Source organism: Lissotriton vulgaris, chromosome 2_1, assembly GCF_964263255.1.
Source record: "Lissotriton vulgaris chromosome 2_1, aLisVul1.2, whole genome shotgun sequence".
NCBI lineage: Eukaryota > Metazoa > Chordata > Amphibia > Caudata > Salamandridae > Lissotriton > Lissotriton vulgaris.
This window is the reverse complement of record NC_141687.1, coordinates 469,460,478-469,604,656: the sequence shown is the minus strand read 5'-3', so window position 1 is coordinate 469,604,656 and position 144,179 is coordinate 469,460,478.

Here is a 144,179-nt window from a genome sequence, read left to right as displayed (position 1 = left end):
TGTAGCTGCACTCAAAATGGCCACCAGCCACATGGCATGTCCCTCCCCATGAACACCCCCAAAAATCGAAAAACACTGCAAAATCAGCACAATCCCATTCCATCCATGGCCTCCATGATGTTTAAATTCAAGACAGCCCACAGAAAGACTAAGCCCATGCTAGACTCAAATACCCCTGGTGAAAAGGCCACAAGTACAGGCCCAAAAAACGAAAATCACTGAAAAATCTGCACAATCCCATTCCATCCATGCCCTCCATGATGTTTAAATTCAAGACAGCCCACAGAAAGACTAGGCCCATGCACCACTCACTACCCCTGGTCAAGGCCCCAACAACAGGTCAAAAATCGAAAAACACAAAATTTTACAAAAAAAAAAAATCGAAAAACACAGAAAAATCAGCACAATCCCAATTCATCTATGGCCTCCATGATGTTTAAGTTCAAGACAACCCACAGAAAGAATCAGTCCACCCACCACTGAGTACCCCTGGGCAAAAGGCCCCAAAACAGCCCAAAAATCGAAAATCCCAAAATTTTAGTTGCAGCAACTGTAATGCCCCAAACAAACTTACTTGTAAAATTTCTAATCCAACAGTGATCCAAAGAAAGTCAAAAAGGCCTCAAATCCAAAGATCCAGCAGCATCCACAAAAAGTAATCCTTCCAGGTCCACATCCAAATGAAAAGTGACCAGGAGATGGACAAAGCACTGGGAGGAGCCTGCTGAACAGGAACAGGAAGTTGAAGACTATGGGGCACTTCCTTCCTCCCACCCCCCTGCCCCCCTCCCCAAAATGGACTCCTCGCTAAAAAAGTGCAGGCAAATGTCAAACTAAGGAGTTATTCACATAAAAATCATCATTTCTAGAAGGTTTATGCTGCTTGCTGGTGGATTTCTTGTGCAGAATTGCAAATTTATATTTTCGCTCGCCGCATCTCAAATCTCGCAATTGCGAAGTACCGCGAGACGTGATCTCGCCGTACTCGCGTTGACAAACTATCGCTGGCAAGCCGCGATGACGTAATCGCGCTCGCCAATTCCCGCGGGATCACACAGCAAGATCCAAAATGGCGCAGCACTCGCAAACTATCGAAAAAAACAACTCGGCAAACGATGATAAACGCCGCGCGCCGCAAAAATTGTATCACCAACGCCGCGCGCCGCCAAAAAAATCCGCTGCGTGCGAATTTGCGGATTTTGCGGGAAATCCGCAAATCTCGCGGATTGCGGATTTCCCGAAAATCCGCAAAATCCGCGAGCGTAACGGATTTTCCGCCCATGCTTAATTTGCACACCATTACGATGTAGAGAAAAAATCCTACAATGCAGCGTACGCGATTGTTAAAGGTCGCTGGCGCTCTGGTCAATTCAAACCAATGATTACCAAAACTGAATCACTCAGAAATTGTTCAGCTCAGCGAGCTGAAATAAGATCTTTAAAGATGGCGCTTGAAAATGCCAATCGCGAATTCCCCATACTAATAGTGTGCGATTCGCAGTACTGCGTCAAGTCATATAACAGTGACATGCAGACATGGAGCAAAAACGGTTGCAAAGATGACACAGGTGCCACAATAAAGCATAAAAAGCTTTGGGAACAAGTAGTTCTTTTACAGAAAGAACTACAAAAGACTCACGTGATACACGCACTGAGTCATCGACGTGATGGCGTTCACGTTGCAGGGAATTCATTGGCTAATAGAGCCACAGCAGCAGCGGTTCAACCAGCTTCTGTAGCCACAAAAAGCGTTCAGAAAAACACATAGATGGAGAAACCATGCTGGCGGTAAAAGCATCATTAAAAGGTGATTATGCAGCATTACCTCTCAACTATCCACTCAGTAATACATACATAATCAATGCAAACTCTGTTCCTTTTGCTCAAATCCCTGGAGTGGGGGATAGAGTAATTCCAAACACGAACCGGAGGGTTTTCTTGATTGAAGACGCACACATGGGACTGGGTCCGAGGCAGCAACAGATCTTGAAATCTCTAATAGAATTACAATCAGAATACTGGTGGCCCGGGATGTGCTTGCAATTTTACAAATTTGCAATGGATTGTCCTGACTGCAACAGAGATCGCAGTTGTGAACCGGACCAGACACCAGCCCAGAGACCGCTATTGGATAGCATCAGGCTATCTATGCGCAAAAGTCCCACCGGACAAATGCGGTCCCATAATTATTAAGCTTGATTCACTAAAAATGTAGACCCCAGCGCTCGGCTGATGCCAGAACTGTAATAAAAGATTTGCGAGTCTTTATCGGCACTTCCGCAATTGGCATGCTACATTCTGACCAGGGTCCTACGTTTAGTTCTCGAGCTTACAAAGAGGCCATGACCAGCATGGGCATTGTATTGCGGTACTCTTCTCCCTTCCATTCTGGGGCAAATGCGGTAGTGGAAAGAAAAAACCGTGACATAAAGCAATCTATAACAGCGAGGGTATTAGGTTCGGGTGATGGGTGGGTCAAACATCTAATAAGTGTCCAACGTAGTCTTAATAACATGCCAAGAAATTCTCTAGGAGGTATCAGTCCGTACGAACTTTTGTTTGGTACTAGAATGATTATCCAGGATCTACATCGTCAAACTTCAGTGGTAGAAGAAGAAACTTTTGATATCAAAGATCGTTTGGCTGTTTTACAGGACTTGAATGAAACAAGAAAGAGTCTAAGTAACATAAAGAGTAAGCCAACAACCACTGAAGAACCACCTGTCCCAGCAAGACCTGCCTGGATTTCAAAGATTGGGGATCTGGTCAGAGAAAAGATTGCGGAGAAGAAGGAATTTGGGCATTCTTACAGAAAAGATCAGTAGTACTACCGCCTCTTGCTGGTAAAAAGGAAAACAGAATTGTTTCCATCGATCTGGTAAAACCACAAACATGTGGCCGATAATAAATAGCAGGCCCAGTGGACTACCAAGAAATAGCAGAAGACCGAACTTTGCTACAATCCAAGAGGTTCAAACTGAAAGATTAATCACATTCGATAAACCTGCAGTAAATAAAAAGGGACTATGTAACAAAGCCATGGAACTTGTGCCTCTTGAAACCCAAATTGCAACAATGCGTGATGATACACCAATCTACAACGATGTAGCATCAGAATGTACAAATGTAACAAAAGAAAATGCAAAGATCAAATGAAATCCGGAAGCGATCCCACCAATTGACAGAACTGCATCTGGCTATTTTATCAACTTTGATGACTTTTCCGATGATCCAAGTGAACATGGAGACAAGCCAGCAACAAAAACTTTCAAAGAAAAAATGACCAAGCTGTTTCACCAACTAAAAGAGACATCTGATTTCACCGTGGATCGAATTTTGGATTGTGTTAGGTGTACTTTTCCTCCTGCTTTGGCTCATCATGGTTTTATGTTTGGGTACATTCATTGATGGAAAATATAGTACAATGGACACAGCAAGTCAGAACATCAACTTGGTCCTAAAGGCTCACAGATCCTCTCACATCGAGAAAAGAGAACTATCATCAGTAAACATCACAGCCAACCCAATACCTGGGGTATTGCATGGGACAGAACTGACTATGATATTAATGGCCCAATTGAGCTCTTGAAGTATCCACACCAGTTTAAGATTTCCTTAAGCGATTTTGTGAAACCAAGTTCTTTTTCTGATGATTGGGATTTTGAAAATATTAACACCTTGGGTGCTTTGACTTTTCCTCTCCTGTGCTAAGGGATCTGTAAATCCCATTGTTCATGACGAGCTCAACTCGTCATGAGCACACAAGCATTGTACTGCATGACGAGCTGAGCTCGTCATGAGCATGGAAGGAGTTAATAATATGATGGCAGATTTAGTAATGTCAGCCTCATTTATAGAACATGATTATTTATAGGGTTCATCAAATTATGATGAATGATACTGTTACAATCACTATGGTCATCCCTATTTGCATAAATCTACACAACCTAGAAATGTTTTTACTTATAATCAATGGGAACATTGTCCAACTCCACCAAAAGGAAGTTCGAAAACATTTTATGAGAAATTTCCATACTTCTCAGGGTTTAATACCAGTGATCCAGAAACGTTTTATTTTAAAATGTTAAATAAGACAGGAATGAAAGCAATGTTGACAAATACTAAATTGATTTATTCTGAAACATTTTATGACAAAATGTCTACATTTGGTTTTGAATTTTGGAAAAACAACATTGAAACAAAAACCATCTGGGGAACAAAAGACTGGCAGGTACAAGGTCTAGGATCATTATTTAGAGCCTGCATGATCCCAGAACAAATAATATTCCTGAATGATACCATTCAACAAACTACTTGTCTTGATTTAGCTAAGATAAAAGACTTAAATAAACTGTCTATTCCGAAGCCCATACCTGATGACAATAGTACTATGGATATGGAAATAGACGTATCCCATATTTTTCACCAAAACAGAACAAATCCTGATTGGGAAAAATGGTTGATCTGGACCACAGACATAAACAACTGTCAAGATAGATTCCTGAACAAAAGACAGGGGTTCAAAATGACCGGACCAGACCCAAGATATTCCCAGAGATAACATCCAGGGATAGTTACAACATACAGCGTAGGGAAATTATGCCTTGAGTGGCTACAGAAATCCACACTGGCTGAAATTAAGCAACACTTGACTTTACTTAAAGAAGGTGCTGACTTGCGAGATTTCATAATGGGACCTCGCAAACAGCGTCAAAAACTTTTCATAGCGGCCGGTATATAAGCTGCATACAACGAAGCTTGGAAAGTAATGCAAATTGAAACAGCAGAAAAAATACGAGAAATTGATCGTATAAATTTGGAAAAATCACTTTCTGTTGTGGACAATGGGTTAACGACTCTGTCTTCCAGAATGTATTCACTGGACAGTATTGTATCATCTGCCTTTGATATAATAGAGCAAGACTTGCTAATGTTACAACATGGTCAGTCACAACTGCGTTCTATTGTACAGCTTGGCTGGACGTTGCAAAACCTACGTTCGGGCTACGTGCCATGGCGTCTAATCAACATAACGTCATTATTTTCTATCTTTAACCTTACTGATACACAAATCAGTTTGGCACAAAAAGGAGTAGATTATACGATTCTGAGCATTGAAAAACTTGAAAGATTACCAATGACAATGTCAGAGAGACCTGTCATTGAGTGGATAATACACGGAACAATTACAATTCCAATAACAACTTTCCAGTTTAAATATTGCCAAGAATATATACCAGCAGGCCAGTATGAAAGGTTGGGTAAAGGTTACATCAAATCAACCTGGGATTTACCTTACACACACAAATGTTATAGTGAAAGGAAAAAGGAGGTATTCCTTAGTGGCAATAATTGTAAAAAATCACTAAGCGGTACACTTCTGTGTCAAGGTATTAACTTGCATGGAGCCTGCGAAGGGTCTTCAAATTACCTTTCATGTCACCTGCAAGGCACTCCTGCAACACAGATAGAACCATTCTTCAGACAACTCTCCAACGGTAGCTACGTTATAATAACTGACCACAGCTGTTGTGGAATGGTGCCAGGAGAATGCTATCTCGTAACTGTTACTTCCAGGGTCGTTTGCTGTATGCAAGTATTGTATCCAAACAGCAACCCAGACATGGAGGCGGCAATATGGCCTCATGTGAATATCTCTTCTATTCGAATTGATACTTTGAGCAGAATGAAGTCTATTCTTTTACAGACAACTGTGCCTTTGACCTCACCCAAAGAAATGTATGATCTGCAAGTTGCAAGGACAGCGGCTGAGATACATACCCTTTTATCGACAAATTGCCCTGTGCATTTCGCAGAAATGTTAAGCCAAATTTTAAACATGTCTGATACCAGTGGCATTGCACATGTATTTAAGACAATTTTTTCGGGACTGTTAACACCATTTGAAACAGTTCTGGGCATCTTCCCGAATTTTGTCCATTCTGTCTTTTGGGACTCGTATCAGGAATTTTATTTTTGTTCCTTTTGCTCCGATATGGCAAGCCAATCCACAGACAAGACTCCAGCAACGATGAAAGAAACGATCCTAGCAATACGATACCGAGACCGTATCACTAAGGTCCTCGGATTGGCCCGGCTAAGAGATCTGAGTACAACTTGGTTTCGTTCATTCAGACCAATCTGGCAGGATTGCATCTTACCTGTGCTTCAATGTCTGCTATGCGGAGAAGAATGCGTGTTGGACGTTTGTCTTACACTACCATCAGCAGTACCAATGGATATTGATACCTTGCTTTGTCCTGTAACGACTCATGCAACGTTTTGTCCCCAGCGGCTACCTATTCTGATGACGGCATTCATTGAGACTTCACTACTACGAGTAGGTGGCAGTGAAGTACGAGAGGGAAGCAGCACCAAACAGGTACAACCTTCTGTGAGCATTGCTGATCCAAACATCGATGATAGCAATCACGCACAGAACTGCACAGTTTCAGTATTTTTGAACTTGGTCGAACTTTCACCTGATGTTGTAGACCAATTTTTTGCAAGCCTATCTGATATGATGTTCTCGCCTGAACAACGAGAATAACTTTGTTAAAAAACAAGAAGCACACAGCGTTCCCTGAACTCTGAATTTGGCCTTCAGTTCTGTTAAACAAAGCAAACTGAAAACATTTGTGTGAGAAGTTGGCCTGATATATGATGTTTCCAATTCTGGAACCACCTTGTATCAGTCCAAACAACCCTTATGATGATCGGTTGTAAGTCAACCTTATAGACCAGTTATCCTAGTGGTAACGTGGACAAAGCAGTCTTAGGCTAAACTCTGAAAGGCATGTAAAGCCAGCTGTATTACCATACACAACCCCCTTGAATACCAGATGAAAGGACACCACACAGATATATATTGAAAATATATATATATATATTTATTAACTACAAATATCCCCTGAACTCTTTTTGAGCACAGAAGCACAAGCGTTAAACAAAACACAGTTTAAAATACACAAAAGTTGCACAATATGGATGAGCCCTAGGGGCCACCTAAACCATATACTAAGAAGGTGGTATAAGAGATACCAATCTAAAAGGAAACAGGCCTAGGGCCTTGGGAATTGCTGGAGCTGTTCGGGACTAGCAGTGACTAAGTCGGGAAAGGCCCGAGGGACTCGGGTGCAGTGTTTAAAGTGCACGCACTCACCAATACAAAGTCTATGGTGCGTAAAAGTTAGAAAGTTAGTTAGTTCGGAACCTTCCGAGTGACCTAGAAAGCTGAAACTTGAGACACAGGCCCTAGAGATGTGTACCAGTGTAGGAACACCAGCGTTGCTGATTTACCTCACCCACAGGAAGCGGGTGCACAGGGTCGAAGTAGTGTCGGGTTTCGTCACGCTGGTCGATGGTGCTTGGAGCTGAAGATGCTGCAGGCGGCTCGATGTGAAGAGTTCCGGTGGATCCAAGGGTGGATCTGATGATATGAAGATCTGAAAGCAGAGGGGGCAATGTTCAAAGTCACTAGCCAGTGACTACCGTGGAACCAGATTGAAACCAGGCGATGTCGGGTGCAAACAGGCGTTGAGGTGTAGCTTCTCTCTGCAGCCACGTGAACACCGGGGGTCGAGGACATCCAGGAGTTGGTCACGAGCTGTCCCACGTAGGCTTCTCGCTCCTGGCGGTGTCGACAACTTGATTGAAGCAAACAGGCCTTGGCTAATGCAAGCCATGCAGGAGTAAAAAAAAAGCTTGTTACTCGGACCAGCAAGGTCAGAGCTGGTGCTCCTTTTTAAAAGAGCTGGGGCAAATCTGGAGCAAAGAGACCCGCAGTGTAGTTCTTCGGTTTTGTCACCAAGATGGGCGCTGACCACGTCGCTAGTGGCCGGGATGGCGCGTCGAGTGGCACAATGCAAAAGGGCCCCACGCAGATCGTGGAGATGCTGGGGGGCTGATCTTCAGTGCAAGGGATGCTCGGTGATGGGGGTTCTCAGTCCCCAAAGCACAATGTCGAGGATGCCTCTGTTGCTGCGCAGTCAGCTCTTCGGGTGTCTTCCAAGATGTCTGGTCCCACGTCTCTCGGTGCCTCCACGGGTCCCCTCTTTGCAGGGACTGTGGATCGGGCTGTGAGAAGTCTGGAAGTCTGGGTCTTGTCAGGCTCTGGGCTCGGGCTTCGGCGGGAGGCGGCGGCAAAGCAGACGTTGATTCGCTGGTTGGTACCTGTGTTCACAGGGTGGCCACTCCTAGGCCACAAGGGAGATGCTCTTCAGTCTTCTGTGCAGCAGAATGTCGAAGTCCAGTCGTCTTCTTAGTTTCAAGTTGATTCAGGATGATCTGAGGTGCTCTGGCACTGCTCCCACTCTTATTCCCAATCTGAGGGGTGGATCACCTGCTAGGTCCCTCCTCTGGGTGGGACCAGGAATGGGGGCGGTTACACCCCCTTTCCTTTGTATAGCTCCTCGCCAGGCCTGGGTCTGGAAAGTCCCAGGACCGGTTTGGACTGGCTTATGCACGGGGACACCTTGTGTGCCCCGGGCATGTCTCAATCTATTCAGCCCTGTCCTACCCAATACACAAAATCCTGTCTGGGGTGGTGCTCGCACCTCCCAAGGCAGGAAACCCTTTGTCCAAGCCTCCCTCGCTGAAAGGACTCCCAGCAGCAGGAGGTCAGACTTGTGTCTGTGGTGGCAGCATCCATTTTGTGATGCTGAGGCTCATTAACTTTAACCGGGGTTAAGGCTACACACATGTCGTGTCCCTCTAGAAGGGTGGAATGCTATCCCCGTCGACAGAACTGTCGAGGGGATAGTATTCTAAATCGTATGACAACTTACTCGACATGTTTTGATAAAGCCAAACCAAAGTTAGCATATAACCGCGAGGATTATAATGCACTTAAGAGTATATGGTATGGCAATATCCCGGAACAGCTAAAGGAGTGGTTCCCGACAGCTGCAGGCAGGCTCAGCTCATGCTAGAGCACCATCTCACATATTTCCAAGCATTCTGCCTCCAGGATTAAAGAGGCCTTCCATAGGAGTGGCTGATAGGAACATATGTGTCCAGTTTAGGGTTAGATATAGGGATACTATACCTAAGTAAGAGGTGATTACACCAACTTACCCCAGCTGAGTGATCAGCCAGTTGTGTCAAATGTGGAGGCCAGGCCAGGGGTGGCACAAAACATTCTGCAGCCCCTGGTAGGCCTTGGAATCACCTATGCCCTGGGTACCTAGGGTACACTGTTACAGGGACCAATAAGGTGAACTAGTTCCAATTCGTAATGCACCTAGGGTGCATTGGCTGTAATTTAGAGGAGCAATCAGCCCGGAGCCCTGAATAGCAGGATCCCAGGCCAACTATGTCAAAAACCAGCTAAACACCAGGCAAAAAGTTTGGGGGTAACCATAGTCAGATATCCACCTTCCTACATAACCCCCCCCCCCCCCCAAACGAAAGGAGATAAGCCTATCCTTGACCAGGTAAGCCTATATTGCCTAAGTGGCCATATAAGGAAGTACCAACTCTGGCTTGGTAACCCCCTGTCTCATGGTCCACTAAGCAATCCCTCACCCTAAGGGTATCTGAGGGTCTCCACCATAGGGAATCTCTACCTGTGGTGTGTCTTTGCAAAGTCAAAGGCTGGTGTTGAGATGGAGTACTGAAATGAGATTCCTCTGTAGGACTCAGCTTTCTCCAATCACTCTCCACCATGTGTGCCTTTCTTTCTTTGACTGAGTTGCACTGTGATCTCAGGGTCAACCTCTGGCTACCTAAAGCTGGAGGCTGGGTCCCTCTGTTTGGCTTACTGGAGGGACAGTTCAGGTTTGGGCCCTTAGGGTCCCAGGTTTGGCTGTGCCCAACAGAATCCATCTGTGGGAGGTCCCTAACTACTTTTAAGGGGGCTCACTCAGGAGTTTTTAAAGTTTTCACCTCACTAGGGCTACTAGTTTTGGTGCCCCCAATCTGTTGATGGGGGTGCTTTATTTGACAGGGGACCCTTTGGGTCTCACTGTCCTTCTTGTCCTCTGCAGCCCTGGGCTGAGTAAGGCAAGGTAGAGAGGGGCAGGTTACCTGCTCCAGATTGGGTCTCACCTGAGAAGGGTCCACTGCCATCAGAGGCCCTGCCAGGCCAGGCCTAACAACCTCTGGGACAGTTCCTTCATCAGGGGTAAGATCAGTTCCCTGAGGAGGCTGATCCTTTCCTAAAGTCTGGTGGGAGGGAGATTTCTCTTCCTCCTCAATGCTCTCAGTTTGGGTGGAGTGATCCATCCTTTCAGGCTTCACTACCCATGTATCAGTTTGAGTTTGGGCTGTGGCCATCACAGCCCAACCAACCTTTTCAGGAGGAGACTCAGTTTGGGTATGAGCTGTTATCATAACAGCTCTGCTAATCTTTTCAGGAGGGAAGTTAGCTAAAGATGGGGCTGAGGTTTGCTCAGCCCTCCCAACCTTTTCAGGAAGGACATCTTGGACTGGGGCTGTAGCCATCACAGCCCCACTAACCTTTCCATGGAGATTTACCATTCTAGAATGGGTTTGCTGTTCAACCTCAGCCCAGGCTGAGATTTCCAAATGATTACCCAGTAGGCAATCTACAGGCAAGTTTGCTGACACGGCCACTCTCTTTGGACCAGTGACACCTCCCCAGCTAAGATTGACTACTGCCATGGGATGATTGGTTTCTATGCCATCAATGTTTGTTACCTGATATTTGGCATCAGGTAAAAGTTGCCTTGAGGGGACTAGACATTCAGCCACCATAGTAATGCTAGCTCCTGTGTCTCTGAAGGCCTCAACTTTCAAGCCATTGATGAGGGGCTCCTGTCTATACTTGCTCAAAGAGTTTGGGCAAGCAGTGAAATTGGAGAACCAGTCTCATAGACAAGAGTACCTGAGCTAGGGGACCTGGATAGGCCAGAGTCCACCTTTCCTCCAAAAGTAAATCCACCCAAATTCTTGGGGGTGCTCCCACCACCTGGGGGACCACTGCTAACAGTGACAGGAAGTGTTGGAGCCTTACCTGGAAGTATATTCTCCTTATTGCCATTCTTGGGACAACAGCTGTCTGTTTTGTAATGCCCAACCTGTTTACAGGCGTGACAATAAGGCTTTTTCTGGGTTGAAGGAGTGTCTTGGGACCCACCCCATTCTTGGAGTTTTGGGGCCCTGGGGAAGTCTTTTCCTTACTTCTATCCCACCCTTCTCTTGAGGCTTGGTAGTCTCTTTCTTTTGGTCACCACCCTGGTTCTTAGACCTGATCCTGGTTCTGACCCATTTGTCTGCCCTCCTTCCCAATTCTTGTGGGGAGGTCAGATCAGAGTCAACCAGGTGCTGATGTAGAAGCTGATTTTGACAATTACTTAAGATTTGCTCTCTCATAATTAAATTATACAATCCTGTATAGTCAGTAACCTTACTTCCCAGCACCCAGCCCTCCAGAGCCTTAGTGGCACATTCAACAAATTCAGACCAGTCCTGAGTCTGTGTCTTCTGGGTGTCTCTGAACATTAACCTGTACTGTTCAGTGGTTAAGCCTAACCCATCAATCAGAGCACTCTTCAGGACCAGGTAGTTTCTAGAATCCCCATCACTAACTGTGAGGAGTCTGTCTCTGCCTCTACCTTCAAAGGAGAGCCACAAGATTGCTGCCCACTGCTCCTGAGGGATCTGCTGTACCTTGCCGGCTCTCTCAAGTGCAGTCATCCATTTGTGGATATCATCCCCAGCTTTGTAGGGGGGCACAATCTTACTCAGGTTTCTTGTATCAAAAGACCTGTCTTTATCCTTATGGATAGTGCTGCCACCAGTGGATCCTAATCCACTCTCTCTAGGCTGTCTTGCTCTAGCAAGGTTCTCTTGGGCCAGGGCAACCTCTAATTCTTGTCTCTGGATCCTCAATTCAGCCTCTCTAATTTTGGCCTCATGTTCCCTTCTCTGAGGGCTAGTCATCTCCCTTCTGGAGTGACCATGAGAACCTCTAGAGGGCTGGGAGGTATTGGATTCACCTGAGTGATTCCTCCTCCTCCTATGCCCCTGGTTAAGTCCACTTGGGTGCCTGGGCAAGGTCATCCTTGCTTCAGTCCCAAATATACTTAAGTTAGCCTGGTTAAGCCTACTGACTAGCACCTGGCTATTTCTACCATCATCAGAATCACTGCTCCCCCCTTCTGTCTCTTCTTCCTCTTCCTCCTCTGGATCTACCTGAGGAGCTCCAGTGATGGGGACTTCCTCATCTACCAGGACTATAGGGACAGGGGCATCAGCATTGTCATCCTCAGAAGGAGAGCCTCCTTCAGCATTCCCTGTGGGGTCTGCTTTAGAGGTCTTTAGAGTCTCAGACTGATCCAAGATCTCTCTAGGGTGGTCTGTAGTAGGGGAAGGCCCTGTCTTCAGACCCCTTGGAGGGTCACTCTCAACAGGAGTAAGTCCATTGGACACCTCTGCTCCAGACATTGCTCTAGTGTGGTGGATGTGTTGCAATCTACCTACACTGGTGTTTACCTACTAAACCTATCTAATAGTTGTAGTCAGGGTGTGCTACTCCCTATCCTCTACAACAACTAAGTTCAGTAGAGCTTATGTATACTAGTCTTGTTTTATATGTACCTAACAGGTACCTGTATGATCTTTCAAATGATAATCTCAAAGATTGTAATGGTAAAACAACAGCAAGCTCAGATCCCAATCCGCTGCTCACCAATGTGAGAAGTTGGCCTGATATATGATGTTTCCAATTCTGGAACCACCTTGTATCAGTCCAAACAACCCTTATGATGATCGGTTGTAAGTCAACCTTATAGACCAGTTATCCTAGTGGTAACGTGGACAAAGCAGTCTTAGGCTAAACTCTGAAAGGCATGTGAAGCCAGCTGTATTACCATACACAACCCCCTTGAATACCAGATGAAAGGGCACCACACAGATATATATTGAAAATATATATATATATATATATATATATATATATATATATATATATATATATATATATATATATATATATATATTTATATTTATTAACTACAAATATCCCCTGAATTCTTTTTGAGCACAGAAGCACAAGCGTTAAACAAAACACAGTTTAAAATACACAAAAGTTGCACAATATGGATGAGCCCTAGGGGCCACCTAAACCATATACTAAGAAAGTGGTATAAGAGATACCAATCTAAAAGGAAACAGGCCTAGGGCCTTGGGAGTCGCTGGAGCTGTTCGGGACTAGCAGTGACTAAGTCGGGAAAGGCCCGCGGGACTCGGGTGCAGTGTTTAAAGTGCACAAACTCACCAATGCAAAGTCTATGGTGCGTAAAAGTTAGAAAGTTAGTTAGTTCGGCCTAGAAAGCTGAAACTTGAGACACAGGCCCTAGAGATGTGTACCAGTGTAGGAACACCAGCGTTGCTGATTTACCTCACCCACAGGAAGCGGGTGCACAGAGTCGAAGTAGTGTCGGGTTTCGTCACGCTGGGCGATGGTGCTTGGAGCTGAAGATGCTGCAGGCGGCTCGATGTGAAGAGTTCCGGTGGATCCAAGAGTGGATCTGAAGTAATGAAGACCTGAAAGCAGAGGGGACAATGTTCAAAGTCACTAGCCAGTGACTACCGTGGAACCAAATTGGAACCAGGCGATGTTGGGTGCAAACAGGCGTTGAGGTGTAGTTTCTCTCTGCAGCCACGTGGACACCGGGGGTCAAGGACGTCCAGGAGTCGGTCACAAGCTGTCCCACGTAGGCTTCTCGCTGTTGGCGGTGTTGGCAACTTGATTGAAGCAAACAGGCCTTGGCTAATGCAAGCCATGCAGGAGTCAAAAAAGGCTTGTTACTCGGACCGTGATTATAACAGGGGAAACCCAATAAACCCTTGTAGGCTTGGGCAACAATTGATTTAGGTCAAAGGGGTGCTACAAGGGATTTGTTTACTAAAGAAAATTACTCAGTTGGAAGTTGTATTGTAAATATCACACTTCAATGTACCAACAAGGTATCACAAATGACAAAAAAGTAGAATTCAATCATTGGAAGGAGAAGAAATACACGGAGAAAGTTAAAAGTATGTTATTCAAAAATTTTTATATGGTTTCAATCAAGTAAATTATAATTGAAAACATAGGGAGACAGAAATAAAAAGCAACAAAGTGGTGAACAGAGGTATATATAACTTCAACTCATCAGTTCACAACTTAACCATCAACTCCAATCAATTTAGAGCAATTTAGCTCTTTGTCTTTTTTCTCCAGCCAAACCATCAGTTTGTTGGCTTTATCTCCAACCTCATAAAGTTGTCTCTGAGTCGCCCTGGCCTGTGCCCTGGCTTTCTCCTCAGCTTTATTCCTCATTTCCTGTTGTTTGATCCGAATTTGATGCCTAACCTGTATGTCTGGCACCCCAAACTCCCTAACTGTGGTTTCTAGCCTAGTAATTTCCTTCTCAATAGATTTATTTTGGAGTCTCTGTTCCTTTTTCTGTCCCTCGGCGACAACACATATCCTGTGTCTACTGTGCCAAAGTTGTATTGGCAGTATTGCTCCGTTTGTTCCCTTAATTTATCTCAGACCTGTTTATCTTTAAAGAGCCATGGGCTCCTCTCAAGGCGGTAGTGTGCCCTCTCTAACGGGTACCTGCAATTGCACCTCCACAGGTGAGTGGTTGGATATACACCGTGCCCTATGGATCCCCTCTCAACATCAACGTGCATCTGTTGAATGTGTCAGTAGATAATCCAGCGGGGATTACCCCCCCAATGAGGCGCTGAGTAGAACGTGTACTATCTGGTCATAGGGTTATGCACACGCCAGAGATCCACCAATCCGAGGGACTCGGTAAATGGTTGCAGTGGTTCTGCCCTGTTCCCCTTTCTGAGTGGGATAGTCGGTCCCACTCTGGGTCCATTGTGATGTTCATGTCCCCTCCCAGCACCAGGAAACCCATTGGACGCTCAAGTAACACTAAGCACAGGCAGGGTGTCACATATCTGCCCATCCAATCATGCCAAACCTTGCCAGGCATAAAGGGAAGTGTTGTTTTAACTAGTATACCCACTCGTGAACCTGTCGTGAAGCCTGCATGTGCCAGGACATCCATATCTATCTAGAGCTTTACAATTGTTGCCCTTTAGGTTGGTCTCCAGTAGTAAGACTATATCTGGTGCACGTCTGCTGAGATATTGGAGTATCAGTGTACATTTTATTTTGTTACCAAGACCGGTTAAGTGCCAGGTCATGATTATAAGATATGCACATTTGTGTGTGTGAACAGGGCTTTTCCGCACAACCATGTATTTGCCACATGTGCCACATAATCCATTATCTACTGTATAATCTGCAGATTTTAAACCCCACAAATTTTTCTACATTGAATGGATCAAAAGGTACTAAAATTGTGCCTACCTTGATTGCTGCGGAGTGGAAGACCCTTCTCAAAGGTTAACTGGTCACCTTTCTGTTGTTAATTGTTGTATTTGGGTGTTAGATTGGCACTGATGAGGTGCAACATTTTCCCAGACAGTGTTAGCATGTGTGAAAATACCAAAATAATATAGTAATACGATCACAAAATGTGCCAAATTACTCCGCATAATTTGTATTATTTTGCTGCATAATTTAACCCTGACGCACAATTTGGTCCTCTCCTGCCACATATTTCCTGTGGCTCTGACTAAGGTGCAAGGTACAGATAGGCAAGACCCTATACAAATAGGAGTTGCAGGGGTAGAAAACAGGTCGCCCCCCACTCATCATCTCGTACACAGCAATGGACCTGTTCACAAGGTGAGTCTCCTCCTCAGACCCTCACCTAGATTCACTGACATCTAAAGGGACAGTGGTTAAGATTATACCTTCTGTATTTACCGGTTCTGGGTCACCACTTTGAAACAAAATCTATGATAAAAAATGTTGCGTTGCTTTCAACTAATGTGAACCCCACATCTCCTTCCCCTAGTGTGAGGGGAAAACTACTTCTAAGAAGTGAGAAAGAAGTACATAGAGAAGAATGTCTGAGAAGGTTGGTGGTGCCTTACGGAAGTAACACCTTGGGTGTAAGCCGACATGTTTCATTGCCCCAGGAAAACCCACAGCAATTTCATCAGGGCGTGGGTTCTGTCACTCCACCCTGCACCAATTAGCTTTTGTATTTAGTGTTCCGGGATGGAGCCCATTCAGGGCATACCTATACCCGTGTGTGAGTATGTGCTAAGTCACTATCTCACTGTTTCTCTTATAAACTGCCACCGTCAGTCCGTAAATCCGTGTTACAGTCGGTGTATCGCATGCAATCAGCACCCTTGAGTGAGGCAACAAATTAACAGGGACTGCTGAGCCAAGATCTAGCTCTTAAGAGCCCATGCAGAATCCAACCCTTGAAAATATGTGGCATGTCAATCATGCAGCACCGGTCATGTTCGAATATGGGTAAGGTGTTTACAAAATTGAAAAACTAAAATGTGGAATAGTTTCGCCTTATTCAGGACCACTAGAACTATTTGATTCTGCAGTGGCTTTTTTCTCATAATTATGGATTTTCTGTACTTGCCACATAATCCATCATCTGCTGCATATTCTGCAGATTTTGAAGAAAATTGTTTCTAGGTCAAACGGATTGCAGGTGTTTGCATGCAGTGCAAGTCCATAAGCAAATGTTAACTGCTCATCTTTCAGTTGATTATTTCTGCACTTGGTTGTTAAACTGGTAGTATTGCGGTGAAGTGCCAGGTCATGATTATAAGATATGCACATTTGTGTGTGTGAACAGGGCTTTTCCGCACAACCATGTATTTGCCACATGTGCCACATAATCCATCATCTACTGTATAATCTGCAGATTTTAAACCCCACAAATTGTTTCTACATTGAATGGATCAAAAGGTACTAAAATTGTGCCTACCTTGATTGCTGTGGAGTGGAAGACCCTTCTCAAAGGTTAACTGGTCACCTTTCTGTTGTTAATTGTTGTATTTGGGTGTTAGATTGGCACTGATGAGGTGCAACATTTTCCCAGACAGTGTTAGCATGTGTGAAAATACCAAAATAATATAGTAATACTATCACAAAATGTGCCAAATTACTCCGTATAATTTGTATTATTTTGCTGCATAATTCAACCCTGACGCACAATTTGGTCCTCTCCTGCCACATATTTCCTGTGGCTCTGACTAAGGTGCAAGGTACAGATGGGCAAGACCTTATACAAATAGGAGTTACAGGGGTAGAAAACAGGTCGCCTCCCACTCATCATCTCATACACAGCAATGGACCTGTTCACAAGGTGAGTCTCCTCCTCAGACCCTCACCTTGATTCACTGACATCTAAAGGGACAGTGGTTAAGATTATACCTTCTGTATTTACCGGTTCTGGGTCACCACTTTGAAACAAAATCTATGATAAAGAATGTTGCGTTGCTTTCAACTAATGTGAACTCGACATCTCCCTTCCCCTAGTGTGAGGGGAAAACTACTTCTAAGAAGTTAGAAAGAAGTACATAGAGAAGAATGTCTGAGAAGGTTGGCGGTGCCTCACGGAAGTAACACCTTGGGTGTAAGCCGACATGTTCCATTGCCCCAGGAAAACCAACAGCAATTTCATCAGGGCGTGGGTTCTGTCACTCCACCCTGCACCAATTAGCTTTTGTATTTAGTGTTCCGGGATGGAGTCCATTCAGGGCATACCTATACCCGTGTGTGAGTATGTGCTAAGTCACTATCTCACTGGTTCTCATGTAAACTGCCACCGTCAGTCCGTAAATCCGTGTTCCAGTCGGTGTATCGCATGCAATCAGCACCTTTGGGTGAGGCAACAAATTAACAGGGACTGCTGAGCCAAGCTCTAGCTCTTAAGAGCCCATGCACAATCCAACCCTTGAAAATATGTGGCATGTCAATCATGCAGCACCGGTCATGTTCGAATATGGGTAAGGTGTTTACAAAATTGAAAAACTAAAATGTGGAATAGTTTCGCCTTATTCAGGACCACTAGAACTATTTGATTCTGCAGTGGCTTTTTTCTCATAATTATGGATTTCCTGTACTTGCCAGATAATCCATCATCTGCTGCATATTCTGCAGATTTTGAAGAAAATTGTTTCTAGGTCAAACGGATTGCAGGTGTTTGCATGCAGTGGAAGTCCATAAGCAAATGTTAACTGCTCATCTTTCAGTTGATTATTTCTGCACTTGGTTGTTAAACTGGTAGTATTGAGGTGACATTTGGGAATAGACAGTTTTATTATGTGTAACAGTGACAAAACAATGAAGTAATGCAATAAAAAAATGTGCTGCTTAAGGGGTGTGGCTAGCAGCCGATGATGGCGGCAGCAAACTAGAGAGGCTCCCGGAGTAAGGCGGCCTTCTGCATCAATCCGCATGCCTATCCGCTCAAAAACGAACCCAGATGAGGTGCCTCGGGTCCGGTGACCGAACGGCACCTGGCAGAGAAGGTTTGGAGCAGCGGTGCCCCGGGAACTGGAGGAAAAGACGACCTACGTACGCGGCCTGGTGACACGAGCAGAGCAGCGGCGGCTGATTTGGAAGCTGCCCGGGCGGAAGGTGGGGCCTCGATGGTGCTGTCAACCGGAAGTGCCCGTAGTGAGTACGAACCAAGCGAAAACGGCGGTGAGAGTCCGAAGCCCCCGCAGATCATCCAAGGGCTAAACATATCGCTGCAACGATAAGACATTGCTGCGGGTAATGGCGACGCCAACGGCAACCGAAGCTGGCAAACAAGTGCGTAGACGCCGCCATTTTATATTACATCCGCCACTGTGGGCACAAACTTTCTCGACTGCCGGGCTGGGCGGCCTGTGCCGAGGTCTCCGCAAGCTCAACAACAGATTCTAAGTATACCAACGCAATTAAAGAAGGGGTGCAAACCCGACTGTGAGCATCCGGCCCGGAAAAGCCCAGCTACTGTGTGGACGAGGCGCTGCTGAAACTCGGGCGGCCCCGTCGACCACTCGCCGTGAACAATCCCTTAGTAGAACATCACCACAGGCTGCGTGCACCAGTGCTTGAACTCTTGGTGTGTGAACATGGCGGGCAGAGGGTCCAGAAATAGTTCCATCCAAGCTAAGCTAGATAAATATGCCTATGAGAAACAGTCTCTCCCCCAGACGGAACAACGCAAGTCTCTGGGAAAAGGCACGGAAGGAGATGGTACGAAGAAAGCCACGCTGGAGGATGTACTGAACGCCTTGGCCCAGGTGAATGAATGAATGATTTGGCTTTTATAAAGTGCGACTTACACTCCATGGAGCATCTTGGCGCTAGTCATAACGTGTCACAGAGGAGAAAAATTGGGAAACTACGTAAAAACCAGAAGAGGGGGAAATTAGGTGGATCTGAAAAGTGTTTGGAAAGTGAGAAGGTTAAATTAGCGCTAGACAGAAGGTGTCAGAGGCATTAAAAATCCAGGTTTTAAGGGCCTTTCGAAACAGGTTCTCTGAGGGGATCAGACGCATCTGGGGTGGGAGCTTGTTCCAGGCTCTGGCTCCCAACACTCCAAGGGATTTTCCTTCTTTTGTAGTGAGTCTGAATTTGGGGACCACCAATAGGTTTAGGTTGGAAGATCTGAGTGAGGTACAGGCGACGGTGGCGGCGACTGCAACGGAAGTAACCCTTATCCTGGCTGACCTCCAGAAAATGAGCAAAAGGATGAAGCAAGTGGAGGTGGTAGCTAAATCCTTGGTGGAGGATGTCTCAGATCTACAGGTGGAAATGGAGAAACTGCAAGCCGATAAAAAATTGCTCAAGGAAAAGCTGGACGATCATGAAGGACGCTCCCGGCGGAACAACGTCCGTATTTTGGGGGTCCCGGAATCTGAAACCACGGGTGCTATGGGTCTATACGTGGAAGACCTGATCAAGAACCAGCTAGCCCCCAAGGGTCTCTCAAACTTCTTCACTGTGGAACGGGCCCACAGAGTACCAGGAGGAAAACCGAAACCAGGGGCCTCACCGCGTTCGATACTGGCGAAACTTTTTAACTTTCGAGATCGAGACACCATCCTTGAGGTGGCCAGAGTGGCGCCAGCCATTCAAATTAAAAATTCAAAGAATATCCTTTTTTCCCGATTACACGGCGGAGGTAACACGACGGAGAAGGACATTCTTAGAAGTAAAAAAGACGTTGCGTGAGCAAGAATTACCCTACCCTTTTCAACTACCAGAGGTCCTGTGGGGAGAGTGCTTGCCGAGGATCGCTACAGAAGAACAATGGCAAGTAGATATGTTGATTCTTTACAAAGTGGTAAAACCTGCAAATTTAAGGAGGAATCACTTGTTCACTCTCCACAGGGCATATTGGACCCCAAAGAGGCTCGCTAAATTTAAGGATGGGGGCATGGTGTTATGCCCTAAGCGCAAAAGCCCAAATGAAGATGACATTCATATGTTTGTGACATGCCCAGAGATTCAAGATTTTTGGGCAGCTGTAAGTACAACGCTATCAAAAATGATGGAGCTAAATATTACGGTAAGCCCTGAACAGATCATCTCGGGCAGATTGGACACACAAGGTAAGGGCCTTGATGATAACTCTAAGTTGTTTTTCTATGCCATTTTGATTGCTCGAAGAGAAATATGTAAATTATGGGTATCGCCAGAGCCTCCGACAGACTTAATGTGGATTAGAGCTATGAGAGGCATAGCTAAGTTGGACATGGCCGGTCAAAATAATAGGAAGCACCAGTTTTGGAATTTATTTTTAAATCACTATGGGTGAGGGGAACGGGAGTTCAAAATCCTGTGACTTTAACGATGTGAGAAGAAAAACGGTCCGATGATTAAGTCACTTTTGATGCTCTTGGAGGTCAATGTAGTCTATATGCTTTGCTGCACCAGGCATGGCTGTGATACTTCCCATCTCCCTTAAGCCTATAAGCATGCAGTATAAGCAGTAGGAAACAACCTCTCATAGTTGAGTTGAAAACCACCTAAGGGCGCTCCAAGATAAGAAGGGGTGGGAAGTGGCGTATGAGGCCAAAAAGAAAAAAAAAAAAAAAGAATTACTCTACTCCATGTTATTCCCGGCTCGGCTACGGATGGTTGCCGATAAGAAGGTCTGGTTTTTTGACTCTCCCGAGGCGGCAAGAGACTGGCTTGATGGCTGGCGCAATGTGGATCCCCCGCGTAGGTCCGGCAGAACGAACCACGGACATCGAGACAACAGCCGGACTGGCTCACAAACGTCAGACAGAAGAGGCGCGAGCAAATCGCCGACACAAGAACTATCTGAGGCTGCCAGGGGGAAATAATGTGAACAACCCGTGTACAAATTGGACGCTGACTCCTTGATTGGCTAACTTTGCACAAGGGTCGTGGATGGACGCTGTCCTGGGTACCCTGAAGGGAGCAGGGAGGCCGCCTGCTCGGGGAGACACTCTCCCCCAAAGTACTCTGTTTTTGGGTTGGGTTAAGTGCTCTGCTCAGTTGGGGAGGCGGGCAGTTGAAGGTCTGTTAAGCAGGGAGGCAGGGAGGGGGTCGGTGAGGGGGGTTGTTGGTTGGAAATTCACTATGTCGGTCAGAAACAGGTGCTTTTTGTTTACATAACATAGCTGGAAGGGTAAACCTAAAGGTCCGGATACTCCTCCTAAATTCATTCGTGTGTGTCTGCATGACTGGAAATGGCGGATGGTCTGCTACGTAATGCGGGGAATGCTGAGTCACGGTCACGTGGCTCCCCCCTTCGAATACTGTCGTGGAATGTAAGGGGACTTGGAGACAAGGTGAAACGTGGCCTGGTATTGAACGCGCTGAAGAGACAAAAACCCCACCTAGCGCTATTACAGGAAACACACTTGACGGAGGGTGCTTCTAAGGCCTTAGACAGGAGGGGGTACAAGATGGTGGCCCACTCGGAATTCACTTCGGGCTCCCGGGGCACTGGCATCTTGATTAAAAAATCCTTACAGTTTATCCCACTGAGCACGAAAACTGATGGGCAGGGTTGCTTCGCAGCTCTGCAGGGTCAATGGGAAGGCCGCCCCATAACTGTGGTATCGGTATATGTCCCGCCATCCCTTCACTCAATAATGCTTCCGGCACTCAGTGACTTTTTGTTGTCTCTCCCCGAAGGCGATGTAATCTGGGAGGGGATTTTAATGCTACAACAGACACACAACTTGACAAATTCCCAGCGACGGGCCCGACCGGGGGACCCTCCCGGTTTCAACGTTTCCTAACAGCAATGGGTCTAGTAGACATCTGGCGGCACGTCCACCCCCAAGATAGGCAATATACATTTCATTCCACGGTCCACAACAGCCTTTCACGAATTGATTACTTTCTAGCTCTGGTTGACGGCTTACAACACGTCGATACCGCAGACATTCATCCTAGAGGCATATCGGATCCCTCCCCGATCACCCTAACAGTTTCCACCCAAGAAAAGTCTTGCAACCGTACATATCCCATTCAGGCATCATACCTCAAAATCCCGAAAATTAGGAAAACCCTCCAGAAGGCTACAACACAATATTTCGAAGAAAACGTGGCCACCGTGACCTCTTCAGAGGTGCTATGGGAGGCCTACAAAACGGTGTTGAGGGGGCAGGCAATAAGCTCCATCATGGCCCACAAAAAGGAGCAAGCAGCCGAACAGTCTAAGCTTGAATCGACACTGCGCGATTTGACAACTTTACACGAAGCAAACCCCACAACAGACACGGCGCATACATTCACACTCCACCAACAACTATACACGGAGCATGTTCGGCAGATGGTGAAGGGGCACATAACTGATACACAGAACAGGATATACGATGTAGGAGATAAGACAGGAAAGATGCTGGCCTGGCTCGATAAGAGGGGGGTAGTTCCAGAGGGATCCAAAAAGTGAGAGATAGCAACGGCGAAATTCAGACAAGCCCTGAACGGATAGTGGAAGCATTGGCGGCACATTTTGAGGAAGTTTATACCCCAGAACGGGTAGTGTCTACTGACATGGCACGGGAGGCACTAGGTAGGATAGAAACCCCAGTATTACAGCCGGCAGCAGCAGCCATAACTAGAGATGAAATACAGTTGGCTATACGAGCACTCAAACCTGGCAAAGCTTTCGGACCAAATGGCATTCCAGTAGAGTGGTATCAGTCTCAGTCAGAGGAGCTCAGTGCATATTTACTCGACATGTATGAGGAATGCCTGGAGAGGGGTGAACTTCCGCTCGATCAGAGGATGGCCACTATAGTAGCGACTCCCAAACCCGGGAAACCGCAAGAGGATTGCTCCTCGTACCGCCCTATCTCTCTGCTGAACGCGGATGGTAAAATTTTGGCCAAGCTCCTAGCCAACCGGTTGATGACACATTTATCTGATCTTATACATCCAGATCAATCTGGGTTTATGCCCCATAGGAAAACGGCACTGAACCTTCGCAGGGTTCATGGGGTACTGTCGTGAGCGGACTTGATCCACGGTCAAGCAGTAATACTGGCCCTAGATGGGAAAATGGCATTTGATCTAGTGGAATGGAGCTACCTGTTCAAGGTCCTGGTCCGTCTGGGCTTCGGCTCGAAATTTATATCATGGATCAGACTGCTGTACATAAAACCAATGGCACATGTGGTAGCAAATGGCCACATTTCCCGAACATTCCCATTGGGGAGAGGCACCCGCCAGGGCTGCCCCCTCTCAACTTTGCTTTTTGCACTCTCCCTGGAGCCACTACCTAATTTGATAAGGCAAACGCCCTTACTTAAAGGGATACAACGGAAGGAAGGCTGGGAAGACCGGCTGTCCCTTTACGCGGACGACATGCTGGTGTACTTAACAGACCCCGAGTGTGGTGTACCGGTGCTCTTGAACCTGTGTGATGATCATGGTAAAATTTCAGGTTACACAATCAACTGGAACAAATCAGAAATGTATGTTCTGAAAGGCCCGGTCCCGGTGCTGGGCCCTGACTGCCCCTTAAGGCTAGCTGGCTCCTCTTTTAAATATTTGGGGATCCATGTTACAATGGACCCAACGGAATTCACACAACTGAATCTGGCACCACCCTTGGAACGGCTTAAACAAGACGTCAAGTTCTGGGCCGGGTTGCCCTTGACAATGCTGGGAAAAGCAGCGCTATATAAAATGATGTCCTTACCCCGCTTCCTATACATACTTGAAAACACGCCATTTCCAGTGGCACTGGGGTACTTCAAAAAGGTGGCAGCAGTAGTTTCTGGTCTGCTGTGGGGCAATCGCCCGACGCGTATTGCGCAAGTCAAATTACACAGGGGCTGGTATGATGGTGGAATCGCATTGCCGAATCTTAACCTGTATTACTGGGCGGCTCACCTTAAGCCCATTAACCAGTGGATACATGCTCCACAGACTGACCCAGCTTTCCAAGCAGATAGGGCACAACTGGATACCAACACTGTGCTGGCCCCACTCTACGACCAGCGTCGAGTGCGAAAATTAACGGGACCTACTAGACTTACCGCAGCGCTGTGGCATACGGCACTAGCGGCGCTGGGCTGGAAGGGGAAAAATACCAAACTCACCCCGCTCTGGGATACGCGTGCCTTGGGAAACATCAGATACAGCAAGGGCTTCTCTCACTGGGACACCATTGGGATATCCACGGTAGGTGACATGTGGGAAAGGGGAGAGGTTATTACATTTGACCGCCTGAGGGAATTGTACGAATTGGGGCCACAAGAATCATACCGCTATGTCCAGATACGCCATGCTTTACTCACGGATATACCAGAATCATCCCCGCTGGAGGATCGTCTCCTAACTGACTTCATGATTGAACGAGCGACATCATTGACATACCGCAAGCTCCTCAATAATTTACCTGACCCGCTGACCTCATTGAAAGAAAGATGGGAAGGGGAAGTGGACGCCCTGGACGAATACGAATGGAATGAGGCACTGGCGTCCCCAAAAGAGGTAGGCATCTCAGCCAGGCTGAGACTCGTACAGCTTAAGGTGCTACACAGAGTATATTACACAAGGCACTATTACATCGAATCCACAGAATACAACATCCTTACTGTCTCCGTGGCTGTGGGGAGGAGGGGTCCTTCTTCCATACAATCTGGGACTGCCCACGTATCCAAGACTATTGGAGACAAATAATGCGCACTGTGTCACAGACTCTGGAGACCTCTCTACTTCCAGAACCGCGGCAATGTCTCTTAAATGTGTGGGGACCGAATGACCTGTCCAGATGTGGCCAACTTTGGGTTACGTTAGGCATGATAGTGGCCAAGAGAGATATCGCTCAGCGCTGGGGGGCGGCAGAACTACCGACGAAGTCGCAGTGGTGCATGAATATGGATAAGATAATGGTGACGGAGAGGGTGGTATACTTGAGTCGTGCATGCCCGGGGAAGTGGAACAAGATATGGACCCCATGGAATGTGTACCGAGGTGAAATTTGTGATCCTCTGCCAGAGGATGACCCGTTGGAGTCAGATGAAGAGGGGGAGGTAGGCTGAGGGGTCAAGAGAGGGTTGCAGAGGGGAGAGGATATTGTGAGTGGGAGGGGGCCCGGGTCCCAAGGAGTTGGCAGTAGGGACAGACAGAGTTGGGACTGCTATACAGTAACACAAAGGTACATGGGCGTTACTGCCCGTCACCTTGGGTTTGAATCCGTGAACATAAATAGTAATGCATACTGTCGGTTGGACTTTCAATACAGCTATACAGCACTAATTACTTATGGATGACCGCAATGTGATTTCCTTATTGTTGTTTTTTGTTATTTTCATAAAAAACAGAAAACCAAAACCATTACTGATTAGCTACATAACGTCAGTTTTGTACCTTTTACTTTGCCGTGTGATGAACCTTTTACTTTTCAGCAACGTGATCAAAGTATGCACTTATCCTGATGCACGACATCCAATGCTCAATTATTAGCGGCCGGCCCTTCGGGTTGTAGGCGAATGGCTGTGTAATTATGTGAAGGTACAATAAAGGTTTAAAAAAAAATAATTGCTGCTTGTGCCTTGTGATTTACCTTTTCTTGCTTCATAACATAGTCAATACTGCCTCATAATTTGGTGCTACCTTGCAGCATAATTCTACAGGCCTTGACCTTAGTACATCAGATTGTGTGCTGAAGGATTTATTAAAAGTGAGTTTCTAAACTGAACTAAGAAACACCCTGTACGTTTTTTGGTGTTGTTGCATTTTTGGAGTTTTATGTAGCAAATACGACCAGAAAGTATTGGAGCGTTTTACCTGAGCATCAGACTGGAACAAATTTTACTAGTTCCAAAGCAGTCAGCAGGGCTGGCAATAATTCTACGTACTCACCCTCTCTTTGGTATTTTATAAAACTGTTCGAACTTCAATGAAAGAAACTGCCCCTTTTGTCATTGATGCTTTTGCTGGACCTCTTGGTGCGCCTGCTACAAAAAAAGGGTAGTTTTCACACCTCCCTTTATTCTCTATTAAGTCTGAAAATGAAGTGCTTGCCCCCTGAGAAAGTCTGAGGCTCAATAGTAGAAAGGCTCCCAGCGAAGCCTACCGGGAACTCAGCCCGGGCCTGTAAATCAAATGCTGCTAGTGGGCTTGCCACTGCAGTGTCTGGGTTTGCAGTTTTAAACTGCCATTTCGACCTGGCAAGTGCACCCACGCGCAGCCCCAAACCTCCCCATTTACTACATGTACGTCACCCCTATCGTAGGCTCAAGACAGCTCCATGGGCAGGGTGCAGTGTATTTAAATGGTAGGACATGTGCTGTTGCGTTTTATATATCCTAATAGTGAAAAACTGCAAAAAATTGTTTTTCACTATTGCAAGGACTATCTCGCCCATAGAGTAACATTGGGGTTGACTCGAAATACCTTTTAAGTGTAATTTCCTATTGGGAACAAATAAACCTGGCAAAGCTCTCGGACCAAATGGCATTCCAGTAGAGTGGTATCAGTCTCAGTCAGAGGAGCTCAGTGCATATTTACTCGACATGTATGAGGAATGCCTGGAGAGGGGTGAACTTCCGCTCGATCAGAGGATGGCCACTATAGTAGCGACTCCCAAACCCGGGAAACCGCAAGAGGATTGCTCCTCGTGCCGCCCTATCTCTCTGCTGAACGCGGATGATAAAATTTTGGCCAAGCTCCTAGCCAACCGGTTGATGACACATTTATCTGATCTTATACATCCAGATCAATCTGGGTTTATGCCCCATAGGAACACGGCACTGAACCTTCGCAGGGTTCATGGGGTACTGGCGAGAGCGGACTTGATCCACGGTCAAGCAGTAATACTGGCCCTAGATGGGAAAATGGCATTTGATCTAGTGGAATGGAGCTACCTGTTCAAGGTCCTGGTCCGTCTGGGCTTCGGCTCGAAATTTATATCATGGATCAGACTGCTGTACATAAAACCAATGGCACATGTGGTAGCAAATGGCCACATTTCCCAAACATTCCCATTGGGGAGAGGCACCCGCCAGGGCTGCCCCCTCTCACCTTTGCTTTTTGCGCTCTCCCTGGAGCCACTACCTAATTTGATAAGGCAAACGCCCTTACTTAAAGGGATACAACGGAAGGAAGGCTGGGAAGACCGGCTGTCCCTTTACGCGGACGACATGCTGGTGTACTTAACAGACCCCGAGTGTGGTGTACCGGTGCTCTTGAACCTGTGTGATGATCATGGTAAAATTTCAGGTTACACAATCAACTGGAACAAATCAGAAATGTATGTTCTGAAAGGCCCGGTCCCGGTGCTGGGCCCCGACTGCCCCTTAAGGCTAGCTGGCTCCTCTTTTAAATATTTGGGGATCCATGTTACAATGGACCCAACGGAATTCACACAACTGAATCTGGCACCACCCTTGGAACGGCTTAAACAAGACGTCAAGTTCTGGGCCGGGTTGCCCTTGACAATGCTGGGAAAAGCAGCGCTATATAAAATGATGTCCTTACCCCGCTTCCTATACATACTTGAAAACACGCCATTTCCAGTGGCACTGGGGTACTTCAAAAAGGTGGCAGCAGTAGTTTCTGGTCTGCTGTGGGGCAATCGCCCGACGCGTATTGCGCAAGTCAAATTACACAGGGGCTGGTATGATGGTGGAATCGCGTTGCCGAATATTAACCTGTATTACTGGGCGGCTCACCTTAAGCCCATTAACCAGTGGATACATACTCCACAGACTGACCCAGCTTTCCAAGCAGATAGGGCACAACTGGATACCAACACTGTGCTGGCCCCACTCTACGACCAGCGTCGAGTGCGAAAATTAACGGGACCTACTAGACTTACCGCAGCGCTGTGGCATACGGCACTAGCGGCGCTGGGCTGGAAGGGGAAAATTACCAAACTCACCCCGCTCTGGGATACCCGTGCCTTGGGAAACTTCAGATACAGCAAGGGCTTCTCTCACTGGGACACCATTGGGATATCCACGGTAGGTGACATGTGGGAAAGGGGAGAGGTTATCACATTTGACCGCCTGAGGGAATTGTACGAATTGGGGCCACAAGAATCATACCGCTATGTCCAGATACGCCATGCTTTACTCACGGATATACCAGGATCATCCCCGCTGGAGGATCGTCTCCTAACTGACTTCATGATTGAACGAGCGACATCATTGACATACCGTAAGCTCCTCAATAATTTACCTGACCCGCTGACCTCATTGAAAGAAAGATGGGAAGGGGAAGTGGACGCCCTGGACGAATACGAATGGAATGAGGCACTGGCGTCCCCAAAAGAGGTAGGCATCTCAGCCAGGCTGAGACTCGTACAGCTTAAGGTGCTACACAGAGTATATTACACAAGGCACTATTACATCGCATCCACAGAATACAACATCCTTACTGTCTCCGTGGCTGTGGGGAGGAGGGGTCCTTCTTCCATACAATCTGGGACTGCCCACGTATCCAAGACTATTGGAGACAAATAATGCGCACTGTGTCACAGACTCTGGAGGCCTCTCTACTTCCAGAACCGCGGCAATGTCTCTTAAATGTGTGGGGACCGAATGACCTGTCCAGATGTGGCCAACTTTGGGTTACGTTAGGCATGATAGTGGCCAAGAGAGATATCGCTCAGCGCTGGGGGGCGGCAGAACTACCGACGAAGTCGCAGTGGTGCATGAATATGGATAAGATAATGGTGACGGAGAGGGTGGTATACTTGAGTCGTGCATGCCCGGGGAAGTGGAACAAGATATGGACCCCATGGAATGTGTACCGAGGTGAAATTTGTGATCCTCTGCCAGAGGACGACCCGTTGGAGTCAGATGAAGAGGGGGAGGTAGGCTGAGGGGTCAAGAGAGGGTTGCAGAGGGGAGAGGATATTGTGAGTGGGAGGGGGCCCGGGTCCCAAGGAGTTGGCAGTAGGGACAGACAGAGTTGGGACTGCTATACAGTAACACAAAGGTACATGGGCGTTACTGCGCGTCACCTTGGGTTTGAATCCGTGAACATAAATAGTAATGCATACTGTCGGGTGGACTTTCAATACAGCTATACAGCACTAATTACTTATGGATGACCGCAATGTGATTTCCTTATTGTTGTTTTTTGTTATTTTCATAAAAAACAGAAAACCAAAACCATTACTGATTAGCAACATAACGTCAGTTTTGTACCTTTTACTTTGCCGTGTGATGAACTTTTTACTTTTCAGCAACGTGATCAAAGTATGGACTTATCCTGATGCACGACATCCAATGCTCAATTATTAGCGGCCGGCCCTTCGGGTTGTAGGCGAATGGCTGTGTAATTATGTGAAGGTACAATAAAGGTTTAAAAAAAAAAAATTGCTGCTTGTGCCTTGTGATTTACCTTTTCTTGCTTCATAACATAGTCAACACTGCCTCATAATTTGGTGCTACCTTGCAGCATAATTCTACAGGCCCTGACCTTAGTACATCAGATTGTGTGCTGAAGGATTTATTAAAAGTGAGTTTCTAAACTGAACTAAGAAACACCCTGTACGTTTTTTGGTGTTGTTGCATTTTTGGAGTTTTATGTAGCAAATACGACCAGAAAGTATTGGAGCGCTTTACCTGAGCATCAGACTGGAACAAATTTTACTAGTTCCAAAGCAGTCAGCAGGGCTGGCAATAATTCTACGTACTCACCCTCTCTTTGGTATTTTATAAAACTGTTCGAACTTCAATGAAAGAAACTGCCCCTTTTGTCATTGATGCTTTTGCTGGACCTCTTGGTGCGCCTGCTACAAAAAAAGGGTAGTTTTCACACCTCCCTTTATTCTCTATTAAGTCTGAAAATGAAGTGCTTGCCCCCTGAGAAAGTCTGAGGCTCAATAGTAGAAAGGCTCCCAGCAAAGCCTACCGGGAACTCAGCCCGGGCCTGTAAATCAAATGCTGCTAGTGGGCTTGCCACTGCAGTGTCTGGGTTTGCAGTTTTAAACTGCCATTTCGACCTGGCAAGTGCACCCACGCGCAGCCCCAAACCTCCCCATTTACTACATGTACGTCACCCCTATCGTAGGCTCAAGACAGCTCCATGGGCAGGGTGCAGTGTATTTAAATGGTAGGACATGTGCTGTTGCGTTTTATATATCCTAATAGTGAAAAACTGCAAAAAATTGTTTTTCACTATTGCAAGGACTATCTCGCCCATAGAGTAACATTGGGGTTGACTCGAAATACCTTTTAAGTGTAATTTCCTATTTCCTATTGGGAACAAATAGAGTTTTGGGGTTTGGGGTCTCTTAACTTCAAAAATACATCACTTGGTAAAACTGCTTTTTATATTGCCTGTTTGAAAATGCCACTTTTATAAAGTGGGCATTTTCTTGCTAAACCATTCTGTGCCTCTGCCTGTCTGTAGAATCCACGTCTTTTTTTGAGGGTGACAGTTGGGCTCCTGTGTATTCGCTCTAGACATTCACACAAAGGGTGCTGAAATGTGCCTTGCATATCCTGATGGGCCATCACCAGGCTGATGGGCCTTCTTGAGTTAGAGTGGTGGGAGCAGCTCTTAATTTGTATGACTTTATTTTCCCCTGAACTTAATAAAATAAAAATCTAAAATAAAATAAGGTGCTCTGTAGAACATTATTCATAAAAACACTACGATGAGGTGATCCAATTTTCAAGAAAGTGATGATGACATAGGAAAATGACGATAATTTGGTCACCGATGCTAAAGAATAACACACATTGTCCGCTACGACTTGTTATTCTCCAGTGCAAAGACTGTTGGACGTGTACTATAAAATACTTTAGCTGTCTTTTGGACCCTATAAGGGCAGCTGGTTTCCCACCAGGTCATTTGTGCTGAACACCATAGTTGAGGCGGCGGGTGGTGGTTCTGAAAGTTGGGCAGAAGTCATTGAGGCTTTGAAGTCACACACGCTGGGGATTGAACTCTGTGATGCCAAGGTCAGGAGCCCTGGCGTCAGCTGGGCCGGGGGTGCAATGTCATTGCAGTCGATGCATCGTGCTCTTCACGAGTGGTGACCAGAGCTTCGGTGCAAGCAGCAGCGTGGCATTGGTGCTGAGTGCTGTCGTCGGCAGACCCAGGGCTGCGATGGGAGACTGGGTGAAGCATCATGCTCTTCACAAGAGGTGCACTCAGCCACAGTGCAGGATGCGGCGTCAGAGACAAGATCGGAGTCAATGACGATGTTGTTGGTACACCAGGGTCTGCGATGTCGTTGAGGCGATGCACCGCTCTCTTCACAAGCGGTGCTCTCGGGTTCGGTGCAGGCAGTGGCTTTGGGGACGGAATCATTTTGCCTCTCTGGTGGTTACTGCACAACCACACAGTTCCAAGTGCCCAGGACTGGTTTTGGCACCACTTGGCAACGTAGGATTCAGAGCAGAAGATCCCAGTGCTGGTAACAAGATGTGGATTAAGTCTTTGATATCCCTGAGACTTCCAACAGGAGGCAAGCTTAAATGAAGCCCCTGGAGAAACTTGGAAAGCAGGATGTAGAAAGCAAACTCCAGTCCTCTCACTGCCCAAGACAGAAGTGGCAAGTAGCAAGCAGCAGGCCAACACATCAAAGCAAACAGCAAAGTGGAAGTCCTTTCTGACAGCAACACAGCTCTTCTTCCTGGGAGAATGTCCTCAGTCCAGAAGTGTTCTGAAGTTATGGTGTCACAGCTGCAGTATTTATACCAGTTTCTGCCTTTGAAGTAGGCAAACTTCAAACAAAAGTCTTTGTAGTGCACAAGACCCTGCCTTTCCCTGCTTTGTGAGGACAGGCACCGCCCTATTAAGGTGTCAGTGACAACTCCTCCCACCAGTGCTTATTTTTTATTAAAAAAGACAAGAATAAGAGTTGGGGCCCACGTCAGGGTGCCACTGCCCTTTGGTCCACCTATTCATTGTGCCTGCCAGCACTGCCAATAACAGTACCAACACAACTACTAACCATCCCTACAAGTGTGACAATTCAGACTATTCCCAGCCCGCTAAGCTATACATATGACTTGTGTAGCACGTTTTAGCCATTCTAATGTACACTGAATTTTTTTTTTTTTTTGGAATGTATTTATTTGCATTTTCTTAAGTACATTACAAAGCCACATCAGATATTCAAAACATCTCATTCCCGTTTTCAGTACAAGCATAGCACAGTCCGGCACTAGTAGCACATAAAGTATCATTAACATCAAGTAGTTACTGTCAACAAGGTCGTCCCTCCCTACCCCCGTCCCCCCTATGTCGTCCCCCCCCCCCAACCTACTGCGAGTCTCTGAGTGAAAGGCCATAGTAATTTAGCCATGGTTTCCATATTTTCCAGAATTTTTTGGGAAATCCCCTTGCTTTATAAGTTATTTTCTCCCTCATCAAGTACATATCCATATCCATACCTTTACACCATTCTTCTATCGTTGGGTTAGTCGTGGCACCCCATGCCCTTGCCAAGTCTCTTTTAGCTACTTCCAAACCCAGCTGGGGCAACAGCAGCTTCACTTTGGGGATATCTACCTCTGTAGGTATACCCAGCAAGATAAACTTAGGATCTGGGGATATGGAGTCTTGCAATATAAGTTCCAGCTCCTTCAACAGCGCTTCCCAATACAACTGTACCTGTGTGCAACCCCAGACAGTGTGAAAGAAAGTTCCTTCTGTGGTCTTACACTTCAGACAGGTGGGTGACTCTGATCTGCCTATCTTATGTAATCGAGCTCTGTCATAATACATCCTGTATAAATACTTGAGTTGAATCAGTTGCAGTCTAGATCTAATAGCTACTTCCCTAGGATGCATCAAAGCCATTTCCCAATCCAGGTTGTCTATGTCCCCCAGGTCCACCTCCCATTGCGATCTCAATACGTTGTGCCCGCCGAGCATGCCTCAATTGCAGATATTTGAAATATTGGTCTCATTCAATTCGTACTCACTCTGGAAGCGCGTAAACGTCACTAGCTCTTTACGATATATTATGTCTTTAAGCAGAGATATGCCAAGCAGCTCCCACTTCTGAAAGCCTTTCAGTTTGGCAAATTCCTTGAGTCGTGTTCCCACCCAGAGCGGGGTTTCCTTGGACACCCTGCCATCCCATTTCATTCGCCTCTCTGCCTTCTTCCACGCCTGTATCACAGTTTGAGTGGCTGGCAGCAGTTTTGCCGTTCCAGAGCCTCCTTAGACATAATGGGAATATGTCCAATTGAGGAACTGCGTATGTTCGAGCATGTATGCGGGGTGGTCCCGATCCCTGAATGTCCATTTGTTGACCACTATTAAATGGGATGCCCAGTAGTGTGCCCGGAGGTCCGGCAGGGAAATGCCGCCACCGTATTGGTTGCATTTTAGCTTCCCCAGGGCCACCTTAGGGGGTTTCCCTCCCCAGAGAAACTCTCCCAGGATGTCATCAATTTTAGTGAACACCTCTTCTGGAATGGAATGATAAGCATTTTGTAGGTCATATAAAAATGTTGGTAAGATTATCATTTTGAAGAGTACGGCTCTTCCAAGCAGCGTCAAAGGTAGTGAAGCCCATCGATCCACGTCTACATGGAATTCCCCTAGCAGGTTATAGAGGTTCCTCTCCAATGCCAGCTGCTTATCCAGCGTCAAATAAATACCTAGGTATTTGATCCCATTGGGTGCGACTTGTAGGCGACTGGGATAAATAGTATTTCCAATACCCTGCCCTGCCGGGTAAACACACGATTTTTCCCAATTAATTCTATACCCCGCATACTGGCCATAATCCTCACAGCTCAACATAATATTGGGGAGCGTCATTTCTCGGTGTGTGACATACAGCAGTATGTCATGAGCATACAGAGAAATGCATTCATCACGGTAATCATTATTGTTCACTCGAAAGCCGGATATGTGTGGATGTGCTCGAATAACACATACCAGGGGCTCTAGAACCATTGCGAAAAGCAGTGGAGAAAGGGGGCAACCCTGTCTGGTGCCCCCTCCTATTGGGAATTTCGTAGATGTGGCCCTGTTGACTCTGACCCTCGCTAATGATCCTTCATAAAAAAGTGTTATCCACCTCCGAAATTCTGGGCCAAACCCAGCCTATCCAAACGGCCATAAGGAAGGGCCAGTGGACCATATCAAACACCTTCTCACCATCAAGGGACATTACTAGATGTGGGTCAGTTCTGTATTGCACCATCTCCAACCAATTAGAGACTCGTCTAAGATTCAGTCTCGTTGATCTCCTAGGCATAAAGCCTAACTGGCCCCCATGAACAAGTCCAGTGATGACCCTAGTTAGTCTATTGGCCAAAATTTTAGTCTCCATATTTATGAGAGAGATGGGACGATACGAACCACAGCTCTGTGGCAGCCGCCCTCCCTTGGGTATCACCACAATAGTGGCCGTCTGCATGTCCTCGGGGAGTGCACCCACTTCCCACATCTCCAGGTACATCTGCAATAGATGGATGCTAAAAAATGCCCCATGTTGCTTGCAAAATTCCGGTGGGAGCCCATTAGGACCCGGGGTCTTCCCTGTTTTCATCTGACCTATAGCTTCTACAATTTCTTCCTTGGACAGTTTTGCCTCCAGCGTTTGTGACTCCTTAGACCAGTGTTCTTCAAACTGTGGGGCGCGCCTCCTGGGGGGGCGCAATGCCATCTTAGGGGGGGCACGCACTCCATCCTAAACTCTTACTATCATTTCCCACATCACAAGTCCGTCGGGGGGACATAGAGGGGGTTCAGCTGTCACGGAGGGTTGGAAGGGAAATGGATGGGGCACGTCGACGTGCCCATGCTTTTTTTTTTATTTCAAGGGAAAGTTTGGCTCCCTTCTGGAAAGAACTAACCCTCCCGGGAATGGGTTAATTGTGAGAGCTGAAACGGTTCAGATGCAGTGGGAGGCAGGGAGTCTCCTCTGCTATGAAACCGAAAGCAAACACACAGACAGTCTACAGAGGACTGTCAGTTACTTTGTTTTCCGTTTCATGGCAGAAGAGACTCCCTGATTCCCACTGCAGCTGAAATGACGGTCCCCGTTTGTGGAGAGGCCCCAGAGTTTCACATATGCTTATTGGTCCTGGGTCCTGCTGAATGGGGCGCCACCTGAAAGGATAAGGGGGCCGTGGCAAGTATCCTGCAGGTTTGAAAAACACCCAAACGATTTTTGTCCCAGAAAAACTTAGCCCTCAGACCAGCAGACTAAAGCTCAGAACATAATTAATGTGAAATGGTGACTGCGTGAGTAAGTGAAGGGACGGGTGGATGGTGGAGTGGATTAGTGAAAGGGTAAATGAAAGGGTGAATGGATGGATAATGAGAGAAAAGATGGATGGGTGAGTGGGAGGATGGATAAGAGAAAAGGTAAATAGATACATGTATGGGTGGAATGGTGGATGATGTGCGAGTGAATGGGTGGATGGATGAGTGAAATGATGGATGGACTGATAATTGAAAGGGTGGATGGACAGATAAATAAAAGGGTGGATGTAAGGATTGATGGATGAGTGAGTGAAAGGGAGGGTAGATGGACAAAAGGATGGGTCGATGAGTGAAGGAGTGAAAGGGTGAATGGATGAGAGGAAGGATGGATGAGAGAGGATGGATGAGTGATAGGGTCAATAGATGGATTCATGAGTGGATAAGTGGATGGGTGGCTGTATGGAAGGCTTGATGGGTGGCTAAGAGAAAGGGGGATGGAGAGAGAAAGGGAGAATGGATGGATGACTAAAACGGTGAATGGATGGACGAGTGTACGGATGGATAGGGTCAAAGGGTGGATGTAGGGATGATGAGTGAAATGATGGATTGAAGGATATATGATGGATAGGTTTTCAAATGGCTGAATATGTGTGGCCATGGATGGGCACACAGGTAGAAGGACATGGTGAAATGAATGAATGGTGAAAGACTGAATGATGGATGAAAGAATGATTAAACCTTGTAGCCCCATTATCTTCGGAACATTGACTTTCACATTTATATAAGTCATTGTCTTTATATAATGTGTGTGATTTAAAGCACTTCGACACCCTGACGTACATACTTGGGATGAGTAGCACTATAAAAGAAACCAAATACACATGAGGGACGGTCTATGCGAAGATGAGGGGCACCATTGGAGGGTGGTAGCAAGGCTGACTGGCCGCACCGGGTATCAGACGTTTCCCAGGGAGGCTGGAAAGGTGGGGGCGGGTTTGTTACTGGGGGCTGACACTGCAAAGTTCCTTGTATATCCAGCAGTTTTTAGGCAACAATAAAAGTGGCATCATTTATATTCAGGTGTAGTTCACCAGGGTCAGGTGACTAATGTACCTGCTGGAAGATTGAGTTTTGAGCCGTGTAATAAGCCTTTGTCATTTAACCACACCCACTCACAAACCTGCAGTTAACTAAACACACTTATTGTGTTGGACATTATTTGCCGGATATGGCCCAGGATATAAGGGTGGCGGTCTATTATGTGGTGTATGAGATTCCAGAAATTTGTCAGGTGGTGGGGAGGCCCGACATGTAAAAAATATCAGTTGGGGGGCTCAACCTACAAAAGTTTGAAGGCCCCTGCCTTAGACTCTAGTCGAGGGAGCTGTATAGATTGTAGGTATGTGTGAATCTGTTCAGCGACCGCAAGGGGGCGTTTTGCATAAAAGGCTTCATAGTATCCCGCAAAGGCGTGCGCTATTGCGTCTGAGGTTACAAGGACCGTACCATCCTCCATCTGTACTCAGGCTACCCGTCTGCTTTCGAGCTCTTTCTTTCTGAGCCACGAGAGCAGTCTACCCATTGTATCACTTGCATCATACAGTCTTCTATGCATAGCTTGTATTGCTTGTTATGCATTTTGCTTGGCTAATGCCAGGTATTCCAGCCGCAGGAGCTTTTGCCCTCTCAGCTGGTCAGGATTATTGGTGGTATTGACTCACGATTCAGCCTGCAGGAGCTGGGCTTCAATTCTCGTTTCCTCCTCATTTTCCCTGCATTTCTTGTGTGCAATAATATTCTGAGCCCTGTCCCGGAGGACAGTTTTATATGCCTCCCACAAAACAATAGCGGAATCCAAGACCCAAAATTCTCCCTGAAATATAGCTCCGTGCCCACCTTAATCTAGCGGGCCACCCGTGGGTCTTGTAGCTTCCAAGAATTCAATTTTCAGTCCCTAGTTTGGTGTTGTGTCCGAGCCCCCACTGTCAGCCATAACGGTGAGTGGTCTGAGAGACCCCTTGCAAGGTATTTCCCCTACTTCCCCTGCCAGTGTGAATATGTAGTCTAATCTGGAGCAGACCTTGCGGGCCCCTCAATAAAAGGAATATGTTTTGGTCTGGGGGTGGTGTCTCCGCCACAGGTCAGTAAGTGTCAATGTATCTGCGAACCTTTTGAGAGGGGTTTCCCTGGGCCCCCCCTGTTGGGCTGTCATGCGATCTCATGTGGGATCCATCACATCATTAAAATCCCTTCCTATAATGTGGGTGTGGGAACCAGCCTCAAGGAGAATGGCCACCAGTTTGTCCATCGTTTGCTTCTGTAACGAGACGGTGCATAGACACTAATAAGTGGGATCTCTCGCCTGTCCCAAAGTCCCTTTACTGCCACATATGTTCCATTAGGGTCACTCCAAGTGCGCTCTATCCTAAACGGCGGATTCTTCGTATTTATATGGCAACCCCCCTTGCCCCCGTGGAGAACCACGCATGTGCCAGTGTGGTGTACGGTCTATGTCCCAGAAAGTTACATCTCGTGCCCCTCAGGTGCGTTTCTTGTAGGAGAATCACAACCGGCTTTAGCCTTTTACAGAACAACGTTACCAATCCACGTTTGACCTTACTCCCCATCCTGTTGACATTCCATTATAAAACAGAGGACGCGGTCTGATTAGCTATCATCTTTGCTAATTCTCATTGTGCCGTGGTCATCCCTCTGCCCCGTGTCGCTCTCCCCTCCCCCATCTGAGTAGCCGCAACCAATACATTCCTGCTTTTTCAAAACGTACTATAGTAACCCCACCCCACCCCCCACTCACCCAAGTGACTCTTCCTCGGGTCAACAAGACCAACTTTGTCATCTGGATCAGGAGAGGTCTTTCGCCCACCCCTCAAACTTTAGGCCCGCAAACTCCCCCCTCCCCCCCTATGAGTCAACCGCCCACCCCATCTCCCCCTCAAACAACCAAAATCTCGGTTACTGCAATAAGAACAAAATCCCCCATCTAACCAAGCTCAAAACAATAAAGTAAACCCAAAAGGAAAATTACCAATCAACCAAAAATCCTAGGGAAGGGAGGGGCAGGCAGGAACCACACGGGGGAGGGGGGGCGAAGGATGAAGGACAGAGGGAAACACACAGGGGAATAAAGTGAACGGAGCTCAAATACACCAAAAGAAATACTGTACCCAAACGAGGAGGCGTGGGTGCCCTTCTGTCTGCTTACAGCCAATCCAGTTCTCTGCGCCCAGCACTGCTCAATATTCTGCTACATCATCAGGTCCCATTTGCGTATCTGCGCCGGTTGTCAAGTCTGTCTCTCCTGGATTTTCCAGAAGAGTAATGTTCCGCATCAGGGGATGTTCACCCTCCGAGTCTGTGGTAATATCTTGATCCGTACCATCCAACGACTTCCGACGAGCTGCCCCCACATCCATCCTTTGCTCCCATGGCAAGTCTCTTTGTGAGGTATTTTCCGAGTCCGAGGCTCTCTGCTTCCGGCCCGGAGCTCCTCCTGTGTCATACGGTGTTGTCCTGTTGTGGCCCCTTGTATCGTATCTCTTTCTCTCCATTCCACCCTCTGTGCCCGGGGTCTATTACTGCCTCGGATCAGGACCTCTCCACTGGGCAGGCGCTGAGTCCCAGGGGGTCCAAGCACAGGGCGTTCCTCTATCCAGTGCCAGGCCTCTTCGGGTGTAGTAAAGAACATTGTGTTGGCCTTATATATCACCTTAAGCTTGGCCGGAAAGAGGAGCATGTAGGTGATCTGCATCTGCCTCAGCGTATCTTTGACCTAGTCAAACTGTTGGCGTTGTTTCTGGACCTCATGCGAGTAGTCTGGGAATACCATGACTCTGGTGTTGTTCAGTCGGATTTATACTTTCTTTCGGATCCTCTGAAGGACGAGTTCTCGGTCCTGGTAGTTGAGAAATTTCGCTATCAACGGCCTTGGCGCTGTCCCCACCGGCGGTCGAGCCCCTGGAATGTGTGCGCCCTTTCAATGACCAAGCAGGACGAAAAGTGTATCTCCAGGAGAGAGTCCAGTATCCACTGCTTCAGAAAGGCACTGGCATCTGTCCCTTCAATGTTTTCCGGAAAGCCAATAAAGCATAGGTTGTACCTCCTCGCCCTGTTTTCAGCATCATTCACCCTCCATAGCACGTCTTTCATAGCCGTCGTCAAGTCTGTGACCTCCTTCCGAAGTGTGTGCATGGTATCTTCCAATTCCGATATTCTTTATTCTGCTTGCGTAACTTTTTCAGACACATTCCGCAGATCCTGACGAAGCAAGTTGACATCTATCTTAATGCCATCAATTTTGCCTTCTAGCGCCTCTCTAGAGGAACGGATCGCCTGGAGAAGAACATTATTGTCCGGCGCTTCCATGGCAGCTGTACATTAATTATTAAACAACTGTTGTGCTCACATCGAAATTAGACAAACAGTCCCACCATGTGGCAGACTGTCATAAGTGCCAGTGCTGACAATTAAGTTCAAGTGCGGAGCAGCAGAAACCACCGGCTCAAATTAAGCACTGGGAAGCCCTCCGGAAAAGGCAACCAAATGTTCATTTTTCTTAACAAAATGCTTATTAGTGGATTGCATGTATCTAAAACATCAGAATACATTTGTACACAACACCATGGAACCTTCTGGGTGTTTCTCTTCAGTCTGTGTCCCAAGGGGCAATAGCTGAGCCTCAGTTTAACGCAGCCGATGATGCAGAATGAGTGGGCTTTTCAGGACAGATGCCACATGTGTGAGGGAAGAAGGCACCACGCAGCACTGCCACTCTACTGTAATAATATTTCGAGATTCTGGGAACTAGGCCAGGCTGGAATTGGCAGAAATAGGACAGAGCGGATTAGCGGATCACCAGCGCTGATTGATTTCAGAGGATGTTTCATTTATTTAAGGGGCTTAACACAAGAACGAGGAATAGTCACATATCATTTGGGTCACAGTGAGAAAAACCTTTCACAGGAAATTGATTTTTCCTGCGGTTGTGCTAATTAGGAAGTGTTGATATATCTCATGGATGAGAGCACCCTGTAAAGGACGCGTTCTGCAATATGTGATGCTGGAAAAACTGCTAATGGGGATAATGCATTTGAAATGACAGAATGATCTAAAATGGAGAGCGAATTCAGACAAGGGAGGGGAGTTAAGCCGGAGAGATCCCGAGTGATATGCTAACAGGAAAGAGAAAAGAGCGAGCAGGATGATGTGTTCAAAGGAAGAGGCTAGTCTCTTTAAGAAAAGATCATGTTGGCCCCAGGGTGGAGGCTTGGAGCAGCCTGGCCTCATAATATTAAGGGTCCTACGTCCTATTCCCGATGGCAAACTAGGGACGTGCAATATGCACATTGGCTGGTTTGTGAACGGGTGTGCAATTTGCAAAGTGACTTCCAAAGTGACCTGTGCCCTAATAAATGACACTGCACATTGGCCATTTGCAGGGGTCGTAAAACTACTTTCCTAAGGACTATAAACTATGCAGGCGGCAAGTTGCGACCCCCTGTGATTGGATGCCAATGCAGGGAGGAAGGCATGTAAGGGACAACAGATCTCTGTCCATACGTTTCCATTCCAAGAGGGAAAATCATTTTTGAAGCAGCCGTTAAAGGTCCGGTAAAGAAACAAGTGGTGCTTTAAAAAAAAGGTTCAAAGTTGGGAGCGCATCTGGGGGAGCAGTCAATGGTCTTCAGGACCACTTCCCACAATTCCCAATTGGAAGACGGTCCCTTGGTAACAGCTTCCCCCGTGCAAATCAGTTACAGTCCCAACTCGAGTGAAGTATCTGATGAACGGTTCGCCACTGCAGTTGGAGTCATAAACCATTGATATACATTCCTTTTCCGAACTACGAATAAGTGAGGGATGCCCCCTGTATGCCTCCTCCTATGTGAGATTCCAAAAGTGTTCTAAAGGCCCTTTTAAGAGTTGGGAACACTTTTCCAGCTCGTAAAAGGTCTTTTGTAAATTATAAAAAATCTTTTTTTGTGATTGCAAACCCAGTGATTTTGTGAAGTGCAAGCTTTGTAACTGCAGAACAACTTTGCACATCTGGCCAGTAATGCTGTGTGTTTTTGTGTATTCTGTAAACACTGGGTATCAAAACACTTAGGTGCACAGCATGTCTTTAAATATGACCTCAGTGAATAGCTTCCTTTACGTAACAACCTACCTAGGCCAGGAAGGATTTACATGTGCATCTTTTCCCTTATGTTACCATTTTAACAATTTGCATCTTATTAGCTGCCGTTGTTTCCGAGGAGGAGACATCGAGGTTTAATTGTAAAAGGGGAAAAAGAGGAATGAATGTGGCCACAATTCCTATGTAGGACTGACTGGAATTTTGGATGGTTTGAATAGTGTGTTCTTTTCGAATCTATTAGAGAATAAAAGAAATGGCAAACACCTAAAATTGTCAACTTGTGCTTAAGCAGAGCAGTGAACATTTGCAGACCATGTTCAGGTTGTGTTTTTCAAAAGCAGTAATTCCGGAGGCCATGTTCTTGCTGGACTCTCCTCAGTCTTACTCTAAGAGGTCTGCTGAAGTGCCTATACTGGTAAGGTCCAGCTAATGCATCCCTCTGCTTGTAACTGTATAAGGGACGTGTGGAGCTGTGAAACACTTCCTTAAACAAATTGTTGATTTAACCAAAATAGTGCTTTGGAGAGGCTTACACTAGTGGACTGAGGAATCGCCCAAAGCAAGCATGCCCACTAGATTCAGTATCACACTGATCTCGTTTTTCCCACGGCGGTGCAAGTCCAAGCCCTTCAAGCCTCAGGGCTCAGCCACAAAGTTTTGAATCCACTTGAACTTTCCCTGGCTCTCTGTACCATGCCTATCACGCGGGCTGTCACTGCCTTTGTTGCTGTGAAAATAAGGGATTATGATCACGGTACGAAAGAATTTGCTGACAGACTGTCTTTACAGGAAGCTCGCACGACTATTTCCGTACATGATTATACTTTTATTACTCCCTATTTATGGCTAAGGACAGGTAGTTCAGACAATACCTTGAACTGTTCCACCCGTTCCGACGTCCTGAAAGAATCCAGATCAACTCACAAAACATTTTTGACTGGAGTTATTTCATGTCCTTCGGGGCGAGTTAAGGTACAGCATGTTCCAGTTACCTTTTACTGCTGTATTATGAAAACAGGATTCTGGAGGAGTTAAAGTGCGATTAGAAAGTTTGTGCATATTTGTTATGTGACAATTTATTGTGGTGGTGATGTGTTCTGTTGTTGGTTGTGCTGTTGGGTATTTGTGGTGCATCATTGCTGAGTGATGTTGTGTGGTACTATCATTGCTATGCGGCTGTATGTTCATAACGTGACCCGTTATGTTTTAATTGTGTTGTTATTTTGCTATGTGTATGCTACCATATTATGTTCTGCTGTTTATTTTAGATATGTCAAATTCATGCTACTACATTTCCCGCCAGAGCAGCACTGACTTTCAATGTTCCTGTGTCGAGCAACCATTTACCAATGTCTATGGTGGTAAAATAGCTCTGCTCCCGCTCTTCAACCACTGGAGACACCACTCCCCCCAAACTACGGCAAAGACTGTGCTTTCACTAAGCACTTTCGGTGCTCACTTCACGTGGGACGCTGTAAGGCCCCCGTCTCCTTCAGTTCTTGGCTGACTGATTTCTTAAATATTCTTGGCTGACTGATTTCTTAAATATTCTTGGCTGACTGATTTCTTAAATACTCGAGAAGATGGAGCGACCTTATTTTTCTACCTTAGAAAGTGGTGCATGGCTCCTTGTCCTAGGACCTGAAAGGCATGTGGTGCGTTTGGCTGGATTAGTAGCAGTATGTGTTGAGCCTTCTAAAGTGAACAACAGAACACTAGCTCCTCAGCTCCTCGTACGTCCCCCTCATTCTTAATGAGGCTGCTGCACCTCATTAAGTAATTTAGTATGGGGAATACCTACTCGGAATAATGCAAGTAAATACTTGAAGCATTGTACAATAACATGTTCAAAGCAATTTAAAACAATCGAAAACTAAAAGGGCACAGTACAACTAAAAAGTCAAAACACAATGCAACATAACAACTATGATATAACACAACAACAATACATTGCAATAATGAAATACCAAAACAAGAACCACACAAAACAACAGAACACACCACAGCTACAACAAAATACCATCCAAGAGATATAAAAAAATATTCTTGTCACACATTACCACCTTCATGGACCTATTTTCATAATACTGGATTAAAATAGATTTCACAAAATAAGGCCTTTTTATTTAGCTCAAGGACATAACATGTTTATTGATCCTGCCCTTCATCTTCACACACTAGCATGCCTCAGGCTGTGCTATTTCAAGCTGGTGTACACAGAGGCCCGACTCAAGGATTGTTGATCTTGGAGGGCCATAAAGATGAAAGGGGAGTGGCCAAGAGAAACTACAAAAGATATTAGGAATTCTGATATGTAAGATGCTAACCGCAGCTACAGACTTCTCTTTCGTTGCTGCCAGAAGTCCTGTCCCTGAACTTCAGGCATGGGGGAAGGGGAGCCATTCTGCTTGTCAAAAGGGTCAGGATGATGTGAGAGCCATGTGCATCAACGGCGAAGTAACCATTGCCATACATTTACACTTTCTTGCTGCTACTAATTAAATAAAATTGCAGAAGTTGCGTAATACAAAGCTGTGTAATATAAAAATGTGAAGCACTGAGCTATGCAACTGCTTCACACTGCCCTAAATAAAGTCATAATGTACTATACACTCTTTTTTATATATATATATATATGTATGTGTGTATGAATATATGTATTTATGTGTGTGTGTGTGTGTATATATATATATATAAATATATATATATACATATAAATAGATTTATATATACATATATATATATATACATACACACATTACCTACTTGCGGTCGCCAGTAGGTAGTTATAGTTAGGACCTAGTTTCCATAGGAAATCCGCAACATTCTATTTGAAATACCTTTAGCGCCGGTTGACAAATCTTCGCGAAATTCTCCATGAAGATGGAGCGCTCCACTCCGCTCCAATCCTGAAAGTTTCCAGGTGATTCGTCAAGCGGGGGGCGAGAAAAAAGGGAAATCCCATGCAATTTTTCATAGGGACATTTACCCGCAGCTACAGCCCGACCTGCTGAATGGAATTACACCAAATTTGGCAAAAAGGTAGAGTTTGGTTCACAGATCACGCTTTTTGTTAAATGGTGTAAATCCGTGCAGTAGTTCCTGGGAAAATCAAAAGTAAAATCATAGATATATCTATGGACGAAGTAGGGTATGCGTATCCTCTGAGGATCATGTGCTTAGCTTTACGAGCTTTACGAGCACGAGCTGCATGCTAATTGGCTGTCAACTCTCTGTCAACACTCCAAACCAGGAAGGGTTGGCAGTCATCTTGTGTTTCGGTAGAACCGAGGCACAAGAAAAAAAAAGAAAGGCGCAAAACGCAAAATTTGGATATGCGTACCCAGCGCGTTGGGTACGCGTATCCTACCACATATGCTGCGCGTATCCAAGCCAGAAAAAGAAAAATAGTTTTCAGATATCTATCAAGCTTATGTGTTTAGATGTTGGGTTGCTCTAAAAAGAGCCTTTGTGTTTATTGGTACCTACAAGTAAGTACCTATGCAGAGTCTAAAGTTGTTGAGCAGAACTCTGTTACCCTCAACTGCAAAATGTACACCATCTCTTCTATAGATACCGTCCATATCAGAACGCAGGTTGTTGGGGAAAATGGACCCCATTCTATAATCTCTGAGATATGCAGAAACAGCTTTATTGACATGTTTCCTAGCTCTCTCAATATGTGGACAATATTGGTTGGACCAGTTCCATTTCTGCCTTTGGCATATGTTAGAATAGACAAAGGCAGTTTGAGGAAAAAGTGGCATAAATTCTGCAAAGGTGTCCTTCATAAGCATTTCAAGCCCTACTCCAGTCAAAGTGCCTAGGTCGTTGCCACCACAGTGCACTATGATGAGGTCAGGGTGTTGGAGATGCAAAAATGATTTCACCAATGGCATCAATTGGTGGCACTTTAATCATCTCTGGCCAATCCATTTAATGTCTACATTTGGCAAAGCTAGGTCTTTTTCAATACCTCTGCTTTCAGTATACCTTTTGCACCTGAAAATATAGCTGTGTCCCACAATCCACGCTCTAAGCATCTTGAAGGAAGGTCTGGATGTACTCAGAAGGTGTCTGTATACTAAATGGCAGTTTGAGAAGTAAGGTTTTTCTAAGATGGTGGGTGAGATGCAGTTTTGAAAAAAAGGTGAGAAATTATTGGTTGTTTGAGAACATTATCGACTAAAAAGTAGGTTGCATGTTTCTATTTTTTTGAAAGTATGTTTCTTATTGGTTAAGAAGAACTGTTTGAAAGGAACATTACATAGAATAAGGTGGCATTTTGAAAGCACAAGCACACTTGATGTTTGGTTTAGTAACATTCTGTGGTGAACTTTTGACCTGTGTTTCAGTTGACTGTTGCATGGCCTGTTACTATGGTAACAGCAGAACGCAAATTGGGGGTAGGGTTCAAAGTTATGTCAGTTGGAAAGGGTTCAAAGGTTCTAGCAATAGAAAAGTGTGTTTGCTTTTGAATTAATGTGGGAAGAAATTTGATTTGTTATTTGCATGTATATATGTGTAGATTGAGAGGGAAAGTTTGCCATTTTTTGGTTTGATAAGAACAGTGAAGTACAGAGATTCAGTATAAGAAAATCTGGTGTGTGACTGACATTCTTCTTAATCTACAAATCATTTTGAAAGGTGAGTTGCTAACTTGTAATGGGATGTATGTGGCGCATTTTGTTTTTAATATGAGTAATGTGTTTATCCTGCTAAAGTGCAAGGAGTAGTTTAGTTGTGTAGAATCACATTCTGAGTTTCTCTGCATTTGGATAACCATTGTGATAAAAGCATTTGGTAAGTTAATGTGTTCGGTGAGTCAGCTTTGTACAGTAAAATGCAGTACTAAAAAATGTAGAATGCGTGCAGTCACATTTCCAGTTCTAGAGTAGTTAATACTGTTGCTTGTTTAGAATTAGACTTGTGTTTCAAATCTACAATTTTCCAGTCAGTATACATACACTACTGCAAACTCTCTAGGGCAGATTTACAGGCCCCTTGCGCCTCTTTGTGCTGCCATTGCGTCCCTTTTTTGACGCAATGTTGGCGCAAATAAAGCAGCAAATAGCTTATGTATTTGCAAAATGAGTCAGGGTTGTGCACTGAAATGTAGTAGTTATATACATGAAATGTGTGCAGTTACTTTACCATTTCTAGACTAGTAAATGTGTTTTGGTAAAATGCAAGGTATAATATTTTTTGTCTAGAATCACACCGTGAGTCTGTGTGCATTTAGGAATCATTCTGAGAGAAGCATTTTTGTACGTTTTGTGTTTGCAGACACATAACTGCTTAAAAACCTATCCTTTTGCAAGTTTTGATAGCATTAGAAACCCATTATTGATTTTGTATTTGCAAAATGACTCATGGTTGTACACTAAAATGCAGTATTTATATTTCTGGAATGTGTGCAGTCATATTAGCCCTTCAAGAGTAATTAACAGTGTTGCTTGTCTAGAATCAGACTTGTGTTTCAAATCTACAATTTCCCAGTCAGTATACATACACTGCTGCAAACACTCTAGGGCAGATTTACTATCCCTTGCGCCTCTTTGTTGTTCTTTTGCGTCACTTTTGCACTGTTGTAGTGACCCATTCAGCAGTATGTACTAATCCATTCACTGTGCTAAAACTGAAGCACTTATAAATTCAGTCAGGACTCTCCTTGCAGAACTGTAATCATTCAGTCAGTACCCAAGTACTCATGCAGCGAAGTAGGCCTTATGGCATGGACTGCTTCAAACCCCTATGCAGTATGCATGCAGTCTTGTATCCACCAGCACACTTGTCTTTCACACCTTCAATTCCCCAGTCTGTATCCTTACACTTTCACCAAGCACTCTGTCACTGCTGCTGCACTGTTGTAGTGACCAATTCATCAGTATGTAGTAATCCATTCACAGTGTTAAAACTCAAACACTTATAAATTCAATCAGGCACTCTCCTCGCAGAATTGTAATCATTCAGCAGTATGTACTAATTCATTTACTGCGCTAAAACTCAAGCACTTATATATTCACTTAGACACTCTCCTTACAGTACTCTAATCATTCAGTCAGTACTCAAGTACTCATGCAGCAAAGTAGGCCTTAGCACATGGACTGCTTCAAACACGTATGCACTATGCATGCAGTCTACTATCCATCTGCACACTTATTTATTATTTATTTATTTATGAAACTTGTAGAGCGCACGGCTACCCCCAAAGGGGGTGTCCCGGCGCTGAGACAGTGAGCTAGTAAGGGGAAATCCTATAACAGTGAAAATAGCCAGGTTTTTAGCCGGCCACGAAAAAGAGTTTCAGAAGAAGCAAATCTAAGATCTAATGGGAGGCTATTCCATAGTTTAGCCGTCATAACTGCAAAGGCTCTGCCTCCCATTCTGGAGCGACGGAACCGAGGGACCACAATGAGGCGCAAGTAGTTTGACCGCAAAGATCGGGCAGAGTGGGATAGTACTAATCTTTTGCGTAGGTAATCTGGTCCTGTCCCGTTAAGGGCCCGAAAAGCAAGAGTTAACATCTTGAACTTGATGCGATTGGCGATCGGAAGCCAGTGAAGTTCTTTGCGGTAGGCTGCAACCGAATGGCGAGCAGGGATATTGCCAATCATCCTCGCCGCCGCGTTCTGAACGATCTGTAAGCGTTCAATTTGGTATTGGGGGGCCCCTGCATAGAGGCTGTTGGCATAGTCCAAATGTGATGTGATTAAGGCCTGCGTGACCGTTCGGCGAGCATCTAACGGCAGAAAAGGGAAGATCTTTCGCATCATCCGTAATTTCGCGAAACAGGCAGCAGTAACCTTATTAATTTGGGGACTAACTGACAGGGCATCGTCAAACTGAAAACCAAGGTTGCGAGCCGTGTGAACAGGTATAGGCGGAGGATTCAGAACAGTCGGCCACCACAAGGTGGAAGGAATTGTGATTCTTTGGTTAAAAAACAAAACCTCCGTCTTGTCAGTATTGAGTCGGAGGTGGTTAGACGCCATCCAGGAACATACTTCTCCCAGGCAGTGGCGAAAACTGGCGAGGCTGGAGTCAGAGTGATCTCTAAAAGAAAACATAAGCTGTGTATCATCAGCATAGGAGATCACTCTGACCCCACAAGACTCAACCACCTTAGCTAAAGGGGCCAGGTATACATTAAAAAACAATGGGCTCGAGAGGAGCCAAGATGGCGGCGGAGACGGACGTGTAGTCGCCCGGCTCCCCAAGCCTGAGATTCCTGCGCCACAATCCTGACCTTAATCCTGCCACGGAGCGGACGCAGGAGGACGAGAGAAACGCGCTGATCTCGGGGGTGTTACCCCGGTGTTCCTACCTGCCCGCTAGCCGATGAAATCGCGGTGCTGCTGCGATCGCCATTACCGAGCCCTGAGACCGGACCCAGTGTTGCTTTGTTCTGCCGTGGACGGTGGACCCCCTGGGATCGACGGTGGAGCAGCTTCGACATCCCTCTCCCGCCGGCCCGGCGGTTGTGCTGGCGTCTGCTTTGACCCCCCCTCTACTGACCGGTGAGCCTCGACCGATTGTGGGTCTGCATTGACGTCCCTCCTCGGAGCGGCGCCGGGGTGAGTCGCGCTTCTCCTTTCCTGTCCGGACGGACCTGGCCGACTTGGATTGCCCTGCGCTTCTCCCTCTTGGAGCCCGCACGGGGGGGGCCCTGTGTGTCGTTACCTGCCGGTGGCTGGCCCACGTTCCGCTGGGACCGCACTTGCGTTGTCCGTGTGTGCTGGCCGGGGGGACCGGTGAACTCCTCGGGAAGCCTAGCATGGCGGCTGCTCCCCCTACGGAGCTGGCGGACGACATCTTGACTCCTGACTGGGCTGCTCCACACAGTCTCCAGGGAAAAGTGGATTGTCTTGATGATTCCAGGACTGTGGAGACGGTAGAACGCCAGCCTGTTTTCACCACTGCCTCTGTTTTTGCAGCGATCTCCGACTTGAGGGCGGACTGGCGCATATGTTCCCAAGCGCTTGGGGCAAAATTGGATGGAGTCGCTACTGGATTGGGGAGTGTTCTGACTGCCGGCTCTTCTTGCTGCACTGAGTGCCCCTGCATGGACGACGCTACATTGATTCCGCTGAATCGTACGATGGAGCAGCTTCCACATTGCGCTTACTCCAGCGGACCGTCGTTAGCTTCGCCTGTGGAGGATACATTGTTTCCCATCCTGATACTGTCCCCGCACTCGGATACTGTGTTGCTGTGTGCGTACAAGGCTCGGCTGGCACGGCAACTGTCTACGTTGATTGCAATTGACACGCACGGTGCACCCTCACTGAGCTCTTTATTGCTACTACAAGCTGACATTGGGACGGTTTGTTTCTGGTATGCCATCGATGTGTGGGATGGGCGAGGTCCATTTTGTGCTTTGGGAACATTGTTTTCTCGTTGGCGGCCATCTTACCCCTTTGTCCATGCGGGGGCGGGACTACCTCCGATGCCATGCTCAGGGAGACGATTGAGATCCGGCCAGGGTTAGGGAGGTCCTCTTTGGTGTATTGTGACTGAGGGCGGAGTGGGGACCCGGGTTGGGGCGCCTCCTCGGCGCATGCCATTGCGCTGTGTGATTTACTCTCCTTATTTTTGTGATCTATGACGATCCTGTTTTCTTAGTTCTGTGAAGGGTGGGGGGTATTTAATGGAACGGGGTCACGGGATTCTCTGTGCTTGGCCCTCACCGGATATTTTGTTGTTGACTGTGGCGAATCCTAACGTATGGTGGGGGCGGGCACGATCTGTCGTATGTTTCACCTAAGGGGTGGTCGCTCCTGTGATGCCCGGTAACTTGGCCGTGAATACTCCTGTTTCCCCCCCCCCCTTTTTTTTTTTTTTTTTTTTTTACTGACTGTATATTTACTGCTTGGATTGTTTCACACGGCGTAGGGATACGTGGACTGGGGGGCCCGGGTGACTCGATCTTGGGTGGGCTCCTCCCCGCCTTCCTTTCTTTTAGGGAGTGGTGGAAGGGTTCATTCTTTCTTCCTCCCTATATCTCAAATGTGAACTTCCTTTTTCTTTTTCTTTTCACCTTCTTTCTCTTCCTTCCTTTCTTGATCTATATTTCGGGTTCTTTAATGGGCGACAGACACATTGTCGGGGGGGGGGGGGGGGGGTAGGCCGTAGCCTCCGCATTGATGTAGGGTGGGGGGGTATTTTTAGGTTTTCTCTTTTCGTTTCTATGGGCCTTATTTTTTCTAATTTTCTGCGCTTTTCTTACCTTGTTTCTGTTTTGGGTCCGCGATAGGGGTTAGCAGGGAATGGGTGGCGCTGTGGGTGGGGCGATAGTACTGATTGCATTGCTTGTTGATCCTTTACGCCACCACATTGCTCGAGGGATTGAATTTCATTGGTGTCCATTTGCTGATGCTGCCTACTCATGTTGTGCGATTAATGTACGGACTCAAATCTCCTGCGTTCCTACTCTTCACTGACTATACTTTGACTACAAAACTTTATAAAATTAACCTTCACTGCTCCTTTTCCTCGGTGACATACTTTCATTCTGTGTCATGTTCATTGATGGTAGCTGACTCACCTGATGACGCTGGGGAACAAAACTGCTTGCACTTGTGCTTCAAATGTATCGTGGCCGGCCTGACGGTTGTGGGCCCGTATTTGTATTGCTTATGCACAATAAAGGTTTACAAAAATTTAAAAAAAAAAAAAAAAAAAAACAATGGGCTCAAGGCAGAGCCCTGAGGTACTCCACAGACAAGGGGTTTACATTCAGATTGGAAAGGTCTGAGGAGGACCCTCTGCGAGCGGCCCTGAAGAAAGGAGCTAATCCACGACAGAGCAGAACCGCCCAGTCCGATCTGCTCTAATCGATTTAAAAGTATTTTGTGGGAAACCGTATCGAAAGCGGCGGATAGGTCGAGGAGAACACCCTGTCACTGCCCTTGCACTGTTGTAGTGACCCATTCACTTGTCTTTCACATTTTCAATTCCCCAGTCTGTATCTTTACACTTCCACCAAACACCAGTGACCCATTCAGCAGTATGTACTAATCCATTCACTGCGTTAAAACTCAAGCACTTATAAATTCAGTCAGGTACTTTCCTTACAGAACTAATCATTCAGTCAGTACCCAAGTACTCATGCAGTGAGCCAGGCCTTAGCAGATGGACTGCTTTAAACTCCTATGCACTATGCATGCAGTCTTCTATTCACCTGCATATTTGTCTTTCACATCTTCAATTCCCCAGTCTGTATCCTTTCACTTCCACTAAATACTCTGTCACTGCTGTTGCACTGTTGTAGTGACCCATTCAGCTGAATATGTACTAATCCATTCACTGCGTTAAAACTCAAGCACTTATAAATTCAGTCAGGCAATCTCCTTGCAGAACTGTAATCATTTAGTCAGTACCCAAGTACTCATGTAGCAAAGTAGGCCTTAGGACATGGACTGCTTCACACTCCCATGCATTATGCATGCAGTCTTCTATCCACCTGCACATCTGTCTTTCACATCTTCAATTCCCCAGTCTGTATCCTTAAACTTCCACTAAATACTCTGTCACTGCTGTTGCACTGTTGTAGTGACCCATTCAGCAGTATGTACTAATCCATTCACTGTGTTAAAACTCAAGCACTTATAGATTCACTCAGACACTCTCATTGCAGAACTTTAATCATTCAGTCAGTACCCAAGTACTGATGCAGCGAAGTAGGCCTTAGGACATGGACTGCTGCAAACCTCTATGTATTATGCATACAGTCTTATATCCACCTGCGCACTTGTGTTTCACATCTTTATTCCCCAGTCTGTATCCTTACAATTCTACCAAACACTCGGTCACTGCTGTTGCACTGTTGTAGTGACCCATTAGTATGTACTAATCAATTCACTGTGCTAAAACTCAAGCACTCATAAATTCAGTCAGGCACTCTCCTTAAAGAACTGTAATCATTCAGTCAGTACCCAAGTACTCATACAGTGATCCAGGCCTTAGCAGATGGGGTGCTTCAAACTCCTACGCACTATGCATGCAGTCTTCTATTTGTCTGCACATTTGTCTTTCACATCTTCAATTCCCCAGTCTGTATCCTTCCACTTCCACTAAATACTCTGTCACTGCTGTTGCACTGTTGTAGTGACCCATTCAGCTGAATATGTACTAATCCATTCATTGTGCTAAAACTCAAGCACTTATAGATTCACTCAGACACTCTCCTTACAGTACTCTAATAATTTTTTTTTTTTAGTTTCGTCCTCAGCGCTGCCTGCGTTAAATTCGTAGAGTGTTCCCCGCATTCCCTCTCCAGCCCAGCAATTTCCCCCTCAAGTCTTACCAGTGTATCTCTTATAGACTTAAACACCTCCCACAATGTGCCCGGTGACTCTACAGAACCCTCATTTAACTAAAAGTAATCATTCACTTTCTCTCTAAGTTCCTCGGCCGCACATACTGCGGTGGAATCGATAGTTGTATTCGCACAGGCGCATGATCTGAAAATGTCCTCGGTAAGTGAGCAGCTGTGACCACCCGGGAACGTAAGTCTCCTGTTAATAGCCAATAATCAATCCTCAACCATGCGTTTCTATGTGTCGTTGAGCATGTGCCCTCTCTATCATCTGGAGGTAACACCCTCCATGTGTCTACCAAGTAGTCGTCCGCCATTATCTCTTTTAATATCGCTGCTGCTCTAGGGTGGTGTTCTCGAGTCACGCCTTGTCTATCAGCGAAGGAAGATAGTGCCACATTAAAGTCTCCACCCCATAATATCGCCACCTGCCCAAACGCCTGGAGCTGCTGCCATATCTGTTGGAAAAATGCAGGACTGTCCACATTCGGTCCATATATATTCACCATCAACAACGGTTCCTACACAACTGTCCCATCAGTATTATGTATCTACCCTCCACATCAATGTATGATTCAGTTGTCGTCCACTGCAATCCCATCCGGAGCGATATGGCTACCCCTCTAGCATAATTGGAGTATTGGGCTTCCACTATCACTCCCCATCTATAGTGTTTGAGCATGTTTGTGTGAGCAGTCGCTAAGTGTGTTTCCTGCAATAGGCAAATATCTACTTCATGTCTCATTAAATAAAAGTGAATCGGCCAAGCCTTTCTACGGTCATTCAGACCCCGCACATTCCAAGAAAGACAATTAATGGCCTTTACAGTCATCCAGCTCAATCATAAATATGTCCACCAGCCGTTCTTCACCCCAGGACAACGATCCCCTGGGACACGTTGGTTCAAGAGCTAAATCCAAAATATTGAACTCTTTCTTCCATGTTAAAAACCTAGGTAGTACTAACCCAATTAAACAAACAAAACACTTCATTACAGTCTGAAGGCACAGCAGGCAGGCAAACAACACCAACATCCCCTCTCACCCCCTCCCACCCCAACCCCCTAATCGGGTTGTGTAGTACCCACCCAGAACCCTTTACCTCTCCAACGTCTCACTCCCTCCCCAAACCCCCCTCCATCCGCCTCAACCCCCCCAATTAGGTTGTGGTATCCATCCCCCCACTATTCCAAACAACACAACCAACCAGAACAAAGTCCAGTTTGTGGGATTCATCCCTTGGGGAGTGCAGGGTGACCTCCATCCTCCCCTGTACTTTTGACAGGGTGGCCGAGCTGCTTATTGAATGCATACAGACCCAGGGCCCCACAGTATATAGAATTGTTCAAGTAGGCACAGTGTACCCCTCGAGACCCCAGTCAGTTCAGGCGCTCCAATAGGTTATCGATCAAATCGTCTTACCATCTGTGTTCGTCCGACAACCGCAGGAGGGGTTGTGTAGCTCGTTCATATATTAACTAGGCGATACCTGCCATCAGTTCATTCAATGTCGCTCAGTCTCTCCTCCGTGTGGCCATCTCTGACGTTTTCTGCTGCCTCTGGTCCTTCACCAATTGTTTAGCATAAGTGAGCGCCGCTTTTGCATCAACAAAGAAGGTGGGTCTACCCGGGCCCTGGACCCTCAGCTTCGCTGGATAGATAAGGGCATTTTTCGTACCCGTCTGTTGGAAAATCTTCTTCGCGGGTATGAATTCCCTGCGAGCAGCCTGCACTTGTAAAGTGAAGTTCGGGTATAATGAGATATTATTGCCTTGGTATTGTATCGCTCCCATCTCTCTGGCGAGGCGAAGTATTGTGTCTCTGTCCCTGTAGTTGAGAACTCGGGCCAGGATAGGACGAGCCGGTGCTCCAGGTTTGGGCCGGGGACCCAGTGACCTGTGAGCTCTTTCTATGAGGAACATGGAAGAAAGAGCAGCGCCAAACAATTCAGTCAACATAGCTTCAATGTACTTTTCCATATTTTGAATGTCCGTCATTTCCACAATACCCGTAATGCATATGTTGTTGCGCCTCGACCTCGCCTCCAAATCCTCATTTTTTTGCTGAATCAATGCTAGCACCTTGTCCATACCTTTGAGTGTCTTCTCCACGTCGGTTTGGCTCTCCTCTGTTTCAGTCACTCTTGTCTCCAGCACACTGACCTGACCTTCCTGCTTGTCCAGCCTTTGTGTGATACGGTCCATGCAATCCGCCAGTGAGTCCATCTTGGTGTCAATCACTTGCAGGCTCGTTTTCAATTCCTGAAACATGGGTCTTATGTTCTCCGCCGGAGGTAGTCCCTGGGCTCCGTCAGCGGACCCATCCTGTTCTGCATTTTCAGAGTCCGGTACTTTGCTTGTCTTCTTATCAAAAGTTATTTTGTGCTGTCGTGTTTCCGGCTTACCCATCTCGGCAGTGTTTGTTTATCCCTCACCCGCCAAGATCCTACGCGTAGCACCACGGGTCTGCCCGCTGTTATACACAATGCTCCAGCGCTGTCTTCTTCAATGACACCCAGTACCGCTCTCAGGAGTCGGGGCGTCTCATGATGCACCTTACATAGAACAGGGACAGCAGTGCTCCATCTCTAGTACACTTCTTACGCCGTCACATCTGTCGAAGCACCAATGAACGGTATATGGACTAGGTTTCCAATTGTCGTTGCGGGTAATAGCGCCTTGAAGCCGCCTTGCAGCGACCGTTCCGTATACTCTCTCAGCTGGCTTCCCCGAGTCTCCTCATGCAGCAAAAATCCACCATCTCCAGTGCAAGGTCGCTCCGCGCCTATTAGGCCAGAGAAGCACACCTTCCACCAGCCCAAAGGTGTATCTATTTCATCGCCAAGGAGGAGCCAGGTAGTTAAGCACCTCGTGGTCTCTGTGAGGGCGCCCACTGAACGCCAGTTCGCACTAGCGTGTGTTATGTCCCAGCCAGTCCGGTCGTGGGGCCGAGGCCTTCCGCTGTATGGCAATCCCTTATATGCGTAATCACTACAGCAGGCAACAGTTAATCCGTTTATCAGCGCAAGCGTTATCCACATACACTCCGACTTTGTATCTCCATCTGCAAAGCGGTCGCCATCAGTACTATCCACGCCCTCCAGGCATGCCGCCGACCATACGCTGCCGCAGGAGAAGGCTGTCCGCCTCGCCAGCAGCACCTCCAGCCAGCCTTTCCCTACCAGCAGCTACCTCCCAACCACCATGAATGTCCAATGTATGCTCTCCTACGTCCCTCATAATGGCGGCCACTAATCCTCGCTGCGGTTTTCTGAGTGAACTTTATGCCATTTGGCTGAAGCTGCACATTCTCTCCTGTGTGCTGGAAACCCCCTGGCGTCTCAGTTCTCCCTCATAATTGCCGCCGTTCCTCTCCCATGTATCAGACAGTTATTTCAGAGCCACCACTGCCCATGCGATACTCTCTCGCACCACACAGTCGGCTCCTCACCGTATTGCCAGTGGGGGTAACAGCTACGGCTCAGTCCTCCCCATCTTCTCGTCAGGGTCTGCACAGTTGGAGTTCGAGCCGCCCAACAGGACTCACACAACCAATGTCCTCCACCGCGGGCGCTTCAGCATTCCTGACCGGGCCCTTTCCTCTCCGATCATCAGCAGTCCGTCACGCAAAGCCCCGGCGGCAGCCAAAGCCGTAGGCCGCACCGAAGGCACCCAGGCAGCCGTAGTCACTGCATTCGCGGGTGATGTTCCCAAGTGCCAAACATCCCGCCAAATGGAACCAGAGTGCCCCCGCACCTCGTTTCGCTAGAAGGGCCCGGTCAACAGCACCTTCTTGTCGGATTTATGCCGGATTTCAGTGACCTGCCGGGCATGTAATGTAATTAAAAAAAAAAATAGCTAAAAATTATTATTATAAAAATGTAGTAAATCAGTATCAAAAAAATAAATATAACAATTAATACATTTAAAAATTGGCATTTACAAAACCTATGAAATTCACTAAAAAAACCATAGGTTTTAGGCACGTTATAGTTAGGAATTAGCATTTAAAAAACCTTGCAAATTCACTGAAAAAACCATAGGTTTCAGCCACGTTATAGTTAGGAATTAGCATTTAAAAAACCTTAGAAATTGACTGAAAAAAACATAGGTTTCACACATGTTATAGTTAGCTGGACATTTCACTCATACAAAACCATTTAAAATTCCCCCATTATAGTTAGTTCAGCTAACTATAACTCGCGCACCCGCAATTCACTGCTGATGACGTCACATATTACATCACTCATGACATGGTCAGTGACATCACTCATGACATCACTGATGACATCTCAAATGACACCACTCATGACATCACTGATGACATCATCCTTGTGAAAGAGTGGCAGACCTCCTCTCACCCTAATATAACCTTTGATACACACATTGAAAAATAGAAACTAAAATTTTCAAAACAATGGAGATACCAGTACCAGTTAGAACAAACTATTCAGTAATTCCAAAATCTACATACACATCCACTCATTCATCAACAGTTCTTTATAATCATTCATGCATGTGCTCACTCATCATATGTACTCATATATCCTGTTACACACCTACACTCATACATAAAGTTACTCACACACATACTCACACATGCAAATAAACTATCAAACATCCATTTACTTGCATATACAGCTACACTTACTTCTACAGAAACTTCTCTTAAACAATCACTTATAGAAACACATACTTATTTATACAGGAACTCTTACAATCTCTCACTCTCATATGTACTCACTTATATACATCAATACTCACATATACTAGTTTAAAACATGTGTACTTACTCATAAAGACACTATTGGGACAGTCATTTACTCACTAACACACCCAAACACACACTCATCCACCCATACAGTCCTGCACACATGCTGTCTTCAAAACACAAACAGTGAGTCACTCATTCATGCATCTATGCGCTAAGTAATATCCCCCACCGAACCAGACACTCATACTGATACTCCCCAAAACACCTAATAACCTATATACACACTCATGTAGCTACTCACCAACCCATGCAGCCACTTATACACAAAGTGAGACACTGATACAGATATTTAAATATTTAAACATTACTCGCTAATACATGTATTCACTAAGATACACTTAATAAGTCAGTTATACAATCAATTTTACAAAAAAACATCCATTTAGACACTTATTTACCCATTTATTCTTCCATTGACCTTTAGATATACATATATAAAAATATTTATTTTCAGAAAGACACAAATTCACTGGATGATGTCATCAGTAATGTCATGTGAGATGTCATCAGTGATGTCATGAGTGATGTCTCTGACCATGTCATGAGTGATGTAATATGTGACGTCATCAGCAGTGGGTTGCGGGCGCGCGAGTTATAGTTAGCTAAACTAACTATAACGGGGAATTTCAATGGTTTTGTATGAGTGAAATGTCCAGCTAACTATAAAATGTGTGAAACCTATCAGAGTTGGTGGCGTGTAGAATCAAGGAACACACAAAACAAGACTGATTAGAAATCTGCGTACCTATAACCCTTATATGTTGGTACCACATATTATCTAATAAGCCAGCATGAAAAATATGGGATATATTTCTGTGCTCGGGTACTGCTCTCTGCAAGCATGTGATATTGTGACATAATGCCAAAGATGAGGTAAAATATTATTGCAACTTCTTGTCGCCCCAGATGTAGACTTGTTGGCCATAAGGTATCAAACTGGTCTGCTGGGCTGTGGTGGTTTGCTCCTTTCTTCAATACCTGGTTACAGAAGAACTTGGTAGATGTTATTATTACTAAGTCATTTTTTTCCTGATTTAGGCACAACACTGTTATATCCACAGGAACTGCATCATGAAAAGGAGCAACGAGGCACTTTAATTTGTTGACTTTTCCATCATTAATAGTTAACGTTAAAAATGAGAGGAGACCTGGCAGACGGCGAGGCTCTGCACTTTAACCGTGTTCTTTTTACCAACAGATACACAACCGAATTTCTGAAGAGTCGTAGGTATACGTTCAATCACGTTCAAATGCTCATTGTTAGGCATAACATTCCTTTTTTGGAGGGGAACTCACAAGGCTGGACCCTGTGACGTCCTGAAGAAGAGCGGAGGGGTACAGCTCAAAACTAGTTGGCTATCTACTAGGGCTCCGGTCTCATTATACAACCGGTTTCACCTAGAGACCCACCCCACTTTTAATATGTCTACTAGGAGCACGAATAAAAGTCTTTTCCGCCCACTAGTAATATATTTTTAATCCACACCACTCCACTCATCTTTTCACACTGCACCACACATAGTCCTCACTTACAGTGCTCCTACGTAGTTCGCAAGTCGCAGCACGCCTCAACCCGCAGCGGGTTGGGATGGCCCCAATGATGAAGCATGTCACCGTGAGGAAACTCCGGTGAGTGAGGGGACTCAAGAAAAAGGGTATCCTCCCCCTTTTCTTTATCTTTAAGGTCACATCCATCTATGATAGTAAACTACCACCACAGCTAGGTTCCCTATCCGACATCTCGGATTTTGTTGACACATACATTGGCTTAGGAGGGCGAACCTAGCTACCATCCCTCTACCTCCCCCCTTATTTTTGATTTTTATATTCAGCGTACTCATTAGGCCTCTTCTGTGAAGGCTGACCAGTGCCTCTGAAGAATATAACACTGGTCCTTCAATTTGCGTGTCTCCTAAAATCATGCTCACTTATTCAGTAAAAGGAAGCCTCCTGACAGTCCCAGAAAACCCTTGTGTGTCCATTGACTTGTTAGAAAATGGTAGTGCTCCTTCCCTTATACATAATTTTGGTGGCCCCAGTGTCAATTAGAAAACGATATGGGCAACCTTCTATGGCTACCATCCCAGTGGGTTCCTCATCTGACCTGTGGGTTACGAATAGTATTGGACACATAATGGTTGTCTGTGGGCTCTTTCATTGAGTATAACTGTGGGTCAGAGTCTCTCTACATATTTAGGGCTATGCATGAAAGAGAGTGTCTCCTTGTACTATTACTCCTCCCATCTTGACCTGTGTTGGTCCCCATGTAGTATTTCTAACAACCTGGGGTATATACTGTGATATTTGCCCCTGTTGTGCGGTCCATTGAACCTGTGGAACCTGCACGGGTCCCTGTGCTACTTGATGTTGGGGAGCCCATTGTAACTGGTGAGTCCTCATCTGCCTCTGTGGGGCGATCCATTTCTGCGCTTGCTCTTCGTTCTTTATTGTTCTACATTACCTTGCAAAATAACCATTTTGCCACAATAATACAATTTTGTCCTACCCTTTAACCTCCTTTTCTTCTTCCCTGTGCTGGCCCTTGGCCTTCTGAAAAACCTCCTTGTCCCTTTCCCATGTTACTTAATGGCTGCTTGTGGGGCTGCCATAAGTACTTCTTCTGTACTTGGTTATTTACTTTTCTGTTGCACTAACTAAGCTGTGGCTCCTCTCCTTATTCGTCTCTTGTTTTCTCTTGAAATAGTGTATTATATGGGCTTGTATCTCATGCTATGGTTTAGCCTCTATTCCAACTACTCCTACTGGGCATGCCTGTATATCTGTCGGCAGGCCCCATTTCAATACAGAATAAAATATCATTACATTTTCTCCCTTGTTTTCCCAGTTACATCCTACTTCATGAACCCACTGTTCTTTCATTCTGGTGATGAATTCTGCAATGTCTTCAGTCAGTTGTATTCTCTTTGACATAAGGGCTCCAATGTCTGGTCTGTCTGGGTGTGTCTGCCGAAGCGCATTCTAGACATATTGACAGATATTGCTGAAGGGTGACTTGTTAAACTATGTATTTATCAATGTTATTTGGGGGAACCCTTCTCTGGTAAAATTGGTATTTACTTTGTCTCCCACCAGAGAACTTAACAAGCTTTTAATATCGCCCAAGACAAGGTTGCCTCCAGCAGTGTGTATCTCAAAGCATCCCATCCATTTCCAGTTCCCTCAGACAGTGGAGGTAGTGCCCTCTTTAAATTCTCAATTTACCGATCTGGGACCTGACCTCGGATCTGGTCTAGTACTTCATATCACTTCAGTTTGTTTGTCTATGGCATACACCTCACAGACTGCAAGGCACTCTTTCATATAGGGTTAGTTCCAGTCTGGGTTGCCCTGTCCCTGCTGTATATAATCTTTAGCAGTTGCTAAGTTGACTGGTTGAAAAGACACTTGTCCGGCCATACTTCCTCCCCTACTTTTTTGCCCAACTTGCCAATTCATCCGAGAAGTGTTGGCCAAAGTAACCACCTAGCTTTTGTTCTATTATCTCTATGTGTGTTAGATCAGACCTACTTGTTTTTAGGCTTAACTTCTCCTTCACCTCTGAGGTGCCCCTCACTGCCATTACTAATCTGCGTATGACGTGGGCAGAAATTATTTGGTCTCCGGTTAGTGTCCTGTTCCTCTGCACCCCTGTTACGCCGTTCTCCCCATATCGTTTCCTGTGCCCCATCTTGTAACTCATCTGGGGGTTCTTCTTCTGTTATCCATTCCTCAGCTGCCTCTCTCAGAGTCTCTGCAGAAGTATCTCCCAGCCTAAGAACAATATGACTGGTAGTCCATTGTCCTCAAAGGGGTGCAGGGCTTCTAGAGTGTTCTGCCTGTCTCATGGTGTGCTACAATTAATGTATTCTTCGGTCTGGTTCTGGACCAGCCGAAAGAGTTGTAGTGGTAGGGGTCCGAAGTTGCCTCATTTCACCATGATTTTTGTCTCTCCTCTTTAGGTGCTACTCTAACAGGATCATTATAGCCTACAGTTGGCAAAATGGGGTAAAGACCATATGGCGGCGGCTTCTCTGGGGACTGTGTTGTTGCCTTTTTGGGTGCTGTTCATTAAAGGTTTGTTTTTTAATCACAGAATATCTGCCACAATGACAAGGATGTCTTTTCTTTCTTTTATACTTAGATGAAATATAAGTCAATATATGTTCCATTATGTCTCAGTCGAATGTCCCTTCCTTTGGCCATGGCTGAACATGGCCCTTGGTACCTTTATACCATTGTTTACAGTACTTTTAAATCCTCTTCTTGTCTGAAGGTAAAGCTTTTATCATGTGTTCCAGGGGGGTCTCCATGGTCCCCTGAGAATGCGTTTGTTTCTTATGTGTAATGGAAATGTCACTATTAGTCCCTTGTTTGTTTGTCCACTGTCTTATGCCCCCTTTTAGACTTGTCTCCTTTACTCATATATTTGCCTTTTATGAATATCACTAACCTATGAATGTGGTAAATATGTGTTGCTCTCATGCAGTGTTACCTGACTACCCATATATTTCCGTGAGACCAAATCGGTAAACATCAGTCATACTTATGGCTAGTCTGTGTAACACTTTTGCCATAGTTATATCGGGATCAGGTGCATTTGTGGGGGGTCTAAACGGATTTGTGCCTGACATAATACATGTTACAACATTATTGTGTATATAAATGACTATTGGCGGTGCTCTAGAATGTGGTCTACCATTCATGTTTTAAACTCCTAAATTGTAAATGTCTGTGAGAAATGTCTGTTAAAAGTGTCTGGTATTATATGAAACCCTGGGGTATTACATGGACATAGGAGTTCTCCATGGGCCCACATAAATATTAATTTTATTTCAATATCATCTGTTACCTGATGAAGTGAATCCTCAGTCCCACTAATAGAGAATTAATATTAATCTTTAGACTTGTATTGGAATGTTTTATTTTGGTTCTCTGTGTTTTTATCTGATATAATGTTTCCCCACTTCCAGGACACTTTAGAGGTTTGTATTGAAATATAAAAAAATATTGCAAAGATGTTTCTGCCTTCCTTCCTCACTTATTTCAGACTGCGGGGAATCCAGTGAATTCTGCGTACTTAGGCACACATGATTATGAAATACTGTACTCTTTATGTCATCCTCCTCATTCATGGAGGGATATTTACTTGCCACTGATGCACTTTTTTGGTTCACCACCAAGGGTCTGGCTGTGCTCAGGACAAAGTCAATTGACACCATCTATCGGCTGTCTGGTTACCTAACCGTCAGACTCTTCAACTGATGCATCAGCCTCGGTCGCTCTTCCTTAAAGACACCTTCTAGATATCTTAAAACAGGGAATCTGGGATCAAATGACAGTCTCTTTATCATGTCAGACTTCACACACTTGTTACCTAGTCTAGTCTCACTCTTCTACACTAGGCTTCTAACCAGGATATCTGTGGTTACTCCCTAAAGGAATGTCTCTTCCAGGAGCTTTCTTCTAGGTAATGCAGTACTACTTGTTATTCCTCCCTTTTATTTCATAGGGTAATCCACACAAGCTAGTCTTCTGATGTATACCCGGAGTCACCACATTTCATTTCTCTAAACATATTACATCCTGAAAAAAGGACAAAGAAAATCCCCATACATCGCATGCATGCCCTCATCCCTCCATACAATGACTGACAAAGAATCATGCAATTAAAAATGTAATGAACAAAGTCTGACCTCTTCTCCCCCTATTTTGACAGCAGCCTGGGAACCTTACCCGCCCTTTTTGAATAGGCAGACTTTGGTATTATTAATAACACTCAGTGACTACTTATCTGAAGTATCTGCAAATCTATTTAATTCAGTACAGGCAGCATCTCCCTTGAGGGCAATCTGGGAAAGTCGCGATGGACTCCTGGCTGGCGCCGCCAAATGTTGCGGGAGAAAGAAAGAGACGATACAACTTGTTTTGGCAATATAGTATAGAGTTTATCAAGCACACGCGGGAGGTTAGTCAGCTCTGTGGAAATGGAAACTGAACTCAAATTTACAATGTAACAGATAGTTTCTTATATACTGTCAAAAGCCACAATATGTCATACATTAAATAGCATATCAAATCAAGCGATTGCCTAGGCACATTGTTATCCCTTATTGTTTCAGCGAGAAGCAATATTTTCAACAAAAACATCCAACCACACATTGCAGAATTGTGACTCAATTGGAAAGTTAATGATATATTGTTCATGCACCCTGCACTACCTGTGTCCTTGACTGTCTCGGGCTTTGAAGCCTAGCAATGCTTTTCCTCCCTACACGTCTACTGTTCTGCAATACTTACCCACCTGCTTATCTTACTCATTTGTGTCTACTTTATCTACATATTTTTTCAGAGATGTGTCCTTGCACTGTGTGCCTGTGACTTTCCATTTGTTCTTTGTTTACTATTTGTATTTATCTAGTATACTAAAACGCATGTCTGCTTCCCTCCAGGCCCCCACTCCTTTCTTGCTCTCTATTCTTTTTTATTGTAAATAGCTTGGACCTGTATTCTTCCTTTACAATGTACATTTCTACACGCCTTTCTGCTGGTGCTTGCATTACTATAGGTAGGTGTTCTCTCTTGTCTACATTCACTATAACAAGAGCAAAAGGAACTGCAGATGCTTGAATCTCCTGCAATGAATCCATCTCTTTCTCTTCTCGTCCTATTACCCTTTCCACTTTGCGGCTGAGATCGCCTTCAACTCACCTTTTGCTTTTATGGGGTAGTGACAACTGGGCAGTAAATTGTGACAGGCAGTAATGCAAACCCAGGAATAAACTAGGACCTTAACACGAAGATAGGATGATATGCAACCCCACACCAGAACCTTCTCTAAAGGATGGGTATTATCAGCCTGAGGGGAACCAAGAGCCCGACCAATCCTAAAACCTGCTTTTTTTTTCAATGCAGACGCAGCAGTTTCAGAAGTCAGGTTGAAAGTGGGGCTGGGCCAGGAGTACTAATAAATGTTACTCATCCAGTGGCCCTGCTTTCCCCACCAGTGCCATGTTATGGTGAACCAAAGACATTAGCTGCATTCCTCAATCAATGAGGAGAGAAGTTGGCCTAACGGCTAGGGCGGTCATCCTCGAATCTGGGGAACTGGGTTTGAGACTGAGCAACGATGCTGAACATCCTGTGATTTGGGGAAATCACTTCATCTCCCCGTGCCTAACAAAAACATCAATGTGTCCTCATGTAACGCAACTGGTGCTATGTAAAGCTCTCTGATACCTGATTCGGGTAAAGTTCAGGCTATATACAACTTAGTAAAAAAAAATTAAAAATGTGCCAATTGCATTTTATGTGCAGACCAGGGTACTTTCTCAATGATTTGTCACTGATTGCCTTTGTCTTCTCATGTTTGGGGGCCATGCAGCTTTAGGGTCAATTCCCATAGCTGAATTTAAAACCCTATCCTTTATGCCTGCACAGATTTGAAAATAAAAATGAGAAAATGTTTTGATAAGCATACCCTCATGCGATTGGTTGATAACGAATTATTGAACCTGAAGCAAGGAAACAAAGACATTGTGACCTATTTGACTTCCTTAAACCACCTAGTAGTGGAATCTGATAAAAGACGGAGATCACTCTTCTACTGAACATTAAAAGAAGAACTAAAGCATTTGATGGTCCATGTGGTCACCCCACCCGAATCATATGAAGAACTCAATGATTTGGTGATCAAGTTGGACCATCGAATGAGAGAATGATGAAATGATCGGGGTAAAATGGATTCTTGACTGGTCATTGTCAGCGAAAAGAAGACAGAGAGTGAACCATTTGAGGAAAGTGAGCCTATATAGATAGGGGGCATTCGAGGCCCATTAACCGAGGAAGAAAGACAACACAGATAAGACGAAAAGTTATAACTGTACTGTAAAAAAGATGGGTATTTCTTGAAGACTGCCTGAATGAACCAAAGAGTACATTTTAGACAATGCCAGCAGTATAAGAGAAAGAGGGAAATGAGAGAACCCAGCCGTTTTGGAGTCCAACCTCCCAGGCGCCATAATGTTGAAGCCAACTCAGAGGTGCTAGCTAATACTTGCCAAGAGAACTCCTATTGACATTTCATTTATCTACAGATATTAAATGGTCGTTAGATCTAGACATCCCGGTAGAAATGCTGCTCAACTCTGGGGCTACAGGGAATTTCATTGACATTTCCTTCGTTAAGCCCTGGGGATTCCAATAATCAAGAAAACCAAGACCGAAGTAATTCGTGCCATAAATGGTAGAGAATTATCAGCTGGGCCTATTTGCACTCTGTCAATTTTTGTTGCCTAGAGTGTTTTTGAAAACCATGCATACAATACATTGGATTTGACTTCATCTGTGCCCCACAGTTTAAGGCAATACTGGAAATACTCTGGTTAGTAAAAAAAACTGAGATACACTGGGTCATGAGAGTGGCAGCTCTACAATCATCATTTTTTAAGGAAAACAATTTAAATTATACCTACTCTAAACAGATCATAAGTCAAGGTCCAATTGGCAATTTTGACCTTCTCATACCAGAAATCTACAGGGATTTTACTAATATCTTTGATAAGGGGAAAGGGGAAAGCTAGCGTGTTAGTACCCTAAGAGGGTTACCCTCTGCAAAAAGGTTGCTTTGATTTTGCCACAAGCAGTGCTACATTTTCACGGTGTTTCATCAGATTTAATCTCTGATTGTGGTTTCCGAATTCAACCAACCAGAAAGGGATAGAAGTACACCTATTCTTCAGTCATCATCCACAAATTGATGGTCAAGCCAAAAGGGTCAATCAGTGACTGGAACAGTATCTATGTTGCCAAAGCTTGCAAGAAGGTATTGATGGGGTAGAACAATTATAGACTGCTGAGTTTGCCTACAATAACTATAACAATGAATCCGCATAGTATTCCATATTCTACTGTGCAAATGGTGTTCATCTATGATTGGTACAGACATTGAACCTCCTGTGTCAATGCCAGCTGTACAAATTCCATGAGCATCTTTTACAAATCCAGAAATCTGACCCGAGCCAAACATATTTACAACACTTATGCTGATAAGTTTAATCAAAGAGGGGCCGTTTACAATCCTGGAGCTCAAGATTGTCTTTCTATGAAACATTTATGCTTGGAAAGGGTGTAGTAAGTGTCACTCAAAGTAAATGGGACCTTTGAAAGTCTTGAAGAATATAATTTCTGTAGTGGTTAAATTAGAATAGCCATCTGCCTTGATGGTCCACCACATCTTTCATGTCTCCCTGATTAAGCCTGTCAAACCTGGCACTAGTTTAACCCCACTCTGCTCCTCTTCTAGTAGAGGACCAGTCAGAGTATGAGGTAAAGGCTATCCTAGTATTCAAAATACACCTGTATTCAAAATACCCCTTTATTACGTCATTGAATGGAATATGTTGCAAAGATGAAAAAACATCTTGGAAACCAGAAGGTCACGTTCATGCCTCACATGTTATGCAAATTCCATGCCTGATACCAACTAAACCAAAACGTGTGGGGGAACCTGGCAGTGCCCAGGAATAGGGGACATGCAGGTTACCAACAAAACTAGGTAAAGAGATTTTGCCCGCTCCAAGATGCACAATACTAGGTTCACACAGTCACCACAACATTAACATTAGGGCCTATGCATCAAGGCATATAACATAGGGGCATGAGGGCTGTGCAGTCACCACAACATTAGCTTTAGGGCATACATTTATAAAAAGCATTTGCAATTCAATAGGTCTCGCATTACTGAAAGTTTGAGCTATTAGTATAGCATTATTATTTGCAATGTTAATAGCTGAAACTTTCAGTAATGCAAGACCTATTCCAAATCAAATGCTTGTTTTTTTGTGTGCTACACAAAAAAAGCATCTTACATTGTCTCCTCTTACATGGGTACTCAGCAGGATTGTCACATACATTATTTCACTTTGAAATCAGTGAAATAAAAGTAAACACCAAGCTCCCTTCGAAGAGAGAGCTTGACTTTGACCTTTGTCTTTGAATGCACAGGAAATCTAAAAAGATAAGAACAAGAATTAAATGGCTGTTTACAGAAAGAGGGTTTGTGGAAGAATACAGTACACAAGGCTTGGGCAATGGGAGGGACGAAGTAAAAATCGACAGTCTAAAGCAAATAAAGCTAGCAAACAGAAAGGCAGAAAATGTGAGTTAAAAACCACAAAGCCAGTGGTAAACAACAGTTGGAATGCTTTCCTATGTCAGTTTTCTGAATGTCACCAAGATGTATTTTACAAACCAGGCAGCTGTGCTGTCTGGTAGGCTTCGACCTAAAAAAAGGCAACACGATTTACAAGTTGCCCACCTAGCCAACATTTTGTTTATTCTGACCAATTGCCCTCCTGGTTCTACCATAGAGCATCAAGTCTTCCTGTGAGTAATTTGTATATGTCGTAAAAAGGTTTCAAATTAGCCCAGCAAAATTAAAAGCTTTAGACCAGGATTCTGAACATATTTATTTTTGTTTAGCCTCAATTCTTTTTCTGTCACACAATTGTGAAATAATGCAACTACAACTGTGGGTCATTTTATGTAACAGCGAGAGTGGCCTCATGTTATGTGGGCCTATTCAGCCAAGCACTTTGTATTCTAGATCACTAATGTATGAAGCAAAGCATGGAAAATTATGTGGAACAGGGAAGTAAATCATACAACAAGATATGAGCAATAGACAATTGTATGACAAGGTCTGTGGCTTTAATACCATATTCATCATAAAATTGGGATCTATTGGTATAAAAATGCATAGACTTAAGAAACAATGCTCTGCCTATTCTGCGAGTATCCATCAATATGTTACTCACCATTAACTTAATATACGATCTTTTGTGAAAACACAAGAGGAGCCTCCTTCAATGAGAACAATCCTAACAGACCTTTATGGTACATCTCGAAATACCTTCTGCTTTGAAAATAATGGCTGCCCTTTATATGTAAATTTGCGTGAATATTGAAACATGATGTTTTCAAAGAAAAACAAGCAGTCTTTCCGCTATGTTAGGACCGTTTGTTTCTTGCTGTAGAGTAAGTACATTCCCTTCTTCCATCCAGTGGGAATGATCACTCTGTCTGGGTGCGAGTTTGATGACAGCAATCAACAGCTGAATAGCAAACTGTCACTGCGCCATGTGTTCAACATTGCTAAAGGGTTTTGAATCGGGAGCTTAAATAAAAAAAATTTGTGTGAAAATGTCCAATTTATGCAGCACATGGGGAGTAGATGGGAAACAGAAGTAAATGAATATTTACATGCAAAAGGCCAGAGCTCTGGAATCACAATTTCCCCCCTACACAGTGGGTTCAACAACCAAAGATGTGTGTTGTTTCCCACTATCACTAGGGGAGAGCTTACCCTAATATGTCTCCTTTTTGGTGGGCAACTGACAATAGGTGCCATTATTTAGTACTTTATTCAATAAGGAAAATTTGCTCCTTAAAAATTACCATGTGTGATGTTGATAGGAGAACAGAAGAAAAAGGGTTACAGTTTATTATAGTGTTAAGGTTGAGTCTCCTTTGATCCCAACGGCATGATGGTGTCTGGACTGGTAGTTTTACCGTTTTAAATATGCGCGTGGAAGTGCCAGCATCCAGGGCCCCTGTTAACTGCAGTCTCATCAGGTATTTCTAGGCCACTCAGCATGCCAAGAGATGAATCACAGAGAACAAATATGTAAACGCGAAAGGGGGGGCCCTCTATATGGCATACTTTGACCTGTCAGCAGCATTTGACTGCGTCAACCATAACAAGCTGTGGACCATCTTAGCTGATATAGGAATAGAGACACCCCTCTTCATATTTCTGCGCGAATTATACTCTGGCGCCACAGCTAGAGTTAGATACGGCGTGGGAGGCGAGCTAACAAAGTCTTTCAGAGTAGAGCGCGGGGTAAGGCAGGGCTGCGTCCTGGCCCTGTTTTTATTTAATCTCTATACCAACGGCCTGGAAAAAGCTATGGTCACGGGGAGCCAGGACCTTCCCACTATAAACAAGCGCCCAATACCAATCCTGCTCTAGGCGGACAACGCTGTAATCTTAGCCCATGGAGTTACAGCGTGCCCTCGCAAAATACCACACTTTCATGGCTAACCTTGACCTTCATGTTAATATTAAAAAGACGTTTTGTCACGTCTGCAAGGTCGAGGATTAAGAATACTAAGTCCATGTATATTGATAACCAAAAATTAGAGAGCACTATCACGTATCCTTACTTGGGCATCGTATTCGACCATACATGCTCCTGGAAGTTTGCCATCGAGTCCAGGAAACTCACTTTTAAGAGGACAACAGCTACCCTGGTTAATTTCGCAAATAAATTAGGCAGGCGACCAACGCTTGAACTTCTAGAAATCTATAGGGCAAAATGCATTTCAAGTGCAATATACGGGGCGGGAGTGTGGGGATTCGCCAAGGTCGAGGAGGTGCAAACGGTAGAGAGCGGTTTCCTAAGATTTCTTCTGGTTCTCCCGCAGAGTACGTCGACCTATGCATGTCACTTGGAATTGGGTCTGTCCTACATATCAGACCTGATAAGGATTGAACCCCTACTTTTGTGGCATCGCAAATGGTCGTCTGGTGAAACCACTCTCTGCCGGGGATTCATAGAAGACTTTATCTCTCTTGATAAGGCACATAAGATCTCCTGGATTGCCTATATCAGGAAATTCCTTAGCGACCTGGGAATGCTTCAGTATTACTCTTCCCCTATTTTAATTGCTGCTATCCCAAGGATGCAATTTAAAAAGGTTTGCTTGACTAACCTAGAATCACTACGACTGTCTAGTAAGGTCTCTAAAGTCACTGTGCAACACTCACTACAAATTCAAATATCAATGACGGTCCAGCCCTATTTAACTTTTAATCTTTCGGGTTACAAAAGATTATTGTTAACTAGGCTCAGACTAAACATTTTTCACCATCTGGTCACTTTTCCCAAAACGAACACCTGGGAAAAATCTCCTCAACCTTGCCTTTGCGATGACATTTCTCCCCAAACAACGAACCATACAATAATGTTTTGTAAATTCTATCAGGATCCGAGGAAGCAGTGGCTTATTCCCATTTTAAAAGTCATGGGCCTAGGTAGGTGTCGCCCAGCATTTCTCGCCCTTCAATTTCTAGATACTGAACCTTTTGCCAAATCCATAGCAAATTTTTTGAAACTGGTGATTAAGCACAGGCAGAACTCCCAGTTTAATGTGCCTAATTTGCTGCGTTTTTGCACAAATGTTGGTCGATTGAATTCTTATATTCTCTGTTTTAATTTGTCAGTAGTTTAAGTTTATTGTATTGATTATCTGTGTAGGTATACCGCATTTTTTACTCCATTTGTCGTAGCTTTCATGTTAGGAGTTAAAACTGATTTTTTTATTGGAGGAACGGAATATTGAGAAAACCCAATGCTGCTAATTAAATTCTGTCATTATTATGATATTTTATGACTTTTTTTACATCTCTTTTAATTGTAATTCATTTTATTTATATGTAAATATACTGTGCTTTTATGGATGTTTTTCTCTACAACTGAATAAAGCTCGATTTGATTTGATTTGATTTGAATCACAAAGTCCCTCCCTTATCAGAGAGATGTACTAGCACATTTCTTTCTCAAGTCTACAGCCAGGGCCTTCTCTTTTTAGTCCTGTTTTTCTGTGTAAAATGTCACGAAAATCTTTGCATGTAATAGATGCTTTCTTTGTTAAAAACACAAAAGGGTAAGACAATTACATTTTTCTTAAGAGCCTGCTGTGACATTGCAGTAAAGGATTATTGTGCTTTTGGGGAGGAGACACAAGATATAGTGCTGCAAGGGCTTGGCTTGGAGCAGGATGAAGGTGCTATACTAGTCAGACAAAGTAAAGGTGGGAAAAGACAGATCAGGTGAAGGAGTGGGTGTTTCGACAGCAACAAGAGGAGGGTGAAGGATGAACCAATGTGAGAGAAATCAGAGGGGCTATGCTTAGGTTTACCATGGTGAAGTCTGAGTTATTGTAGCTGGGTCAGTTGAGACAATTGACCCAACAGCATGTAACTTTCTCACATCATTATCTGTGCATAAATCACAGTGCATGAGTTCGCTATTTTGGATATTTGGTTCTGACAAAGGAAAGATTTAAACATTGTGCCTCGCCTCTACTTGTCTCAATGTATATTCTGCGTTTAAATGGAGTGTGTGTGATTATATAAAGAAAACTGCTAATCACGTCTCTGACCGGATAAACACAAAGAAACTGCATAGATGTCAGTACATTTTCAAAAAGTATGTTTTGTTTAGTGCCTCGGTTTCATTATTGCTTATATCTGAATTAAACTCAACATAGTGACGTCGCTGAGAACTGGCGTGCTCACTTCAGCTGGCCCTGGAAGATATCGCCTGGTTCAATATATAGCGCAAAGACGCTAGACTTTTTCCGTACCCTGGAACACGAGGCTGTCCACGAGAGTCACGGGGTGTCAGCAGTGCCTGCCGTACTCTGGGCGAGTATGTGAGGATACAGGTCTCTGTAGTGTCCTGCGGGACACGTTCTAGTCTTTCTATAAGTGTAACCCACACTGCACACCCACCCACCACCAGCGTCACGAGTCAGGTGACCCGGTCAATAAAGGGGCCCGGGTGCATGTGCTCGTGGCCAGTTATTGCACTATCCTGCCAAGTGTCTGTGTCTTTGTATTATGCCATGTGGGCCCTAGGCCCAACACTACACTGGCGACGAGGCAGGTGACTGACCACGCAAGCCTGCTGCTCTATCCCTCATTGTTTTGTGAGGAGGAAGAGTGAAGCCCAGCAGGCGACACCCCGGCGCGCTCTTTCACTCCACCAGAGACAGAAGTGAAAGTGGCGCCTCTCCTGCCACCCATGCACACCTCCTCGCTCCAAGGGGATCAGTGCTGCCTGCACAGGGGTTTGCCCGTAGCCCCACCGTCAACACAACAGCCGCTGCTGGGGACGGAAAGCATTGGGTACCAGAACCGGCATCACAGGGAAGACTTCAGGAGGCACCCGCAGTCACCCACACGCGGCCACTGACAACCCCAATGCCGACCAGCCCGACAGCGAGAGGTTAGTGACCATCCCTGCAAGCCCTGAAGCATCCACAGGCAGTCCTACACTCCATGCCTGCGCTGTAAGCAAAGGGAGAAGGCGATACTCCCGCCATCTGCCCAGGCTGCTGGGGAGTGCAACAAAACCCCTCCTACAATGCCTGAACTGTGAAAGCAGCTACACCTGGAGAGGCGCCCCCACAGGAGCGCAATCCTCTGACCCCACAGGCAACAAGAGAAAGGCACGTGAGGCCCTGTCCTGCTCGAGGCGCGTCACATGACCTGCTTGTCGGGGCTGCCCTGAATGAGGACACCGCAGGGAAGCGAGGCGCCACAGAGGGGGGGGGGCCTGCACCCTCTGATCACAGTGCGTCTCTCTGCCCGTGAAGAAAGGGCAAGCTGCCTCCTTTTGAAGCTCCGGGCAGTCCCTGCTTGTCGACTGCCGCCCGAAGAGAAGGCACCAAAGGGAGGCAGGCGTCAAGGTCAGGGAAGGCCTGCACAGTTTGCTCGCGGTGCATTTCTGCCCAGGGAAAAGTCACCCCAGCCTGCAACGTGGTAGCTCTGCATGCGGCGCCACCTACCGGATGATTGCCAGAGCAGCACCATGTGCCTCCCTCAGTCGTGAAGGCACATGCCTCAACAAACTGCCCCGCCGACCGGCATAAGCTCCAAAGCCACACTGCTCCACGTTTGCAGTATTACAAAGGGCCCCAACAGACTGCCCTCTCAACCGGCATGAACGCCAAAGCCACACGGCTGTTGCACTTTCTCCGCTTCACCAAAGGTCCCAACCTCTGCACAAGGAAGCAAGCAAGTCCACCCGCCAAGCAGTGCCTGGGCTGACGCACCCCATAAAGGGCAAGAAGGTGCTAAGCCCAGCAAGAGACAACCAGGACACGCTATAAAAGGAGTTCCGGGCGAGCTCTCTCCCCACACCATTACTCGCTGGTTGCCCACTGCCAGTGTTCCCCCACATGTGCGCACGTCTCAGGATGCCTGCGGCAAGGAGGTAAAGCTGCTGCTACCACCACCATCGATGTCAGCATCACCTGGTAGCCATCACAGCACAATACACCCACATCTGCCTACAGAAGCGGTGCCACGTGGAGGTTCTACAGAGCGCCCTGCACCGGATCCTCCAGCACCCTAGACCTGTAGCCACGAGGGTAAACCACCAGACGTACCACCCGGCTAGGTCAAACAACCTGCCATGCTCCCATGACCAGCCACCATGCCGCAACACAGCCAGGACGGAGGCCCCAATGCCTCACAGCCCCTGCTGGAAGAGCACGATCAGCAAGGAGATAGTGCCACGTGATCCTAGCGGGAGGATTATCACTGGCACATGCAAGGGAGGTCTAACACATTGACTGCCCACCGCACTGACGTCAGCAGGCCAGTGGCAAAGGTAGCTATACCCACCAAGGACCGGCGAGTATCCTGCACAACCAAAGGAGCCACAACGACACAGGAGAGGCAGCCAGCGGTGGGGCTCATGCTCCCGAACACACACGGAGACCTTAAGAAATCCAAGACGCCCCAGGACACAGACTAGCCATCCGAACCAGGCGGCAACACGCACCGCTGTAGCAGCCCTGCTATGGACCCAACGTTGCTGCAACACAGTCTAATACCAAAATTGACACAGCCCAGACAGGTGACGAATGCACTCCATGCCCCGGATGGCTGCCTGAACTGCCGGAAGAGAAGGACACGGGCGCGTAGCCAAGTGTCTCAAAGAGCCGAAACCTTCTCCAACCCAACGCAAACTCTGACTGAACACAAGCAGCCACATCAAAGACAACCCCCACTAGCAAGAGTGGAAGACCTGCCATACAATAATGTCTCAAGGTACCCCACGACAAGCACAAGAAAAGCAGGTGCAGAGCACGCACCACACATGGCTGCCCAACGCCACCGCCAGTGAAGAGGTCGCATCACCCACCCCCACGTCTCCACCGCCCCAGCGAAGTCCTGCTGTAGGCCAAAATCCACCCACGGTGTCATCCGTCACACTGCCTCAAGACGGAGTCGGCCCGACCCAAGATTGGCAAGAGCGGACCCCCACACCCCACATGGCAGCCCACCACAGCACCATGCGCTCCAGCAAACAGCGACACAAGACCGGACGTCACATCGCCCAGCAAGCAAGGAGCACCTCCCCAAGTGACTAGTCCAGACAAGCATGCCAGAGCAAAGGCAGAAGCCGGCGCCATGACAGCGCCACCTTGAGGTCCAAACGCAACGCCCTTGAAGAAAAGAAGAAGAGTGACAGCCCTGTCACCCCAAAGAACGGATGAGCACAGATGGGCTGAACAAGCCAACAAAGGTAGAAGACCGAGGCTCACAGCCAGCCAAGAAGCACACCCTGACACAGCAGATAGCTACCAAGGCGGACCGACGTCCCTGGATACAGCCTCATGGATGAACCGAACGTAAGCCCCAGCAAGCGCCAACCGCGTCTCATCCTAACGCTTCCCCAGGCGACCACCTGTCCCTGAGCGTCGGCAGTCTAAGTCAAGCACATCCCTGCTCTTGTCCGCAGATGCCACAGGTGAAGTTTAGCACTGAGTGGCCACCCTCACACCGCCTCAAGATGGAGGCGGCAGTGGCCCCACAACAGGCAAGAGAGGATCCCCACACTTTACGTGTCAAGCCGCCACAGACACTCCACCTCAGCAAGGCGGAGGCACATGGCTGCCAAGTCTCTCCGGACATCCAACACTCCCAGTAAGTCACCAACACCTGTCATCCTGAGTCACTACATGGCTGGCAACCACCATCACCCCAGCCATCAGCACCTGCGCCAAACACCACCACTGCCAGAGATCGGCAGAGTGGACTGGCAAGAGGTCCAAGAAGTTCGAATAAGACGTGGTCCGCGAACATGGACCAACGAACTTCGACATCATCAAGAACCAGAAGTAAAATTGTCAACAGAAGAAGGTCGCGGCGACCGGTCCAGTCACAGAGTGAAAAGAAGACAGTGCCCTAGAGCCAGGACAAGACCAGAGGGAAAAGGGTGGAGTGCACGCTGCTCGGAGAAGCCTGGTCAGGAGGACAAGAGCAGCAAGATGACCGGGCCGCGTCGCGAGGAAGAAAGGAAGAAAGGAATCGAAGGGCATGGTGCCACCAGAAACAACAACGTCCAGGAAGATGTGAAGAGGTGTGGCAAGCCAACAAGCACCAGAAGAGAAGGTGACACACGCCACAACATCGAAAACAAGGACTTACATGTGCAGGGGAACATCGGTAGCACTAAAAGAAGAAAAGGCATCTACTTACAAGTCCTCTGACAACCTGTCGGCTGCAGGAATAAACAGGCTGGACCATTAGTAACACTCACCTTTGGGATTGAGCGGAAGTCTGGATGGGGAGAGCGCTCAGACGTCCGGCAGAAGGAGAACTGACCACTCCACACCAGCCCGTGGATATCCAAGGGGCAAAGGCCTCAGGGACACCGGTGGCAGAGGGTCCCGACAAGAGAGATGGATCCACCGCCGTCTATCCTGCACGTCCGAGGAAGAAGAGAAATTTGTGCACAAAGGCAGGAGTCAACAACCACCTTTCCAGGTGGAGCAATGGACTTTGAGGTAGTACTCGTATCATCTCCTCCATTCACACGCAGATGCAGGGGAACACCCGCGAGAGGGGCGTCCTAGTGAGAAGGATGTCCATCAACTACTCCCTCCTCTGCAAAGAGGAGCCACGCTGCCTACAGTAAAGAAACCAGTACTGAGTGGTAGAAAACAACATCCATCAAATCTACCATTGTGTCATCTGTTTGTTGAGTACATCTACGGAGCACCAGGACGTCAAGCCCATGTGAACTAGTAGTTCCAACGGCAAGCTTCCACCATCATCATCCATCAAGCAGCTGAAGAGACTTTTGTAAAATTGTGATAATAGTATATTGTGTATTTACTTCCTCCCGCAGGTTTGGACTTTGGTTCTGTAGTGTAGTTCCTATATTCCCAATAGGCTCTGCGCATTGGAATAACATAAACGATAGTTTAGACGTAGGACGTAAGTCGACTAGGTCTCTATTGAATATGTTAGACTTAATTTGTGAATGCCAGCTAGCTCAGAGGTCACTAGAAACTTTCTCGAATACACAAGAAGGGATTAGTTTTTGACAACCATATAACATGACAGCTTTGTTCCCCAAGAAAAAGGAATGTATCTCCAGAGTCACGGAAACAATAGATGGCTATTTCCCTCAGTCAATCGTGCATGCTTAGTTTCACCAGAAGTGCAGAGAAATAGAGAACAGGCGTTTTCAATAAAAAGGTTATTTATTGAGCAGTCTTTTTTCTCATGCAAGAGAAGTGAATTGCTACAATCGCAATACTTATCATAAAGTAAAGTGCGTACAGTAAAAAGAGTACTATGAAATAATACTGTAAAAGCATTTATATGGTTTTTAAGCCATAAGATACTTAAAATGAATAAAATACATACAATGATAAAAGATAAACGTACTCAACTGGTGCTTCTAAAATACGCCTAACCTGGTGTACCTAACCTAAATGTAAATGTAAATGTAGGATACTTGTAAAGCGCACAGCTGCCCATCACCGGGGTGTCCTGGCGCTGTATAACGCTGTGGAACCCTTCCTGGCTCTCCCTGTGAGATGCCCCTCCTGGGCACCCCCAAGGTGAAGCCAGGAATACCAGTGTTGTAGGGGCCGTTGTGGAGATTAAGCAAGCTATTGCCCAGAGTTGCAGCGTTGGACCCCATGATTAGAGTAGGCTCTGAGGTGAGAATTATCGAGTCCGTAGACAATGAGCCCAAGACCCTGCCGCGTCGAGAATTGAACCCTGGTCCCGGGCCAGACCGCTGCATCAGGGTCTGTCGCTCTAACCATTGAGCCTCACTTCTCCACTAAGCCTAGTACATGGGCAGGAGTAAGATTTAGTTTGAGTTAAATAGTTTCTGCCAAGAATCTATCCAAGAATTCTCTAAGGGTCTAATCAGCTCTGTACCTTGTTTATAGAATGTAGGAGGTCTTGTATCTCTTTCAGGACTCGATCTCCCAGTAACCCGCAAGGGTAGCCGGAAAACACCGGAGCTGGATTTCTCAGCAAGAGAAAAGACAGCGTCTCTCTCAGTGCGTCAACTGGAGGGTCGGCTTCCTTCGGCATTTGCTACAGCAGGGCGTCGGGCAAGTAGTCAGTCGATCTGCTGCAAACCACTGTGTGTTTTGCTAGGACAGATGATGGTATATTTATACCTGGAAGGTGCCGAGTTTGACGTAAGGTTGGACATAATACGTCACTAAGAACTCGCAGTTCTTTTAGGACTCCGGGAGTTCTAGGACAAATCAATACAGAAGCAGGGGAAAGTCCCGGACTGCTGGAGGTTTGGTCTCTCCAAGAACTCGTTGTGATTTCTAGGAATCTGTGGAAGTAGCTAAGCCGTATTTGGACTACATTGGCTGTGTCTAAATATGGTTATGATTCTGATGCCTATATAAGGATATGATAAGATATACCTATATAAGGGCATGAATCAGGAAAATTACACTAGAGCCCTAGATTCGTCTACAACACCCACTCCATGTAGATTGTCCATCTTTACTAAGTACTAAAGCAAGTATAACATATCTAAGCATGTGTTTACAATCCCACCCAAAAATACATAAAATGCATTTGAAATGGTTTGTACGCAGAAAATGAGTATTGTACTGTAAGTTTTCTAAGCAGTGGTATCATTCAAACAATGCATATAGTTTACGTTTGAAATGCTGACTGAATGAATCACGAAAAGTTACATTCATGAAATGGCTCTTAATACAGAAGAGAAGGTTGAGATAATTTCATCACATATTTATACAAGACTTTACATGTGCTAGAGGCTGAGTTCAAATATTGTCTCTAGATTTTTTTTCTTGAAAATAGAAATCTTGTTCTCTAAGAATAGTTCTACTTTAAGCAGATTACTCTGTGCCCCAAAAAAGTAAATATTTTGGCAATGAGAAAAAATAATTTCGTTTGAGGAAAAAATAGTTCCAAAGTTTTAGAAGTTCTGTTTATCAAAACTGAAGGCCAAATTGAAAGTTCAGGAAAAAGCTGTGTGCTCGTGTTTTCAAAGGTTATTCTCGTTGTTAGGAGAGAACATTAACTCAGATAGGCTGGCAAATAATTTGTCTACAACAGTAGGTGAAAGTTGGATCATGTCCGAAAAAGTAGAAATAGTGCATATGTGAGAAGCATTGCCGTCATCGTTGTCTAGATCAGCAATGGTCACGGAATGTTGTACTTGTGTGCTGCTTTCATCTCGTACCTCACTGCCAGCATGTTGCTGTGAGGTCTCAACGAATGCCGTCATCAGAATTGGTAGCCGCTGGCGACAACACGTTGCATGAGCCGTTACCGAACCAAGCAAAGTATCGACATCCATAGGTATTGCTGATGGGAGTGTGAGACAGATGTCTAACACGCATTCTTCTCCGCAGAGCAGGCATCGTAGAACAGGTAGGAAGCAATCTTGCCAGATTGGTCTGAATGAAAGAAACCATGTGGTATTCAGATCTCTTAGCCGAGCCAAGCCGAGGACTTTGGTAATCCTATCTCTGTATCGCATTGCCAGGATCGTTTGTTCCATGGTAAACAGGGTATTGCTTGTGACTGGCCTTGCCATATCGGAGCAGAAGGAACAAAAATAAAATTCCTGCTACAAGTCCCAAGATGAGAGGTAGGCCGCCGAACACAGAGTGCACTAAATTCGGGAAGATGCTCACGACTGCTTCAAAGGGTGATAATAGTCCTGAAAAAAATTGTCTTAAATACATGTGCGATGCCGCTGGTATCAGACATGTTTTAAGATTTGACTTAACATTTCTGCGAAATGCACGGGGCAATTTGTTGATAATAATACATGTATCTCTGCTGACGTCCTTGCGACTTGCAGATCATACGTCTCTCTGGACGAGGTCAAAGGCACAATTTTTTGTAAAAGAATGGCTTTCATTCTGCTTAAAGTATCAATTCGAATAGAAGAGATATTCAATGAAGGCAATATTGTTGCCTCCTTGTCTGGTTTGCTGTTTGGATACAATACTTGCATAAAGCAAGTGACCCTGGATGTAACACTAATGAGATAGGCATCATGCCACAACAGCTGTGGTCACTTAACATAACGTAACTGCTGTTGGAAAGTTGTCTGAAAAAAGGCTCTATTTGTGTGGCTGGGGTGCCGTGCAGGTGGCAAGAAAGATCATTTGATAAACCCTCGCAGGCTCCATGCAAGTTAATTCTTTGACACAGAAGTGTACCACTTAGTGAGTTTTTACAATTGGTACCACTAAGAAATACCTCTTTTTTCCCCCCACTCCAACATCTATGTGTGTAAGGTAAATTCCAGGTTGACTTGATGTACCCTTTACCCAACTTTTCATGCAGGCCCGCTGGTATGTGCTTTAGGCAATATTGAAACTGAAATGTCGTTATTGGTATTGTAATGGTGCCATGTATTATCCATTCAATTACAGGCTTTTCGGAAACTGTCAATGGTAATCTTTCGAGTTTTTCAATGCTCAGCACTGTATAGTATGTTCCTCTTTGTGCCAAAGAGATGTGTTTATCTGTAAGTTTAAAGATAGAAAATAACGACGTTGTGTTGATTAGACGCCAGGGCACGTAGCCTGAACGGAGATTTTGTAACGTCCAGCCTAACTGTACAATAGAACATAATTGGGACTGCTCTATTGTATAAATAGCAGATGATACAATGCTGTCCAAAGAATAAATTCTGGAGGACAGAGTCGTTAACCCATTGTCCACTACAGACAGTGTTTTTTCCAAATTAATACGATCAATTTCTCGTATTTTTTTCAGCAGTTTCAATTTGCGTTATTTTCCAAGCTTCGTTGTAAGCAGCTAATATACCGGCATATATGAAACATTTTTGACGCTGTTTGCGAGGTCCCAATAAGAAATCTCGCAAGTCAAGGCCTTCTTTGAGTAAGGTCAAGTGTTGCTTAATTTCAGGTAGTGTGGATTTCTGTAGCCATTCAAGGCATAGTTTCCCTACACTGTATGTTGTTATTATCCCTGGATGTTGTCTCTGGGAATATCTTGGGTCTGGCCTGTTCTGTGTGAACCCATGTGTTTTGTTCAGGAATCTATCATGACAGTTATTAGTGTCTGTGGGCCAGATCAACCATTTTCTCCAATCAGGATTAGTTCTGTTTTGGTGTAAAATATGGGATATGTCTATCTCCTCATCTGTAGTGCTATTAGTATCAGGTATGGGCTTTGGTATAGACGGCTTGTTTAAATCCTTTATCTTGGCTAGGCCAAGACAGGTTGTTTGTTGAATGGTGTCATTCAGGAACATAATTTTTTCTGGGATCATGCAGGCTATGAATAATGATTCTAAACCTTGTACCTGCCAGTCTTTTGTACCCCAGACCGTTTTTGTCTCAATGTTGTCTTTCCAAAATTCAAAACCAAATGTAGACAATTGTGCATAATATTTTGCAGAATAAATTAGTTTAGTATTTGTCAACATGTTTTTCATACCTGTCTTATTCATAATTTTGAAATAAAACGTTTCTGGATCTGTGTTATTAAACCCTAAGAAGTATGGGAATTTCTCATAAAATGTCTTTGAGTTGCCTTTTGGCGGTGTTGGACAATGTTCCCATTGATTATAAGTAAAAACATTTCTGGGATTCACAGATTTATGCAAATAGTGGTGCCCATAATGATTAAAGCAATACATTTCTTCATAATCTGATGAACCTTCTAAATAATGATGTTCTGTAAATTTTGCTGATATTTCTAAATCTGACATCATGTTATTAATAGTTTCAAAGTCCCAATCATCAGAGAAAGTGCTCGGTGAGACAAAGTCACTTAAAGAAACCTTGAACTGGTGTGGATACTTCAAGAGTTCAACCGGGCCATAGATGTCGTAATCAGTATCGTCCCATGATACACCACCAGGTATAGGAATGGCTGTGATGTTTACTGATGATAGTTCTCTTTTTTCAATGTGAGAAGATTTGTGAGGCTTTAGAACCAAGTTGATTTTCTGACTTGCTGTGTCCATTGTACTGTATTTTCCATCAATCATTCTTCCCAAGCTTAAAACTAAAATGAGCCAGAGCAGGAGGAAAAGCACACCTAACATAATCCACAATCCAATCCATGGTGAAATCAGATATGTTTCTCCAAGTTGATGAAAGAGTTCTGTTATTTTTTATTTTAAAGTTTTGTTTGCTGGCTTTTCTTCATGTTCACTAGGATCTTCAGAAAAGTCAACAAAATTGATAAAATAGCCTGAGGCAGTTCTGTCAATTGTTGGAATTGCATCATGATTGTTATTAATCTTTGTAGTTGCTTCTTCCTTTGTCATATTAGTATAGTCAGAGGCTACATCATTGTAGACAGGTGTTACTTGACAAACTGTTGCAATCTGGGTTTCAAGAGGCACTAGTTCCATGGCTTTGTTGCATAGTCCTTCTTTATTCACTTCAGGTTTATCAAATGTGATTAGTCTCTCAGTTTGAACCTCTTGCATTGTAGCAAGGTTTGGTCTTCTCTACATCTTGGGAGTCCACTGGGCCTACTACTCATTATTTTCCACAGTTGTGGTTTTACCAGGTCGATTGATACAACTCTGTTCTCCTTTTTTCCAGCAAGGGGCGGTGGTACTACTGATCTTGTTCCGTGGATTGCTAAGACAGGTACTGTTTTTCTGTAAGAAGGCCCAAATTCCTTCTTCACCGCGATTTTTTCTCTAACCAGATCCCCAATCTTTGGAATCCAGACAGGTCTTGCTGGGACAGGTGGTTTTTCTTCAGTGGCCATTGGCTTTTGCTTTGTGTTACTTAGACTTCTTCTTGTTTCATTTAAGTCCTGTAAAACAGCCGAACGAACTTTGATCGCGGACGCGGCGACTGAGGCTGCGGATGTATGCTGGTCTTGCTAACCATTTTAATAGCTGATTTTAAAAGCTTCTTGTAAACTGAGTGTGTGATGAATTATTTGCTCTGATAAAATTGTACATATCCTTAGAGCTTCTTACCTGCTTTACATCGCTCCTGGCCCCTTTCCGCCCCGGCATAGTGCCGTTTGTGCGGAGGACCGTCCTCTCGAGCGCCATTTCTGGCTCCTAGCACCACTTCCGCCCTGCACCTCCACATCGCAGGTTAGCGGTCTAGTGGCTGCTGATCTGGTCTCCTATTTTAGGCGCGAATTCACCACTATTCGCTTGACAGACACGGCGACTGAGGCTGCGGATGTATGCTGGTCTTGCTAACCGTTTTAATAGCTGCTTTTAAAAGCTTCTTGTAAACTGAGTGTGTGATGAATTATTTGCTCTGATAAAATTGTACATATCCTTAGAGCTTCTTACCTGCTTTACATCGCTCCTGGTCCCGTTCCGCCCCGGCATAGTGCCGTTTGTGCGGAGGGCCATCCTCTCGAGCGCCATTTCCTGCTCCTAGCACCACTTCCGCCCTGCACCTCCACATCGCAGGTTAGCGGTCTAGTGGCTGCTGATCTGGTCTTCTATTTTAGGCGCAAATTCACCACCATTCGCTTGACAGACGCGGCGACTGAGGCTGCGGATGTATGCTGGTCTTGCTAACCATTTTAATAGCTAATTTTAAAAGCTTCTTGTAAACTGAGTGTGTGATGAATTATTTGCTCTGATAAAATTGTACATATCCTTAGAGCTTCTTACCTGCTTTACATCGATCCTGGCCCCGTTCCGCCCCGGCATAGTGCCGTTTGTGCGGAGGGCCGTCCTCTCGAGCGCCATTTCCGGCTCCTAGCACCACTTCCGCCCTGCACCTCCACATCGCAGGTTAGCGGTCTAGTGGCTCACCTCTGATTAACATATTATGGTGACCTGGCGGAAGCGCAGCGGACGAGCGCAGTGGGAGCGCCGACTTCGCGCCTAAGTCAAGCCCGTCTGCGCCCGTCCGCGGCCGGTCGCATCCAGCGGCCACTCACTCTGCCCAATTCATCTCATATTCTTCCGCCGACCTTCTAACATTCTGACATGTTGTGCCCCTACCGCCTCGTGCTGCCAGGGCTGCCCAGGATTGTGGTATTCTGGTCTCCCCTGACTCATCGGTTCTTGCGACTCTCCCTTTATGCCCCAAGCCTGTTTCTTCGTTTCAATCTACACAATCGCTAGGGACTCTTCCCCTGACCGTGTTGTATCTTAACACCCGGTCCATGGTGAAACTTCAGCTTGAAATCTTTCAGCTACTAAATGACAATGCCGTGGATATTCTACTCCTATCCGAAACCTGGCTGACCGATGATTCAGTCCCTGATATTCTTGCCGCTATTCCTACTGGTTATTATATTTTGCAATCTAACCGCCCAGCTGGACAAGCCGGAGGGGGGGTTGCAGCTATCATCGTACACAGTACACCTTTACCACCTTGGTTTGTACTGCGATCCCCAAAACAGAAAGCCTTGTTATCAAATTCACCTCCATTAGGTCTTCTTTCATCTGTGTCCTTGTGTATAGACCCCCTGACTACATGCCCTCCTTTCCACAACAGGTGGGTGTCCTCATTTCTCAACTAATCATCAATGACGCCAAAGTTATTATCATTGGTGATTTTAATTATTGGCCCTCTGACCCTCAGGAGAATCGCTTATCGGAGGAATTCTCGGACCTCCTTTTAAGCATGAACTGCCGTCAATTTATCAAGACACCCACTCACTGCAAGGGTCACATTCTGGACCAGGTCTGGACGGCAAACCTTGAAATCTCGCCCCCCTTAGTGACTCCTTGCTCCTGGTCTGACCATTATTTCATTTCTTTCTCTTTTGACTTATCTACCCCCTGTCGCCCCACCCATCGACCAATGTTCTAGCCCGTAACTGGAAGAAAGCTGACTTGACAGAACTTCACTCCATATTGGCATCCACAGCTCCTCTGCCCTCTGGCTCAGTAACTCATCAGGCCTCCATCAGGCCTCCGCCCTTGAACAATGGCTGTTGTCCGCATGTAACTCTGTGGCCCCTCTGAAAACTATAAAATCCATGCGCCCTCATGACGCCCAGCGGTGGTTCACCGATCAACTAAAACTAGATAAACTTGCTCTTTGCCAGGCCGAGCGCCGTTGGCGACGCAACTATGACCCTCAACTCAAACTTGAATTTGTGAACAGCTTAAAAGCCTACAAATCTTCCATCCTCTCGGCCAAGACAACCTACTTCTCCCATAAAATAATGGAGTCTGCCTCTAAGGCAAAAGACATATTCTCCATAGTGAACGAGCTCTCCCTTCCAGACCGGGTCACTCCTCCACCCCTACCCACTCAGGCTCTGTGTGATTCATTAAATACTTACTTTTTGGATAAAATTATCACTATTAAAAACAATATCCCCCTGCCCCCATCCTCTTCTCCTCATCCCTTACCACCCAATAATTCACATCAACTAGACGCCTTCCCCCCTATCTCTATCACTGAGTTTCATAGGTTACTGCACAAAGTTAGTTCCGGTTCCCCCAATGACTGCTGCCCTCCCCAGATTCTTAAAGAAATCTTCCTGGCCTGCCCTGACCCTGCCTTGGCACTACTCAATAACTCGCTGTCTACTGGAGTAGTTCCGGACTCCTTTAAACAGGCAGTCGTGATACCAATTTTAAAGAAATCTAATGCTGACCCTACGGTCCTAAGTAATTACAAGCCCATTTCCCTTCTCCCCTACCTAGGAAAGATCTTGGAGACTTACGTTACGCACTGCCTAAGCGCCTTCATCGAGAGCTCGTCCTTTTTAGATCCCCAACAGGCCGGTTTCTGCCCTCTTCATTCTACTGAGGCGGTCATCGTGGCAGTTATGGACACTTTAAGAACAGGTGCTGATAATAACATCTCTCAAGCCCTCGTCCTGTTGGATTTGTCGGCGGCTTTTGACACGGTTGATCACACTATATTGATCAACCGTGTCAACAATGCCGGCATCCAGGGCATAGCCCTCGATTGGGTCAGATCTTTCTTGGACAAGCGTTCCCAAGCTGTACATCTCTCCACTTTTTCTGCTCCTTATTCTTCTCTTTCCTGCGGAGTCCCTCACGGCTCCGCTCTATCCCCTTTGCTTTTCAACCTGTATAGGCAGCCCCTTATAGTTTCTCTTCGCAAATCCTCCGCAACAATTTTCAACTATGCGGATGATTTGCAGTTGATCTTTCCTATAGACACCTCTCTTTCCTCCCGTATCAGTTTTCAAACCACCATGTTAGACATTTCAGACTGAATGTCTCACAGCCAGCTCAAACTAAACCCCACAAAGACTGAGCTGGTGCTGGTGGGTGGATCCGCCAACCCATGGAATGACAGCTTCTGGCCCCACTCACTTGGGATCCCCCCCCGTCCTGTCAATTCCGTGAAAAGCCTTGGTGTAGTGATCTCTGGTGACCTTTCTATGAAGCCTCAGATCAGTGCTGTAACATCATCCTGCTTCTTCCACCTGCGTAGGATACGCAAAATCTGTAGATTTCTCACCAGGGATGCACTCATCCTCGTCATCTTGGCTCTTGTAATGTCTAGAATTGACTTTGCTAATACCCTATACGCAGGGATCCCCGCTTACCAGCTCCATAGGTTGCAGCTGATACAAAACCAGGCTGCTCGCTTAGTTTACCATCAGCCTAAGCATCAGCATGTCTCGCCGCTATTACGGAGCCTGCACTGGCTCCCGGTAGCCAAACGCTACATGTTCAAGCTTGGCTGTACAATATTCAAAGCCCTTTCTAATCTTGCGCCTGCCTTCATTTCTTCCAGCCTGAAGCGGTATACACCCACGAGAAACCTTCGTTCTTCCGCCGATAACCTTCTGCTTATCCCTCAAATTCGTCGCAAAAAACATGGCAGCCTCCGCTTCTCTTTTTTAGCCCCCAAATTTTGGAACTCCCTTCCGCCCTCTTTTCGACTCTGCCCTACCTATGAGTGATTTCGTAGATCACTGAAGACGTTTCTCTATCAGTTAGCATTTGAGTAAACCTCTGCCCTTGCCCTCCGCACTTGTTATGAGCGCCAAGAAACCGTTTCGGTGAATGTGCGCGGTATAAAATATTTTAACATAACAGAACATAACATCAAAGGTTTTTTGTTCCACCACTGAAGTCTGACGATCAAGGTCTTCGATCAACATTCTAGTACCAAACAAAAGTTCATACGGCGTGATTCCACCCAGAGAATGTCTTGGCAGAATATTAAGACTACTTTGGACACTTATTAGATGTTTGACCCACCCATCACCCGAACCTAATACCCTCGCTGTTATAGATTGCTTTATGTCACAGTTTTTTCTCTCTACTACCGCATTACCCTCAGGATAGAAGGGACTAGAATACCCCAATGCAACGCCCAAGCTGGCCATGGCCTCTTTGTAAGCTAGAGAGCTAAACGCAGGACCCTGGTCAGAATGTAGCGGGCCAATTGCGTATGTGCCGATAAAGACTCGCAGATCTTTAATAACAGTTTTGGCGCCAGCCGAGCGCTGGGGCCACATCCAAATGAATCTCGTCCTGGTAGTTGTGGGACGGCATTTGTCTGTAGGGACGCCTGCGGGTAGATAGCCTAATGCTGTCTAATAGAGGTATCTGTATCTGGGTGGCTACTCTGTAGTTAGGTGTCTAGGGCGGGTGAATTACTGCGATCTCTATTGCAGTCTGGGCAGTTACTTGCAAATTCGTAGCTGTCCAAGCTCATTCCTGGCCACCAGTACACTTTATCTAATTCCTGTATGGAATCTATGATCTTTTGATGTCTTAGACCCTCTCCCATGGGTGCTTCTTGAATCAAGAAAACTCTCTGCTTCCTGTTTGGAATTACTCTGTCCCCCACTCCAGGGATTCGAGCAAAAGGAACGGAGTTTGCATCAATGATGTATGTATTAGTGAGTGGATAGTGTAGAGGTAACGCCACATAGTTGCCTTTCATTGTGGCTTTTACTGCTAACATCGTTTCACCGTCTATTCTTTTCCTAGCACGCTTTATTGTAGCTACGGAAGCCCTGTGTACAGCTGCCTTTGCGACTTCATCAGCCAATGAATTCCCTGCAACGTGAACGCCATCACATTGATGACTCAGTGTATGTATCACGTGAGTCTTTTGTAGTTCTTTCTGTAAAAGAACTACTTGTTCCCAAAGCATTTTATGCTTCATTGTGCCACCTTTCGCATCTTTGGAACCGTTTTGAACCCAGTTCTGCAAGTATTCATTGTAAGACTGGACTCAGTAATACGAATCGCACACTATTAGTGTGGGGAATTCGCGATCGGTATTCTCAAGCGCCATCTTGAAAGCCTGTAGTTCAGCTCGCTGAGCTGCACTCACCAGAGACCCTAACACGGCCAAAACCAACCTATACGAAGGAATGAAAGAAGTAGCCGAATGGATGAAGCACAGCCGTCTGAAACTGAACTCAGACAAAACAGAAGTCCTCATCTTAGGTTCCTCCCCCTCCGCCTGGGACGACTCTTGGTGGCCAGAGGCCCTTGGAAAAGCACCCATCCCGACGGACCACGCACGGAACCTGGGCGTCATCCTGGATTCCTCACTCGCGATGAACAGACAAGTCAACGCTGTCTCTTCATCTTGCTTCAACATTCTTCGCATGCTCAAAAAAACATTTCGCTGGATCCCTACCGAAACTAGAAAAACAGTCACCCACGCTCTGGTCACGAGCCGACTGGACTACGGAAACACCCTCTACGCCGGCACCACCGCAAAACTCCAGAAAAAACTACAACGGATCCAGAACGCCTCAGCCAGGCTCATATTAGACATCCCGCGTAAAGAACACATCTCCGATCACCTGAAAAACCTCCACTGGCTCCCCGTCAATAAGAGGATCACCTTCCGGCTCCTAACCCACGCACACAAAGCACTCTACGATATCGGACCCGAATGCCTCAACACAAGACTATCCTTCAACACCCCCTCCCGCCAGCTACGATCCTCCAACCAAGCCCTTGCCACTGTACCCCACATCAACAAAACCACCATGGGAGGTAGATCTTTCTCCTACCTAGCAGCTAAAACTTGGAACTCTCTTCCCACTGACCTTCGCCTTACTCAGAACCACCTAGCATTCAGAAAACAACTCAAAACGTGGATATTTGACAAGTAACTCCCCGCCCTTCTTCAAGCGCCTTGAGACCCTCTGGGTAGGTAGCGCGCTATATACATTTTTTGACGTGACTTTTTTTTTTTTTTTTTTTGACTCGACTTACAGTCTCCGAGTGATTGAGTTTTAGTGACCATAGGTCTGAATTTACCTTCGTGCCAGCAACCTTTAACAATTGCGCACACAGCACTGAAAGCTTGTTTACCCCCAACTGCGGGCTGTGCTGATCCGTCTGTATATATTATACAGCTGTAATGTTCGAGAGGCAGAATTTCGGTCGGTAGTGGACATTCATACTCGTATTGGAGAAATTCTTGTGTTTTCAAGTTAGGATCAAATTCGTAAATTACGTCTGATGCAGCAAGAGAATTAACCCATTGTATCCATCTCGGATATAAAGCTTTAGCATTTGGAATGCTTGCTCTTGTCACTGCTTCTAGGGCAGGTACAAGTGTAACGATTATTATACGTTTACCTTGTGCGAGGGCTCTTTCTTTTGCTACAGCAGTTTGAACCGCTGTCAGAATTTTCTCAGTAGAAATGAATTTTATTTCAGCTTGTGTGTACAAGTGTGATTTGTAAGCTATTGGTACCGTATCCCCTTCATTATAGGTCAGGTATGCGTATCCGCATCTTCCTGGGATGACTCGGATTACAAGGTTGCGTACGTTTACGCGTGTTTGCAGCTTTGTTTTAGCTAACATGTCTGTTTGTATTAAACGTCACATTTCGGTGAGTTTCTGTGTCCAATTAGTTGGTTTGAAATCAAGTTTAATTAATTCGTAGAGAGGTTTAACCCTCTCTGCGTAATTCAGAATGTAAGTTCTTCCAATTAATTGTAAGTTTTTCAGCATTTTTGGAGCTTGGAGTTGCGCACATTTCTCTAAGAAATTGGCAGCTAGGCTTTTGCCTTCACTTGATAACTCATATCCTTGAAATAGGACAGTAATGTGGGCAATCCGCGATTTTTTAAAGTTGAATTTGTACCCTTCTTATGCCAACCCAAGTACAATGGTGTTCACTCTTTCCAAGTGCCTGTCCAAATCATCTTCTGTTAGATAGATGTCATCGACATAAGATAATGCCTCATCATCATACATTTGTAGTAACTCTGTTACTCTTGCTGAAAATAACCCTGGGATATTCTTGAATCCCTGGGGGAGACGGCAAAATTGCCCCTGGGCCCCCATACTGGAGAAAGCGCACCAGAGAACGAGTGGCCAGGGAGGACCCAGGCAGGGACCCCACAAAGGGAGGCCAAGAACAGGGACCGCCAAGGAATAAACCCAACAGAGGCAGAGCCGAGACCCCATAGAACAGCGGAAACCCAAGGCAACCCCAAACCACAGGAGAGGAGCCCAGAGAGACCAAAAAGGCATACAACCCCCCAGGGGCGTGGGAACAGACCCAAAAAGGGGAAGAACAAATCCAGAAGACACGGCAAGAGCAACGGCCAGAGACACCACAGGCCGAAAGCAGGCCGCACAGGAGGCGAAAACACCCAACCCCAAGGACAGGCCCGCAAGGGGAACACCACAGCACCAGGGCCCAGGAAGGTCGAAAAGGGGGAGCAGGGAAGGAGTCAACCAGGGGAGTCTGACACCAGACCACAAACGGCAACCACACCAACAAACCCACCTGCCAAGACCAAGAGAAGGCATGGGGAAGAGGACACCATGAACAGCACCCAAAAAGCAGGAAAAAAGGGCACAGGGCAGCCCAAACCCTGAAACAGGGAGAAGCACAGAAGCAGCGCACCCAAGAAACCAAGGGGCCACCCAGGCACAAGCCAAGGAAGACCCACAACACCCAGCCAACACAGGAGACAAAGGGAGCAGCATCCTGCAAAAGGAAAAGGACCCCAAAGGGCACCAAGCCACAAAAAGAGCCATAAGAGGGGAAAAGGAAACCACCACTGGAAACGAAACCCCACCAGCCAACCAAGCGCAACACAACATAGCACCAGGCAAGAGGCAAGCCGCAACCATAGCCAGAAAGCCCACCAGGGGCCCCAGCAGGACAGACCCGGAGCAACAGCCAACCAAGGCTCACCAGGACAGAGGGAGGGCAGAACAGCCCCCTCGCCCCGGAAAAAAAACAACTGAACCTAGGAAACAGGGAGTCCGGAAGCACCAAGGATCCCAAAGCAGGAAACACGAAGCGACCCAGCCAAACCCAAGCAGGGGCCAAGCTCAAGAGCAGATGCGCCACACCCGAACACGGGGAGGAACGGGGGGCAGCACGGCCACCACCACGACCCGCAACCAACACGAACCCCACTAACAGGAAACCCACCGGGGAGAAAAAAAAAAAGCCCGGGCAGGAGGGCACGCAGAAGGAGAGGAGCGAACGCAAGGTGCACCGGAGGGCCCAGCTGCCACACTCAGGCACCACCAGGCACCAGCAGGGAGGAAAAGGTCACAGGCCAGGAAACCCTACACAGCGAAAATTTAGAGCACCAGCCATGCACCGGGGGACAAGAATAAACAATGCATCCCGAGCACGGGCCAAGCCAACACCCTGGGAAGGACACAAGGAGCGCCCAGCACCAGGAGCCAAAGGCAGGCACCCAGACAGGAACGCACCAGGCCCGAACCCACAAGAACAGGCAGGAACCAACAGGGCGGACAGGAGCAGAAGGCGGAAGAATCCGGGAAACTGGCAACCAAGGGGGGACACCCCACCAGGCACCAAGGACATCCAGGGAGAACAGAAGCACTCAGAGAAGGAAGGAAGGAAGCCCCGAGGCCAGAGGATCTAAACCCCGCCAAAGGAAACGCCCACACGAGCGGAAAACATGGAGTCAAGGCCGCAGGCCAGCACAGCAGAAGAGCACAGCACATGGAAGAAGAAACCTGCAATGTGCAAACATAGACCGTCCTGTAACCCCACGGCCCAGATGCCAACCAGCAACAAGCGCCGGGCAAGCGGAAAGCCAGGAGCCCAAGAATCCAAAACCTGCGGAGGAAGAAGCGCGCAGCACAGGGAAGAAAGGAAGCGACATAGCACAAAAACCACGCACAGTCCCAACCCAGCGCAGGAACAGGAAGCACCATAAGCCAGAGAAAAGCCCCCGAAGACGCCGAGCCGGACTCCCAGACAGGACCCCTGAGGCAGCCCCACTACACACAGCCAGACCCAACCAGGCAAAGCACAAAACACATGGCCATAGAAACATGGAAGTGCGAGGCAGCTGGGAAAAAGCGGAACCGCTATGCGGTACTCACCACAGGAAGGACTCCGAGCGTCCTGCCCCCAAGAGCTAGCCGAGGTGCCACCCAAGACACCAGCGCCATGCGGGGAAGAGGACGGCAGCCACTGGTCCGACACGACCATCCATAAAGCCAGCCCTTGCATCGACACAACGAACAGCAGGGGCGACAGAGAGGGATAAGGCCAGCAGCACCTCCACAGAACTGGGGATGTAGCCCAGTAGCAGATGGCATGCTACGCATGCATGAGGCCTGGGTCAATCCTCGGCAGCACCAGGCATCTCTGTTGCTCCTCCCGGCGTTTTCTCCAGAAGGGTAGCCTGCCATCATGCCATCAAGCCAGGTAGGGGGACCAGGAGCACCGCCCAGCTTAGCCCCCGGCCTCAAAAATAGCCTCAACTGCTCGTCCCCCAACTGGCCAAGCCATAGGAAGACGCGCGCTGTAACCCGGAAGGAATCCTGGAGGAGCGGCGCCCCAGCCGCAAAGGGCTGGGCACCCATCAACGCGACTCCCAGCAAGCCCGGCAGGCCAGGAGACGTGGAACAGGATGACGAATCCACAGAAGAAACAGGTAAGCAGCAAACACGTCCTATTCTGTCAGAGACAGAAAAAAGAACAGATGGAATGCTGGGACCTGTACGTTTATGTACTCCCCGCGGGAGGGGGAGGGTAGGTCCAGCATTCCTTTGTTCTTTTTTTCTGTCAGTGAGATGGTTTATCTCACTTTGTTATGAAGGTGTCAACGACGTATGTACCTGGGGGTAATTAAATGCCTTGTGGGCTGCAGCACTCATTGTGCCACCCTCTAAAGTAGCACTGTAATACATGTTTCAGGCCTGTCACTGTAGCCTGTAGTGCAATTTAAACTGCCAGTTCCATCTGGCAAATAAACCTTTTGCCAGGCTTCCATCTTGAAAAAAAATACTTATGTCACCCCTAAAGAAGGTCATAAAGACTCATAGGGCAGGGTGCACGTTATTGAAAAAGTAGGACATGTGTGCTTACGTTTTACTTGTCCTAGTAGTCAAAACCCCCAAAGTAATTTTTCAATGTAGCAACGCTACCTCTCCCATAGATTAATGCTGTGTTACCTTATTACAACTAATATTTAATGACTTCCATTTGGAAGAAGAGAGAGAAATAGTTCTTCCATTCATTTGAATTGTAATTTAAAATATTTTATTAATGGTAAAGTTGGATTTTAAATTACTATTTTGAAAAGGCAATTTTTAGTAATTTTGCATTTTTCTGCCTAAGCCAAATGTGTTTTTCTGCCAGTGTACAGGGCCACATGCCTATAAATGGCTCTTCTGTGGTGTGATATGTATTCCTTTCAGTTGGAAGACAAAGGGGCATCTGGTGTGGGGAAAGGTGTTTCTCTCTTGGGCAGTAGGGCTTAGGGGGGTTACTCAGCCATTCCTGAACTTCAAAGGATAACCCACCCCATTCCTGTCTTCTGAAGTTGTCTGACTATCACTGGCAATTGCAGCACACATCTGGGCCTGCCTGCAATTTTGTCTCCTTAGACAGATTGGAGCCAAACCCAGGGAAAGGGGAAGGTTAGACCAAGAGGGCATCCACAACACACAGGCTGGAACTAGGAATAAAAGTGGCTCTCTTAGAACCCCTCATCAGAACACGCCTGGACCTGAGAAGATTCATAAGAAGGACTGCCCATCTGTCTAAAGAATGAAAACTGAAAGGAAGCCTGGACTTGTTTGCCTTGAACCCAGGATTCCAGAACTAACTCCAGGGGTTAGTTGGATGAAGTTGAAGTTGAAGTTGGGGAAATTTGTAGAGCGCACGTATACCAAAAAGGTTTCATGGCGCTAGTACCGTGCAGTTCACATAAATAACAACTTAGACCTCAAACGCTCTGATGAATAACCAGGTCTTCAAACCTTTGCGGAATTCCAAATATGATGGGGAAAATCGAAGGTTGTCAGGGAGGGCATTCCAGAACCTGGGCGCCAAGAAGGAGAAACACGACCCCCCATGTTTCTTCCTGACAAAGCAAGGAACAACCAAAAGGTTCTTAGAGGAAGACCGTAGGTTTCTAGAAGGAGTATAAGTTAGAAGCCTGGATGCCATATAATGGGGAGCTAAGCCCACCAGAGATTTAAAAATAAGACATCCTAATTTAAATTGTCATCTATGAGTAACCTGCAACCAATGCTATTGCCTCCGAAGTGGGAGGGCATGGTGGAATCTAGACCAACTATAAAGCAGCCTAGCAAAAAACACAGTTGATGGACAGAATGCAGAACAATGTCTTACATTCACCCCAGTACAAAGATCTGGGCCTAAATCCATCGTTTATTTGCACTCCACACCACCCTAGGTCAGACACTGGCTATATGTAAATCAGCCTTGACCCTGTGCCTCATGGGAACAGTCCAGCCCGAACTACCAAGCCATGTCTTTCCTAGACCGGAATCAAGCATCCAAGGACCGGTTTCTGGCTATCAGCCTTCTTCAGCCTGGATAGCTTGACTCCAGTGATGTGGAGAGCCAGGGACTCACGTCTAAGCATACCCAGCCCACTTGGGGTGAAAATTGCAAAAAAACACAGTTGATGGACAGAATGCAGAACAATGTCTTACATTCACCCCAGTACAAAGATCTGGGCCTAAATCCATCGTTTTTTTTGTTGCACTCCACACCACCCTAGGTCAGACACTGGCTATATGCAAATCAGCCTTGACCCTGTGCCTCATGGGAGCAGTCCAGCCCGAACTACCAAGCCATGCCTTTCCCAGACCGGAATCAAGCATCCAAGGACCAGTTTCTGGCTATCAGCCTTCTTCAGCCTGGATAGCTTGACTCCAGTGATGTGGAGAGCCTGGGACTCACGTCTGAGCATACCCAGCCTACTCGGGGTGAAAATTGCAAAAAACACAGTTGATGGACAGAATGCAGAACAATGTCTTACAATCACCCCAGTACAAGGATCTGGGCCTAAATCCATCGTTTTTTTGCACTCCACACCACCCTAGGTCAGACACTGGCTATATGCAAATCAGCCTTGACCCTGTGCCTCATGGGAACAGTCCAGCCCGAACTACCAAGCCATGTCTTTCCTAGACCGGAATCAAGCATCCAAGGACCGGTTTCTGGCTATCAGCCTTCTTCAGCCTGGATAGCTTGTCTCCAGTGATGTGGAGAGCCTGGGACTCACGTCTGAGCAAACCCAGCCCACTCGGGGTGAAAATTGCAAAAAACACAGTTGATGGACAGAATGCAGAACAATGTCTTACATTCACCCCAGTACAAAGATCTGGGCCTAAATCCATCGTTTTTTTGCACTCCACACCACCCTAGGTCAGACACTGGCTATATGCAAATCAGCCTTGACCCTGTGCCTCATGGGAACAGTCCAGCCCGAACTACCAAGCCATGTCTTTCCCAGACCGCAATCAAGCATCCAAGGACCGGTTTCTGGCTATCAGCCTTCTTCAGCCTGGATAGTTTGAATCCAGTGATGTGGAGTGCCTGGGACTCACGTCCGAGCATACCCAGCCCACTCGGGGTGAAAATTGCAAAAAACACAGTTGATGGACAGAATGTAGAACAATGTCTTACATTCACCCCAGTACAAAGATCTGGGCCTAAATCCATCGTTTTTTTTGCACTCCACACCACCCTAGGTCAGACACTGGCTATATGCAAATCAGCCTTGACCCTGTGCCTCATGGGAACAGTCCAGCGCGAACTACCAAGCCATGTCTTTCCTAGACCGGAATCAAGCATCCAAGGACCGGTTTCTGGCTATCAGCCTTCTTCAGCCTGGATAGCTTGACTCCAGTGATGTGGAGAGCCTGGGACTCACGTCTGAGCATACCCAGCCCACTCGGGGTGAAAATTGCAAAAAACACAGTTGATGGACAGAATGCAGAACAATGTCTTACATTCACCCCAGTACAAAGATCTGGGCCAAAATCCATCGTTTTTTTGCACTCCACACCACCCTAGGTCAGACACTGGCTATGTGCAAATCAGCCTTGACCCTGTGCCTCATGGGAACAGTCCAGCCCGAACTACCAAGGCCCAGATCCTTGTACTGGGGTGAATGTATGACATTGTTCTACATTCTGTCCATCAGCTGTGTTTTTTGCAATTTTCACCCCGAGTGTGCTGGGTATACTCAGACGTGAGTCCCAGGCTCTCCACACCACTGGATTCAAGCTATCCAGGCTGATGAAGGCTGATAGCCAGAAACCGGTCCTTGGATGCTTGATTCCCGTCTGGGAAAGACATGGCTTGGTAGTTCGGACTGGACTGTTCTCATGAGGCACAGGGTCAGAGCTGATTTGTATATAGCCAGTGTCTAACCCAGGGTGGTGCGGAGTGCAAAAAAATGATGGATTTAGGCCCAGATCCTTGTACTGGGGTGAATTTATGACATTGTTCTACATTCTGTCCATCAACTGTGTTTTTTGCAATTTTCACCCCGAGTGTGCTGGGTATATTTAGACGTGAGTCCCAGGATCTCCACACCACTGGAGTCAATCTATCCAGGCTGATGAAGGCTGATAGCCAGAAACCGGTCCTTGGATGCTTGATTCCGGTCTGGGAAAGACATGGCTTGGTAGTTCGGACTGGACTGTTCCCATGAGGCACAGGATCAGAGCTGATTTGCATATAGCCAGTGTCTAACCCAGGGTGGTGTGGAGTGCAAAGAAACGATGGATTTAGGCCCAGATCCTTGTACTGGGGTGAATGTATGACATTGTTCTACATTCTGTGAATCAACTGGTTTTTTTGCAATTTTCACACCGAGTGTGGTGTGTATACTCAGACGTGAGTCCCAGGCTCTCCACACCACTGGAGTAAAGCTATCCGGGCTGATGAAGGCTGATAGCCACAAACCGGTCTTTGGATGCTTGATTCCGGTCTGGGAAAGACATGGCTTGGTAGTTCGGACTGGACTGTTCCCATGAGGCACAGGGTCAGAGCTGATTTGCATATAGCCAGTGTCTAACCCAGGGTGGTGTGGAGTGCAAAAAAACGATGGATTTAGGCCCAGATCCTTGTACTGGGGTGAATGTATGACATTGTTCTACATTCTGTCCATGAATTGTGTTTTTTTTTATAAATCAGCCTAGCAGCCTGATTTTGAATGAGCAGAAGTCGGTGCAATTCATAGGCAGGGATGCCAATATACCATAATCCATTGGCTGACCTCCTGCTTGAGCTACAAGGACACAACACGCTTTCAGAGGCCTTCCTGCAACTGCCCAGCTGATCAGCGCCTACGGACCCTCCTTGGACCTGCTTAAGGTTGTGGCTGGCCTCTGCTAGAGTGAGTCCTGACCCCCAAGAGCTTCTTTCCCAGGTCCTGGATCATTGACTGATGTCAGAGTGTACTTTTCCAACCTGCAAACACCAGGTGAAAATCCAGAGGTTCAGGGCTGTTAGCGTTAGAAAATACCCATTCCCGGTCTTCTCCCGACTGCAAGTGGACTAATTTTTTCAGCAATTACCACCCATACCTCCTGCCAAAGTGGAGCTCCAACTTCAACCTGCTCTTTGCATCAGCAATAACAGCCGGCGTCCCCCTCCAATGCAAAGTTCCAACGGCGACCTACTCTTCATGCGTCAACGATCTTCTCACAGCTCCTGGCAAAACGAAGTTCTGGCTGAGGCTCCTTGAGTAGAATTGGACCAGGTAGAAGGTAAACTTTCATCCAGGACAAATCAGATCCCTGTATCCACCCTGTGCGCCATTGTGGTTAGCCGGAATTACTAACTTTGACTCGGTCCAGCGTGACCAGATAACAACGATTGGAACTTTGTGGTTCTTGGTTTTATTTTTACCTAAAACTTAAAAAATTAAAAACTCCCATAATAATTATTTGTGGAGTTTGGTGAAATTGTATTTATTATAATGTACTCTATTCTTCTATATTAGTTTGTGGTTGTTCTTGTGTTGTGTTGTCACTGTATTGGTATTTGAGTGCTGCATAACTACTTTACGCATTGCTTGTAAGTTAAGCCTGACTGCTACCAGAGAGACAAGCACAGGTTTATTTAGTGACTTTTCTAGTTCACCCTGACGAGGGTCTCGTCACCCCCTCAACTGATAACCCAATTTCTTATACCATGTGATGTCTAAATCTCATATTATGTGCGGGAGGGTACTAACGCCACATCCACACCACAACTCCCCACTTGTTATTGCTTACATGCGGGCTGGTAGCAGCATCAGAGTTTTTCCGTATCCGGTTGCAATTTACTCCAATGACTTGATGTATTGTCAACTTTCGAATCTCGTCCCGACGAATATCCTGACCAGAACCTGAAAAGAAAAGAAAGAGCACCAACAGGCAGAATCTGCTCAACACTGTTATAGTAACTTGCATGCACAGGCAGTGAATGGCAATCATTTTCTCCATTCAGAGGCTTGAGAGTGTCACTCTGCCCAATGCCCGCAAATGCAGGACATCGAAGCCCTACTCTGCTTGACTAAACCACCTTCTCCCAGCAACAGTAGGTTAATGAATTAAAAACATAGTTATACATCTTTTAAACTCCATAAAAAAGAAAATATTACAAATTACAAATAAAATATTGTGTTATGATATTACCAATGCAGATTGAACCTTCAAAATATTGAAACGTAGAAATCAAGAGAAAACTGCTGAAGACATTAATACCATGCAATAAAAAATATGAACGGAAGTGTAATTACGAAATGTTTCTAAACAAAATCTGTATTGTCTCATACTATTTTTAAAATATACAATTTTAATTGTATCTCACATTCATATCATTCACAGACTCCATAATGTTTACTATAGAAATCTGCACGACTTCACAACGAGGCAAACATTTAGTAACATTTATCAGTTATACCTATACTAAAGAAAACTCAACCAATAAGCAAACCTATTGGAAATGTATCAACTATTATTCAAATGGATAGAATGCTCATGCTAAATTAGTAAATGACAACGTAGACGGTATTACAGAGCCCATTCAATCACCTAATATGGCCGAAATAGAAAGTACTGCCCAAGTCATTAGGAAGCATTTACTGGTTCATCTGCAACAACAGGGACAACACCTAACGTCCCTATTCGTAAACAAAACTGCAAAGCTACACTTCATTTAAATTCATTCCCTAGTGTAGTTTTACCACTTTGTGCTATTCACTAACTGCTATTGGAATCAAAATCGAAAGCTGCACCTGACACACCTTTCCCAGCAGATTCCATGGAAAATCACCGGATATTCAAACATTGAATAGTTGTGGGAGACAATTCCTCGCAGGAAAACTGGAATCCGCTGTGCAAAGGAGCATTTTGTTTTCTTTTTGTCTGGGTAGAAAATATTTTTCCCCCTGGAAAAACCCCTTCCCTGACACATCACCAAATTAGAAGTGATTATTTCTCTTCTGACATTGTCAAGGGACTTATGCCAGGCTTTGACGGAAGTAAAAATAAAACTCTTTTTAGGCGGGAAAAAGAAATGTGAGGAGTTTGTACATGCCCACAAGTTGAACCTGAAGCAGAAGGCCGAGCTATGTCTGCACCAAAAATGATCTGAAGAAACAGACCTTCCAGCCCAACTCACTGAACACATAAAAAAAAATGATATTAGTTGTCACTATCTTGGTAGATTTAGATACTTGGTAGTGAGGCCAATCCCATTGTTCCTCTTGGAGGCTAACCCACTTTCTGTATTGCTACTCCATGACAGTGAAGGACACATAGGACCAGGGGAAAAGTGTTGGGTATGAGAGAGAAAGACTGAGAATCCTCTTGCCAGAAGATCTGGGCATGACTCTTTGAATCACAGGAGGCACTGTGACTCACACAAATGTAACTCAATTATCTATTAAAATACAGACTGAATAATGGTAAGGTATATTAGATACAAAGAGAACTAACAAATACAAGTCAAGCAACTTACCTGGTGACCAGTGGAGTAACACTGTAACTAACCCTCATGCAAACATTTATATTGTACGTAGTATACGTAATATTGTCCAAGAAAGGACGATGGATGAACTCCAAAGGACAGAACAGGATAACCAAAGCTGTCTATTCAAGATAGGACACAGACGTGAATAAGATTATAACAATGAAAAGGTAACGGGAGGGGACCAAGGCAACCGTGGAGGTAAGAAAAATAAATGTGTGAGAACCGGACAGTGTTTGGACAAAATATTGAGTTAAAAATATCCTGTGAACAAAATATCTAGTGAAGAATATCGAGGACAAAAATATTGTGAACATATGATTCTATGGATAAGCAAAGTTTTAATATACTTAACTCCACATATATGTATTTTGCTGATATATATATATATATATATATATATATATATATATATATATATATATATATATATGTGATTTAATCAAAAGGAGACTAGCTCATGTATTACGAAATTTGACAAAAGGACTCTAGTATGTTTCATCAGGGGGTAGGAAGACCTGGTAAGTGTGCTCATGAAGCCCTCACCCACCAACCTAGTTGGTGGCATGCTTCATCATCGGGCCCACCCAGTGACACCTAGCGTGTCCCGGGTGTGCTTCGACGCCTGATTACAGCGGAGCAGGTATGTCGCTGAGTGTGCAGTAAAGAGTGTTATGAAAGTGATTTTAAAACGGCTTGGCGGGGGTCCCAGTACCCGAGGGTGAATTAGACTTTAATACCTGGGCCACCGTCAGCGGTTAAAAGTAAGCCTGTTGGATGTTAGAGGCGAGTTACGACCTCCTACATCCAGTGGTGGGTCAACATGTTTCAGCCAGTGCCTTATGAATATGCTGGCTTTCTTCAGGACCTATATAAAAATGTGTATGTGATTAAACTAGTGGGTGTGTAATTCAGACTATGTGTATACAAGCCCTAAAGTGTTTTTCTATGTGTGAGAGGGGGATTCCCTTCTCAAAACACGCTAGTTTTAGCAGTTTTTTGCTCCAAGGTTGGGAAGTGGCGAGGGGTTCACCAGCTTTTCTGGGCAGAGCCTGCTCTGGACCTGTAGTGCCTCCTTCGCAATCATATATATATATATATATATATATATATCTTCAAGGTATGTCGATGCGGAGTTAAGAATAGTAAATCTATATTTACCTATTTGCATTTACCTTCTCAATACTTTGGTCATCGATATTTTTGACAAGATATTTTGTCCACGCAATATTTTTAGGATTGAAATTCTATCAGGCAACCAACTAAAACATGTGCAAACTAATACAAAAGTGAAAGTCATAAAACGTGTTTTAATAGGGCTCTACCTATTCCACCATGCAACTGCCTTTGATCTCTACCAGCTCGAGAGGGGCTGGGGCATGGTACATGTTCTATTGAACTGGAACTCTCTGTCCTGTGGCCTCTGTCTTTACCAACTTACCCACCATGTCCTTCATGTATGAAACTGCTGTGTGTACTCAGTAAACCCCTCCCCAAAGATCCACTGCCTCCTGGGTTTGGGTTACCAGGGAACATTCCATGAAGTGTTTTTACTACTCTTGGAGCATGGACAAATCTGCTGGCTACCAGGAATTATCTGATACATTATATCCTTTTCAAGATATCACATGTTATGATTTATTCTCATGAATTGAGAGACCCAGATTTCTTCCATCCTGTATTCCTGTGTTCCATCCAGTGGAGAAGGACATTGTGCAACGGAAGTGGAACAGACAGCTTTTTGTACACTTGAAACATGAAGTACCAGATAAATTCTCCAGTGTCTTGATAGTTCTATCTCTTTTGATGGTGTCCTACCACTCTAGCAATGTGAAATGAGCCTACAAACCTGGCAGGAATTTTTGGATGTGACCCCAATATAGTTGGCGAATCTCTGACCAGCCAGGCTTTGTCTCCCACCTTGAACCTCTTCTGTCTGCAAATCTTTTGTAAGTGTCCTTAGCAGAATGTAAACGTGCAAGATCTGATACCTGAATTCTAAGGAGGTTCTTTAGTAATGTTTGAACAGAAGGAACTGCTGAGCAGGAAACCCAGTTGTAGAAATGTGTGGTGATAACTATAGGAACAGTAAAATGGGGAATACCCTAAGAGGTGAGGAGGTTGTTATTAAAAGAAAATTCTGCAATTCTGATCCAAACTGTTCTGAATGATGCATCAGAGACTTACTAAATATTGTTTGAAGGTCTGATTTAATCTCTCTGCCTGCCCATACATCTAAGGATGGGTTCCCTGATTAAATATCGATTTAAAAAATATAGTTCACAAAAATATTGAATGCAAACATTTTGACTCCCTATACTTAACCAGGTAAGTACAATAATATTGAATACAAAATATTGAAGTAAAAAATATTGATGTAAAAAAGATCGACTTAAAAAAAATATATAACTTAAATAAAATATATGAAATAATATTAATATTTTTAACAAAATAAATTACATTTAATATATATTTTAACTAAATATAATAAATACACGTAATTTAAAAAAATATAAACACACAACAATCTGTACATATACATATATTTACTTAAATACATTTTATTAACTATTATCTTTATTTAATTTATAAACTTTTTAAATTATATAAAAATAAAATATGTACATATATCAATAATTTAAAATAAAATAAAAAATCTATAAATTAATTAACACAATAATTACAACAGTAGTGAAAATGTTGGATAGAGGAGGGGTAACAATTACTATTCCCACTCTAGCAAGTGCAACAGCAGGGAAAGTTCTTGAAAAGCGGGGGGGGGAGGGATGACTAGTCACATTTCAGTGAGTGCGACAGTAGAGAAAAGTGCAGGATAGTGGAGGGGCAAAAATTACTATTCCCACTCCAATGAGTTCAAAAGCAGGGAAAGTGTTGGATAGCGGAGGGGCAAAACTTGCTATTCCTAATCCAGTGAGCGCAAAAGCAAGGCGTATGTTGGATAGTGGAGGAGTAAAGATTACTATTCCCACTCCAGTGAGTCTGACAGTAGGGAAAGTGTTGGATAGCGGAGTGGTAAAAATTTCTATTCCCACTCCAGTGAGTGCAAAAGCAGGGAAAGTGTTGGATAGCAGATGGGTAAAAAATAATATTCCCGCTCCAGTGAGTGCAACAGTAGGGAAAGTGTTGGATAGCGGAGGGGTAAAAATTACTATTCCCACCCCAGTGAGTGCAAAAGCAGGCAAAGTGTTGGGTAGCGGAGGGGTAAAAATTACTATTCCCACTCCAGTGAGTACAACAGCAGGGAAAGGGCTGGATACCCCACCAATAAAAAAATATATCAACATTTGCATTACATTTTATTTCCATTATTAACACAATTAATATTGAAATTTTAATATGTTATTATTAAAAATTAAATAAACATTAATTAATTAATTACACAGGGGTCGATTCCGATCCTGGAAAAAAAATGTGCGTACGATTTGTATCCCGAGCCCTCTCCGTACGAATCGTACCCGTCCGTTCGAGTCGCGTAGTATGATCCGTATCGTCGCGATCTGTACGTACTGCAAGTCTGAAACCGTGAACCGTACGACTCGTACACATGCCGTATGACCCGACGAGTACGATCCAGACCAGGGTATGAGGACGCGATTCATACGGTCCACATCAGGTAAGGCCGATTCGTACAGAAAAGTACACAATCACATACACACCGTACGGTGCATACACCCCATGATCGCAGGGGTACGGTGCGTACCCTTGCAATCATGGGGTGTATGCACCATACCCCTCGATCGCAGGGTGTACGCACCGTACACCCAGCAAACATGGGGTATGGTGCATACACCCAGAAAACATGGGGTACGGTGCGTACACCCCATGATCGCGGGGTACGGTGTGTACACCTCATGATCTCAGGGGTACACACTGTACTCCTGCGATCATGGGGTGTTCCGTACCTGTTTCGAGGTGAACTCTGCTTCGCCGGATGTTTTCGGCTCCCGTAGAAAAAGCGTTGTAAGGTGCGTACCCCACACGAATCGTACTTGCCGGGTCCGAAAAAGCAGCCGCGAACCGTACGGATGTCGCGTACAGCGGGTTCCGAGGGAGATTAGTAAGGAGATTTGAATTTTACGGTCTCTGTATGATTCGTATGGAGTACATTCCTGGTACGAATCGTACTTCGTCGTACGTACGGGGGACGCTGCAGGGTACGATTCGTATGTGAAATACGCTCCGTACGGCTATTCGCAGCGGTTTTTCCCGAATCGGAATCAACCCCACATTGTTTAACACTATAATATACACAACACAAACCTACAATTAATTGCACAACAATTAATAATTACTAATCAATCAATTAATGCAAATTAATTAACAAATATTTAATAATTATTCAATACAAAATAAATTACTTCACACCCTTCCCACCATTTACACCTATAAACACAACACACACCTAAAATTAATTAAACAATTACCATAAGTAATTAATATTTAATCAATACCAATTTATTTGAAAAATTGAATTGAAAAATAATTTGTATTGCGCAGAACAATAACCCGCAGGTATCAAGGCGCCTAGCAAAAGGTCAAGAAAGACCAGGAAAAAGGAAACATTAAGACCTTAGACATATGCTTGCTTGAAGAGAAGGGTTTTTAAGGCAGTGCGAAAGTTCTGTAGGGACGGGAGGGATCTCAGATCCAAAGGAAGTTCGTTCCACCACTTAGGAGCAAGGGTGGAGAAGGCTCTGCCGCCCCACTTGGCTCTTCGTACGCGGGGGGCTGCTAGAAGCAGTTTCCCGGAGGAACGCAGGTTTCTTCGGGGGACATAGTGGGAGATGATGGATCCTATTCCAGTGTCGCTCTTTTTGGCAATGGCTCTGTAGGTCATGCACAGGACCTTAAACCGGATACGCTGTTCTACCGGCAGCCAGTGCAGTGCTTTCCTGGCTGCAGTGGCTGAAGAGCGTCTGGGAGTGTCCAGGACAAATCTGGCTATGGCGTTTTGGACTACCTGTAAGCGCTGCAGCTGTCCTTTGTTAAGTCCAGCATACAGCACGTTACAATAGTCCAAACGTGAGCCGATAAGAGCAACATCTATTTGTTTTCTTGCCTGGAGGGAAAGATATTTCCTGACCCTACGGAGAGTGTGAATCAGGCCCCAACAGGTGGAAACAGTTCTGCTCACCTGGCTGCCTAGGTCAAGGGCAGGATCTATTAACACCCCGAGATTTTTAGCAGAGGATGTGGGGGAAGGGCAAGTACCAAGGGAGTCAGGCCACCAATTGGCTGACCAGATGTTTTCTTTTCCCCCAAACACCATCACCTCCGTTTTCTCCCCATTCAGTTTCAGAGAGTTCTGGATCATCCACTTACCAACCGCCTCCATGCAAGATCTAAATTTGGAGGCGATTAGTTCATCTGAATGGGGTAGAGAAACGAGGATTTGAGTGTCGTCTGCGTACGAGACTACCTCCATCCCGAATGATCTTATTAACTTGGCTAGTGGGGTAACATAGATATTAAAGAGGGTCGGGCTAAGAGCTGACCCTTGAGGAACCCCACATAGCACAGGACGGGATGGAGATAGATACTCCCCAAGCTTGACTCTTTGTTCCCTCCCCGTGAGGAAGGAGGTCAGGAGATCCAGAGCTGCGTTCTTCACCCCCACCTCCCTCAGCCGTGATGTAAGTACCGAGGGGGAGAGGGTGTCGAAAGCCGCAGTTAGATCTAGCAGGACCAGGAGAGATGTCTGGCCCTCATCTACTGATGTACGGATCTTGTCAAGTACGATGGTGAGGGCTGACTCAGTACTAAATTCTTTCCTGAATCCATGCTGAGAGGAGTCTAAGCATCCAGAGCTTTCGACAAAGGCAGCAAGATGTTTGTTAAGATGTGTCTCAAGCATCTTAGCAGGAGCAGGGAGCAGGGAGATAGGCCGGAAGTTTTTTAGGACCCCCGGATCCAAAGAGGCCTTTTTCAACAGGGGTTTCACTACCGCCTTCTTCCACTCTGCAGGGAAAGTACCATCTCTAATGGCAAGATTCATTATCTCCACCAGGGGTGGTAAGAGGGTCTCCCTACACTGTTTGATGACCTTCAGTGGGCAGGTATCCAGAGGTGATCCGGACTTAGTCTTGGCTAACAAAAGCTCAAGATCTTGCAAGGCCAGCGAGGGAAAGGTGTCCAGAGTGCAAGGAGGGGAGATTTCAGCGATGGTAGAACTCATCTCTACACTAGGTATGGATGCACTGAGAACAGCTCTTTGTTCCTCAAGGGCTAGGTGAATATCCTGGATTTTAGAGTGAAAGAAGGAGGCGATCTTATCACAGAGGTCCTGCGAAGGGATGACAGGGTCAGGGACTTGCAGTCTGACCAGAGAGTCAACGGTTTTAAAGAGTTCCTTCGGGAAAGAAAGCGAAGAGGTCGCGATCACAAAATATTTTTGTTTAGCCTGCAAGATTTCCGCCTTGTATTTTTTAACCAGAAGTCTATGAGCTTCCTTATTTTTGAAGTCCCAACTAGCGTGCCATAGTCTCTCCATTCTCCTCACTTCTTGCCTAAGAAGCCTAAGGGAGTCGGAGAACCAGGGGGCAGGAGGTCTCTTTCTAACGCGGCGTCGGGATTGTTCTGGGGCCAGTTGATTCAAGGCCTCGGTAGTGACCTGTTCAAAGTGAGCGACTGCAGTTTGTACACTATGTAGGCCAGTGATAGCAAGGTTTGCAGCCCAGGGCACGAAGGAATTGCTATTAATATTCCTGAGATTTCTAGTAGTCTCTATTGTATGGTTTCCTAGTTTACGGGAATTCACCCTGTGCTGCTTCAAAAGAAAAGGGACCGCCAGATGGTCAGACCAGGAAAGATGGATCGGATCCTTGGTAGTCAAGCGAGGATCATTGGAAAAGATGCCATCCAGGGTGTGTCCTGCAAGGTGGGTAGCTCCCGTAACACGTTGCGTAAGCCCGCAGGATTCTAGGGCCTCGGTGAGACAGGAGGTGTCAGAGAGGTCGTGCCATTCTAGGTGGTAATTGAAATCACCCATGATGGAAAAATTGTCTAGGCCAAAATAAGGTTCAAGAGATTGGAGAAGGTGATGCGTGAAGTGTGTTCTCGAGCCGGGGGGACGATAAATTAAGATACCGTTGAAGAAGGGGCGTTGTTCTTCCTTTATTGAAAAATAAAAAGCTTGAAAACTGTCAGGGAAATCAGTCAGGGGTACAATGTGACATTGAAGGTGATCTTTGTAAAGAATCGCTATCCCCCCTCCCACTCGTCTCTGCCTATCGAGTCTGGTCAGGCAGTAACCTTCCGGGACGGCCTCTATTAGATCAGGGTCAGAGGAGTCCTTAGCCCAGGTTTCGGTCACAAATACTAGAGTGGGCATTCTGTCCAGTACCATCTCCTTGAACATAACCTTGTTCTTGATAAGAGAGCGGGCATTAACCAAGATGCCATCTACTTCTGCTGTGTTAGAAGTGGATGTAGTGGGGTGTTCAGAGGTAGGGTGGATGGGAGCGGGGTTGGGAGGTCTTGCCGACAGATAGCAGCCACAGCAAGGTGGGAGCAGGAAGTCATCCGGTTCATAGGTATGATAACAGCGTTTATTACCAGGTTTGAGGGCCAACATATCGCGAAGGGAATAGCTGCAAGAGGGGGATGACATTTTACCAGAGTCCAGAGCCCAGCCGTCCAGCGCGTCCTTAGCGCGGACGGGCGCAGACGGGCTGGACTCTGGCATGACTCCGGCGAGCATCCGGCGCATCCGCTGCCGCGTCCGCTGCGCGTAGCTACAGGGGACCTCTTTTATAGCAACTAGAGCGCGGGGCGCGCCTACTCGCCCAAGATGGCCGTCAAACAGCCCTCGCCTCCCCGGGACCAGCTCTCAGCGTCGACACTCAGCTGAGAGCGGCCCAGGAGGTAGAGGAAGGTAGGGAACAGAGATCCTACAAGAATTCCGCTTTTTGAAATCAAGCGCTGGTAAAATGCGAGCGTCACTCGGGACGCGATTTAAAATAAACCTTGTCCTCTGTAATTGAATCTAGACAGAGCAAATCAGGGATAGAGGAGAAGAACCTCCGGCTTCCGCCTCAGAGGGTGAGAGAATGAATCATTTGGCTATCCCTACCTGAGCCCCCTTTATAGCAACTAGAGCGCGGGGCGCGCCTACCCGCCCAAGATGGCCGCCAAACAGCCCTCGCCTCCCCGGGACCAGCTCTCAGCGTCGACACTCAGCTGAGAGCGGCCCAGGAGGTAGAGGAAGGTAGGGAACAGAGATCCTACAAGAATTCCGCTTTTTAAAATCAAGCGCTGGTAAAATGCGAGCGTCACTCGGGACGCGATTTAAAATAAACCTTGTCCTCTGTAATTGAATCTAGACAGAGCAAATCAGGGATAGAGGAGAAGAACCTCCGGCTTCCGCCTCAACCGCCTTAACAAAAACTCAATAATTCATCAATCTATACTACTATAATAAAGGAAGAACTTTAAGGCTTTGAGGCGGGTAAACTCGGGAACCACAGCGCCAATCAAAACACCCGATACACCATTGTAATCGTCGGGGTGTGCAGATGGTTATAGGCTATATAAATTTTAAAAAAAAACTTTATTTGAAAAATGTACATTAAAAAAAAAAGTAGTCCCCCCGAAGTAGCGCTGCCCGTGAGGTGCGTGCTCACGTCAGGAGGGCGGGGAGGAGCGGTGTCCAGGAGCGCCACGAGGAGCGCCGGACATGGCGCGGGGGAGGAGCGGTGACGTGAGGAGCAGGGGACAGGCCGGAGGAGCAGTGACGTGACAAGCAGCGGACAGGCGGGAGTAGCGGTGAGGTGACAACCAGTGGACAGACGGGAGGAGCAGTGACCAGCGGCGGTGAGGAGAGGTAAACTGAGGAGCGCGGGGGAGGAGCGGCGGCTGAGGTAAGGGGACCCACGGACAATGTTGGAAAAGGCGGGGGTCGGGGCAGGCGGGGGACGGGCCGGGCGGGGGCCCGGCCTTCTGACAATGTCGGGGCGGGCGGGGGTCGGGGAAGCCTGATTGCTCCCGGACAAGGTCGGGACGGGCTACTAGTATAAAATAAATTACTTCCCACCCTCCCCACCATTTACAATCATGAACACCACAACACACACCTAAAATAATTAAACAAATACCATAATTAAGTAATAATTAATTAATTTAAAGTAACTAGAAAGTAATTATTAAACAATTCTTAATCAATTCATTTACAATTTTAACTCTAATAACATCACAATTATACAAATATTAATAAATATAAATGATTAAATAAATTACATATAATTAAATTACTTCCCACCATATTTCCCTATGAGCCCACAACCCGCTATGGAGCTAAAAAACGCTAAACTCTATTTAAAAAAATATATATATATTAACTACTAAAATTTTAACACATATAATAAAAATACAAACAATTCTTTTATAACATACTAAGGGCCATATGTATCATCAAACCAATTTGCATTTCCTAAATAGCGAATTTTAAGGAATCGCTATTTTGGAAATGCAAAATGGTATGTATGAACAAAATCGCTTTTTTATAGCGATTCCTTACCATTCCTAATTTGCGATTAGCAAATAGCTAATCGCAAATTACCCATTCATTTCTATGGGCCAGAAGGCCCATAGGAATGAAGGGGCAATTTGCGATTAGCAATTTGCTAATCGCAAATTAGGAATCTTTTCAAGGGTGCAGGGGTGTCTCAAGAACACCCTGCTGCACCCCTGAAAAAGACATTTGGGGGCATATGACACACATACATGCCCTAAGGGCATGTATGGCCGTCATATGGCACCTTTGGTTTTTTGGAAAAAAGCATTATTAAAAGAATTCGCAACTTACCACCAACTAGAAGTTGGTGGCAATTTGCGATTCCTTAATGGCATTTTTTCCATATTTTCTCTTTGATACATTGCATTTAAGGAATCGCAAAATTTGCGATTCCTTAAGTGCAATCGCAAAATAAGGAATAGCAAATTTTGAGATTCCTTATTTTGATGCAAAAATGTTTGATACATACATAATTCGCAGAATTTCGGTCTTTGCGAATGCTAATTAGCATCATACATATGGCCCTTAAATACATAACATTAATAATAAATCGATATTTTTAACAACTATATTTTTGTAAACGATATTTAACACTTCGATATTTTTGCAATTAATATTATTTACCTAACAATCGATATTCTTGACCACGATATTTTATCCATCGATATTTCTGTCCCACGATATTTGTACATCGATATTTCTGTATAGCGATATTCATACATCAATATTCTAGTTCTTCACCCTAAGGATGATAACTTGTGGGCAGGAAGTATATGACTCCAAGTTGTTTGAGTAATGTTTTCCAAATGTGTCTATTAATTGAGGCCCTCGAACAGTAACAATGATCTAAGGCAATTCATGTAACGTGACTATTACAATCAGAAATGCAGTAGCTAACATGCAAACTGCATGGTCTTGGCTAAAGAAATGAGTTGAGTGCCGTAGTAAGATAATCACCACTAATAAGATTGTCATCCCATCTCAAAATTGTACATCTGTTATAAAAATCCATATCAATCAATCACAGAACTTATAAAGCGCACTACTCACCCGTGAGGGTCTCAAGGCACTGAGGGGGGGGCTGCTGCTACTGCTCGAAGAGCTAGGTCTTGAGGAGCTTCCTGAAGGCGAGCAGGTCCTGGGTCTGCCGCAGGTGGGTGGGGAGGGTGTTCCAGGTCTTGGCAGCTAGGAAGGAGAAGGATCTGCCTCCGGAGGTGGGATGTTGGATTTGTGGGACGGCGGCTAGGGCGAGGGTGAGGCTGGCAGAGCGGAACTGGCGGGCGGGGGTGTAGAAGTGGAGTCTGTTGTTCAGGTAGGCTGGTCCGGAGTTGTGGAGTGCTTTGTGTGCGTGGGTGAGGAGCTTGAAGGTGATCCTCTTGTTGATGGGGAGCCAGTGAAGATCTCCTAGGTGGGGGGTGATGTGGCTGCGTCGAGGGAGGTTGAGGATTAGGCGGGCCGAGGCGTTCTGGATGCATTGTAGTCATTGTAGGTGTGTGGTCGGAATTCCTGCGTAGAATGCGATGCCGTAGTTCAGCCGGCTGCTGACGAGGGCTTGGGTCACTGTTCTTCTAGTTTCAATCGGGATCCACTTGTAGATCCTGCGAAGCATGCAGAGGGTGTTGTAGCAGGATGAGGAGACGGCGCCGACCTGCTTGGACATGGAGAGGGAGGAGTAAAGGATAAATCCCAAGTTGCGTGCGTGGTTTGTGGGCCTCGGTGCTGTTCCTAGAGTTGTCGGCCACCAGGAGTTGTCCCAGGCGGACGGAGTAGGGCCGAGGATGAGGACTTCCATCTTGTCTGAGTTCAGCTTCAGGCGGCTGCTCCTCATTCACTCAACGACAGCCATCATACCTTTGAGGAGGTTGGTTTTGGCGGTATGCGGGTCCTTGGTAATGGAGAGGATGAGCTGGGTGTCGTCGGCATAGGAGCTGATGTTCAGGTCGTGTTGGCGGGCCACTTGTGCGAGGGTGGCCATGTAGATGTTGAACAGCGTTGGGCTAAGGGATGAGCCCTGGGGTACACCGCAGATGAGGTTGGTTGCTTCGGATCGATAGGGTGGGAGGCAGACTCTCTGGGTTCTGCCAGAGAGGAAGGAAGTGGTCCAGTCCAGGGCTTTCTCCTGAATTCCGGTCATAGAGATCTAAGACCAGGGTTGTTGTGGCATTAGAAAAGGATTAACAATCTCATTGGCTTTTTCCGAAGTACATTGATTTGTGCACACGTAACACATTGTTGTACATATTATGGAATATTCCTTCACATGCCTGGTCATCATAACTGCAGAGTTATTAGTACCCTTGTCCTTTGCTGCCCTGGGTGCCCTGCTCCTGTAAGAGAATGCCCCATGTCATAACCTGCTCTTGTAACTACTCTGGATTTGGAATAAAGATCTTTTAACCCTTTCGATGCTGATGACGAGCTCAGCTCGTCATGATGCACAGTTGAGCTGTGCTGATGACGAGCTGAGCTCGTCATGACACCAGCAAAATGGTAATTTTCAGCACAGGAGGGGGAAAACGCCTAGCAGCCAAGGTGTTAAAGGACCTTGTCTATTTTCCTATTTGTTGTATCTTAGATGACCCATTCCAAGAGACTAAGGGCTTTTTATGCTTCCATTACCTTATGTAGGAAGGTTTCCACACCTTCGGTACTCCTTGTGGACAACACTGATATAGAGGGTGGACTAAAACCTGCCTTTTGTTCTTTTCCTTGCTGAGATAAGGCACCTGTCTTCCCATGTCTACTGCTGGGTCTATATGTGATTTGATAGTCAAATCTTGAGAAAAACAGGGACCATCTTGCATAACAAGGATTTATACATTTCATGGATTTTCAGTAATCCCAGTTTTTGTGATCATTACAAATAATGAAGCAATGTTGAGCTTCCTGCGGGTAGTGTCTCCATTGAGCCAGGGCCTCTTTGATGGCTAAAGGTTCCCTATCATAAATGATATAATTGATTGCAAATGGCATGAAAGTCCATGAATAGTATGCCACAATTTGTACAGCCCCATTCTCATGATCTCTCTGTGAAAGAATGGCTCCATTGACATAGGAAGAGGCATCTCTCTCGATAATAAATGGCCAGTCATTATTTGGATGTATTAAAATATTAGCCATGATGAAGGATAGCCATTGTACAAAGAGACAAAAAAATTAGCATAACCCAAAAAAGTATTGGATTTCTTTCATTATTTAGGAGGTGGACATTATTTTACTGCATTTACTTTGTCATGTTCCAAGAGCTTGATCCATATTCTAAAGCCCAGGAAAATGACCTAAGAAACATCAAAGACACTCTTTTAAGGAGGAAATAAAAAGGTCATCCAGATAAATGAGCACACATATAGCCAAGATGTTCCTAAAAATGTCATGATCAAAATGTTGCAATGCCGCCGGTAGCAAAGCATAATTGAAAAGGCATAATCAGTTGCTCAAAGTGTCCGCATCTGTTGTGTGCAACCTTCCATCAATATCCCTCCCATATTCTGAGAAGATTGTAAGTCCCTGCCTCTGAAATGTAATTTAGAGAATATCTTGGCTGATTGACACATAAATTCATAGAACTAGATTGAGTATTTATTCAAAAGGAGCTCTCAGGTAAGCCAGTCATGTTATTGTGTTTGGTGTCATGCAGAAGAGTGTCAGATGTCAGCACTTCAGGCAGAATGTTTACCCAAATGGGGTCACTCTTGTGGTCACCATACACACTTAGTACAGCTTGATTTCACACCCTGCAGTCAGAGAATTCCCAAAACTTTGTGTAGGGCAATGTGTGAAAGCAGAACATTTTGCCTCCCTATGGGTCCAATTATTTTGCTGCAGCATCATCCCCTACCATAGCCGTGTGTGTTTGATAGGTGATGCGGAAACTGATATCTCGAAGTTTGGCACCCTTACAGAAAGAGGGACCTCAGCATCCAAGACCTTTTACCTGGGGGCAGATTATTAGACCCCATGAATGCCGCAGATTGGTGTCTGATTTCAGATTTAAGAGGTTTTATTTTAAGCATATGGTGGATAAGGCTTTGCTGCTGGTAAGCAAGTTCTGCACTAGACTAATCCTCACCTCTGAAACCTTACTGAAAATAAAAAACGTCCCGCTAGGATTACCATGCCAGAAAGAACATTAACTAAGTTTTATTCTTTTATCCCACCCAGTAAAAATAAGTGTTAATATTTAGTACACATTTCTCCTTATACATTGTACTGATATGGCAAGCAGGTGAGATTGCTATTATGTTCGGAACAGAAACAGGATTGTAGTTGAAATTGATTGCAAGAATGGTTGAGTTACACAAACAAAGAGAAGGATCCAGAAAAACATGTACTCATAATGGACAACAAAGGCACCAATTGGTTTATTGTTGTCCTATCATTTTCCCAAGTTTTCATGGGAAAGGTAGTTTATTGTGGCTATGGTCAATATTTTGAACTGCTGCCAAAGAATACAAATTGAAGAAAGAGAAGTGAGATCTCCGTGTCCTTGGAACTGTCTTTCACCAAACGTAGGAAAAAATGTATTCCTACACTCCCATCCACTATTATTTTCACTAATGCTCTACATTGTCAGCAGGTGTGGAAAGTTAGCATGGTATTACAGTGACAGGTCTATGAGTGTGAGTGCAGAAATAGCAGAGTTGAAAGTCAGAATTGAGATACATTTACAGCGCTTTGCAGATGGTTCCTGGTCCTAAACTAGCAGGGGTGAAGCAGGTCAGAACTGAGATACATTGACAGAGCTTTGCAGATGGTTCCTGGTCCTAAACTAGCAGGGGTGAAGCAGGTCAGAACTGAGATACATTGACAGCGCTTTGCAGATGGTTCTTGGACCTAAACTAGCAAGGGTGAAGCAGGTCAGAACTGAGATACATTTACAGAGCTTTGCAGATGGTTCCTGGTCCTACACTAGCAGGGGTGAAGCAGGTCAGAACTGAGATACATTGACAGAGCTTTGCAGATGGTTCCTGGTCCTAAACTAGCAGGGGTGAAGCAGGTCAGAACTGAGATACATTGACAGCGCTTTGCAGATGGTTCTTGGACCTAAACTAGCAAGGGTGAAGCAGGTCAGAACTGAGATACATTTACAGAGCTTTGCAGATGGTTCCTGGTCCTAAACTAGCAGGGGTGAAGCAGGTCAGAACTGAGATACATTGACAGAGCTTTGCAGATGGTTCCTGGTCCTAAACTAGCAGGGGTGAAGCAGGTCAGAACTGAGATACATTGACAGAGCTTTGCAGATGGTTCCTGGTCCTAAACTAGCAGGGGTGAAGCAGGTCAGAACTGAGATACATTGACAGCGCTTTGCAGATGGTTCCTGGACCTAAACTAGCAAGGGTGAAGCAGGTCAGAACTGAGATACATTTACAGAGCTTTGCAGATGGTTCCTGGTCCTAAACTAGCAGGGGTGAAGCAGGTCAGAACTGAGATACATTGACAGAGCTTTGCAGATAGTTCCTGGTCCTAAACTAGCAGGGGTGAAGCAGGTCAGAACTGAGATACATTGACAGCGCTTTGCAGATGGTTCTTGGACCTAAACTAGCAAGGGTGAAGCAGGTCAGAACTGAGATACATTGACAGAGCTTTGCAGATGGTTCCTGGTCCTAAACTAGCAGGGGTGAAGCAGGTCAGAACTGAGATACATTGACAGCGCTTTGCAGATGGTTCCTGGACCTAAACTAGCAAGGGTGAAGCAGGTCAGAACTGAGATACATTTACAGAGCTTTGCAGATGGTTCCTGGTCCTAAACTAGCAGGGGTGAAGCAGGTCAGAACTGAGATACATTGACAGAGCTTTGCAGATGGTTCCTGGTCCTAAACTAGCAGGGGTGAAGCAGGTCAGAACTGAGATACATTGACAGAGCGTTGCAGATGGTTCCTGGTCCTAAACTAGCAGGCGTGAAGCAGGTCAGAACTGAGATACATTGACAGAGCTTTGCAGATGGTTCCTGGTCCTAAACTAGCAGGGGTGAAGCAGGCCAGAACTGAGATACATTGACAGAGCGTTGCAGATGATTCCTGGACCTAAACTAGCAGGCGTGAAGCAGGTCAGAACTGAGATACATTGACAGAGCTTTGCAGATGATTCCTGGACCTGTAATAGCTGGTGAAAAGCAGGTCAAGATGGAGATTCGTGGTACAAGGCTACCTGAATGAATTCCTCCACTGGAAAAGGAAATTTGATGCAGGGCAGGAAAGAGACACATTGACAGAGTCGCAAGTGGGTCCCAGTATTGGAGCAGCAGTGGCTGCTGGAGGTGATTGTTAAGGTGCACCAGTGGTGCTGTGTGTTGGTACCAACACACAGCTCCACATGAGTTATTAAGGGGGTGCTGTAGTATGCCACACTGTGGGTGAACTGGCAGAACAGTGTAGGGGATCCCAGCATGGAACAGAATGTTCGAATTTAGATGCATTTACTGATCTGTGAAGGAGGCCCAGTACTATAGTCTTCTGGAGCAGCGCATGACTGAGGTGTATAAACATAGATGTGTTTCCAGTACTGAAGTAGCAGGATAAGCTGCTGGTCAGGTTGGAGCTGCACTACCAGAGTTGCATGTGCTTCCCGCTAGAGCAACAGCAGATGGTGATGTAGGTCAGGAATGAGGGCTGTACACAGGTCTATATCTATGCCACAGGAGCAGCAAGAAATGCTGAACTTCAGGCTGGAGGTGCCTTGGCAGAGGTGTGTGTATTCCGATCATGTTGGTTGCTTTGAAAAAGTTATCAAATTAAAACACTTTTTTTCCCTTAAATACAATCAGTTTTCACTATAGAGATGAAGCAGTGCTTCATTTACTACAATGTGTATCGATCCTTATTTTATATTATTTGTTAACTCACGAGTTAATTACACAAACAGAGTGACATTTGAACATGGCTTGGTTACTCGGGCTACTACCTACTACATGTTGCAACGGACAGTATTGTAAACAAGGGCCTAAAATCAAAGTTTCGGTGGCCACTGTATATTCCTGCACATCTAGTTAACTTTCTGGTAAGTAGAAGCATACACAGGGTGCCAGGGGCCCTACTGCAGTCAAGGAAGATGTCGCTCCTTAACTCGTTAAATCAGGGTAGTAAAAACATACACATCTCTGCCGCAGCGGCCTCTCACAGCACAGCTCTTGGTGCCCCTGTAGCCGATGCACCAGTATTAGCTACGCTCCTGCTTGTAAACAAGCTGTTCGCCCTCCTCTGTCTCCCTCACAGCCCACACATGCACCAGGCAGATGGTGTTCGACAAGTCATCAATATTAATAGTTCTGGATGTGTAGTAATCACAGAATGTCAGGAACAACTGCCCTTGTAAACAAACTCAAGAAAGCATCACAGAGCAGAGCACATTTCTGTATCTGGTATTGATTAGCCAAGACCTTTAGATTATTTAAACATATATGTATAACATACTGATTTAAAAGGGTGTCATTCGTATTTTTCTTCCAGTCATTGCAGCCTACATCACGGGGCAAAGGGTTAGTACACTTCAACCAATGTTGATTTTACTTTGAATTACAGCATGCTGCCCTTTCACAAGGAGCACATCAACATAAAGACACTGGAAATAAAAGCAATAAGGGGAAAAACTGTGTGCGAATGTGCTCCCTGTGAATGAATAAAATGCAGTCAATCAAAGGGAAGTTTGCCTGGTCCCCTGCCCCATTCTGTATGCTGTAGTAAGTGGAAACAAAATGTGAATGACACATGAGCAGACCAATGGAGGATGCCAGCCCCTTTAAATAAGTATGCTATACATATATATATATTTTTTTAAAGTCTTGGCTAATACCAGACCTAATAAAAATGGCCCTCATTAGCAAAGAGAGCAAAAAAAAGTCACCCTCATTTGCATATCGGGGCAGCAATGCACCTATGAAGACACCATCTATTGGTGTTTTACACTCTATGGGAGGCAGCAGCCATTTGTGCTTGCTGAAGGCAATGTTTGTGGCAATATGAGGGAATATAGGGGCCATATTATCAAGAAAGGGCGATACATTATCGCCACTTCTATCGGCAGGAAACTGCTGATAAAGCGGCGATAATGGGCTTGTTAATATGCCCTTGTGAATTCCCATAGAAGCCCAGGTTATGGTGTTAACCTGGGCTTCTATGGGAATTCACAAGGGCATATTATCAAGCCCATTATCGCCACTTTATCAGTTTCCTGCCGATAAAAGCGGCGATAATGTATCGCCCTTTCTTGATAATATGGCCCGTAGTGCTTAATTTGGGTCAATAGTTGCAGGTAGGACCCACCAGCATCGATGTTTGGAGACCAGCAATTATTTTTCCTCATCAGGCTTTGACCCAAAGCAAGAGAGAGAAAAACACACAAGTTGAAAGAAGGAAGAAGAGAAAGACAGAAGCCTGTGACAAAGGGAGAAGGCAGGGCTAAAAAAGAAATGAGTGTGTGGTGGTAAAAGTTAAGAGACACGAGTTGGAATCAACACTACATAGCCTTGTTATTTCCATGCTTACATTCAATAGAGCTTACCACATGATTCTGAGCAAAACCTTGGGCCCTGCCACTTATTTATTTTCAAATTAAGCACGAGCTCAAAAGTAAAAAATGTATTCTTTTTCAAAATAAGCACTCTACCAACAGTAAAAGTTGGCCAACCAGACCATACAACAGGCTGACAGTTTAAACCACTGGCCCAGAGAGAGACCTGTCAGACCAATGCTACTGGTACTGCCAATTCCCCTGTAGGCCCGTCTGACCCTGAGCAGAGCTGTGTGACTGTCGGGGCTCAGCCCTGACTCTACAGGCACCTACTTGATGTTGTCTCTTGGAAACTGTGCAGAAAGCCCTTGCAAAGAAGTAAAAGCAGCTACCATTGCGAATGGCAAGTGATAAAAACACAAGCCTGCAGGACAGGGACCAACAGCCCTACGATGTTTGGACAAATGTCATCTGCTTGCCAGGCAGCGGAGGCAAGAGTGGGCACTGGGAACCGCCCTGCTATCCAAATATGTAGCGCCACTATTGTTTAGCTCCTATTGGTGACCACAGTGTTGGAACAATCTTCAAATTGGGGGTGCTCGCCCTTTGTTCGAGTGTACTAAAATCAAGGGTCATTGTCACAAAGTGTGTTCTGAACAAGAATGTGTAGCAAATGAGGCAGACAAACCACTATGTATGGGGGCTCTCGAAGGAACTACTTTGAATCATAAGTACTAACGATGTATTTTGAAGCATACATTCATAAAGAAGGGTAATGTAAGAAACTGGGCTGTTGGTTGATGACTGGGGTATAAGCCCTCATCAAGCAGCAACCTCAATCCTTGTCAGGGTAAGGCACAATTAAACCTCACATCAACATGTGCTAGCTTGACACAGAGCAATCAGGCTTAACTTCGAGGCAATGTGTTAATCATTTGTTCAACTCCAAAAAAGGTTTATTTTGTCAGGTCGAGATGGCAGTTTAGACTGCACACACAGGCTCGGCAATGGCAGGCCTGAGCCATATTTAAAGGGACACTTAAATGGGTGGCACAATCAATGCTGTCGGCTCATCAATAGCATTTAATTTACAAATCCTAGGCACATGTAGTGCACTTTACTAGGGACTAATAAGTAAATTAAATATGTCAAATGGGTAAAATCCAAAATAACCATGTTTAGAGAAGATAGCACATGAACTGAGAATGTGGCCTAACAGCTAGAGCGGTCGACTTGGAAGCTGGGTAACCGGGTTCGATTCTAGGCAGGGACGCTCCACATACTGTGATTCTGGGCAAATCACTTAATCTCCTGGTGTCTCACAAAAAGGAATGTGTCCATCTTTAACACAACTGATGCTCATGTAAAGCGTTAGGAAACCTTTGGGTCGAGTTCACCCTATATACCCCCCCAAAATACATCTTTAGCTCTGGTTAGCAATGGTAAAAGACTCTGAGTGCTAATGTCAGCAAAAGCGTGTTTAGAAAACTGGAGGAGGATGGCAAAAAGTTGGGGAGAAGACCATCCTAAAACAGACACATAACTCGAGTCTAACAGGTGAAATAAAGTGCACTCATGGTCTAATTGTGTTTTACCTTTTATAATAGGTCCATTCTCTTCTCAAATGACGCCTGTGTGCAGGTAAATCCTCAGAAACAACCATAAATTAGATACAACTTACTTGCCTCTCACAAATTATTACAGTTTGGTTTTAAGACAGATCTGATCCAGCCTTGTGGGTTCAACTGTGCCATCATTTTCACCAGTGTTCAGGACTAGCATCCCTCTTGCACTCAACATTTTTTCACATTTCTATTGGATATAAAGTGTGGCGAGCTGGTACTCTGGATGCACTGCACACACATATGTAGAATGGTAACTATCTAAAACATTGAGTCAGAGTGTAAGTAATGCAGAGCCCAGAGATAATGCTAGTATAAAAATGGTTGCAAATAGAACAGTGTTATCGTTAAAAAACTATACAGAGAATATGGACAAAAGTAGAGCTTTCCTTTCAAAATACTGTGCATCTAGTAGACATACTGGGCCCGATTCACAGAATGAACTTAAGACTCAATCCTAAACTTACTACTGTTTTGGTATTCACAGAATGAACTTACTACTTTTGGTATTCACAGAAGTTAGGATTTTGTCTTAAGTCTGTCTTAAGTTTGTTTTAAGACAAATTTAAGACAAAATCCTAACTTCTGTGAATACCAAAAGTAGTAAGTGCATTCTGTGAATGCCAAAAGTAGTAAGCGCATTCTGTGAATACCAAAAAAGTAGTACGTTTAGGATTGAGTCTTAAGTTTATTCTGTGAATTGGGCCCACTGTCATTCACTAATCCTGTGCCATAAAAGGGAACTGTGTTCCTCAAACTATTGAGAGCAGATTATCGCACAGATTATTGGCCACCGATTTGACCATAGAATATTGTACAGTAGCTTAGTTCTTAAAAGACTTGAAATATACCTTTTAACAATAGAACGTTTAACCCCATGCATTATAGCATTGAAGGTTGGGCACTTCTGGGAGGAGTCTGTTTGTTTTTCCTCTCTTGACTCAGACAAAATGGCCAGTCCATGCATAGAGATCTCATGATGAATTATTCTCTTTGCTAAAATATGATACAGGATACCCAGCCACATACACAGCTTTGTTCAAAATATGGGAATCCCTCGGAGCTGTGTGTCAGGGAGAACAGGGTCTGATTTAGAGTGTGATCAATAGGGCACACCTTCTCAAATGTGACGTAGTGTCCTGTTTGCCAAACCCTAGATCAGCCCGCCTCATTTAGAGACAGGCCGACATTACATTTTCTGTGGACAGAGCCCCCGTTTGCTCCAAAACCAGAACCCTTAATCTAATGGCCTGAAAGAGTAGGTGACGTTGAAAGAACGACACTACATCACCCGCCCTATTTAGGGTGGATGGTTTAATGTTTTTTTTCTGTCACCGCTAGGAAAAGCCCAGGAGTCAGGGACAGGAAAAAATGGCCCCTACACCCTGAGAGCAAACTACAAGGGTTTGGAGTCGTTAGTTTTTGTTTTTCAGGTAATATATTCCGCTTTGGGAGTTTGTTTCTAAAAAACAAACGTTTTGAAAAGGTTTGGTGAATGGGTGTCAGAACAAATGCGGCTATCCACCAAACTGTACATTGAAGGGGTTCACTTTGACGGAGGTACCTTTTAATGTACACAGATGACTTCAATATCTGCATTTGCTGCTGGGACCAGCCATCAGGACCTGCCTTTGCCGAGTTGTTCTTCACGGGACCCGTCAGCGCCCTGCACAGCGAGTCCTCCCGCCGCCGAGCGGAGGACTCGCTATCCCTACACCACCTGCGGCGGTGCACTCTGACGCCATCACTAGAGCGTCCGGAGGCGCATTAAAATATCTCTCACCCCCTGCGGAAGCAGGCTTCAATATCCGCATTTGCTGCTGGGACCAGCCATCAGGACCTGCCTTTGCCGAGTTGTTCTCACGGGACCCGTCAGCGCCCTGCACAGCGAGTCCTCCCGCCGCCGCTATTTTCATCTTAGCGGCCGCCGAGCGGAGGACTCGCTATCCCGACACCACCTGCGGCGGCGCACTCTGACGCCGTCACAAGAGCGCCCAGAGGTGCTTTAAAAGATCTCTCACACCCGCGTCGCGGGAGCGCGCGGGAGCGCCAGGGCAAAGGGCGGGCCCTCTGTGGCCCTCAGAGGCCTGAGGAGACTGGACTGGGCCACCCCCCTTGATTTACTATTGATGGCCAGGACTATTACGGATGCTCACTAGTAAGCAATTAACAAACTATTCACTTGTGATATAGCCGCTTGCGACTTGGGTTCTTACTTTTTGTTTGCAGAACGCCAGCACTATTTGCATTTATTATGTCTTCTAAGGGGAAATTAACAGGGTTTGAATGATTATCTGATAAAGGTCTCCTCTGGAATTGAAAAGGAAATGGCGCTAGCAGAGCGACGAGCTGAGCGGCGTCGCTCTATTGAACTTATTAAACATAAACGCTCATCATTGGGATTGTTACAGCTAGCTACTTCACCACTGATCACAAGCCACATCGAAAGCGAAGGTCCTTGTAACTTGAGTAATGACAGTATTCCACTACTTTTGAGAGAGGATACTTCCCCACCGAACACAAATAATGCTAATGGTGAGATGGACCCGATTGTCGCAGTGTCTCTTCTATCACCAGAAGCACAAGTCCCAGAAGGTGTACCTCTGTCAATAGTGGAGATTTCACCAAAAGTGAATATTGTCCACAGTGAAAATCTTATAACTCCCAAGCGTGGCAGACAAACATTTACTAAGAGCTTTTACACTGCCACTAATAGAGAGACTTAAAAAAATGGAAGACAAGTTGGATTCCTTGGAACAAAGAATTGGGGGAAACAGGGGTGTAACCAAGGACATATCAAATTCCACATTAGTACCCTTAATTCCTCCTGCTAAAAAGGGACCAAAACCCATTAATCAAACCACATCAAAACCTCTGAACACACTGCCCCCTAAAACATCAGGCCAAAACACTAAAAGCAGAGGTAAAGAGAGTCAGACTGGAGGGAAACCTCATCAAAATCTGAAGGACCCCCAAAACGCTGAATGGGTATTAAAAACCAAAAGGCAGAGAGTTGAACTTCCACCTGAAGCAGTTCCACTTGTAGTGGTTCTCACGGCAGTACCTCCACTTGAGGAGGGTAAGAGGGAAGATTACCATCAGTTAAAAAATAAAGCTATGTTCTGGTTAAGACAATATCGCCCACTTCCTCCAAACTTAAATGGTGAAATTCTAAATGTAAGGCGCCTCCCTTGGTTGGGAAATAGGAAAAAAGATCTCACGGGTGACATTATTGTAGTAAATTTTAGAGATCGTAGGGCAGTTAGATATATTTTAAATTGGCCCACAGAGAACAGTACCAACAGGATTAGACCCTGTGAACTAACCTACTTTTTTCCTAGACATGTAATGGCACCAATTAACAACCCTAGGTTCCTAACTCGCTATCGTGAGGATGGTTTTTTAACTGTCTATAACCGCTATGCAGCCTTATCTGGCTTGGAGGGAGTAGACTGACTTTCACCTTCAGATAAGGAATGGGGAAGCGGGGATCAACTACAGCAGTCCTTAGATCCTAAGGAAAATCTAGAGCATCCCTCATTATATAATTTGAGTGAAATAGAGAAACATCTGGATCAATTAAAAGATGATGATGCTTTAATAAAGAATAAAGGCATAGTTTTAGCCCCATGTGTGCAAATGTCTAAACAAATGTCAACATTACCAGTGGAATTTAAGTCAAATAATATCCATGACTTAAAAATACTTAGCTGGAACGTAGCGGGATTGGAATCTAGACTGACGGATAAAGACTGGGCTATGCTAATCTCGGGATATGACGTAATAATGTTTCAAGAAACTTGGGCACCCCATGATTTGAATGTAACTGGGTTTCACTGTTATAACATAGCGGCTCGCAAATCAAATTTCGACCGTGCTGTTGGAGGGCTGTATGTTGGTTTTAGTATTCTGGCTGGGGGGAAACATAGGGCTATTAACACAGGGAACTGCAACATCCAAGCTATTGAATATACACGGCATGTTCCTTTCGTTTTGATTAACTTTTATAATAATGATTTTATTTCGACCCCAAATAGGAATTTCCAAGCACTAACTAAATTTATCTCCAATTTAGAGGATAGCCGGGGTAAAAATGAAGGTCTTGAAATTATCTTAGGCGGTGATTTCGATGCCCAGCTATTAAATAAAAATAGGCAAGAAAATCAGGGGAACAGGTATCCGGCATATCAAAGGGGACAAGAATTGCAAAGCTTGTTAGACAAGCATATCTTGACAAATATTATGGATTTTGGCCAGAAAACATAACTACAGGAAGTGCCTACACATAGAGGTCGAGTCAGCACCTCTAATATTGATTTTGTCTTTGTCTCTCCTGGCATGGCAGATCGTATAACAGCAACATATGTCCAGGCCACTGATTTCGGGGACCATAATCCCATAACAGTAACTATGAGGTTAGACCCCCGACCTGTGTTCTGTGTGACACAAGGAGCTAGAGATATAAGTGTAACCACAGACAAATTAAGGCTAAAATGGAAAGGGATAGATAAAGCTGGGGACACAAAGTCACTGTAGACCGTTATAGATCGTTGTTTAGACCCCACTGCAGATGGCCAGGTGATTATTTCTTGTTTTAGTAAAATCTGCTCCACAGTTAGAACCCTGTTATCTGTTCCAGCAGGCCTGGGCCCAAAAGAACCTAGGTGGTTCGATAATAACTGCTCTGTGGCAAATAGGAATTTACGTAAGGCCCTTACAGAGATTCCGAGAATTAAGGCGACCGTGAGTGCAGCAAGGAAAACCTATAAATTAGCTGTAGAGAAACGGAGAGCCACACTTTTGGGTGAACGCTGGGAGTCCCTGGCTGTAACTGCAGAAGGGTTTGGGAAAGAAAGCCCCTGGCCCAGACGGGTTGCCCATAGATCTTATCGAATGGCAACCGGAACTATGGGCTCCTATACTGGTGAATGTTTTTAATAGTCTACCTAAAACCAAAATGCCGGAAACTTGGGGTACTAGTATAATAGTCCCCATTCATAGGAAAGGTGACAGGTCTGACCCTATGAATTATAGGCCCATTTCATTGTTAGATAATTCCCTTAAAATTTTAGGGCGTGTTATCTATAATAGGCTCACTACATGGTTAGAAGATAGTGGGATCCTGACCCCATGTCAACTAGGATTTAGAAATATGGTAGGTACAGTTGAACAATGCCTCAACCTGAAATTAATCATTGATGAATATAATATTGCACGGTCAGTCCCTATTTATTTAGCATTTATGAACCTATCCTCAGCTTTCGATTTTGTTAATAGGTCCAAACTTTGGTCTATTTTATTGGAGTATGGTCTGGACACTGCCCTGGTTCACTTTTTAGCTTTTCTACATACAGATTCAAAATCCAGAGTGAGAATAGGTATGGGAGGAAAATTATCAGGAATAATTAATATAGGTAGAGGAGTTAGGCAGGGGTGCGTATTAGCACCCTTGCTCTTCATAATCTATATTAATGGCCTGAGTAAGTATCTTGAAAAATCAACCCCTGACGTCCCGCTAATAAATGGGAAACCGGTACCTGCTCTTCTATATGTAGACGATGCAGTGCTACTGGGACGAATACCTAACTCACTCCGTACCCTGGTTTTAAATTTCACTGATTTTATGGATAAACTGGACTTGAGGGTAAATTAAAAAAAATCTTTTATAATGTCTTGTGGGCCAGACAAGTGTCAAATGAAATCCATACAGGTTGGAGAAGGAAAACTTATCGGAACTCATAATTTTCCATATTTGGGAGTGACCTTTGCTGCGAATGGCTCGTGGACTGGGCATTTGGCCCAGGCCACGGGCAAATTCTCAAAGGCCACTAACTCAATTTTAAGTATTCCAAGACCAAAGAGATATGATACTATTAAAGCGATTGTAATTTTTTTAAAATTACAGTGTGTCCCGGTAGCGACCTACGGGGCAGAAGTATGGGGCATTGGTAAAAGTACCACTATCCAGCAAATTGAGAATAGGTTTTGTAAGAAATTGTTGAATTTGCCTATTTATTCGTCTAATTTTATTATGCATAGTGAATTAAATCTACCATTTGTATCAGATTTTGTTAATTCCCGTCCAGCTCTATTTTGGCACTCGGTTTGGACAAATAAGTCAGCCAAACTCACACAAGAGATAATAACTGACTGTTTAAACTGCGAAAGAGGGAGGAAGATCCCATGACTTCATTATGTGTATACTAGCTTGGAGGAAGTGGGTATGAGGAATATTTTTGTTGATCCAAACCGAAGCTAGTAACGTCAAGAAATCTGATTTAAAAGAAGCACTAAGAGCACTTTACTTACAGAAAAGGCTGAAGACTGAATCAGGGAAAAATACAGTTGCTAAGTACTTGAAAACGGTGTCGCCCAAATGTACCCTGGCATTGTATTTAACATTACCATTGACTAGCTGGGAAAGGAGTTTATGATTTCGCCTAAGGGCTGGCACTGTGAGGTATCTGTTAAATTTTCCTTTGGGTTTTCAGCAAAGCACAGTCAAAATTAGTTGCCCTTGTGATGGACAAAGTGCACAAAATGATCTGCACTTTCTTTTTTGCAGTAAATTTTATGTGAAATATACTAAATGGCTTTTAATTCCGTTTTTTAAAAGACACAGACCTATTACTTTGGAACAATCCTATCAGGCACTGTCAAACTTAGATAATGAAGAATTAATTTGTCGTGTTGGTACCTTTTTAAAAATTGCTGTTGGAGTACGCAAAATGATGGCAAACCCTTAAATTGTAAATTAACCTGTACTTTGTTTAATTGTATTTTATGGATAACAGTATTTTATGGGATATGTATTATGATATGTACTTTTATGAATTGAAAAATTCGAATAAAGATTTATTGAATTGAATTGAATTGAATTGACTTCTGAGCCTGCATTCTTCTCTAAATGTGATGGACAGCAGTGGGTCAGGATGACAGAGGTTATGTCCTTCAACTCCCTGGTAACAAATTGCCCTTAGTCATCCCACAAATTAGGCGCACAGTCACTAAAACTTCTGCTACATACCCAGAGTCATTCAGGTGGATGTTCCCATAAGAGTTAAAATACATACACCCTGCCCTTGGTAATACATAGAAGTTGCCTTGTTAGAACCCAAAATTTACAGAGACAGACTCATTTATACTTCCATAATTTGTATAAAACATGGGCTGATTATGGGCAAAATAAGCGTTTTTTAACCACATTGTTCCTTATACCCTGTCCACTCGATCCCTTTCATCTAAAAATTGAGGAAATCTTGAGGTTAAAATGGGGACAATGTGCGGAGAAAGGTTGGTTGTTGTCTATGTACTTTCTCTGCACATTATCCCCTTCAGACTCTTTAAGGAAGCTGAAATTGCTTCCATTCGGTTGTGTGACCGCTATTTCAAACCCCGGCTTTGAGCTGGCGGTCCAATAAGAAAAAGCGAGTTTCAAAACGGGAAATTTGTATTTCTGCATTATGAAAATGGGAATGTCTTATTGATGATCAAATGTAATGCCAAATATATCAGTGTCAGCAGTGACAGGCAGCTTGTGGTACGTACAGAGAAGAGAGGAAGTAATGCCGTGACGGTGTCTAAAACCCGCAGCGCTCATTTAATAACAAGCAAGAACCATATACTCGCGTCCAGAAAGGAAAGCATCGAGCACGTTTTTTTTCAACTTCTATACCCCTGTGTTTCTCGTCTGGTTAAAGCAAGTGACAGCTGCAGAAAGAGATGCTTTGACTACTTGACAGGTGGAACGCTAGGGAAATGTAGTGCATGCACATTGCCATGCAGAATTCACATATCACTGGTGGTGGGCACTATCGCTACCTCAGGGCGCAAAGTGCGGGACATGAACTCACCAGAAAAGTGCATCTGTTTGTTAAGATGAAGGGCATATTTACAAGGGCTTTGCTCCACAGGAATGCCACTATTAATGACGTTCCTGTGGCGCTATGCTGTGCTCCATATTTACAAGGTGGCGTTAAGCCACTTAGCGTGACTTAACGCCTCCTTGTAATTACACCCCTTACCGCAACAGTCTGCTGTGGCAAAGGGACAAGCAATGGGTGTTGCTGTGGGTGTTCCACTGCAACACCCATTGCTTTTTGATGCTGCCCCCTATTTACAAGGGTGGCGTAAATATGGGACAGACGCAATGAGCAGAAATTATTAATTTCTCCTCATTTTTGCTGTTTTATGTATGCTGCAGTCTGCAGCACATAGAAACAGCAAATCACCATTAATGATTGTTCATGTGCAGGAAGGTGTTCCTTCTTGCACATAAACAATTAATAAATGCAGCACACATAGAAGTTACAAATCATCATTACTGATTGTTTATGTACAGGAAGAGACACACTTCCTGCACATGAACAATCATTCCCTGAAACACAGACACCCTTGCACTATGGTGCAAGGGTGCCCTCGTTGGCGCTAGGCAGCTAAATTTAGCACTAGGGGAAATGCAGGGGTGCACTGCATTCTTGTAAATATGGCACAATTGCGCATTTCGAAACTGCGCAGTGCGGCGTTAGCAATTTTGACTTAACACCTCTCTCCGTCAGTTTCTTGTGAATATCACCCAAGGTTTTATATAAATTTGATGTTAAACGTTTTTCCCCTCGATTGGAATCGTTAACTACATGAGATGTCAAAATATCGAGAAATGACAGCACTGTGCGGTAAAGTATAAATGATGGCACGAGTGCTACTTATGCTGACCCCTAGGATATTGCAGCATTGATGGACACATTTTGCTGCACCAAAGTAGACATTTTGTGGCATACAATTGTGTTTTTTGCAACATTTTCACAGCACTTTGTTGTCCAATATTTGGGTGTCCTGTCCCTCAAAAGCACTGCGAGCCAGCTAATCCACTTAGCTTCTCTAACCCAGCACTTTTCATTCAGAAATTAGCTCCACTATATGCCACTACACTTTCTCTGCACCACTCCACAAAACTGCACTCTACTCTTCACCACTACACTTTACACCACACCATGCCACTGTACTCTGCTCCACTCCACTTTATGCCACTGCGCTCTTTGCCACTGCACTCTACGCCACTCCAGTCTAGCCCCACAAATCTTCTCTGCACAACTCCACCCTACACCACGCTGCAACATTGCACTCTACGCCACTTCACTCTATGCTATTACACTCTGCGCCAACCCACTGTGCACAACTGAAATCTACTCTGCACCACTGTACTGTACACCACTTTACTCTACACCATTACACTCTATGCTACTCTATGCAACTGCACTCTACCCTACTTCACTCTACTCTGAAACAATTTACTCTATGCCATTGCATTCTACACCATTCTACTCTTAACCACTGCTCTCTATGCCAATGCACTCTACACAACTACATACATGTCACTGCAGTATATGTCACTGCACTGTACTCTGAATCAGTGTACTCTACACCTCTGCTCTCTACGTCACTCTACTCCAGTGTAAACCAATGCACTCTGACACTCTGCGACACAGCACTCTCTGCCATTGAACTATACGCCACTCTCCTCTGCATTAATCTACTCTCTGCTACTATACTCTATGCCATTGCACTCTGAGGCACTAAACTCTACTCTTTACCACTATGCTACTCTACTCTTCACCACTCTACACCCCTGCACTCTATGCCACTCTAATCTAATCTACTCTGCATTGTATGCCACTGCACTCTACGCCATTCCAGTCTAGGCCACACCAATCTTCTCTGCATTACTCCACTCTATGTCACTCTGCCGCATTGCACTTTACGCCACTGCACTCTATGCCGATATACACTCTTCGCCAATCCACTTCTCGCTGTAACACTCAACTGAATGCCTCTGCACTCTGCTACAATCCCCTGTGCACAACTATAATCTACTTTGCACCACTGTACTGTACACCACTTTCCTCTACACCATTACACTCTATGCTACTCTACGCAACTGCACTCTACCCTGCACCACTTCACTCTACACCACTTCACTCTACTCTGAAACAATTTACTCTATGCAACTGCACTCTACATCACTCTAGTCTTCACCACTGCACTCTATGCCAATGCACTCTACACAACTACATTATATGTCACGGCACTCTAATCTAAATCATTGTAAACTACACCACTACTCTCTACGTCACTCTACTCCATTCTAAACCAATGCACTCTGACGCTCTACTCTGCAACATTGCACTTTCCGCCACTGAACTATACGCCACTCTACTCTGCACTACTCTAGTCTCTGCTACTACACTCTAAGCCACCGCACTCTATATGCCACTGCACTCTAAGGCACTTAACTCTACTCTTCACCACTATGCTTCTCTACTCTTCACCCCTCTACACCACTGCACTCTATGCCACTCTACTCTAATCTACTCTGCACTGTATGCCACTGCACTCTATACCACTCAACTCTACTTTGTACAACTTCCCTCTGCATCACTCAAGTCTACGCCTCTCCACTCTGCACCACTCTACTCTGCCCCATTCTGCACTGCCCCTCTCCACTGTGGGCCACTTCACTTTCTACTCAGAACAAGTGGAAAGTTGCACAGCTGTGCTTTGAATTGAAGGGTTGAAACGTTAGAGTACACAGTTCAACAGTTCGTGAGGTTTGCTGCCCGGTAGACATCTATTGTCAAGGACGTCCAGTAAACATCAAGAAAGTGCTTCCAATAAATATTGGAAGCATCCCCTGGCTCTCCACTCTGTGGAAATTTTGATCGATTCAAGAAGAAAATTTGTGCAAATTATTTGAAAGAAAACGTATTTTATATTCATAAGTTCAAGTTATGGAGCAATATCCATTCAATCGTGGGGGGCGTGGCTTAGCGGGCGTTGATGGCGGACGCGGCTTTCTAGAGCTCCCGCCGGCCCGACGATTATCCGACCGATTATCCTTGCCCCCGGACCCAAACAGTACACTGCCTGTGGGGCGATTGTGGCGGACAGGGCTGGGGGCCATCCGACCCTGGGAGCGACGCTCCAGGACCGTCCAGGGCAGAGAAACCGGCCAAAGCAGCGAGCGGCCTAGTCCCGGACGACAAAGCCGGGGCCTTGATTTTGGCGCACCCGGACCGGAGGGCTCGCGCAGGAGCCGGCGGCGCCATCCTTCTGCCCAGGCCTTGGGCTGCCCGGTATCAGCGACACACTGAGGAGACCCCTGGCTACTCTTGCAGTGGTGGTGGCAGAGACTGGTGCCCGGAGGCCGCCGAGGAGGAGCAGCGGCCTACCTGGCCTTGGTGAAGCCGGGGCCTCGAGTTTGGTGGCCCCCGCCCAATGACACCCGCATCTGTCCTCAGGACAGGAGTGCAGGAGCAGCGAGGCCCGAGGAGCAGCGGGGTCGGTTGTGCGCCTGAACCGGACTGCTGAGATCACCGTAGCTGTGCGCGCTGGGGCAGTGGACTGAGGGCCGGTAGGACGGACCGGAGTGGATCGCGTGCGTGCCGGGAGGGACGTGCCTGCAGCCCTGGTGTGGACCTGGCGCCGACCCTGCGGAGGTGACCGACGAACTGTGAGTGCCTCCCCCCTGGGGAACCCCCCCTCGCATTGAAGTGACGGCTAGAGGGGCTGAAGGGTCCGGTGGGACCGGCTTGGATTTGCATTGGGACCCTGGGCAGGCTGCCGGACCAGACTGCGGGCCTAGGACACCCCCGGACTGTCGTGGGGGCTCACGAGGTGGACACGTCAAGGCTGTGGCGGTGAACCCATAGGGTGAGGTGTCTCTGGTAGATCTCATTCACGCTGGGGCTCGGCCTGCAGGGGTCTGCGGGGTCTTGTTGAGAGGCCCTTTCCCCCCACCCGGAATAGACGGCGGCGGTCTGTATGTGGCGTGTATCGGCTGTAGCGGTGCCTGGACAGTGAACCTCCCTTGGCAGCTGTTGGGGGTGTGGACTACCCCACCAAAAGAATCCGCTAACGCTTTGAGGGCGGCGATACCGGCGCAGGACTTGGCCATGACCAGAGGGGGGGGGGGGGTGGGCCCGCTAGGCAGGGGCCCATCGACAAGTTCACGGAACCGAATGGCGGCCCTGGAGCACAAGGCGGTAAAGGGTCGGGGCCGGACAATGCGGCGCTCATGGCGGCGATAACCCAATCCAGGGACATGCTGGGCGCCAAGAATGGGGCTGTTGGGGCGGATGTGACCCTCCTGAGACAGGACTAACGCAACGCTGTGGCGCGAATTACAGAGACCGAGTCCAGGATCTCAGTGGTGGAAGATGATGTCGGGACCCTGAAGCAGAAAATGGCGGCGATGGAGAGCATTCAAAAGGGTCAGGCGCTTCGTGTGGAGGATGCCGAAGGACGGGCGCGCAGGAACAACCTTCGCTTTGTAGGTTTTCCGGAGGGCTGTGAAAAGAGCAGCATGGAACGCTTTCTTTCGCAATGGCTGGAGAGCTGGATCCCCCCGGATACCTTATCCCGCTGCTTTGTGATTGAGCGCGCTCACCGGGCCCTGACGCAGAAGCCGCCAGTGGGAGAGCGGCCCAGTCCGGTGATCGCCAGAATCCTGAACTTCCATGATAGAGACACTATACCGCGGGAGGCGAGGGACAAGGATTTTCTTTTATTTGAAAACCTCAAGATCATGATCTTCCCCGACTACACCAAGATGGTACAACAACAGAGGCACTCCTTCCTAGCCGCCAAGGCGAAACTTCGGGCCTGAAGATCCAGTATTCCTTGCTCTATCCGGCCCACCTACGAGTAGTCTTTCAATCCCGGACTCACTTTTTCGATACGCCGGAGGACGTCTTCAGGTGGACGGATGAAACAGTGAGAGTCCGGCCCCACGCTCAACCGGGCCTTGATCCGGGCCACACGAGTGATTCATCGCAAAAGCGGAGTGATCAGAACGCCCGAAGCAAACGGAATAGAAAGTCCATATCTCGGAAGCGTACTGCCTCTAGCACTGAGTCTCGGACTGCTGCGCCCACTGACTCGGACCACTCGGGAGGGGGTAGCTGAGGAGCTATGGGTGGTCCTGCCCACCTACGGGTACCAGCTGCCCTAGCTGAGGGGAGAGATCCTCCTGTGCTTCGCATTATGGACAACTGAACGCTGCGTACATTGCCACACTTGTTTGGTTCTTCCTTTTTTTAAAAAAAGCTTTTTTATTGGTTCAGTTCAAAACCGATGTCATTTCATGTTCATAATACAGTTATACAGTTATACACTTCCAAAAGACAGGGGAAAGCAATACAGACTATATATAAATAAAACAATACAATAAATGAGTATTACCAAATATAAAACAATATTGATATTACGCTACAGTGTAAACCTTCATTGATCTAGATACGTACATACATCATTCCTCAACCCCCATATGATCAATCATCGCCTGCCAGACCTTGATCCCCCTTTGCTTTTTCTTAATTGACTTAGTACAATATAGGTTGTATTCCAAGTTAAACACACTGTAGAATTTTGCTCTCCACATCTCATAAGCTGGAACTTCCGGTTTCAACCACATTGACGCAATGCAAAGGCGAGCAACTGCCATAACCATGAATAGCAGGTATCTGTACTTGCGATACGATAAGAACACATCCAAGTCACTAGATAAACCAAAGATGATCATTTCCCTGGATATTATGACATCAGCTTTTAAAACATTTGAGAGAAATTGTACAATGGATGCAAAAAATGGATTTAGCGCACTGCAATCAGCAAATATATGAACAATGTCAGCCATTTTAGTTTGGCATCTAAAACATTTCCCATTATAACTATTGCCCCATTTTGCCATTTTTGCAGGAGTATGGTAAAGATTGAATACAGTTTTGTAGTGCTGAGAGCGTAAATTCGCCAATAGAATAATTTCAGCCGCGGTATTAATAGAATCTTGTAAAGGTACAGAGCTAGTATCTAACCTCATCAACCATTTGGACTCCTGCAGCACCAGGTCATCCTGATGTAGATCGAGTAGATAGTTATAGATAATACCAATCCGTGTCGGTTTATTGAGAATTACCAGTAACCCGTTAGGCAGGATAGGTATTAAATTTAAATGTTTAGAGATAAAGTCTCGTAGCTGTAGATACTTAAAAAAATCGTTCTTTTGAATTGCATAGGTATCTTTAAGCTCTTGAAAAGATGACATTACACCATCTTTAAACAGCGAGCCAAACATTATTAAGCCTTTTTCACCCCAAATATGCATTCTATAGCCCCAAAATACAGATGGTAGCAGTTCCGGGGAGTCGCAAGGAGTGTGATAGTTAATACGACGCAGATGCATAATTTTGCTAATCATACCCCAACCTTTAAAAGCAGTTAACACCAGCTTAAATTTAGTTCTCTTGTAGTAGCTGGGTTCGTAAAAGACGAAGAAGCATCTGTCGTGCTTGTGGGCCAAGTAATAAATAGAAAATATCAGGGTCCTCAAATTGAGGTGGGTCAATCCCATTTACAGCAAACGTAATATTCTGTAACAAACAAGACAAATACTATAATACAAAATTTGGGACGCCCTAACCTCCCCTCAACATAGGAAGTGTCATAAATTTAGATGCCCGACGCGGGGATTTCCATCCCCATAAAAATCTTTCAACCGTTGCTTGGAGTTTCCGCACTTCTAGGGGTGGTAGCTCAAGTGGTACTGACCTAAAAAAATACAATACTTTAGGTAGTATGGACATTTTAAGCACATTGCGTCGTCCCACCATAGATAAATGTAAGCATTCGAGTTTCTCTAGTTGTTGTTTTGTTGATTGTATAATATCGGTCCAATTGACCATAACCAGGTCATGAAGAAATAATCTAATTTTAATACCGAGATACTTGGCTTCTGGGGTCACTCGACTATCATTAGGGCATAATCCTGCCGTGCATACAATTTGTGTTTTTGAGATATTGAGTTTATACCCTGCCACCCGGCCAAACTCTTTAGTTAAAACTTCAATCTTGGGAACTGCAGCTTCCGGGTCTGATGTTATAACTGCAATGTCGTCTGCATATGCTAGCACACGCACACTACCCCCCGGAAGCATTACAGACGGTATATGAGGTGATGTAGTTAACGCCTGTATCAGTGGGTCAATGTAGATAGCGAATTGGTTCTTCCAACGATTGCTGTGACTATGAGATGGGTTTGGGGTGCTCCGATACAGGGGCTACCTGTCTCCTACGTGAGTGGGAGATGTTAGGGGGAAGGGGGGAGTTCTTAGTTTAGTGGGTGTTTGGGATCCTTTGGGATGGTTGGCCTTGGGCGCTCTGTTTTGGGCCCGAGGCTGCCCATTCCGCGACTTCAGTGTTCTATGAGGTATTGGGGGGGGAGGTAGGCAGTTGAGGGACTTATTTGGGGGTCAGGTGGGGACAGGGGCTGGGGATGGCAAGGAAATTGGGGTGGCCGAGGGGGGTGGGTGGAAGGGGAGGAGGGGGAGGGCAGTGGGGGGGTAGATAAGTTTGAAACAGTGTCTGTGCTACTTTGGCAATTGTATTGTTTGTGTGTGTGGCTCTGAGAGCCCAGGCTTCTGCATTTTCTCCCCATTGACAATGGTTGACGCCCAAAGGTCAGGCCTCCCACAGGCGATGCTACGAGTAGTGAGTTGGAATGTCCGTGGGATGCTAGATAAAATAAAGCGTGGGGCGGTGCTGCGGCTGGGGAAAAGGGAAGGGTCTGACGTTCTCCTCCTACAGGAGACGCACCTCCAGGGCACCAAGACCCTCAGTTTGCAGAGATATGGCTATCAACAAGTGTTCCATGCGGGCTTTGCGAGGGGGTCCCGCGGGGTGGCGGTATTGGTACATCGCAGGCTCTCTTATGTACACAAGAAGCAATGGATCGATGCCCATGGTAGATATGTGTTTGTTAAAGGTATGGTTGGGGATGTGCCGATGGTCCTTGGCAGTGTGTATGCTCCGCCCCCGTTGCAAGATGCGCTTATTGAAAAGTTGTTTGAGGTGTGGGCCGATATCCCGGATGTTCTGGCGATTGTGGGAGGAGACTGGAATGACGTGATGGATGGACGGATGGATCACTATAGGCCCGGTAGGGAACTCCAGGCGGAAGCACCGACGAAACTTAATGGCCTAGCGCAGGGCATGGGTTGGATTGACTCCTGGCGCTATCAGCACCCTCTGAGTGGCGAATATTCATATGTTTCGGCAGTACACAAGTCCTTCCCCAGATTAGATTACTTGTTCGTACCGCTCCCCTGGCTGACGAGGGTCGCTTTCACAGCTGTGCTTCCTCGTGGTCCACTCCCCTGTGTCCCTAGCTCTGCAGTTAGACAAGAGGCAACAGCCCTTCCGATGGCGCCAGTCTGCGTGGCACCTGCAACAGGATAGCTATCGCACACACCTACGGGAAGCCATTTCTAACTACTGGGCGGAGAACGACGGACCGGAGGTGGACGCCGCCACCCAGTGGGAGGCACTGAAGCCAGTGCTCCGGGGGGTGGACATTGCTTGGTGTGCGGGGGCCCGCAGGACCCGTCGGAGAGAGGTGGAGGAGGCGGCGGGACGGGTTCGAGACCTGGAGAGAGACTGCACTATGGGCGACACAGATGAGGTCGTGGGGCAGCTCCTGATGGCGCAGCAAGAGTACTCATCCCTGGTACTCAATGAGGCGTGCCAGCTCTGGCTGGCCACACAGAGTAGGATATATCAATGGGGGGATAAGTCCAGCACCATGCTTTACAGACTCTGCCTTATTTTCAAAGAACAAGGGAGACCCAAAGGAATATCACTAGGGACCTTGGGCAGTTACGTATTTCAAAAGACAGTGGTCCCTAGTAGTTCAGGGATTAGGCAGAATTGATGGACATACACTCAATAGTCAGTATGACCTTTGTCCAGCAGGACAGGTTTTTATTTTAAGAGATATGGAAAACATAAAAGAATTTTTTACAAGGCGGGTACAACCAGTAACCCACAGGGGACAAGACAAAACAGGGGGTAAACTTGACGCAACAAAGGCGGTCTGTGCTAGTATCTCAGTGAACAGACAATGGTAAAGTACAAAGCATCATTGTGAACAATTTTCTATTTGTAGGGTACATATGATGCTACTATGTCGACGGCGTTTCGATGCCTACACACAGATACATGGCATCATCTTCAGGACAAAGAATTAATTTGTTTGTCTTGAAAGCATAACAGTTTTTTGGGGCCAATATTGTGGTCCACAAAGTAGTCTGTTAAGCAGTACCTATGCTTTTGGAATCAAAGCAATCGTGTCTCATTCCTGGTTTGGCTGCTCCTTGTCTATGCAGGATACAAAATGAGCGATTCCCGCCATTTTGTATCCTGCATAGACAAGGAGCAGCCAAACCAGGAATGAGACACGATTGGTCCGGTCTCGTATTTAGAGGCTCCCTTGCCCTGGTTTGGATACTATTGTGCTCCTAAACCCTTCAATTTCCTTACTTGCTTTGATTCCAAAAGCATAGGTACTGCTTAACAGACTACTTTGTGGACCACAATATTGGCCCCAAAAAACTGTTATGCTTTCAAGACAAACAAATTAATTCTTTGTCCTGAAGATGATGCCATGTATCTGTGTGTAGGCATCGAAACGCCGTCGACATAGTAGCATCATATGTACCCTACAAATAGAAAATTGTTCACAATGATGCTTTGTACTTTACCATTGTCTGTTCACTGAGATACTAGCACAGACCGCCTTTGTTGCGTCAAGTTTACCCCCCTGTTTTGTCTTGTCCCCTGTGGGTTACTGGTTGTACCCACCTTGTAAAAAATCCTTTTATGTTTTCCATATCTCTTAAAATAAAAACCTGTCCTGCTGGACAAAGGTCATACTGACTATTGAGTGTATGTCCATCAATTCTGCCTAATCCCTGAACTACTAGGGACCACTGTCTTTTGAAATTACAGACTCTGCCAACACACCTTCTGGGCTCAGACCCTGCCGGGTATTCGGGATGAGCGGGGGGACCAGATGTCGGCCCCTGAGGACATAGCGGCCAGCTTCGCACAGTATTATGCGGACCTATATGCCCCCCGGAAGGTCTTCCCTGCGGAGGACGTTGATAAATTCTTGGCGGACCTCCGATGCGTGCGCTCTCGGATGAGGGCCGTGATCGGCTGGAACTCCCCCTGTCCCTGGAGGAGCTCGGCACGGCATTTGGGGAATTGAATACTGGTAAGGCCCCGGGACCCAATGGATTCCCATGTGAATTCATGAAAACCTTTCATCTCCAACTGGAGGGGTGTTATAGGCTGGCACTAGAGGCAGCCAAGGAGTGTGGTCGCCTCCCAGCGGATTGGAGACATGCCGAAAATGTAGTTTTTTGTAAGCCCGGGAGACCCCCTGAACATCACTCCTCATACAGGCCAATTTCCCTTTTAAACTTTGAGGCGAAGATACTGGCTAAGGCCCTGGCCAACCGCCTCCTCCCGTATATCACCGACCTGATTCACCCGGATCAGGCGGGGTTTATGCCCCATAGGGCAACAAGACACAACATTCGCCGCGCGCAGGTGGTGGTGGAGACGGTCCGTGCCGCTGGGATCCCAACGGCACTCCTTCTAGCAGACATTGATAGGGCATTCGATTATCTCAGCTGGGTGTACCTCCGGGCGCTTCTGTCCCGCCTCAATCTTGGGCCTGTTTTCCTCTCATATCTGAGCCTGCTCTATACGGACCTGACAGCGTCGGTGAGAGTGGCGGGGGCGGTGTCAAAATCCTTTCCCATTGGGCGGTGGGCACCAGGCAGGATTGCCCTCTCTCACCCTACTTATTCGCATTGGCCATGGAACCCCTGGCAACGTGGGTGCGGATGGACGCGCAGCTATGGGGCCTAGAGTGGGAGATGGGCCCGTCCTATCGCATTGCATTGTATGCCGATGACGTCCTCTTCTTCCTCACGGCCCTCAATAGGTCCGGCCCAGAGTCCTGGAGATAATGCGAATCTTCGGGGAAGTTTCGGGCTTGCATCTAAACGTGCAAAAGTCTAAGCTGTGGGTGCTGGGGGATAGCGAGGGACTGGGTGCATGGATGTCGACGCTACAGACGGCGGCAGGTGGGCTCAAATACCTGGGCGTCTTTATTACGGACGTGCCGAATGTGGCATGGGAGCGCAATGTGGTGCCCGTTTGGGATAGAGTACGATCGTACATGAGAACTTGGTCCAGAATGCCACTGAACATCTATGGCTGATCGGCGATCTTTAAAATGGTGGCCCTCCCGCGCCTCCTATACCAACTGCAAAACCACCCATGCCCTATAGCACCGCAGTGGTTTCGTCAAGTGAACACTGCGCTGAGTCAGTTCCTTTGGGCCGGGGGAGTGGTGAGGGTGGCTCTCCGCACTTGCTTCCTGTCCACATACTGCGGGGGCCTGGCCACCTCAGATATTTTATCATACTATCAGGCGGCACACTTATTGGTGCTTAATGACTGGTGGTATAGGGATCGGAGTGACCCGACCTACGCCCTAGAACGATACCTGATGGACCCGGACACGGTACACACCATTCTGTACTCGGCGACTATCAGGAAAAAGCTCCCCATAGCCACCCAGGTGGTCTTCCGAGTGTGGCGTGCAGCTCTGCGCCGCATGGGGTGGTGGAACAAGTTGACGAGGGAGACCCCGCTGTGGCAGAACGGACGACTGCCGGCGCTGGCATCCCTACGGGGATTCAGGGGCTGGGACGCAATAGGCATCTCAACGCTAGGCCACATCATGAAGGGTACTACCCTTAAATCTTTCCAGACCTTGAGTGCGGAATATGCCATGGCCAAAACCCAATTCTTTAAATACCTACAACTGCGACATGCATTGTCCCCCTCTCTGGTGGGCTTAGAGTCCCTGCCCGAGTTCAGCCCCCTGGAGGCTAAGGTGTTTATGGGGGAATTGGAGGAAAAGAAAATTTCTAATATATATCAGACCCTGGTCACACACTGCTCCTCCTTCCTGGATAAACTACGCTCCGCGTGGGAGGGGGATGTGGGAGCTCTCGAAGAGGAGGATTGGAGGGAGGCCCTGGAGGCCCCGAGGTGGGCGGCCATTGCAATGCGTCTACGCTTTATTCAATTTAAGTACTTACATAGGGCCTATTTTACCAGAGAACGACTGTGGAAAGCAGGTCTGATTGCCTCCCCTGAGTGCTTGAGGTGCGAACGGGCGGTTGGGACGTTTGTCCACACTGTGTGGTCGTGTGCAAACCTGGCGAGATACTGGAGGGGTGTCTGGGACTGCTGAGGTCTTGGGCTGGGACCTTCCCCGATCACCGCAGCTCAGCCTGCTGCATGTCATGGAACAGGTGGGGGGCAACATCTACAAACGTCACCTACTGGTTTTGGGCCTCACTGTAGCTAAACGAGATATAGCCAGGGCCTGGAAGGACCCCAGGGCCCCCTTGCTGGAAGTTTGGAGACGGGGGTTGGACTTTTGCATGGGGCTGGAGCGTCCTGTCTTTGAGGCCAGGGGATGCCCTAGGAAACATTTTAAGATATGGAAAAGATGGGCGGACTACAGAGGACTGTGGCTGGAGCCACCGGTGCCACAAGACACTGGAGAGAATCTTTAACTATTGGACCCTGGGCGGCCGGGAGCACGCACTTTTTTGTATTTTCTTGCTTTATGCCTTGAGACTTGCAGACACTGTATAGGGAAATGGGTGGGACTCGGGGAGGGGGGTAGGGAGTTGGGAGTTGGGGGGGGGGGGCGGGTGCATAATTTATTATTGCTTGTACTGACTGTATATCCTCTTTCATGTCTGAGCTCACTAGTCCTGCGATGTAATGCGGGACGGTGTCCCCCTTGGTGTTTTATCAGTACTACAATAATATTTTGCTCTGAAAAAAAAATATCCATTCAATCGTAAAGTTCATTAAGGTTCAAATTCAATACAACACATTTGCGGGTCCAATGCATTTTGGGCTAATTGCCCTTCATCTGGGACAACGGCTGAAAGCAAGACAAAGAATAATGTTCAAGTCGCTGTGGGTCATACAATCTATTCTAACAAAAACATTTAATCTTCTATACAGTAAAAATACCATACGTGACCAGTAAAAGTTGTGCTCTCCCCTAATGTGCATGCATGCAAAACTTAATAGGCATTTCCATGAACTCACGTGTTGTAGGTATCTGTATAACTGGCTCGAACGTTAGGCTAGAGGATAAGCATAAAGGTTTCTCAGTAGTCTAGTAGTACAATACCAGAAATATGAGGTAACTAAACATGATGGAATGTGAACTTACTTATCAATATCACGTCTAGCGCGATGCAGTTTAAAAGCGACTACTGTTCACGTCTGGTATAAAAAACCTGACATGTTCCTCTTTATGAGCGGCGTAACTTGATTGGATGAAGTTCCGATCATGTGATCGGAACTCCGCCAATCAACTGTCTAGATATCGCTAGCAACACTGAAGGGAAAATGTATCAATAAAGTTACAAACAGCAGGAAAATTGTAACAATAGGGTTGAGTCAAGGCACTATCCTAGTCAGTGTAAATATTCTCTAGACCGTATTAAAGAACATGAAAAACTTGGAAAATAAACGAAAAGGTAAAGTTGATGAAAAGCAATGAACAGATCGGCCCCCAATACATGACAGCTTAAAGTCAATTACTATAAATAATCAGGTTACAAATAGCATGCAAATTCGATGCGTTCATTAAGACCATTTGGTTTACTGGAATTAAGTAAATAAATCCAGTGATTCTCTCTTTGCAAAAGAAAGCGGGTGTTGTCTCTTCCCTCTATTTTGTCAATCGTTTCAAGTACGACATACTGAAGTTGGGAAATGTTATGATTTGCTTCAAGAAAGTGGGTCGCTACTGTAGATTTGACGTTTCTGGTTCTTATATTTGACTTATGTTCATTGAGTCTGATTTTGATTTTGCGTTCAGTCTTTCCAACTGCTTCGCGCTAGACGCGATATTGATAACTAGCTTGAAGATGCCACGTGTAGGATAAGTAAGTTCATATTCCATCATGTTTAGTTACCTCATATTTCTGGTTTTGTACTACTAGAACACTGAGAAATGTTTATGCTTATCCTCTAGCCTAACGTTTGAGCGAGTTATACAGATACCTACAACACGTGAGTTCATGGATGCACATTAGGGGAGAGCACAACTTTTACTGGTCACGTATGGTATTTTTACTGTATAGAAGATGAACTGTTTTTGTTAGAATAGATTGTATGACCCACAGCGACTTGAACATTATTCTTTGTCTTGCTTTCAGCCGTTGTCCCAGATGAAGGGCAATTAGCCCGAAATGCATTGGACCCGCAAATGTGTTGTATTGAATTTGAACCTTAATGAACTTTACGATTGAATGGATATTGCTCCATAACTTGAACTTATGAATATAATTTGCACGAATTTTCTTCTTGAATCAATCAAAATTTCCACAGAGTGGAGCGCCAGGGGATGCTTCCAATATTTATTGAAAGCACTTTCTTGATGTTTACTGGACGTCCTTGACAAGAGACGTCTCCCGGGCAGCAAACCTCACGAACTGTTGATTAATAAACTTGTGTGTGTTATTTCAAAGCATCTGAATTTGTCTTTTGCCTCCAAAGTGGGAGTGCTGTGCAAAGTGTGTTATTTACAGGTGTGGTGGCAAATCATCCTCCCAGGTGGGAGTGCAGGGGTTGGGTGTGTCCTTTTAGTGAAAAGCAGATTCATTACAGCTGCTCACCTCTATGTCACTAACTTTTAGCCATGCTGAAAAGCAGCCACGCTGGTGTACACCATGGGTAAAACCCATTAGCAAAGCCAGTACCTCTTGCATAAGCGGAACCTATTGGCCTTCCCAATGTTTGTTTGACATGTGGTAGCTGCTGCTTACAATTTACCAGGGTCTGCATGTGGTCCAGAACATATTTCTGGGCAGGGCAGGATTTATTTTATATCATCAGACTTTGATGGAGAGCAATACATGGTATAGTGGAAAAAGGGAAAAGAAGGAATAGAAAGGTAGAAAAACAGTGGTAACAAATGTTGGAAGTATGGATAAAAAGAACCTGCAAAATAAGAGAAAGAAACTGTGAGTGAAAAAAGTGGAGTGATGTACAGTCAGTATTAGACTGCCTTATTATTCCCAAACCCCAGCATTTGGCAGCACAGATGGCATGCAAATAGGAAAAATACTTGGCTGCAACACCTATTTAGGTCTCGCCTAGCAGCGCGCATGCGCTACATAGGCAAAAGACCTTTAGCGATCGCTTCAGGTTTTCAGCCAAAAACTTGCACGCGTTCCATTGCCTTCAATGGCAACGCATGCACGTTTGGCGATTCCCTTGCGGGAGCGAGCTTAACACCATATGTGTGTAATTAACTTACAAACACATGGTGCCCCTGGCTTGCTCCCTCAAGGGAAACGCTTTGTGTGCTGTCGGGCGCACTCCCCTCACCCCTGCCACCTTTAGCGCGAGGCGCAAGAGGCGCACGCACTTTTTCAGCATTGCTTCCGAAGTCAGGGCCGGTGCTGTCTGTGCTGACTGTAAGAGCCTTCTCTGCCGTCCTGCCCCTCTGTTCACTAGCAGGCCTTCTTAGATCACATGAGTGAGTTTTCTTGTAGGTTGGGAACTAGCAAGATTCCTCCCACCCCCACTCTCCTGCACCCCAGAGCCTGCAGTGCAGACAGACAGAAGCACCCAGATGATTAATACCCCACAGCTGCAGGAATGACTCATTTGCATAAGTATTATTAGAGGCAAAAACAACAATTCAATTACATAGAGCGACATTCTGCGTGCTGGAGAACATATGCAAATTAGGCACAAGAGTGCAGCCAGCATTTTGCTTGACTTTTGAAAGCCGCGCGGTCCCAGCAGCTTTTAAGCACCACTTTCCGAGGTCTCCACAAGACTTCGGCGACCTTCGGGTTTCCCACCGGGTGTTTGACATCTGGACTTTGAAAACAGCGCTATTACTACCCAGTGCTCGTATTGTTTACGTTTTGCAATTTTCAGTGTCATCATGTTGTCTTGTTACAACCTACCTAATATTACATAGGTAGTCAAGCCTGCAACTCGTGACAATGTACTGCTGTCCTTATAAACACATTATAGATTGGTTTTCATCGCATTTACTCCATCGAGGTACATCATTGCCCCCAACATGACTTTGGTATTTTCCACTGTGCCTAAAGATTGCATACCAGTGGCAGAGCTCATGATTCCTTCTGGGGCTGCTTCCACCAAGCCTTCACAGGGAAGAGTTTTTAAGGACATAGTGGCTGAATTGGTGTAAATAGGTTAAGACAGTGTGTTTCATGAACACGTTTGCAGTGTTTCTGGCTGACTTAAGTGTGCCGCTCCTGGTTTGTGAGCTACACAGTCTACCGTGCACAGTCCACTGCAACACTGCTTTATCCAGCCTGTGCAAAAGTGAAAGGTTGCATCTCAGTCAATAGCCAATATATTCCCCTTTTGTCTGCCAAAATCTGAGAATTGGTTGCAAGATTAGGTGGTGATAGGATATTGTGGTAAAGGTTTTTGTCTTTGGCTGCGCCTTTTCTGGCCGATGCTGTGACTTAGAAAGTCAAGGCAGTAAATTAAGCAGGGGACATGAGTCGTACTGGTACCACATTGAAAGATATGGTTGTTGTGCACAGTCTGAGTGCTTT